Raw genomic sequence first — 144179 nt, forward strand, 5'->3', positions numbered from 1 at the left:
CTTATTTCCTTCTTGGCTCATACTTTTTTCCTTCCTATTTTAAATTCTATCCCCACCTATTCCTCTGACAACCCCCACTAATCCATACCCTCCCACATGCACCTCCCCTCACATTTCTTCCCATTAATATTGCCCCTTACACATGTTCTCATCTCATCTTGCTTTCATTTCCTTTGCTGCAGGTCAAATCCCATCACAATGGACTCCAAAGGTGGCACTCAAATCTCTACAGTGCACTAGATTTTTAAAGAACTGTAGGTGAGTCAGGGAAATCCAGAGATTTTTATTGTAATGCAACGGGATTTTGTGAAATGGGATTTGACTTGCATATACCATCTACCATTTTTCATTTGTACCTATTCCTCCAGCCCTTCTTTGGTTTCCATTCATTTCCTCTACTACTTACAGTTAGCCTCCATCTCCTGGATTAGCTCTTTCAAAAGGAAAGCACAGGGGCAGCTAGATGGTGCAGTGGATAAAGCACCGGCCCTGGATTCAGGACAACCTGAGTTCAAATCCAACCTCAGACATTTGACACTTACTAGCTGTGTGACCCTGGGCAAGTCACTTTAACCCTCATTGCCCTGCCCCCCCCCCAAAAAAAGGAAAGCATTGAACTGGATTCTAGTTCCAGTTTAGCCACTGACCCACCTGTGTTACCCTAGGTGAATCACAACCTCTCTGGGCCTCAGTTTTCTCATCTGTATAAGGAAGGATTCAACTCCAGAATATCTAAGGTGCATTATGTTCATTTGATGCCTATAGATCTCCCATTTTCAGGAAAATGCCTAACCCAGCCATGCCTTCACCCCTTTCTGGCTCCCACACCTGACTCTCCAGACTTTCTCCAACATGCCCCGATGTGGATACCTTCTCCTTTCTTTCCTCTGGCTTCTGAGATTTCTTCATGTTTTTCCTTGTTCCACTAGAACATAAACTTCTTGAGGACAGAGACATTCTTTCTGATTATACTTGTCTTCCCAGAGCTCTAGACCTAGAGCCCAGAAAACCAGGAGTTCAAATCTTGACCTTAGACTGCAAGACTCTGGGCAAGTCACTTAACCTCTGTCTGACTCAGTTTCCTCAGGTGTAAAATGAGAATGATAATTGTACCCACCTCCTGGTGTTGGGGTAAGGATTTAATGAGATAATATTAGTAAATTACTTTAAGAACCCTTAAGTGCTATGCAAATGCTAGGTATTATTGAAGGAGGATGTCACCTTGCATCTGTCACTGTTGAGACCTTGGAGATGTGGTATTTACAGCCTGGCACCATTCTTTTCAGCTTGATTACACATTGCTCTCCTTTATAAATATTTTGGTCCAGAGAAATTGGTCTTCTTGCTGTTCTTTGTATACAGTACTTCATCTCCCATTTCCACATCTTTCCCCCCGGCTATCCCCGCTGTCTGTAATATAATCCTTCCTCACTCCCTCCTCTTAGGATTCTTAGCTGCCTTCAGGGCTCATTTCAAGGACCACCTTCTATAAGAAGCCCTTCCTCATCCATACCTCCCCCCAGATGCTATTGTCTGCCCTCCACTCCCAAGTTTTCTTATATGAATGTAAACAGGGTATGTATATATATATATAAATATCTATATCTATACATATATGTGTGTGAATGTGGATGTATACATGTGCATACATATGCACTTATATACATATAAACAAAATGTATATATTCATGTGTGTATATGTGTATTATGTGTATGTATATATATACACACATATAGATATATGGATATACATATATATAATAAACACACAATACTTTTCCTTGCTAGGTTGAAAACACTTCCAGAGCAGGGACTAAACAGTCCATTAAACAGATATTTTTGTCTGAAATTCAGTAAACAGGTATTTGTTAAGCATTGTATATGAAGTGCTAAGCTAAGTACTGGGAATACAAAGAAAAGCAAAAACAGACCTGCCTTCAAGAAGCTCACCCATTAATGGGGGAGACAACATGCAAACTATTAGGTGGATACAAGGTATACACAGACTAGATGGAAGAGATTATGAGAGGAGGAAGACATTGGTAGCCGGAGAGACCAAGAAAGACCTCTTAGAGTAGGAGAGATTTGATCATCACTCTGAAGGAATTCAGGTATTCTAAGAGGTGGAAGTGAGGAGGGAGAGCATTCCAAGCATTGGAGACACCTAGCTGAAAGACAGACACCAGAAATGGCCGGTGTTGTGTTCTAGGCTGAGTTCTAGGTGGTATTCTTGCTGGAAATAGGGAGCTATTTAAACCTAGGATATGAAGAATTTGTCTTGGCTTTTTGTTTGTTTGTTTTTTGGCAGAGCAATGAGGGTTAAGTGACTTGCCCAGGGTCACACAGCTAGTGTCAAGTGTCTGAGCCTGGATTTGAACTCAGGGCCTCCTGAATCCAGGGCCAGTGCTTTATCCACTGCACCACTTAACTGCCCCCGGATATGAAGAATTTGAAGGCCAAAATAGGAAAGTACCTTTTTCCTTTTGAGTGTGTTGAGACAGCAAGGGGAAAGTTAATCTCTCAATTTTACCAGACATTCTACCTCCTGGGAAAAGAGGGAAACCGGGGTCGATTGTAACAAGGAATAATTTAGAGTTAGGACAACATGCACGGTAAAATGGCTTGAGCACTGACTCTGACAAATAAAAACCTTGGTCAAATCCCACTTCTGACATGCTCTGCACTGTGACCTTGGGTAAGTCATAACCTCCCTGAGACTGTTTTTTTTTTTTCATTTTAAAATAAGGGGGGTTAAACTAGATGATCTCTGAGATTCACATCTGTTATACTATGACATTGTGGTCTAGCATTATGATGTCATTCATGGTAAAATGGAAAGAGTATCAATTCTGGAGTCAGGGGTCCTGGATTCAAATCCCTCCTTTCACACTTACTAGATGTACAGGTCTGCACAAGTTAATTAACCTCCTTAGGCTTCAGTAAATTGAGGGAATTGGACCATTTGGCCTCTGAGGTCCCTTCTACAACTAGTTCTGTGGCTACAAAATCCTATTAATTTGGGCAGGGCTTGAGCACACTGGTGGTGCCTCCACCAGAAAATATGAGAGGAAGGAGGGCATTAAACAGGAGGAAAAAGGAGTCTCTGAGAACAAAACTGAGAAAGGATGAAGGATTAGGAAGAGCCACAAGTTGCATCCTAAAAAAAAAGAAAGAAAGATTTGATACACCCAGTGGGAGAAGAAAGGGTGCAGGATATTTCAGCAGACTAAGCCACATCAGGTGCAAAGAAACCAACTTTGCCGTGCTGGTGTCAACAGAGTATCTCAAATCATAGGCTGGGAACAGCTCTGAGTCCATGTTATCTTGATCTCACCAACCTCTAATGATCAGAGTTAATAACTGACTGGTTTCAGTCTTCTCCCCATTCACTTCAAAATGAATTGTACATGGCTAGAGATGACAGGGAACTAAAGACAGTGGTGGGTGGAGGGAAGTAAGGGTAAGGGGTGGAGCCATGCTGAACAAAGCTGAATAATTAGTGCGCGCGCGCGCACACACACACACACACACACACACACACACACACACACACACAGGCTCCAAATTGCTTTGTAAGCATTAATTAATTATTTAATTAACCTAAATGTATCGAGGGTGTTTTTTTCAAGGCCTGCTTGATTCCTTCTCCTTCAATGAAGTATTGTAACTATTTCCTTCAAGATATTGCCTTTTTTTCTTATTTGTTGTTGTTCAGTTGTGCCCGACTCTTTGTGACCCCATTTGGGGTTTTCTTGGCAATGATGCTGCAGTGGTTTTGCCATTTCCTTCTCCAGATCATCTTACAGATGGGGAAACTGAGGCAAACAGGGTTAAGTGACTGTCCCAGGGTCACAAAAATGGTAAGTGTCTGAGGCCAGATTAAACTCAGGAAGATGAGTCTCCCTGACTCCAGATCTGGTGCTCTATCCACTGCACCACTTAGCTGCTCCTGTTTCTTAGACATGTGGCTTTTACTACCATCAGCAGGACATTTTTATCATAATATGATATACCTTCTGAGTTGTTGGGGTTGGGGTTGCTTGAAGAATTCAAGTGCAGAACTTTACTTTTTATGGAAGAAAGAGGGACATAACAGAAAAAGCACTGGAGTCAAAGTATATAGTTTAGCATATGCATGTTGCCCATGCTATGGGGGATGAGGATGGTGGAGCCTCTGTAGTGTTCATGCAACTCTTCATTCATCTTCCAGAGGACCTGGAAATAGTATCCACTTTCATTTGAGGCTCTTCACCAGTCATAGGGAACCCCTCAGACATCTCCTCTCCTTTCAACCCCCCACTCTATTGCTTTATCAACATGATCTTGACTCAGTCACTTAACCCCTTTGGGTCTCAGTTATCCTATCTGTGAAGTGAGGATGTTGGATTAGATGATTTCCAAGATCTCATTCAGATCTGAATCTATAATCTTATGATCCCTTCCTAATTTTACCTCATTAGTCAATAGTCTATCAATAAGCATTTATTAAATGCTACTATGTGTCCAAGCACTGTGCTAAGTGCTAGGGATACAAAGGCAAAAAGCTCCTTAAGGAGCTCCCTTGGTCTAGCCTGTCTATCAGTGATATATTGAACCTGATAAAGCCATGCTCTTTTACCTAGTCAACTTTGTGGCCAACTGGTGTAAATCTACAAAATGGCCAGTTGCAGTCTCATTTTGGTCTACCTCATCTAGACTCACTACAATTTGGCAAAATCCTTCCTAAAATGAACTCAATAATCCAAATGTGGTTTGACCAGGGCAGGGTCCAGCAGGAATTCCTTTTTTCATCATTGTGGGTATCATATCTAGACTATTTTGACAATTTCCTTGTTTACAATGACACAGTGAAAAGAGCAATAGGTTTGGAGTCAGGGGACTTCAAATTCCAGCTTGGATGCTCACTACCCAATATAAATAGAGACAGATTTAGCAGGGAAGGTTCTACATAGGACATGTGGAGCTTGAGGTATCTATGGAACATTCAGGTGGGGATTTCTTGCAGGTAGTTGGTGATATGAGGCTAGAACTCAGGAAAGAAATTAAGTTTAAATATATAGGTTTGTATCATCTGCATAAAGATACCTGAACCTATGAGAACTGCTAACATGGCAGAAAGGGTTGGGAGAAAAAGGGTGGGAAGGAGAGATAGGAGAGTAAAGATGAGAGAGGAGAGAGTAAAAAACCTAAGGCAGTGTCTTGGAGAATACTCATGCTAAGGGGGCAAGAGATAAATGATGGCCTAGCAGTGGACATGGGACCTTGCTTGAGGTGTAAACCCACTTCATAAGACACCCAAAAGTATAAGTTGTCAAGGAGAAAACACTCTGGGATAGGGAGTAAAAAGAAAACTATGATCTAGGCAGTCTTTGTGGGAAAGAAGGTAGATGGGCAACCCCTTCATCTGGTACAGCAAAGCTCACACTATTCCACAGCTATACCAAGATGTGTATAGCAAGAGCACAGGATCCAGCAAGGTGAGAGGAGAGAAAGGAGAAGAAGGTTTTCACTTTTATCTCCCTGAGACCCAGTTAGGATAGATCTGAGAATTGTTTGGGAGCCATATATGATGTCCTGCTTCCAAATGACGCAATCTGCACTTCCTCTGACTCACAGTGTATATAATAAACTGTGATGGTGAGCCTTTCATTTATTCTTGGGTAATTTCTATTCCCAGGGAAGTGGGCAATGATATTTTAGTTACTAGGCTATCCCCATTTTAAGAAAACTTGGTGTTCCTAAATGCTAAATTAACAAAATCGATGAACTGGGGAATGATTCTATGGGATTATTTTTTATATCCTTTAGAAGAGGATTTGCTTTACAAAAGCCCACAGACAACTTGGCAAGGAAACACAAGTTGTGTAGAACTGAACACACCTATTCCTCTACCCAGATTCCAAGGGCAATGATTGCCTCTTAAGTGCGCTCCTTGTCAATGGAGGAGTTTAAAAGGTAGACAGATGAACATTTGTCAGGACTCTTGTGAAAGGGATTTATTTATTGAGCAGAGGGTGAGATTAGATGGCATCTAAATTCTCTCCCAACTCTAGAATTCTGGGAGTTAATTACTTATCTCTTCTCTCCATACGAGTAACCTTGACACAGAATGTAGCAGGATCTGCCCTCCTCAATTCCTACTCTTACCTCCTTAATACAAACCCCTATTAATACTGCTCACCTAAACTACTGCAATAGCCTCTTAACCAGTCTTTCTATATTCAGTGACTTCCCCTTCAGCGTGGTATGGTGGTTAAAGTGATGGATGTGGGAATCTGGTAGGAAGGAAAAGAAGTATACACACATTATCAAACATCTTTTGTGTACCAAGTGCTGTGCTAAGCATTTTACTAATATTATCTCAGTTGGACCCCCATTTTCAAATTCCACCTCTGACACTTACTAGTGACTATTGGCAAGTCACTTAAACTCTATACCTCAGTTTGCCCAGTCTGTGAAAAATGGGGATGATAATTACCTGTAGTATCTAACTCACAGAGTTATTGTGCGACTCAAGCAAAAATAATGTATATAAAATGTTTTATAAGTCTTAAATCACTGTATAATATAAATGTCAGTATTGTAAATGCACAGACTTCATCATATGATTCCTCTGCTTATAAGTCTTCAATGGACCCCTTAGTACCCACTGATTACAGTTCAAACTCCTTTGTCCATCATTCAAGGCCCTTTATAACCCGGTGCCATGTTCCCTTTTCAACCATGTCTCTAGATACTTTCCTCCATGAACTCTACAATCTATACAAATTGGGCAAACTCTGTCTCCCAACCATACTTTTCAGTCTCTATACATTTGTTTATACTATTTCTTACATTGGAAATATTTGACCTTTAAAAAGCCAAAGTCAAATGTTATCTCCTCCATGGAGCCTTACCTGATTCCCCCCAGAGAAACAACCTACCTCCTTGGGCCTCACATAGCATTTTGTTCTTGTCTTTAATGCACTTACATATATAATATTGTGTTTTAATGATCTGTATTTGTTCCTTATCTCACTGATAGACTGTAAAGTCATGAAAAAAGGGACTGTAGCTCACTTGAACTTTGCTTATCTCTCAGCTATGATCACCATATTCCTTCTTGACAGAGCAGGGGCTTAACAGACATGTGTTGAGTTGAACTGAACTCATGCACTAAAGACCCTGAAAAAATCAAGCTTATTCTCTTGACTCTGTTGCCTTCCTCAAGCTATTGTCTAGTATCTCTCTGATAAACTTCTAGAAAGAGCAGTCTACACTGACCGACTCTACTACTCCACATACTCTTCAACGCTTTGCAAATTGGTTACTCACCCCACCACCGTAATGAAATGATCCTCATCTATGTCTCCATCCTCATTGCCCAATTCAATGATGTCTCGCTCTTTTCTCCTTGTTCTCTTAGAATCTCCAGTCCTCATCCTCTCTGTCCTTTTTGAAGCATCTGACACTGTGAATGGCTTCCTCTCGCGTTCCTTCCTCCCATCCCCCAAATCACATTGCCACCACCCTAAGTCAGGACTTTGTCTCCTCTTACCTGGCTTGCTGTAATGGCTTCCCATTTCAACTGATCCCCTTATCTCTGGTATCTCTTCTTTGTAGTCTATCCTTTTCTCCGCTACTAAAGTAATCTTTCTAATGCACAAATCAGATGACACCATTTTCCTCCTTAAAACCTGTTCCCTGTTAATTACAGGCTAATGAAAATAAAACTAAAAAAATAAAAACACTGGAATTCAAGGCTCCAACCTGACTCCAACCAACTCTGTTCCATAATACTGACCTTCATACATTCTGTGATCCAGGAAAACTAGATTATCCACTGTTCTCTGATCTCTTTTCCTTTCTGATCTCTACTTTTCCTTGCCTCTGCCTAGAATAGGTTCCACACCCATCTCTATCTATGAACATCATTCTTCACCTTCAGGGCCCAGTTCAGGTGTCACCTCCTCCAAGAAATCTTCCCTCATCATCCAAGCTAAAAATGATCCCTCCTTCCTTGAATCTCTCGGGCCATTTGCTTAACCTTCCTTGTGCATAGGATTATCTTCTAACTTTTATTATAATTATTTTTATACATGTATTATCTCTGCTGCTAGATTGTAAGTTTCTTAAGGACAGGAAGTGTGCAATTTTTCATCTTTGCATTCTCACTATCTAGTTATGAGGACAGTTATTATAAATGTTTGATGAATTGAATCACTTTAATATTCATTCAGAAACATTAAATGTCAACTTTGTATAAGGCACTGTGCTATAAGCCAGGAATACAAAAATAAATAAAATATAGTCCTGAATTCAGGAAGGTAACACAATGTTGGGGGGAGGGAAGAGGAAGGCAGGTAACTATAATAAAATTTAGGGCATGGTAAGCATTAGAGAAATATATTAAGTGCTTTAAGATCAGGGAAGATAGCTTAATCAATTCCAACTGTTGAAGCCAGGGAAAGCTTTCTGAAGGAAAGGTATATTTGAAGTGGATTGTAAAGGACTGGTGAGAAGATGGTATGCATAGGAGAGAGGCAGCATTTCTGGCTTCATAAACAGCATGAGCAAGAGCGTGGGATGAGTTCAAGAGATGGTGAATCATCCAATTTGGCTTGCAGGGAGAGTACTTGAAGAGATGTTGTACTGTGTGAGGCTGGAAAGATAGAGCGGAACCAGATTGTGGAAGGTCTTGAACAGAAGGCTAAGCATTTTGGCAAAAGGAGCTTCAGAAGAAGATGGTGGCATTATGGGATCCCAGTCTGAGAGCTGATGGGGACCTCAGAAGCTACCCTTTCATTGGACAGGTGAAAGAGGCCCACAGAGACTTGTTCACGGTGGCAGATGTGGGATTCAAATCAGCTCCTCCAAGTACACCTTCAACACACTTTCCAGTGCCCATGTCCCATGGATCAAAGGGAGAAGAAGCTGGAGGTGGAGAGACCCGGAGGTTATTGCTATAGTTCAGGCAAAACCTAAAGAACTAAACCAGGGGGTTTCGACTCAGGTTTGGGCCGTGGAAATGGTAAGGAGGAAACAAACTGGAGAGACAGAGAAATACTTCAGTTTTTGTACGATGCTTTAAGGTACTCTTATCTACTTGAATTGGTTTGAGTCTCATAGCGATCCTATGTCAGAGTATATAGGGGGTTGGACAAGGCATCCATTAGACCTAGATTCAAATCCTGACTCAGATACTGCCCAGCTTCGTGCCCTTGACCTCTCTGTGATGTTGCAGTAGATTGGATCCCGTAGTCCTCAGGTCCCTTTTGGTTCTAATTCTGAGATCCTTGAAAACTTTGTCAGGTGGTCAGGGAAGGTATCATGACACTCATTTGAAAAATTAGGAAATTGAGTCTCACAGAGGTCAAGTAATTCATACAAGTTTCTGGGACTACGCAGTAGTGGAACTGGAACCAGAAATCAGGGCTTTTGATCCTTATTCCAGTCTGAATTTTATGGTCCCAGGCTCAGTTTAGTGCAGCTTCTTACAGCCAGCAGTTTTTAAAAAAAATTATTTTACTTTATTTCCAATTAACAAGTATTTACTTTCTTTTCCTTCCGCCTCCCCCACCCCCAACTGAGAAAGAAAATTTTGAAAGAAAAACAAAACCCTTGTAATAAAAATGCGTAGCTGAACAGAACAAATTCCCACATTGGCCAAGTCTGAAAATGGATTACAGAAGCCAGAATGATTTTCATAGCAACTCTCAAAGATGTTGCTCTCATTCTCTCTCTCTCTCTCTCTCTCTCTCTCTCTCTCTCTCTCTCTCTCTCTCTCTCTCTCTCTCTCTCTCTCCCTCCCTCCCTCCCTCTCTCTCTGTCTTTGTGTGGGGGGTGGGGGGCTGTCTGTCTCTCTGTCTGTCTGTCTGTCTCTGTCTGTCTGTCTCTATATGTCTGTCTGTATGTCTCTGTCTGTCTGTCTCTCTCTTTCTCTGTGTCTGTCTCTGTCTCTCTGTCTTTCTGTCTCTGTCTCTGTGTCTCTGTCTCTCTCTATGTCTCTGTCTCTGTGTCTCTGTGTCTCTGTCTCTCTCTGTCTCTCTCTCTCTCTGTCTGTCTGTCTCTCTCTCTCTCTCTCTCTCTCTCTCTCTCTCTCTCTCTCTCTCTCTCTCTCTCTCTCTCTCTCTCTTCCTCACTCCCCACCTCTTTCTGAGGATGTTCCTTTCCCCAGTAATTTCAACTCCTCTAATGTTGAAGGGAGTGATTTGATTTAAACAGGTGTCTGTAACACCCAACAATTCTCAGTGCAGCTGATGTGGGTGTGGGTAGCCTGAGCCAGGACTGCTGCCTTCAGAAGACAATACTAGGTGGCTACACGGAAATGCAAATGAAATAATCGACTAGATCTCCTATTAAGACATGCTCAGTCAAGTTCTCAGTTGATGTCAGAAACAGAAGAAAAGACAAAGAATAGGGAGAATAAGCAGGAAAAAAAGGAAGACCAGGCAGCCACACCCAGTGTAGCAACTCTGCCTGGTAGGATGGATAGATCCCGGATCCAAAACCAAGTGCCTTTATTCTGATAAGGCCTCTGCCCAGTTAACCCTGACTTTCCTGGCCTCCTGTCTTGCTCAGTCTCAAGTCCCTCCCAGTCATCCAGGCCCAGTGGAGCCCGGTCTCATGACCGGAGCTGTCTGCCGGAGAGACACATTTTAAAATTCATGACCTTTCTCATCGGGGTTCAGAAACGGATCAGACTCGCAGATGAAAGCCTAGTTTATTCGTTCAGCATCCCTGCCAGGCCCTTCTTCTACTCCCTTCTTCTCCTTCCCCTCTCTTCTTCCCGTAGCTTTCTATTCCCCATTGTCCCCTATGTTCTTTTGCATTCATCCCAGTTTTTCTTTTTGAAACCACTGATAAACCAAAGCCAAATGAATGTTCCTCTGTTTCCAAACCTAGAGCTCGCTCAGCTTCTGTGACGGGCCTGATTATCAAAGGTATCTGCTTTTGTCAGGTAGAAAAAGGCTGGTTAAGACTGCAGCTGGGCAAAAGAGATAGAGCTGAGTTTTGAACCAAGAGGGGACCAGCCAGCAAGTGCAGCTATGTTTTCATTTTTTTTTTCCAGGAAAGACATTTGCCGAGGGACTAACCACTACAGAGAGGAGGAGGCTAGGACTTGGGGAAGTGGGGTGGGCAAGGGGGAATGCTACTAGGTACAACTCTAGTAGTTCCATAGCACAACAGACTCAGCCAGTGCAAATTAAAGAGGAATGGGTTTGCTTCTGGCCACAATGATAAAGAACAACAGCAAAGATCCCTTAGATGGAATTGTGGTCAGGCAGGTTCAGGTAGCTGTCCTCCACCAAGCTGGTGATTGGCATTTGCCACCATTTGTACCCTTCAAAGAGGAGGTTCTGGAGCAATAGCACTGATTTTCCTAAGTAGGAGAACCAAAATGTCATTTCATGCAGGTCTCCCACGCCCAGGGTGTAGTGTTGGAGCTGGTATCTCTAGAAACTCCTTGGCCACCGTAAGGTAGGATTGATTCCATGAACTGACTCCAAAAAGGTGTAACTCATGTCCCTAGGTGGTTAGGATGATCAAGGTCAACTGAACAGACCATAGGAGTAGCATGTCTAGGCCAGAGAAAGAGAAAGCCCTTTTACTTCTCAGAAAGAAAGCCCTGATTATAGAAACATGCATACCATTGCACAGAAGAAAAGTCCTAGACTAGGAAAGGAAAATCAGAAGGTCTTGTTTCTATCCAGTGTGCCACTGTGATCTTGAGAAAAAATCACCTCACTCCTCTGGGCTTCTGTTTCCTCAACTATAATCTGAGGGGGTTGGACTAAATGATTCAAAGATCTGAATTCAAATCTGGCCTCAGACACTTACTAGCTGTGTGACCCTGAGCAAGTCATTTAACCCTTCAGTTCCTCATCTGTAAGAAGGAGGCACAATAAAGAAGGCAATGACAAACCACTCCAGTATCTTTGTCAAGAAAGCCCCAGGGGTCAGGGAGAGTCAGACACAACTGAATGAACAACAAAGGTTGCTTTCAGCTCTTATTCTAGGATCCTATGACTTAAGCTGCAAAGAACCTCAAAGAGGATCTAATTCAACTCCTTCATTTTACAGATGAAGAAACTGAGGCCCAAAGAGGGGAAGCAAGATGATCTTTTAAAGATTCTTCCAGCTCCAAAATTCTAGTTCTAAGAACAAATTTCCAAAGTGAATTAGCTAAGGCAGTGAGTTACTTTTTCTCTTTCATGCTAGAGGTTCAGAAAAAATAAATACTTGGAAAAGGGGGAAAATAACAAGCATCCAAAATCTATCAGATTTGTGCATTGTGTTGCACATTTTCACCGCTGTTCCTTTTTTTTTTTTTTTTTTGTCTTTGAATGGGAACACTTAGGTTCAGATTATATGCAATCATAGTGTGCCTGGGATGGAAGCTGCAACTGATTGGCCAAAACACACTTCAGTTCCAGGAATCATCTCCCCGGTAACAAGCTTGATATTACCAGTACTAAAAATCCTTTTCCCCGTAAACAAACATGGGGAGTCATCTCCCTGTTTTTTATCAAAAATGTCAAGCTAAGCACTGCAGCACCCATTTTAAAATAGCCAAAATAGCCACAGGAGGAAAATTCCATAGAGAGATGGCTTCCTTGTTCTATTTTCTCTTTTTTCTCACTTGTTCTTCAGCTGACCTGAACGCAGTACTGCCATCCTACTGAACACAAAGTAGATCTTCCCAACACGATTCCTAATCAGGGCCTCTCCTATATGTCATGGACAAAAAGGGTCTTTGAATTTAAGTACCAAGTGGTGTAGATAGCCACTCCCCCAATTCTTTTCAGGTCTAAGGTTTTAGAGAATTCCATATTCACCCTCACAATTTGGATACCTCATAATCGGTGGAAGGGCTAAATCTATGCTCTTCATGATTCTCAGAGTAAGTGACCTTCAGTTCCTCAATTCTGTCTCTCTCTATGGGGTAGCATTAAATCATTATCAAGAGTTGTCCATATTTGTGGATTTACCCAATCAGAAATGAGTCTGGGGGCCTTCATCCTTAAACAAAAGTCCTTCCTCCTTCTACCTTTTTTTTAGTTGTATTGGGGGGGAGGTGTCAGGGCAATGAGGGTTAAATGACTTGCCCAGGGTCACACAGATAGTAAGCATCAAGTGTTTGAGGCTGAATTTGAACTCAGGTCCTCCTGAATCCAGCGCCACCTAGCTGCTCCTCCTTCTACTTTTTAAACTTTCTATATTTCATTAAGCCTTAGGGTACCCAATTTTTGTCTAATGGATATGACTCTCTTCAAAAGCAGAACGACACATCTAGATACTCTACAGCTGTTTTTACTTTCATTACAAAATGGATTAAGCAAGCAGACAGTATATAATAACAAGAAAACAATAGATAATAAAATCTACCAAGTGGCTATGAACCTACCACTCTTATAGATTCCATTAATTCCCTTTAGACATCAGATTGATTGGAACCCAAGGAATTTAGGAGAAAGAGAGTCAAAGGAATGTAAATAACACCGTTTCCATAGAAGGTTTGATTCAGTCATTCACAGGAACCAGTCATCAGAGAAAGAAGCAGAAAGTATGGAGAAACTCTGGGTGTGGATATGGGGTGATAGATTCTAGAAAAGACAGAAGCTGTCACAACTGAGATCCTTCTCAGTTTTAGTTATCCCATTACTGTCAAGGACTTCTGGCTTCAGCTAGCACATCCCTAAGCATGGTAAGTGGACTCACTAGCTGTTCCCAGCAAGGAAAAACCTGCTGCTGCTATGTTCCTGACATTTCTCTGACCTTGAGGGAGACCCCTCTACTCCCATAGTTGTGATATGTCAAGTCTTCCCTCTCTTCTTAATCCAAGAGCCCCCACTACTCAGTCTAGCAGGAGGGAGTGGCAGCTACAGGGTACATAAACCCTTGAACTGCATTAAAGTGACATACCCCCTTCACCTACATCTGCTCATGCTGTTCTCTGAGGCATGGCACAGGATCTATGAACTGACAGCTAGTGGGAGAGGTCTATGCCCTTGATCAAGAAGCAGTGTGGTACAATGGTTAGAGTGTTGGATTGCTGCAGAAAGGCTTGAGTTCCAAACCTACTGCTAACAATCACTAGCTGAATGACCACTTAACCTGTCTGAGATGCTGGTTCTTCTTCTGTACAGTCAAGATATTTGTAGTGCCTGCTTGGCAGAGTTGTGAAAATAAAATGAAAAAAAAAAGCTATGTAAATTGCATTATTATGAATATGATAGCATAATATGTTTCTATATTATTAATAATGTGTCAGTTGTTATTAATAACAGGGATCATAATTTATGTCCCCAATCCCTTGGGAAGGTTAATCTACACAACTTTAGAACTCCTGACCTGGGGCTAAGGCATCTTGATTGGTAACTAAATGAGTCACTTGCCTAGCCTATTTTATCTAGAGGTCCCAGACCAGATTTCCCCCTACACTCCATTCAGTTAGCCATTCAGGTAATCTTGTCACCTGTGCTACTGATATATGAATACTACCTCCCTCTTCACCCCCAACCAATACCTTGATTTTTACCCTTTGCTATGGGCACAATAATAAAACCAAAAGTACCATCGCTTTTGGAAAGGAGGTGTCAGTCAATTGGCCACCACTTCCATGTATGTATGTATATGTATCATGTATGTGTGTTTAAATGGGTATGTGTATTTATATATACGTATATCATATATGCATTTGTGTGTGCTTGTATAAACATATATGTGTGGAGAGAGAGGAAGAGAGAGAGAAAGAGAGAGAGAGAGAGAGAGAGAGAGAGAGAGAGAGAGAGAGAGAGAGAGAAGAGGAGAAAAAGAGAGAATGGGAGAGTCTTCTCCACTAAAATGTAAACCGCTTGAGGGGAGAAACTCACTGAGAATGGTTAGATGGTGCAGTGGATAGAATGGGTTAGGAAGACCTGAGTTCAGATTCATTTTCAGATACTTATTAGCTATGTAATCCTAGGTGAATCACTTAACCTCAGTTTATCGGACTGTAAATAAAATAATCTTTGTAAGTGTTTAGGGCAATCCCTGGTACTTAGCAGGTGTTATATAAATGCTACTGATGGTGATGGTGGTGATAATTTGTATGCTCAGTGCTTACTGCCTGCCACATAGCAGGTGCTCAATAAATGTCTTTTTATTGATTGATTCATCACTAACCTGGAAACAGTTTTCCCTAGAAATATTCCCTCACAGTGTTTGAAACCAATACTCTGAAAGGAAGCTGTAGATGAAATATTTTCATGTATAGACTCAGTACCCAGAATCCATATTCATATGTATTTGTTAATCAATTCTTTCTTAAAGCATTTGTTGTCCTATAGACTCACTACAAAGCTGTGTCTATACATGCAAACCACTCAAATTTAATAAATGCTCATTGATTTGACTTGACTTTGATTTAATTCAGTCTAACAATTTTTATCTCACAGAGTTGACTACATGATGCCAAATAATCAGCATAATTGAAATTGTTCATATAGGAACAGTTTCTCCATTAAAGTCTTGCCATCCCAGGATAGAAGTGACCTTGGATTCTTAAAGAATGAGCCAGGGGCAGCTAGGTGTCGCAGTGGATAGAGCACCGGCCCTGGAGTCAGGAGTACCTGAGTTCAAATCTGGCCTCAGACACTTAACACTTACTAGGTGTGTGACCCTGGGCAAGTCACTTAACCCCAATTGCCTCACCAAAAAAAAAAAATTAATTAATTTAAAAAAAAAGAATGAGCCAGCAGAGGACAAGCTCTGACAGGTCCTAAAAACTACAAATTCTTTGAGTACAGAGCCAGTGAAGAACTATTCATCTATAACTGGAGAACCAACCTAGTTTAGTTCAGAGAGACTGATCAGCAGAAGAACGTCCTCTAGAAGACTTTTTTTTGTTCTAACAACTCCAGAACCTATATAAGAAGGTTCAGAAGGATATTGTTGGTAGAATACAGCATATATATACATATATTAATATTGTGTTTATGTATCTATGTATACTCATATATATATATATATATATATATATATATATATATATATATATATATATATATATAAACCTGTGTGAGACACACACAAATATACCTTGACCCTTTTATGCATGAGTCTGTAAACAAAATGGGATTAATTGACAAAGCATACCACAAAACCACAAATATTCTCAAGATTTCAGACCATGGGCTAGAGTTTCTAGGTTCATTAAGGTCTCACTACTATGTTCCCCACTGTCACCCCACCCCACACATAAAAGGCAGGTAGGTGGCTAAGTGTATAGAGCACTGGGCTTGGAATCAGGAAGATCCATCTTCATCAGTTCAAATCTGGCCTCAAGACACTTACTAGCTGTGTGATGCTGGGCAAGTCACTTATCCCTGTTTACCTCAGTTCATCTGTAAAATGAGCAGTAGAAGGAAATAGCAGTACTTTTGCCAAGAAAACCCCAAATGGGGTCACAAAGACTGAAATAACTCAACAATGACAACAAACTATCTCCCTACTCAGAACAGTTTCTAAAGTGAGCCCCCAGGGTCACTAGTTAAATAAGTGCTGAATTGAATAATATAGCATTCTGGGGGCAGCTAGGTGGCCCAGTGGATAAAGCACTGGCCCTGTATTCAGAAGGACCTGAGTTCAAATCTGACTTCAGACACTTGACACTTAACTAGCTCTGTGACCCTGGGCAAGTCATTTAACCCTCATTGCCCCACAAAAAAACAAAAACAAAAATAATATAGGGGTATGAAATTCAAATAGAAACAGGACCACTTACATTTATGTAAAGATCACTAACATATAGACTCAGCAAACCACATATTAACATTATCTATGTTATATTGTATTTCTATTTATTTCGCTAAATATTTACCAATTACATTTTGGGGGGAGTCGGGGCAATGAGGGTTAAATGACTTGCCCAGGGTCACACAGCTAGTAAGTTTCAAATGTCTGAGGCTGGATTTGAACTCAGGTCCTCTTGAATCCAGGGCCGGTGCTTTATCCATTGCTCCACCTAGCTGCCCCCCTACCAATTACATTTTAATCTGGTTTGGGCCCACAAGGTGCCATGGTTGACATTTCTACTGTAGTGGGTACAGCACTGGACTTGGAACCAGGAATACCTCTGTTTAAATCCTGTCTCAGATATCTAAAGACTGTGACTGTGACTTACCAAATCTACTAACCTCTCTGTGACTTGATTCCTGATCTATAAAACTAATGAGTTGGAGGGGATGGCCTTTAAGATCCATCCTGTGCTAAATCCTTGAGGCTATGACCAAAGAAATACACAGTCATCCTACAGTATGGTCTGGTTCTAAGTTGGGGGAGGAGGAGTGTTGAGAAGGACAGAGATCTGCTTTCTAGTATACACCCATTGGAATGATGCTGAGGTGAATTGGATGTCAAGACAACAGTAATGGTGAAGTCAGAGTCTCCTGGGATATGGCTTTTTATATAATATGTACTGCCCTGCATAATATACTTCAGCTGTATCTAAATGAAAAATGAATAGGATAGTAGATCTTGCTGCTAAAACATATATGTCAGAAAATCATTATGAGTGTTAAATTACAGCAATAAAGACAACCAGAACTAATTTTGCAAATTAAGGCCTAATAATTTTTTTTGGCTGGCACTCCTCTCTTTTTAAAAATCCAAGAAAAGCAAAAAGGATGAGAGAAGATGGTGTTTAGATTCCGCCAGGGAATTCCAAAATTATGGGGAAAGGAAAAAAAAAAGATAAGCAGCAGGGGTCAAGAAGACACAGTTCATTATCTGGTAGGTACAGTGGAGAAGGGGCTGGGGGGATATTTCCCCAATGAACCGGTCATTGTTGTATATTTCAACGTAAATTTTGTGCTTTCATATTCCAGTCTTATTCGTTGTTTTCCCCCTTAGCTACCTCCCCACTCCATGGGCTATGTTCTCCTGACAAAGGAAACAAATAAAATTCTAAATTGTTAGAATTTTTAGAAGAGACAAGTGCTGTCAGTCAAATTAAATCTGAACCAATAAACAATGGTTGGGAGCTTTGTCTGCTCATCAGACTATCTGAGTATCTTCTGTTACAGCATGGGAGACCCCTGCAATTATTTTCATTGTCCATGAATGTGTCTATGGGAGAGAGGCAGAATTCCACATGCCCTACTCTTTTGGCTGGACATCTCTGTGGCAAGCCCTAATTAATCAATCAATTAATTAATTAGGTTTCCCAATTAGCTGAGAGGTCAGTGGAATTTATCTCATTTTACAGACAGGGAGGCTGAGGCACAGCCATAGAAAGGGTCACTGGAGGAGAAGGGGAAAGAGCCCAAGAGGCCTGACCTCCCAACCACATTCCTCTTGGCTTCTCCAGATCTAGCTAAGAGCTCTTTCTGCTCCATTCGGCTAATTATAGCCAGGCAATCATTATAAATAAAGCTGTTTGTTCCAACAGCCAACCTTCGCCCTGCAGTAGTAAAATCTGTAGCCTGGCAGGCTATAATAACTCGTTTACAAGCTCAATGTGTCACTAGTGACTGATACTTCCTCAAATTATGACAAATAATGACAAGTTTGTTTGACAAACATCCCACTGACATTCATCTGATTTGGAATAAGCGTCGATGCTTTTTTAATTTGGTCCCCGAGGCCCACCATCTCAGCCTCTCTTCTTTATTCTGCTTGCCTCCCTTCCCTCTCTCACCTCCTGCACCGGCAGGCTCTGTTGATGTGTGGATGTTCCTTATCCCCCACTCCACCCTATCTTAATCATTGGGAGGGATTTGGGGCCATTTAAGGGGAAGCTATTAAACCCACTCTTTCTCTCATGGGACAAGTTCTGCTGGAGGGTCCCAGCCGAAGTGCAAAAGGAAAGGAAGCGAAAACAGAGGCCAGGCTGGAACAGAAGTGAACAGGAGAAAAAGAAGAGAAATCAGTCAGAATTAGACAGTCAGAGCAACTGGAATATTGAGCTTCCAAAGAACACTGAGTTCTAAAAACCAAAATCACAGAACAGCAGAGTTGAAAAAGACCTCAGAGGACAGAGAACCATGCAACTTGTATCTGAACAGGAATGACTCTAAAACATCCCCAATGAGTGGTCAATCCAGTCATGGCCTGGGAGGAGCCAACCATTCCCTCCTTCCAGGGAAGGAGAACCCACTACCTCAGACTTAATGTGGGCCTGATTTGGACTCAGAAAGAAGTCAGGGGTTTTAAGACTCATTATATATATATAGCCTGTAGCAGGGGGTATCAAATATAGTCTCCTTCTCCAAGTCTCACATCTAACACAATGTTATTCATTACATTAAGAGATTGAGACCCAGAGATATTAAATAAATGACCTAAGATCATTTCACTAAAACGCAGATCTTCTGTCTTCGAACTCAGTCCTCAGTCTACCCCACTGTCCAGCTGGTAGCTCACCTTTGAGGCAGCTATTTCACTTCTCTGCTTCTCCATCTAATCGTAATAATAGCCAGCTAGCATTTATGTAGCGTGCTGAGCACTTTACAAATATTACTTCATTTGATCCTCACAACAACCTGGGAGATAGTTGCCACTGTGACCTTCATTTTATAGTTGAGGAAACTGAGGAAGGCAGAAGTTCAGCGATTTGTCACCTAGCTACTAAGTATCTGAGGTTGGATTTGAACTTAGGTCTTCCTGATTCTATGCCCAGCTCTCTGTATCACCTAGATGTCCCATCTATACCTTTCTTCACAACATGCTTATCTAGCATATTACTTATGCTAATCCCTGTCCCTTGCAAGCATTGTAGTTTTCTAGGGTTCGGCTCTGGAGAAAAGCCTGATTTCTCAGTGGGACAAGTGGACTCCCCAATTCTCATATCCATTAGCTCATCATCTCCACCTCAGATACTGAAGAAAATTGCTAATTATAGTAATGTTACTTCTAGTCTAGCACTTTTCCAAAAGGAATGGGATTGGGGGACAGAGTCAAAAAGATACTCAGTGTACAAATCAGGTATGGAACAAATTTATTCCAACTCAGAAAGAAAATGTTTAAGCATGAGAATGACAGTGTATATTGCAAAATGATTAGAACATGGCCAGTAAATTATCACTACTAATACAATCACATGGAAAACTAGTGTTTGAACCTCATTGAAACATAAACAGCTTTTTGCAATACAGTGCTAATTTTACATTTCATCTCTACTCAGCATAAAGGAGGTGAACAGTGAATTGTTATCTTCTCTCCCGTCACCTCCCCTTCTGATACTCACACTCCCTTGCATAGAGCCTTCTCCTGTAACAACATCACTCTGTAGATGTTGTTTGCTTCATAGGGCTTCCAATAGCTTTCCTTGTTCTCAGGGTCAATGCTAAAGGAAAGAAACCTGGAGACAAGGCAAGCCAGAGGCCCTGATACAAACCTGGTATGCTGAGTCCATGCTCCACATGGGCAGTACCCACTACCATTATGTCAGGGGAGAGAAGGAGATTCCTGCTCTACATCTCACCAATATCTCATCTTGTTGCTTATGTGATGAGTAAAACTATATATGTGGTCACCTTATTCCTATCCCAAGTGTAGGAAAAACTTCTTACACTTGGAAAGTTGAAATAAAAGTGGGTTGGCAGTCAGAAGTTTCCTCTATTATCAGAAAGCAGCATCCTGCCCACTTTCTGCTGAGACATGGGATGGGGGTTTGGGGGGGGGGTATGATCGAGGTACCACTCAGGGTCTGTTACAGCATTCTAAAATGCCGTAGAAGAATTATCACGTGTGTTACAAATTGATTAGAACTTGACTCAGTGAATTATCACAACTGGTACAATCAATCAAAAGCTGATAGTCAAGCCTCAATGGATTCAAGCATGATTCAAGTCTATCTAACACATGGGTAGGAGTCACCAAGAAGTTCATCATCCTCAAGGGCCCAAGCAATGAGTCACCATGCCCTTGAGTTCCAGGGAGTTTCCAAGGCAGCTCTGGACCCATGTTCTCGGGAACAGCCCCTGTATAGGGCTCGTTCAGCTTTATTCCACTTGTTGAACTCTTTAGAATCTTGAGTAAAAAGTTTCTTTGGATTCTAGGGATAAACAAGGATCCTTCTAGGCCAGCCATGGTGTTTTTAAGGTGCCAGGTTCATAAAAGTACAATTAAATAATGGGAATTTGTTGGTGTTTGCCAGCCTCACAAATTAGTGGGAAACCTTATAATGAACTCTTGAAGGCATGAAGCCATCCAGACTTCTGCAAAGTCATGAAATAGAATCTACATCCTTAACTGTTTACTTGGCACACATTAACTGGCACAAACAGAGCTAGATTTGAAATCAGGGACCTAGGTTGGAATCCTGACTCTGACTCTGACTCAGCCACTTACTGCTTGTCTGATATTAAAAAGAGCACAGCTTCTCTTGCATCAGTTTGCAAATCTATAAAATTGAGATGGCTAGACCTAGATCAGAAGTTCTTGATCTGGCTCCCTCGAACTTGTTCTTTTTTGGTTTGTTTTTTTCACTGTATTTCAGTGTGGGCAGCTATGTGCTACAGTGGTTAGAGCCTCAGGCCTGGAGTCAGGAAAACCTGAGTTCAAATCTGACCTCAGACACTTACTAGCTATGTGACGCTGGGCAAGTCACTTCATCTTGTTTGCCTCAGTTTCCTCGTATGTAAAAGGAACTAGAGAAGGAAATGGCAAATCACTCTAGTGTCTTTCACACAAAAACCTCAAATGGGGGTCAAGAAGAGTCAGACACAACTGAACAACAACTTCAGGTTTCCTTTGTAATCTTACGAATTTTATTCTATGCATTTCACAACACAATTCTCATTGCCAAAGGGGTCTGTGAGACCAAAAAAAAAAAAAAGACAAGAACTCTCAAACTAGACAACCTTTAAAGTCTTATCAATCTCTAAACCGAAGAGTCTGTGGTCCAGTAGTATAGACATTCACAAATTGTATGGAGGATAGAAGAGAATTTGAAAAAGAGGAGGCCATGTAGCACAGTGACTTTAGAGCTTGGATATTTTGGAGAAGGCAAAGTATTTAATCCATCAATACTTATTAGATGTTAAATATTCATTTAAAAAAACCATGGCACGGACACTAAGCCATAGATTAGATACATACATATAGATCTAGGTCATGAGATCTCTACAGCTTTAGAGCTAGAAGGGGACCTTAAGGTCCTCTAATCTATCCTTTCATTAAAAGGCAGCATGATAGGGTGAATAGAGGTTGCTAAGGTTGGGAGGGGGGGGAGAGAATTAGGAAAACCCTGGATTCAGATTCTGCTTTTTGAATCTGCTCATCGGATCAGCTATGAGGAAATCATTTAACTTCCCTGAACCACAGGCTTCCTCATTGGAAAATGGTGATAATAATACTTGGCGTGGCCTATATACATGCCGGGTTGTAGTAGGTGTAAAGGAGGTAAGGTGCATAAAGTACTTGCAAACTTAAAGGGCTCTAGAAATGCTGTTATTGTTGGGTTGGGTGTTTTACAGATAAAGAAACAAGGTCCAAAAAAGGTCACCCAGGTAGAGTAAGATAGTTAAGAGGAAGAATCAGAATTTGAATACAGCTCCAAGGACCCCAAATCCAAAGCTCCAGTCTTCCCACAATCACTCTGCCTCTCCCTTTCTGTTCTTACTGCATCTGGGATGGTCTTGAATGCACATGGTTCTTTATATATTGTCATCCAGATTAGAATTCCCTTGTGGGGGCAGCTAGGTTTCGCAGTGGATAGAGCACCGGCCCTGGATTCAGTAGAACCTGAGTTCAAATCTGGCTTCAGACACTTAACACTTACTAGCTGTGTGACCCTGGGCAAGTCACTTAACCCCAATTGCCTCACCCAAAAAAAAAAAAAAAAAGAATTCCCTTGTGGGTAAGGTCCTTGTTTTAGCCTTTTTTTTTTTTTTTTTTTTTTTGTATATCCTGTACTTAGCACAGAGCCTGGAGTGTAGTAAGTTTTTTAACAAAAGCTGTGATGGACTTGTCCCTCCAATAATTACTTCCATATACAGTGACCTTGCTACTAACTGTCCCATAGCCACAGCTTTTCCAGATGGACCCCAAACTTTGCAATCCATTCTTGAGATTGGGCTAATACCTGCATTCGACCTTCTCCTGTACCCAGATACTTTGAGGTCTCATAGGCACAGGACCGTTCTGACTACCCCAGGATGAATGATTCCTTGAGGGGAGTCAGATGAGGAAACTTCAGCTGACAGGCCGCCACCACCACCAGGGAAAAATCACAAATTAAACGCTCCTAATATCTGCTGACTCCTCTTTCTTCCTCCAACATTCAAAGGGAAGGGAGGGGGTGGGAGGGGAGAGGGTCTGGGCCCCTTTGTGCTTTATCATATTAACACAGTCACACTTTCCAATGCAGATGTCGCTTCCAATAAACGCCAGGGCTTTCCAGAGCCCGGGACTTTAATTGAAGGGATTGTTACTGTCGTTGAATGGCTGGGGAATTAATTAATGTAAAGCCAACTAGTTCATAAATGGATCGCATTGTGAGCAGCCCCAGCATCCCGGGGAGCACGACTCCTGTGGTCAGAGGCAGCTCCCGCACTTCAGGGCGGCCCCCAAGATTTATTTTCACAGGCAGCCCCTGGTGGAGCCGAGCTACAAGTACCAATGCCTAAGCTGGAGGCAGATGGAGAGGGTGCCTACCTAGCACCCCAGTAGGTAAATGTCAACAGTCTCCCCTACACCTTTCAAGAGTTTACTCTGCAATATGAAAAAATCTCCCATCGGTCAGGCTGAGATCTTTTGCACAGACTCACACCTTCTCTTAAAAAGAGGAGGGCTTCAGTGGCAACCCCCCCCAAGAATTAAAAATCAGGGACCCTCTCCCTTCCAACAAGACAGTAGGCTTCCATTCCCTTTTTAGTGACTTCACATTCAGGCTTACAGCCTGGCCTCCCTTCCCCCTCCAGCTTCGTGGCCCCAGAATTGTCTTCTCGTTTCAAAATCAATTTTGATTTTTTTTAAAACAAATTGACCCTTTGTGTGACCTAGTTCTGTTCAAACCCTAGGTAGAAAAAAAATGGAAGCACAAAGGTATAAACCTGACCGCTCCCCGTTAAACATATAGGACGGTCCCCTTCCCTGGTCTTTCAGTGTTTTTCTTTTGAGAAAATTGGTCCCAGGTTCTTCAGATGAAGCTTCAGACCTGCCTATGTTTTTGCTGCTATGGCTCTAGGGCTTCCTTCACGTGAATAGTACTGGGCTCAGTTGTCTTAAAAATGCTCTTTTAGCTTTGCAGGAAAGACTTTGAGCCCCCAAGGTTTGCTTTGGCAAATGTGTCTGGTTCTTGCAGGGGGGAGGGGGGCTTAACTCCAACTTCATAAATCAGTTTGGGCCTGCAGACCCCAGGCCTAAAGAAAATCAGGCTAGCTTCCAACAAATGATACTCCCTCTACATCAACTGCATCCTGGAGAGCTGGCCTTAGGCAAAATTATGAAGTCATCTTTGGTAATAATAATAACTCACATTTATATAGTGACAAGATTTACAAAAGTGCTTTCTCCACAACAACCCTACAAGGTAAAGGAATACAAGCAATAGTGTGCTCATTTTACAGATTCAGAAACTGAGGCTCAGAGACAGGGTCAAGTCATTTGCACAAGGTCATAAGAGAGGAAGTGCTTGGATGAAACGAGGTTGAGGGATAGGGTGAAAGAGGTCTTTAGACCTCAAGTCCCGTTCCCTTTCCCTCAGACTACACAGTCTCAAGTGGAGTTTGTCTTAGAGACACACACACCCCCTTTCCCTTTCTGAGACAGGCTCTTTCTTTCTTGCTGTTCTTCCTCCCCCTGAAGCCCCAGACAACCTCATAGTGCCTGCTTCACTTTGTCCTCACCTTTCATTAAAATACCACTCAGCAGGAAAAGATCTAATGTCAACCATGTGTAAGCCTTAGTATGTACTCAATCAATAATAATGAGGCAACTAGACTGTGAAGTGGGTAGAGTGCTGGATTTGGTGTTGGGAAGACGTGAATTAGAATCCTACCTCAGACATTTAATCAGCCGTGAGATGCTGGGCAATTCACTGAAACTTTCACAGCCTCAGTTTCCTCAGATATCAAATGAGGATAATAATAGCCTCATGGTTTTGTGAGGATCATATAGGATAATATATTTTCAATATTTTGCAAACTTTAAAGTGATATGCCACTTAACAGCTGTTATAATTTCTACAGTGTTTGGGGGTAAGCCCTTTCCCTATAACAACCTTATGAAGCAAATAGTGCAAGAATTATTATTTGACAATTACAGATGAGGAAACTGAGGCTCAGAAAACTTAAGAGGCTTTCAAAGATCACATGGATATTAAGCTAAGTGCTCCAGCTGGGCTTAAGCCCATCAACCAATATTGATTTAGTACAATGTATGACTCCTGAGGTATTTTCATTTTTAGTTTTAGCTCTAATTGTGGGATAAAGAGCTATCAGCTATCACATGAGGGAAGCATTTTTCTATCTCCTCCCTACTGTCCTCCAATGGAGGCCTTTCAAAGTGTCCCTGAGGGGGCAGCTAGATGGTGGGGGCAGCTAGGTGGTGTAGTGGATAAAACACCGACCCTGGATTCAGAAAGACCTGAGTTCAAATCCTACCTAAGACGCTTGACACTTACTAGCTATGTGACCCTGGGCAAGTCACTTAACCCTCATTGCCCTGCAAAAAAACAAAAACAAACATAAACATAAAAGTGTCCCTGAAATCCTTCCACTTGTCCTAGGTATAAGGCAGTTTGGCTCTAACTCAGCAAGAGAATAGTCCATACATCCCCACACCAGACAGACAAATATTCAGTAAGAATAGTTGAGAATAAAATAAAGTTGGAAGTAGATAAAAACATCCACAAACCCAATACCAAAAAAAAGCTATCTTTACATGTGTTAGGCATGATATTTACTGACACCTCCTGTATAGCACAATAGAGAACAGGAGAGGGAAGGGGAAGGGAAAGTGGAGAAGGGGAAAGGAAAGGGAAGAGAGAAGGGGAAAGGGGGAAAGAAAGGGAAGGAGAAGGAAGAAAATGGAGAAGAGGAAAGGGGGAAAGGAGGAGAGGGGGAAGGGAAAAGGAGAAAAGGAAGGAGAAAAAGGAGAAAAGGGGAAGGGGAAGGAGGAAGGGAGGGGAAGAAGAGAGGGGAAAGGGGGGAAGAAAAGAGAGAAGGAAAAAGGAAGACAGGAGGGAAGGAAGATGGGGAAGGGGAAAGGTGAAAGGGAAAAGAAGGAGAGGGGAGAAAAGGAGGAAGGGAAGGGAAAGGGAGGGGAAAAGGGAAGAGAGAGAAGTCAAGAGGGAGCTGGGGAGAGGGGAGAACATAGCATAGTGCCTACTTAGGTATTTAATGACATTCAGAATCATCAAATCAGATGGGCCTTAAAAATCACCTAGTCTTACCCATTTTACAGATGAGAAAATTGAGGACCAGAAAGAAACTTGACCAAAATCCTTTAGCTAGTGGAAGAGATAGAACTAAACCCTAGCAGTCCTTACTCCTGATCTAGGACTCTTTTCATAGACCCAGATTTAGAACTAGAAATGACTGCATAAACCAGATGGTCCAACTCCCTCATTTTATAGGCAAGACCCAGGAAAGATAAGTGTAGCAAATTCAAGAGACAAATTCAGGTGCTCTGACTCAAAATCTAGAGCTTTTTCCAGCGTACCATACACACTGCCTACCAAGATAAAATGTCCAACACAAATCTGGCTTCTTCAAACTGCATGAATGCCTCCCCCAGCAATGTCGGCATTGTCTTCACCACGGCCATTTCCTTCCATCTTTTGGATGCTGTGGTTTATGCAGTTGAACAAGTTCACAAAACAAAACAAAACAAAAAAAGATACAATTAAAATGCTCTATCTCCCACCACCATATTTCAACCATTAGATCGATCAACAGAAGAAAAAGATGAATTAAGCTTAGGAAGAGATGACCATTTAAAAATCAATGACTTCACCAACCTAAAATTCATTCCAACCCCTACCATAGTCAAATGCATGAGGGTCAGAGGTCAGCCTCTTGGATGGGAAGAGAATCTTATTTGTTGTGGTGTGGTTCCAATGCAAGGGGTGGGGGGCATAGATCAGAGGTGATTTTCTATTATCCCTAACAAAGGGCTGCTTCACTGGTGCAGAAAATCGACAGCTAACTATTTACCTTTAACCGGCTCTGGCAGTCATTAGGGTACATGACTGATTAGAGTTATGGAGTGTTCTAACAATATCCTTCATTAAAAGCCATATAGAGGAGAGTTCTTTCTGGAATTGGGAACTACTGATCCCAACTGCTGTTCAGGAGTCACCTGTGAGGTACCCTGTGTGTCAAGATATTTTGGGTGCTTTCCACAAGGGGTTTGCCCTGACCTCTCTGTCCTTTGTTTCTCCTACTTCATGTGGTAAAATTGTGAAGAAAATAGGCTGAAACAGCCTAAGGAAAGGAAGCAGGTTCCTGACATGGGTCAACAATAAAGATAGGGAAGAGGGAAACAAGGGGGCAGTTTGGTGGTATCTATCGGTGTCAACTCTGTTTGAAGATAGTCTTCAAAGGCTACTTTTTGTTCTAAAGAGTCAAATGCTTTTTTGTGTGGGGGGGGGCAGTGGGGGTTAAGTGACTTGCCCAAGGTCACACAGCTAGTAAGTGTCAAGTGTCTGAGGCCGGATTTGAACTCAGGAACTCCTGAATCCAGGGCCAGTGCTTTATCCACTATGCCACCTAGCCACCCCTCAAATGCTTTTTTAAAGAAATCAGTGGCATCCTTAACAATGTAGAAAGGGGATTTCCATGAATTTGTTTTGTGCCAGCTAATTTGGGCTGCTAAAAGATTTTTTCATTTATTTTAATGCTTGGTGTGGTCATTTCAGGTTCATAATAAACACAGATAAGACAAAAAAGGTGTAATTTTTTTTTTCCTACAAGCATAGCCAGAGGTTGTATGCTTTAAATATGTTAGCCCTAAGTTCAACCATGCCCTCACTAACAGGTGTCCCTGTAGTAAGTCTCCAGGATGACAGAGGGGTATGCCAGGAAGACAGGAAGCTCAGAGCAGCCAAAACCAATCATATTAAATCTTAAGGCTCATTTAGGGCCTGTCATAGGAGGAAAATCTGATGAAAACCTGAATGTCCAGGCAGTTACAATGTCTGCTAAATGGCTTGTTAATGTGATTGTTAAGCTTTTGTAACACGGAAATAGCACTGGCTACAGTCAAGGCAAGACAGGTCTGGCTTTGAGCCAGTTTTTCTGGAGAAGTGCCCTAACTACTTTACTGCAGGTGTATGAAGGTTTTCTCAGATACCTGAACCTGGCCTCCTGCCAGCACCTCGAACTTCCCAAGTAGCATTCCACCCACCAGTTTTTTCACTCTTTCTCCTCTTCTGTGAAGGATGGTCATGTAAAATAAAGGCCCACCGTGTCATGTTTTCTAGGCTGTGCTTAGAATTGGAATGGAGCAGGGTATAGACCAGAAAGGGGTGTTTGAAAGTAATTTGTCACTCCTATAAGCTTCCATGAATTGAGGAAACAAGACATAAATAGAAAGGTTGGAAGATGTCATGGTTGAAAGCAAGAGGGGAGGGAATTGGGGGGTGGTAAATCTGATAGGAGAGTACAATGAACCCTAAATAGATTCAAACCAACCCTTTATCTTTGCCTTTCTGGTCGGCAAACAGAACAGATGATGAAAATCAATATGCAGCAAGTCAACAACATTTATTGAACACCAGCTGTGGGCAAAACACTGTACTAGGTTCCGTGGAGAATTGGAAAGAATGAAAGAGAGAGATATAGTCACTGCCTTCAAGTACCTTAGGATCCTAAGGGGAAGATGGGTCAAATAGAAACATATTCATGATTACCATACACATGAATGGCTGAATAGTAGGAGGTAGATGTCACGGTGGGGAGGACAGTCATATCAGTGGAAATCCCTAAGGATCCCATCATGCTCAAGGCCATTGGATAGACCTATGTAGATCTTGTACTTCTTTGGGGAATGACTTGACCATCTGGCTTTTTAAATTAGTTTTCTCAGCAAACGTTTCAAAGGGAGAGATTTGGCTGGATCAGAAAGAAGATCCCACCATAAAGTGGACCAGTATCATAGCAACCACCAAGCAATCATGAAAGGTCATTGAGAAGGGACCTGAGACACATTTCAGGGGTTCTTAACCTTTTTGCTGTTCTGGATCCTTTTGACAATCTGGTGAAGCCCTTCTCAGAATAAAGTTTTTAAATGCAAACAATGAAATACATAGTATTACAAAGAAAAATGACCATATTAAAGCAGTTATTCACTTTTTAAAAAATCATAGACCTCAAATTAAAATCTTTCTTCTCACTTCATAGATGAGGAAACAGAAACTTAGAAATTTTGCTTTAGGGGCAGCTAGGTGGCGCAGTGGATAGAGCACCGGCCCTGGAGTCAGGAGTACCTGAGTTCAAATCTGGCCTCAGACACTTAACACGTACTAGCTGTATGACCCTGGGCAAGTCACTTAACCCCAATTGCCTCACTAAAAAAAAAGAAAAAAGAAAAGAAAAGAAATTTTGCTTTACTTACCCAAAGTCACACCATCCTGTTGGTTAGTAAATTAGCCAGGCTGGGTCTAGAGCCTAGACCAGGGTTCAAACTGCCCTGCACAGGGCAGCTAGGTGGCGTAGTGGATAGTGCACCGGCCCTGGATTCAGGACCTGAGTTCAAATCCAACCTCAGACACTTAACACTTACTAGCTGTGTGACCCTTGGCAAGTCACTTAACCCCAATTGCCTTGTAAAAAAATTAAAAAAAAAAAAACAGAAGTCAAACTGCCCTGTACCAAGACTGAAGATGATTGTTAAAATACTTCTTATTGGTCTTACACCACACACACACATACACACACACACACACACACAAATGTTAATCTTCCATGCCTGCTCTAGCATCCCGTGTCAAAGTCCACCAAATAAGCCAAAAATTGCGGGGCGGGGGGGGTACTTCGCAGAGGTATGCATCAACACTGACCCTGAGGGGAACTGAGGAAGGGCATCATCAAAGGAAATGTGCTCACTCAGAAAGCAGCTGAGCTTCCTATTATTTGAGGGTCTTCAAACAGACATTGGTGACCTACTAGTGAGAGATTTTAGAGGAATTGTTAGTCAGGTATGGGATGGACTAGGTGGCTTCTGAAGTCTTGTGATCTGTGATCTTTAGAAGTTCCCAGAAGTGCCCATAGAAATGAAGAAGAGGGAACCTTGGTGAGTCCAGCTTAGGGTCTGTTCTGTTGGGGTCCAGAGGGCAGATCAGAAGAAATGGGCACAAGATGCAAAGAGGTAATTTGGGGTCAATGTCAGGAAAAACTTTCTAACAATTTGAGTTATGCAAAATCAAATATGGGCTTCTTCATGAAATAATAATAATAATAGCAACAACTACCACAAAATTCATGTAGCTCTTGAAGGTTTGCAAAATATTTTATAATGTTAACTCATTTCATACTCAACACAATCCTGGGAGGTACATGCTATTATCATCCTCAGTTTACAGATGAGGAAACTGAGGCACAGTAAGGTTAAGCTATTTGCCTATGTTCTCTCAGCTAGGGAGTGTGGTAGGCAGGATTCTTACTCAAATCTTCCTGACTGTAAGTCCTGCATTCTACCAGTTGTGCCAACTAGCTATTTCATGAAATGGTGAGTTCCTCTTTCTTGGGGGTCTTCAGGCAGAGGGTGGATGTCCACATGTTTAATATGCTATTGTAAGAATTCCTCTTTGTCATTCAGGCAGTCAACAACTATTTATCAAACTCTTACTGTGTGTATAAGTGCTGGGGATACAAAGAAAGCCAAAATGGTCCATGTTTTCCAGGAGCTAACATTCTGGGTTTTTTTGTTTTGTTTTGTTTTGTTTTGTTTTGTGGGCCAATGAGGGTTAAGTGACTTGCCCAGGGTCACACAGTTAGTAAGTGTCAAGTGTCTGAGGGCACATTTGAACTCAGGTCTTTCTGAATCCAGGGCCGGTGCTTTATCCACAGTGCCACCTAGCTGCCTCTAGGAGCTAACATTCGAATGGGGGAAACATCATGGAAATAACTTCACACATTTTAACTACAAACAGAGTGGATGATAAGTAATCTCAGAAAAAAAGAAAAGAAAAGAAAGAGAGATCAGGAAAAAGCCTAGAAAAAGAAATCTAAGAGGTGGCAAGGAAGTGTGTGGGCATTCTTAGTGTGAAAGACAGTGAGTCAAATAGGCATGGAGTTTGGAGATAGAGAGCTGTGAGTAAGGAACAGCGAGCAGTCTGTGTGGAGAGGAAGATTGGATCCGTAGGTCACTGAGGTCCAACTCTCAAATTCTGTAACTCTGTGAAGTATACATCTAATTTTTTTACTGCAGTCTGAGGGATTTCTGGGCAAAATATGAGTTAAGTTCTAAATTTATAATCCCATATTACTCCATCAGTTTGGTACAGGTTGAAAGCATTTAACAGTCTGTCAAGATGCACTTTATTTCCACGGTCCTCTCTTCCTGGTTTATGCTGCTTTTATTCCCAAACGTAGGCTGGGTTCTTTTTCCTCCCTCATTACCCTAAGTTCTTGATTTTTGTTAAATTTGAAGAAGCAAAATATTTTCTTGTCCAGACCTTCACTCAATTTCCCACCCTAAAACTATGCAAGAATTGTTTTGTTTTGCTCAAGATCACCTGACCTATCAATTAAACTTAATCAGCCCACATCCACCCTCTGACTAGCCTTTAGTTTAGTTCTGGACACCCGTCTTGTTACTCTATTTCCCTATCTCTTTTATTAATCAACCCCAGCCTGAGCTCCTCTTAGCTCAGTGTCTTTTTCTCATTCTTGTCCTTGCTTATAATGCTCCTCATCAAAATGATTATCCCACTTCTCCCATCTCCCCTTTCTCATTGAACCTCTAAAAGCCCCTTTTTTCCCTCATAACTTTGTTGCCTGGTGACACAAATGGCCTTAAATCCTCACACACACACACACACACACACACACACACACACACACACACACACACACATACACACACACCCCTCCACTCAGGTATCACCATCACCCTTGGACTGGCTTTATCTTGCATCTACCAGGCCCTATAAGCAGCATGTTTTCAAACACAACACCCTACATATTTAATTCCAATTTGTGTCCATAGATTATAATCATTCTCAAGTCCAAAATCACTTCTGAGGAAGGAACATGTTAAGCATATTTTTTAACCAATCTAGCCTCTCCTTATCTCTCTCCATCCATTGCCATTTGAATTTCTAGCGGGGCTCAAAATTTCCTTAGAAACTTAAAGGGAGGGATGTCTTGTTAAGCTCCTTCACTCAAGAACTCTGCTGGCTTACCTTCCTGAGAATCCCAGTATGCCAAAGAGGACCACATTCTTTTCATTTACACCTCACTGAGTCTGCCTAACCAGAATGATGAGGATTGATGGCTGCAGGTGGGGGGATTAGGGGGATGGTATAAGAAGAGGGAAACATTTTCCACTGGAGTGAGGTTTCTCCAAGCCATGGATGTGTCTGTCTGAATGCTGAAATAAAAATAGACATTTGCTAAGAACATGGCACTTAAGACACAGTTTCCCTCCATTGGAGGCAGTGAGCTCCACAGAGCTTGGAAGGCAGGCTACAGGAGGATAGAAGGGATGATTCCCCGAAGAGGCCTCTACATATTTGCACACAAATCTACAACTTGGAAGCCTGCCAAAAGCAGGTTTGCTTATTCACTGGGTTTTTTTAAAGCATCTTAAGACTTTCGTTATGCGTGGCCATATCTAAGCTTTCACTGAAATCGTGTACGCTTAGCACTCTGTCCTTATTTATTAAAGAGGGAAAGAAGGGAAGATGCTCCTTACTAATCAAAAACCAAGATCCCAAAAGACATCCCTAAACTCACTGAGAGAGGGAAAGCCCCGGAAAGAATGCTGAACTGGAAACCAGAAGGCAAGATGCTTTGGGCAAGTCATTTCAATGTCTCCATTGGTAAACTAAGGGGGGGTTGGATGAGATGACCTCCAAGATTCCTTACAAAGCCAATATTCGATTTTATTATTCAGTGTCATTGGCCCTGGGGGCAGGGGGGGAAGCATGTAGATGCTGGTTTGATATGGGGAAATAACAACTTGTCAGAAAATTTATAGATAGTTCCCTTGGAAAGGGGCAGCCTGCTTTGATGGCTAAGCAAAGTCCTCCACCTTCCATCCGGCAAATTGCAAGACGATGTCTGTGTTTGCATACATCAGATGTCAAGATTAAATAGGCAAGTAGGAAGGCAATATGAGAAATCACTGGCATAGTAAGATTCAGAAATAACTTCTAAAACTCAAATTTGTTTACTATAGAGATGTCTGCACTGTATGGGTTTTGGAAAATGTGCAGCAAATAATAGTAAAGGGTCTTTTCTTATTTCTGTCTCATAGTCATAAGTAAATGAATAAGCCACGGATAATCATTGTATTCCAAACTCTTCTTTTCAGTGCCCTGTAATTATTTTGGGGGAAAAAATAATAATACCTGCAGTAGAGTTGCTAGACATTTTGGAAAGGATCTGCCAGGTGTCCAATGAAAACAGAAAGCACATCTGATGAATAGAGTACTTTGACTGGGGTGCTTGAGCCAGTAAAAATGGTGAATCATCTTGGACTGAGGAACTGGCCAAAGATATGGATCACAAAAATCTAATCCATGCAGAGCAGTGTCTGTGACCTTATAGGTGCTTAATAATTGCATGTCCAGCAAGGTTCAGAAAATGGCTCCTTAGGAGACCTAGGACCTTCAACCTTAGAATAACAATCTCATTTCATTTGTTTCATTTTGCTTCCTTCTCAAAGGAACAAATGTGTCAGTCTGTGCATTTGAGGTGTTGATACTTAGATATTCTGCAAGGTCTGTGATTTCATCTTCATAAGTATATCTTACATTAATGCTGATGGGCAATCCTATTATCCATTTCATTAGTCTCGATTGCCAAAAACATTAATCACCAGGTGGTCAACCTTCTGGTGAAGAACCCCTTCGCTCTTAGCCAGGCTAATACCCAAATGGAAATGTACACCCCAGTATGTAGTGGAAAACTTTCCAACTTGGTAGAAATGGCCTACCTACCAAAATTCGTGCTTTGTTCACATAGCCTTGGAGAACCCAAGGTCACCTCTGCTTTATAATGAGACATCAGAGTAGATGATAATAGAGAAAATGAGATATTATTATACTAACACTATAGGATAATAACATCTCATTTTCTACTATTAATATGATAAAATTAGTATAATAATATCTCATTTTCTCTACTGTAGTCTATACTAAAATATTAGTATGGGTAGCTAAGTGCACAGTGGATAGAGCTCTGGGCCTGAAGGAAGGAAGACTCAACTTTCTGAATTCAAATCTGGCCTCAGACACTTACTAGCTATGTGTCCCTGGGCAAGTCACTTAACCCTGTTGGCCTCAGATTCCTCATTTGTAAAATGGGCCAGAAAAGGAAATGGCAAACCATGGCAGTACCTTTGCCAAGAAAACTCCAAATGGAGTCACGAAGAGTTGGAGACAACTGAAATGACTAAACAAGAAGTGGCCCCTACCCTAATTGCAGTCTTCCCTGGTCTCTGAACCAGGTACAAGAATTTGTTCCATCTATAGTAGTCTTCCATAGCACCTACCTTGCAGCGTTGTTGTGAGCAGCAAATAATATAATCATTTAAACCACTTAGCACAGGGCTCGGCACATAGTAAATGCTATATACATCTTAGCTATTATTAGGATTATCGTCATTTTACACAGGAGGAAAAAAAAGCAGCTGATGGTTTGTCCAAGATCTCCCAGCTCGCCAGGATTAGTCATGACTTGGACCTAGCTCTTTTTAAAATCTAGATTCCTGTGGCTAATGGGGAAATTTGCATGACTTCACATTTGTAATGGGTTTTGTATTTTTTGCCTTCTCAATGAGTGAAGGAGGGCTCATGGAAAGGAAAGAGTTTAGAACTACAAATAAAATAAAATTGAACGAAAAATATACATACCCCTAACATTATTCTGTGATGTTTTAAAAAAAAAAGGGGGGGGGAAAGGTCAACAGCCTAGTATTGACTCTTGGTTACATCAAAGTCTGAGCCTCTTCCTCGTGATTTGGCTCTGATAAGTTCCTTGGACTCCAGGTTCTGACCCTGGCTCATGTTCAGTTCTTAATTCTTCCTTACCCCTTAGATTTCCTCTGAAGTGAAGTTGACTGGGAAATCATCCTGGAGAGACTGAGAGTACCCCAAAGCCAGACTCTTAAAAAGAGGCATCACAGGACATAAAACAGGTAAAAGATGTCCTAATTTTATAAAAAAGGAATAAAGGGGATTCTTTAAACTGCAAGACAGTGGGCCCGATGGGCTCCCGGCATAATCTAAGAACATATTGTTAAAGATACCGTGAGCCCTTAGAAGAAGACATACAGGGTGTCCCAAAAGTCTTAATGCCATTTTAAACTTTAGTAGCTTAACAATAATGGCTTTGGTAGCTGTAGTGGTCATTATAAGTCAAGATAGGTCCATCAAGAACAAATCCTTGTAGACTATATTCATTTTTTTTACCAGATTACCAAACTGATGCCTAAAACATAAAATTCCCTAAAACATAGAGTACCCAGCTTTCAGCACACATTCAGGACATGTTCTCCTGAACAAGATGAAGTAAAGTAGAGTGCTTGAGGAAGCAGCTAGGTGGCACAGTAGAGGATAGGGCCTGGAGTCAGATGGACCCAAATTCAAATTCAGTCTCAGATACTTACTAGCTGTGTGATTCTCTGAAAGTTACTTTACCTGTGTGTTCCTCAGTTTCCCCATCTGTGAAATGGAGATAATATTAGCACCTATGTCCTAGGGTTTCTGTGAGAAGAAAATGAAATCATATTTATAAATTATTTTGCAAACCTTAAAGCATCACATTAATGTTATTGTTATTATTACTATTATCCTAGTTAGATGGATTCAGAACTGGTTGAAAAAACCAACCCAAAGTGTTTTGATTACTATATTGATGTCCAACTGTAAGATAATCTCCAATTGAGTGCCCTAAGGATCTTTCCTTGAACCTGGGCCTTGATTTTTTTAAATTTATTTTATTTTTAATTCACAGAACAAAAGAATCATTTCCATAATACAGCACAATAAAAATGATGATTGCACATGAAACTTCAAATCTACCATGTACAAATTGCTTTTCCCTCCAAATATACAAAATTATCATGCAAATTTCTTTTCTTCCCTTTTTTCCCCCTCCCCTCTTCCTCTTTCCCCCCCCCCAACCCTAGAGATGGCTACCATTAGACACAAATAGGTATGTATATGTATATGTATGTGTATGTGTATATGTATGTGTATGTGTGCATGTATGTATATATATAATTATTCCATATATATTTCTATTTATCAGTTCTTTCTCTGACCCTTGAGTTTACTCGGTTCTAGTTTCACAGTCACAAAATTAAAGCACCAAAGCTTTCCTTTGTCATTTTCTGGAATCTGCTCCTCCAACCCTTACTATGACCAATGGGAGTCTAGCCTTAAGCAGAAGCTTTCCTTCTAAAGCCTCCCTGCCTGGTAATCTTGGGTCAGTTCACCAACCTCCTGGCCAAACTCTCAGGGAGAAATAACTTCCCTGTAGAAACCACAAAGCTACCTTCCCCACATATCAAGAGGTCTATTACCTTTCTCATCATTTCCTGACCCTTCTCTCACCTGTTCACCTTTACTCTCTTCCCCCTGCTCTAGGCAGACTGTCGCCTGGGACAGGCCTATTCCCTGAATCTGATTGTCTCTGTATGCTTGTCTCTCACCTTCCTTACTCCAAGCTCCTGGATTGGTCCATCCCTAGGTCCCCAAACAACAAGGACCAGTGAACGTTTCCCCCTTGTCTTCACCTAAAGATCCAATCATTTTTTTCATTTCAAGATCAGAAGTCACTTGTCTAGTTCCTCCTGTCCCTTAGTATCATCCACACCTTTCCAACTGGAAAATACTGTTATAATAAAAAATGCATAGACATACAGTATTATTGTGGGCAACCAGGTGGCTCAGTGAATAGAGCACTGCAGTTGGAATCACTTGTGTTCATTAGTTAAACTCCAGCCTTACATACTTGCTAAGCTGTATGACCCTGGGCAAGTCACTTCACCCTGTTTGCCTCAGTTTCCTCATCTATAAAACGAGCTGGAGAAGGAAATGGCAAACCACTCCAGTCTCTTTGCCAACAAAACCTCAAATGGGGTCATGAAGAGTCAGACAGGACTGTGTCTCTTCAGACTCTTCAGACTCATCGTGACTCTTCAGAAATGAATGAAGAACAGTATTATCAGCACAGCCTTACCACCACAACCACTCCTGTAATGGACAGTGTCTTCCTTTATAGATAAGGGCTCAAAATCCCAGAATCTCTCTCATTTGCCACCAGCTGCTCTGCTTGGTTTTGACTCCACCATTATCAGCATGACTCAGAGATGGGCTGGTACCCTCCCCACCCTCACTTTACATGTTGCCCTATTCTATGAAGCACAAGGTTACATATTCTATCTAGAACAAGGTTACATATCCCATCCTTATGCTGAGCATAACCCAGCCAGTGCATGCTCCTAACAATTGGATGACAGGAACAGACACGCGTCAAGCATCGGTCTCAACACTACCAAAACCAACTGACCCTCCCCATACCTCCCTTTTAATGTTTGCTTTATAGCAGCACCACAGATCAATATCCCCTTTTGACTTGCTGTCTCTTTGTCTATATGGGACCAAAAGATGTTACAGATAGAAAAGGCCCAAGATGTCATCCAGTCTATCTCATCCATTTTACAGATGAAGAAACTGAAGCTCTGAGAAAGTGGCCAGTCAGACAGCAAATGAGACTCTGACCCATGTCTTCTGTTCCCCATTTAGTGTTCTTTCCACTGCTGCCTCTCTATAGAGGAAGGCATACTCATCAATCCCTGCCTACGCATTAGGGGAACTCACTTGAGCCTCCTTTTGAAACTACCAATTTAATCTATATTTTAAGGCACCTATTTATTTGTGATGTGTAGCTCGTTTTTCTTTGCTTGAGGTGTTTTATTCCAACCAAAAAGCCATTTCCAAGAGTAAATCATGGGGAGAAACTGAGTCCAAAATAAGTGCCATCAACATCTGAATGAAGATTCCCATTATCTCATAGTTCTGAACCATTAGAAAAGTGTCCAGGGGGCAGCTAATTGGTGCAGTGGATAGAGCACCGGCCCTGGAGGTCAGGAGTACGGGTTCAATCCGCCTCAGACACCTAAACACTTACTAGCTGTGTGACCCTGGGCAAGTCACTTAACCCCAATTGCCTCACTAAAAAAAAAAAAGAAAGAAGAAAAAAAAGAAGTGTCTAGGCCTCTCCTACCTGATACACAACAAGCTCCCCCTGCAGCCTTTGTGGTTTTTGAAGTAACTCTCTGGATTATACAAACTGCTTTTGAATGAAACAACCCCTGAATTTCATGTTCTTAATCTACAAGAAAAACAAACACAAACAAAATCTCATATGGGGGGGGGGGAGAGGGAAGGAAGGAGGAGGAAGAGGAGGAGTGTTTGTGGGTTCTAAAGAATAGCTGAGAGGGCAGCTAGGTGGTGCAGTGGATAAAGCACAAGATCTGTATTCAGGAGGACTTAAGTTCAAATCCGACCTCAGACACTTGACACTTACTATCTGTGTGACCCTGGGCAAGTCACTTAACCCTCATTGCCCCACAAAAAATAAAGAATAAAAAGATTTAAAAAGAATAGCTGAGTCTGAACTTGTTGCCTGCTTTGCCTACTTTGAGTGATTATATAAGAAGAGTGTCAATCAATCAACCAATCAACAAGTATTGACTCAGCACCTATTTATTATATTTCAGGCAGGGCTAGGCACTGGAGATACGAGGAGAAAAAATGAATAAGGAAAGGACACTGGAGTCCAACCAGTCACCCCATGCAGCATTACCCTCTATGACCTCCCTCAGAGTTGGGTCAGCAAGCCTTTGTTTAATTATTTCCAATGATGATAATGACGTTACCTCAAGTAATATCATATTCCATTTGTGAACATTTTAAATGACTAGAAAATTCATCCTCATATTGAATCTGGCATATCATAGACAGAGTCAGCTTTGGAGTCAGGCTCACGACCTTTTTCCCATGCGTGTATCATGGACATAGACAAATTTCTTTTTTTAAGTAACAAATATTTTTTATTTATAGTTTTGAGTTCCAATTTTTATCCCTTTTTCCCTCTTTTCCCTACCTCCTCCCTGAGACAGTAAGCAATCAGATATGGGTAATACATGTATGATAATATAAAACATTACCATATTAGTTTGTACAAGAAACCTTAAATAAAAGAAAAAAATTAAGGAAAGTGAAAAATAGCACGCTTCAGTTCGTATCCCATCAATATCAGTTCTTTCTTTGGAGGTGGATAGTATGTTTCATCAATAGTCCTTTGGGATCACATGGACAAATTTCTTCAACTCTCAGCTTCCCAGGCAGCTCGCTAAAGAAGTTAAGTTAGAAAAAAGTTGTTCATCAGCATGAGTGGAAGGAGCTTCCATACCAGAAGTCCCCTATCCTGATTCAATTGGAGGATGGGGCTTTTTAAAACCTTCCCTGTGGGGCAGCTAGATGGCGCAGTGGTTAAAGCGCTGGCCCTGGGTTTAGCAGTACCTGAGTTCAAATCCGGCCTCAGACACTTGACACTTACTAGCTGTGTGACCCTGGGCAAGTCACTTAACCCCCATTGCCCTGCACAAAAAAAAAAAAAAAAAAAAAAAAAAAAAACCTTCCCTGCGGGGCAGCTAGGTGGTACAGTGGATAGAGCACCGGCCCTGCATTTAGGAGGACCTGAGTTCAAATCTGGCCTCAGACCCTTGACACTTACTAGATGTGTGACCCTGGGCAAGTCACTTAACCCCAATTGCCTCACAAAAACAAACAAACAAACAAAAACAAAAACCTTCCCTGCACTGGCTCCAGTTCTGCCCTCTGGAAACCAAGAAAAAAATACAGGGGTTTGTTTTTGTTTTCAGTGAAATTTGTCCCACTTCACCAAGTAGCTGACAATGACACTTAGTGAGCTGAAAATGGTGGAGGGGAGGGAGAACCAAGCAGGCCAAAACACAAGAAGGAGGAAATGACATCTAAACGATAGATGAATGCACCAAGCAGTCAAAAATACAAAAATTGTCCATACCAAACAATGGAAAATGAAACTGACAAGGATCACCATTCTTTTAGCTTCAGATGCCCTTATCCTGTATTCTGTCCTCTTGATTAAAGAGCTGGAGGGTGAAGAACTCCTCTAGTAAGTAGCCTTCCTTTCTTGTTGTTCAACTGGGTCTGACTCCTCATCACCCCTGTTGGGGTTTTCTTGGCAAATAGTGGAGTGGTTTGCCATTCCTTATCCAGCTCATTTTTACAGATGAGAAAACTGAGGGGCAAACAGGGTGAAGTGACTTACCCATGGTAACCTACCTAGTAAGTATCTGAAGTCAGATTTGAAACTCAGTCTCTTATATCCAGGCCCGGCACTCTATCCACACTATGCCACCATTATGGAGAGTTAAAACTCACTTGTTCAGAACAAGGGTAGTAAGTCAAGCTTGCATTAGATTTTTTTTTTAGGAAATGCTTTCTCATAACTTCTAAATATAGTTGTATTATAAACTGACAAATAAATGGAGATCAATAAGTAAATGGAAGATTGTGACTGAGAAAGAAAGTTCACAGTACTGTATATGACATGTCAACCTAAAAGTCCTTTAATAGAGAAGAAATAGTGGTAGGACTTGGAATTGGAAAGCAAATTAAATGAATCCTCATTTCTTGAGCCTTGTTTTGAAGAACTACTGATCCATTCATTCAAAAAGCACTTAATAAGAGTAGCTTAAATACATAATGCTCTCTTAGGTATTACAGGATATACAGAAGAACTAAAGACACAGTCCCTAGTGTTCCAGAGTCTGTAATTAAACTAAGGAGGCTAAATATATATATGGTTACAGAGTGTGCTATTTAAGCAACCCTGACATAGGCTCAAGACAAGCTCATCACAGTTCTGTTCCTTTATTTCCCTTAACCAACTTCACTATGGCTCTGGGACTCTAAGATTCTTAATTTTCTCAAGTATTCCATTCAAGTCATAGGTATGGGAGTACCACTAACTCCTGTCCTATTTTCTAAGCTCTGTGCATCCCCATAGAGACAAGCAGGTGGCCTTAGATGAGTTTCTTCTGGACTTTATTGCCACTAGATCATGACTTTCTTCCTTTAACTTACACTTAATTTTCAGGATTCTGAATCTACCCTTCAGATCATCTGTCCCAGATCCATCCCAGGTTTAAAATCCTCCTTACTAGACTTAGAAACCTCTTCCCAAAGACATTTTATTCTTTCTTTTGATGCTTAATGTACGTGTGTGTGTGTGTTAGAAAGTAGAGGTAAAGATAGTCCAGAAGAGAAAAGACCACGGTGGTAAGCTGCAAAGAGGACTAATAGTTGACCTTTGGAGACCTTTGGAGATTGGAAAGAGAGACGAGAAACCTGTGGAGTAGATATATTATTAAGCTATAAATGAATGAGATTCATGTCTAGATTCATGTTGGCCTCATCAATGTTCTAAGCCCATTTTCACTATATAGCATTCACAGCTAGGTCCCAATTGATATGAATAATAAATACCAACAAGTGGTCACATGTATTTCAATTTGCACTAAATGAATTCACAATTATATAAAATATAGCCCTTGGTTCCAGCCCAGTGAATGTAAGCTGCACATTTCAATAATGGAGACACTTTAAGGATTCTTATTCACATTAATCGGAACCTGGTTAATAAGTTAATAATCAAGCTGCAACTTTGAACAAAGTAATTTTTATCTTCATAATTTCCAATGTTTGTTCTGCCACCTCGTCCTGACTAAAGATCTCAGATTTTAGCTGGCCACAACAGGATGGGAAAAGCAATGGATTTCGAGTCAGAGCATCTGGGCTTAAATCCCAGCAGAATTACCTCATTACTTGTGTTACCCTGGGTAAGTCATATCATCTCTCCCAGTTTCACTTTCCTCCTCTGTAAGATAAGGTAGTTGGACAAGATGATCTCCAGGTCCCTTCCAGCTCTAAAGTCTATGAAATGAAGTGATAAATACTAGTTCACATTAATAATAGCGCTTTGTAGGCACATGACAAACACACATTGACTCATTTTATCCTCACAACAACCCTGTGGATAAGGTTCTAGTGTTATCCCTATTTCCAGAGGAGAAAACTGAGGCTAAGGGGCAAACTAGTGGCACTCAGTGGATTAAAGCACCGGGCCCTGATTCAGGACGTTACCTGAGTTCAAATACTTGCCTCAGACACTTGACACTACCAGCTGTATGACCCTGGGCAAGTCACTTAACCCCCATTGCCCCGCAAAAAAACAAAAACAAAACAAAAACAAAAAAAAACCCTGAAGCTAAGTGGTTAAATAGCTTTCCCAGGGCTTTATAGCTAGTGTGTCTGAGGTGGGATATGAAGCCACATCTCCCTGTTTCTTTCCACTTCCACAATTGTCTTGACTACTCAACTTCTCTCTCTCTCTCTCTCTCTCTCTCTCTCTCTCTCTCTCTCTCTCTCTCTCTCTCTCTCTCTCTCTCGTCCTATTGTCGGGAGAGGGCTGAATTGTTCTTGTTTTCTGCTCAGACTCATTTTATCTAGTTAATCCAGACTTGTTTTGTTGTAAAAAAAAACAAAAACAAAAACACAAGGGCTGTGAAGCACAGAAGCAAACCATAGGAGATATTTAAATATGCTAGAGCAATGTGCTGACCAGCTAGTTTTGTTTATTAAAATCTTTACGTGGGGTGAAACTCAATTTAGCTTATGTCAGCTAGTTTATAGGGAGGCCCTGGTTTTAAGACAGAGCAGCTGTTTGTCTTCTTTCCTGAGCTGACAGAGGACATACTGTAGAATACATTAGACTAAAAACATCTGTATTATAGAAAATCAACAATGAGAATGACTGCTCCAAATGGAATTAGGCCTTTGAAAGACTCCTCTTACCTGTCAATAGACTAAACAGAGACTTTTATCTAAGGACAACCCAGGAAGAGTAACTAGTTCAAACACATCAAAATGTGATCTGCACTTTTCAAAGTTTTTTTTTTTTTAGTCAAGAAAACTGTATTGGTAATAAGATTTTTTTTTTTTGGCTTTTCATTATAGGTTTTGTGATGTTCAAAACATTGAAATGTATAATTCTTCCCACTGTTCCTCATCAGGCTATGATTCGTCTACTTTGTCTTACAGACATCACTCCTCCCCTGCGCCGGTCCCCCCATCCCATGCCTACTTCCCCAAATCCCAGTGCTTTAGTTAATTATGCCCTGGTAAAAGCAGCACCAGATTCATAATAAGATGCCCTGGGCCTGATTCCCTCCTCTTCCACTTACTAACCAAATGACCTTAGGCAAAGTCCCTCTGTATCTCTGAGCTCAGGTTTATAAATTTATGTCCTTGGGAGATCTATACTACTACCACTACCTACCTACCTCCTGTTCTGGGGACTGAATGCAATGATGTATGGGAAGTCCTTTGTTACCCTAAAGGATTAGATAAATCAGTCAGTCAACTAGCTTTTATTGAGCACCGGTCATGTACCAGATACTGTTCCGAGATACAAAGATAAGAAAGATACAAAACAGTTGCTTGGGAAGACAACTATGTACAAATGAGGTAGATGAAGGATATATTGGGGATTAGTCTCAGATGATAGGCACTAAGATTAAGGAGGATTGGAAAAGACTTCTTGCAAAAGGTGGGTCTTTGGCTAAGATTTGAAAGAAGTCAAGGAAGTTAGGAGGAGAATAGGAGCAGGCATGATCCACAGACAGTGAAAATACTCAGATCTGGGAGATGGAGTGTTATGGGTGAGGAACAAGAAGGAGGCCTGTGTCACTAGATTGAAGAGATAAATGTCATCATTGACTGTTGCTGCAAGATGGAGGATAAGAGATGAACTTCCCGGGCTCCACAGGAACTCAAGGAACATCAAAAGGAAGTACTGGGGCAGCTAGGTGGCACAGTGGATAGAGCACCGGCCCTGGAGTCAGGAGTACCCGAGTTTAAATCTGGCCTCAGACACTTAACACTTACTAGCTGTGTGACCCTGAGCAAGTCACTTAACCCCAATTGCCTCACTAAAAAAAAAAAAGTGCTAAGAGCTAGAGGAAGGTCCCTATTTTGTTGGGTGAACCCCAGTGATGTTTGGTATGCAGCCACTTCTGGGCACATCATCTTGTATCATCATTACCGTGAGGACCAGGCTCATGCTCAACACGATATGTCTTCTTTTTTCTTTTTTCTTTTTTTAGTGGGGCAAACAGGGTTAAGTGACTTGCCCATGGGTCACACAGCTAGTAAGTGTCAAGTGTCTGAGGCCGGATTTGAACTCAGGTCCTCCTGAATCCAGGGTCGGTGCTTTATCCACTGTGCCACCTAGCTGTCCCTAGCACTAATATGTCTTGAGAAAACATTTCAGTCTCTATAGTAAGAGCTGAATATGTCAGCAGTGCCCTTTCCCTCTCTATTTCCCACATCAGGGATGATAAAGTTTGAAGGTTGCCTTCCCTTATGGTCAAGGAAGCTGCTGTATCAGTAAGACCCTGGGAAGAAAGCGTTTCAACAAGATAACATCAGTTTTGTGTCTCACAACCTGACCCTACCCTGTCTTTCCAGCCTCATTGACAGTACTTACCTTTCCCATATGGACTGACCCAGCCAAAGAGGTCTCCTCCGTATTCTTCACATCCAGAAACTTCAGCTCTGTTTCTTGCACTGGTCCTCCATCCCTGGAATAGTGCCTGCTCCATCCCTACTTCATAGATCCCCTCTCTTTCTTTAATTTCTCTTTCTCTTTCCTGATTCCTCTAACTACTAACACTCCTCCTATTACCTTTTATTTCACCACCTTTTTATTTGTATTTTTTCTCTACATATATACATATCATATATACAGATTATATTATACCAATAAACCGTAAAGTCCTTGAAAGTAGGAATTGCTTCATTCTGTGTATTTGTAACCAGTGCACCTAATGCAGTGCCTGGAACATAGTAGGTACTTAATAATACTCATCAATTGATTAATTGATACATCAATGGGGGTATTCCCTACAATAGCGCAATTCTCATCCTGGTCCTCATATTCTCCCCCATATCATACCAGGTACAATCTTCAAGATCTCTTAGTGTTTCACAGGCACCTTTGGTTCCTAAGAAGTTCATCTGGGGACAGCTAGGTGGCGCAGTGGATAAAGCACCAGCCCTGGATTCAGGAGGACCTGAGTTCGAAATCGGCCTCAGACACTTAATACTAGCTGTGTGACCCTGGGCAAGTCACTTAACCCTCATTGCCCCAAACCCCTCCCCCCCCAAAAAAAGAAAAAAAAGTTCATCTCTCATCCCTCATTCTTGTGGCAATGTTGTTGTTCTGTTGTTTTCACTCGTGTCTGAGATTTTGTGATCTTGTCTGGGATTTTTTTGGCAAAGATACTGGAGTGGTTAAATGACTCGCCCAGAGTCATACAACTAGTAAGTGTCTGAGGCCAGATTTGAATTCAGGAAGATGAGTCTCCCTGACTACAGGCCTGGCACTCTGTCCACTGTTCCACCCAGCTGCCTCAGCTTGTGGCAATAGCCAGTGGGTACATTTATAGGGAAAGGATAGAAATAACCACTTATGTAGAACTTACTATGCGTGGGGTACTATGCTAAAGGCTTTTACAGATAATTTCTTCATTTGATCCTCAAATCAATACCACAAAATAAGTGTTGTTGTCGTTATTATTATTACTATTATTATTATCCCCATTTTACAGTTCAGGAACTGAGGCAAACAAAGGTTACGTGACTTGCTGAGGACCTCACAGTTAATAAGTGCCGGAGGTCAGGGCTTCCAGACTCTAAACCCTATCTATGCCTTTTTATCTAGCTTATTTGTCTAGCTTTTTATGGTTACAAAGGACTTCCCATACATCTACTCGTTTGATCCTCACAACAGGAGGTAGGTAGCATAAGTATCAATACCCCAATTTTACAGTTTTACATCTCTGATACTCAGAGATGCTCAGGAACTTTGTCTAAGGTCAAATGGTTAGAAACTGCCTAATTGGGAATCAGCCCCAAGGCTTTTGACTTTAAATACAGGCCTGCTTCCAAAAGAGCACCAACCAGGTGATGGCTAAAGCCAGAGGAATGTAATAATACAGGTAGAATGGAAAAAGGGAGGAAGATGTGTTTTCTGTAAGAAGCAATGTATAAGGGGCAACTAGGTGGCGCAGTGGATAGAGCACTGGCCCTGGAGTCAGGAGGACCTGAGTTCAAATTTGACCTCAGACACTTAACACTTATTAGCTGTGTGACCCTGGGCAAGTCACTTAACCTTAATTGCCTCACCAAAAAAGAAGAAGAAGAAGAAGAAGAAGAAGAAGAAGAAGAAGAAGAAGAAGAAGAAGAAGCAATGTATAAGAATAGGTTTTCTAGTTAATAGGCACTCTTTTCTCCTCCTCTCTCCACAAAAGCAGCTACATTGTTCACTAGATTGAGGGCTGGTCCTGGAGTCAGAAAGAACTGAGTTCAAATTCAACCTCAGACACTTACTAGCTATGTGACTCTTTGTTGTTGTTCAGTCTTTTTCGGTCATGTCCCACTTTTCATGATGCTGATGGGGTTTTCTTGGCAAAGACACTGTAGTGATTTTCCATTTCCTTCTCCAGCCCATTTTACAGATAAGGAAACTGAGGCAAACAGGTTAAGTGACGTGCCCAAAGTCACAGTTAGTGTCTGAGGCTTGATTTGAACTCAGATGTTCCTGACTCCAGGCCCAGCCTTCTATCTACTGCACCTTGCCCTAGTGTGACCCTAGGCAAATCACTTAATCTCTGCCTCATTTTCCTCAACTATAAAATGGAGATAACATAATAACTACTTGCCAGGGTTATTGTGAGGATCAAATGAGATAATATTTGTAATGTGCCTAGCACAGTGCCTGGCATATAATAGGCACTTAATAAATGTTTGTTTCCTCCTTTCCTCCCCTTCCTTTCTCACCTCCCCCCTCCTGCCCTGATGTTGATCCTACAAGTACTTTATTACACGGCTGTTTGATCCCTCCTGTAGCAAACATCTGTTTTACACATCCAGTAAACTCTTCCACTACGAGGGAACATTACATCCTAATTATCACCATGCAGAGTGTCTACATATTTTTTAAAGAGGAGAGAACAAGGAAAGGCAAGAAAAGAAAGAGGAAACACGACCAAGGAAACGCTCTCTTGGAGAGTAATCAGAAACACTTAAAAGATGCAGGAAATATAACAGGATGTGTCTCCTTCCTTGCTGTTTGCTTAAAGCAGTGTGAAGTCCAATTCAGAGGTCTCATTCAGGCCAGTAAACAAAGGCAAGATCCCAGGGGGCCCATGTGGCCGGACCTTTGTTTGCCTCCCGAATTGCACAATGGAAACCGTAGGTGGAGACGGCTGCCAGATGAACCACATGACACTAGAACGGTTTTTCACCACCAAACCTTTGAATTTCCCCCCCTTTCTCTTCTTGCTGTTCTTCACTGATGCTTAATAAGTATTTGTTATATTGTATGGAATTAAATTGAATCACCAAGTCTCCAGCTAACTCCTTAGGGTTACATATATGTGTGTATGTGTATATAATACATACATATATATACACACATGTATATATGTGTGTGTATACATATGCATATGGACACGTGTATATATATATATACATGTGTGTGTATGTGTATGTGTATACACACACCCTGGGATATATCAAGGTTGGCCCATTTGATAGATTCATTGTCAACTGGCCTTCTGTCACATGACATTTAACATCAATAGTTAAAAGGGGACAGAAATTACTGTATCGACTAAGCCACAGTCCTGTCATTTCAATACTATTAACACACTCTGAGTACTCAGGTGATTCCACAGAGGAAACATGGACAACATGGACTTGCTAATTAGGTAACCCTTGGCAAATCACATAACTTCTCTCAGACTCAGTTTCCTTATTTGTAAATTGGATATAATACTAGAACCTACCTCACGTGGTTGCTATGAGAATCAAATGAGATAATATATGTAGAGTGCTTTGAAAATCTTATGGTGCTATAGAAATTTTAGTTAGCTAGGTAGTAGTGGTAGTAGTAGTAGTAGTAGCAGTAGCAGTAGTAGTAGTAATGGTAATAGTGGTAGTAATAATAGTAGTAGCAACAGTAGTTGTCACTGTACTCCTTGTAGTAGTAGTAATGCTAGTGGTAGTAGTCATCATTGTCATAGTCCTTATAGTACTAGTAGAAGTGGTAGTGGTTGTAATAGTAGTGGCATTATTAGAAATTCCCAGTCCCTGTGCGAAAATTCCAGAAGGGATCCATGTTCACAATCTATCCCTAACCTATATATGACTTAACTTCTGCCCCTTGAAAGAGAGTTTTCTTATCTTTCATCTGTCACCTCCATTTCCCTATGTTCTCCTCAGTGGAGAACCTCTCCACTATCTCTGGCCTATTCATTCAACCAGTCAGTCAAGGAGTATCTAATAAGCATGTACCACATGCCCAGAACTGTGCTAAGCACTAGGGATACAGCAAAGGGCAAAAACATAGTCCCTTCCCTCAAGGAGCTTACATTCTAGTGGGGGAGATGCCACACAAACAACTATGTACAAGTAAGAACTACAGAGAGAGAGAGAGAGATCTTATATGTACATGTCCCTGTATGTGTGTATGCTATGATGCAGTGATGCTGTGTCTACTGTTGCTCACATAAAATATTCCTTCTTTGGACTCTGCCTTCTCATGGACTGATCCTCAGGCCTGAAATGTTCTCCTTCCTTCAACACTCCTCAAATCCAACACCTCCAAAAGAGGCTTTTCCTGGCCTTCCTCAATTTACCTCCAAACCTCTCCTAGTACTTGCCTTCCCTCTGAGATAATATATGTGTGTGTGAGTATGTATATGTGCACACGTACATGTGTATGTACGTGTGTTCATATGTGTATACACATGCACTGTGTATATATTGTGTGAGTATGTGTGTACAATGCACTGTGTATGTATTGTGTGAGTATGCATGTACACATACATATGTGAGGGTGCATTACACACGTGTGTATGTGTATAGACATGTATTGTCCATGCATGTGTGTATGTGTGTTCATGTGTGTATACACATGCACTGTGTATATATTGTGTGAGTATGTGTGTACAATGCACTGTGTATGTATTGTGTGAGTATGCATGTATGCATACATGTGTGAGTGTGCACTAAACATGTGTATGTGTTCATACCTGTGTGTGTATATACATGTGTGTGAGTGTGTGAGTACACATGTGTGTAGTATATAGACATTTATTGTCCATGCATTGTGTGACTGTGTGGACATGCATGTGTGTATGTATGTGTGTGAGTGTGTGTATATACACATGCACTTGTATAGCCAGTTGTATTTATGTGTATGATCTTACATATCACACATATTATAACTTATATATTGCATAGATATCTATTATAATATGTTTTATCTTATGCTGATATATTTTATGTTTTATGTTACATATAATTGTATTTTATGTGTGTACATATACATATACCTATACACACAATAATACACATGCACACACACATACACACAGTATGCCTGGATGGTAATCTCAGACAGAAGGCAGTCACTAGGAAAGGGTAGGGGGCAAAAGAAGGAGGCCCAGGAAAGGCCTCTTGTGTAGTTTGGATTTGAATAGTCTTTAAGGAGTTAGAGCATCCCAGGCCCGAGGGGCAGCCAGTGAAAAGGCAGGGTCCAAAGGAGTAACATGTCATGTGAGGAACAGTAAGGTCAGCATCACTCAATCATAGCATACATGGAGGGGAGTAAAGCAGAAAAAGATTGGAAAAGTAAAGGTGCCAGGTGGTGAAGGGCTTTAAAAACCAAATCCTGGAAGTAATAGGGAGCCACAGGGATTTACTAAGTAGACAGTTGAGGTGCTTAGACCTACACTCCTGGAAGATCATTGGCAGCTGAAGAGGAGATGGACTGGATTGGAGGAAAACTTGAAGCAGGAGGGGGGGGCGGGGAATTCTTTTCTACTCCACATACAGATCTACATTCAAAGAACCTCAGAGTTGTAAGACACCTGCCTGCTAGGTTTTGCTTAAGGGCTACTCCCACCACAATCCACCTCTGGAGAATATGTATTAAGAAGTTGGTTTTTTTGTTGTTGTTTTATTTTTTCTGACATCACCTGTAAATGGGCCTCTTTGCAATTTCTACCTATTTCTCCCAGTTCAGCCCTCCAAGGCCTCGCCAAACATAAAGGGAGGATAAGGGAAGGGAAGGAAATAAGCACTGACCAAGTACCCACCATGCACCAGGCACTGTGCTAAGCACTTTACAAATAGCATATCCCTTGATCATAAGGCCACACTGTTCCCAGACTACTGTCTTCTCTCTCCTCCTACTCTACACTACCCGGGGCAGAGGGCCCTCCAGAGGAGTTTGTTCCATTCTTTGGCTGGCTCACATCCAACATAACTGAAGGAGTAGCTCTATATGAGTGTCAAGGTCACGAGGCTTCCTCGTGGTTCCTGGTGGTTTTTGTCACTGGGAAGGGAGGGAAAAGGTTCTCCGAGGTCAGATAATTTTAGAACGTCGGAGGCTGGCTGTTCCCTCTCCTCATCCGACAGAAGTCATGTGAGCCTGCGACATTTGCCACACTGCCAAAGGGCCCTCACAGCTCCTGTCACTGGGCTTTAGCAGCCAAGCCAAGGAGCTGCCTCCCACAGTGAGGCCGGATCCATTCTTCTCCTCCCACCCCCAAAGCCTCAAGCATCCCTGTTGTACTTGGCTTACAGTATGACCTTGCTTATCCCTTTGTGCAGATGGGATCCTTGCTAGAGCATCCCCAAGCTTGCAGAATTTTCTTTCCTGAGATTGGCCTCTCTCTTTTGTTAGATGATTGATCACTTCCAACTTCCAACCAGACAGCATTTTGTTCTAGCCAACTATATTTTATTTTATGAAAGAACAGGGAGGACAGAGTTTTCTCTTATTTCCTTAAATACCTTAGCACCATCATAGTCATCAAGAGACATCATTGGACAGTTTCTAGACTTTCTGGGGCTACACGTTACTTCTCTGATGATTCCAATTTGGATTAATCAGTTGAAACCACCTCAAAGAAGCAGACTAGAGATTACACAATTCAATATCTCAAAGGAGTTTAGATCTGGTCACGTATGCAGATGAATGCAGATATTCAGGAGTAGGAGAATTCACCTCTGGTATACACATCCTTTGAGGATACGGAGTACTTTCCAATATGAAAGGATCACAGCTAAGAGCCCGTCTCATTTGGCCTCCAGACCTGTTTCCATTGCTGTTAGATTCTCCAGTTCTCATTGGTATTTTACTAACACAAGGACCTACTTGGCTCCTATAAGCTTTCACAGTTGAATATGACATTTGACCCTGGAGCCAGTGAAGTTGATGAAAGCCATTCCTGGAGAAGGAAAGGAGAAGACGTTTCAGGAACTTAAATATAATATTTGATTTTATTGTCAACTGATTTTTTTTTCCTAAAGAGAATTCAATACTGTCATCTTGATGCTTTGTAAAGGGTGGTGCCTGGGACAAAAAGTCAGACATGATTGAACAACGACAACAAATACCTGACTATGTCACTTCTCTACTATAAAATCTTCACGGGATCTGTATTGTCTACTGATAAGTTCAAATTCTTCTACCTGGCATCGAAGACCTTCCACAACCTGACTCTGCTCTACATTTCAAGCCTCACCTCATGTTACTCCTTTCCATACATTCTTCTTGTTGTTTGGTCATTTTTCAGTTGTGTCTGATTCTTCATGACCCCATTTAGGGTCAAACTTCATGACCCCATTTGGGTCAAATTGGGGTTCTTTTTCCCACAGATAGAACTCCATTTCTCACCTCTGGGCCTTGGTGAGGATTCTCCCCATCCTTGGAATGCCCTCCTTCCTCATATCCACCTCACAGTAAACCTCGCTTCCCTGTAGACAACTCAGCCCAACTTCCACTTGAAACCCTTCCTGAAGCTATCTTTTTCCCTAACGGCCACGTAGGCACAACATAGAGTACTCACGCAGAACTGGATTCAAATATGGCCTCAGACATTTAACTAGCTGTGTAACCTTGGGCAAGCTACTTAATGTCTTTCTGCCTCAGTTTCCTTATCTGTAAAATAGGAATTGTAATAGCACCTACCTCGCAGCATTGCTGTGAAGATCAAATCAGATAATATTTATAAAGAACTTAGCATAGTGTCTGGCTTATGGTAGGAACTTAATAAATCTTTATTTCCTTCCTTGTATTTAACTATCTTGTGTTTATTTTGACATATATAATCACACATAAAATAGCATAATACATATAACAATGCTCTACGTATGTACATGTGTGTATGTGCACATATATAGATACATGCATATGTACATGTATTTATGTGTATATGTGTGAATATATGCATGGATATTCTGCATACACATACATGTGTCACCCCTAGTTAGAATGTAAGTTCTGTGAGATTAGGAATTAATTTATTTTTTGTCTTTGCATCCTCAGCACCTAGGACAGTATCTGGCATATAATAGACTCTTAATAAATGTTTATTGATTGATTGGTTGAGTGTCCTGGCTCTAGCCGGCTCATCTTGGCTCCATGCCTTCGATCTGTCTATTCTCTATACAGGGAACAGATATCCTGAGAAAAGAATTGGATCTGGAGGCAGGAGAGACCCAGAATCAAATTTAAACATGAATTTGAATCCTGCCTCCTAAACCAACAAGGTATATGACCAAGAACAAATTATTAAACCTTTGTGAGCCTGAAATTCTTTTCTTAAGTTTACACGTGGAATTCCCTCCTTCCCTTTCTTTACCTTTCTACCTAGCCTTTAAAGCCTAACTCAAATGCCACCTTTTGTGGATGGCCTCCCCTGAGCTTTACTTTGTTCTGTTAGAGCTTTCTATTTTATCTATCATATAATATTGCACATTAGCATTATCTGCCTTTGAGTCTATTAGATTTTTTAAAGTACAATGGAAAGGACACTGGCTCCAGAGTCGGAGGACCTGGGTTCAAATCCTGTCATGTATTGCCTGTGTGACCTTAGACAAGTCATTTAACCTCCTTTGGCCCAGTTTCTACATCCATAAAATAAGGAGTTTGACTAGGCTCTTCTAGCTCTACATCTATGATTCTAAGTTCCTTGAGGATAAGAGAAGAAAAAGAAATGGGAGGAATTGGTATAGGCAATGAGGAAACAAAACTATCCCTCTTTGCTGATGATATGATAGTATACTTAGAGAATCCTAGAAAATCAACTAAAAAACTAGTGGAAATCATCAACAATTTTAGCAAAGTTGCAGGATACAAAATAAACCCACATAAATCATCAGCATTTCTATATATGACCAATAAAGTCCAACAGCAGGAGATAGAAAGAAAAATTTCCTAAAATAAACAAAGATGATATAAAAAACTTGGGCATCTACTTGTTGAGACAAACCCAGGAACTCTACGAATGCAACAAAATTGCTTGAGGATAAGGAGGAAGAACTCTCTTATCTAAATGACTCTCTTTCCTATGGCTTACTTAGGCCAAGGCTTTACTCAGTACATATTTAATAAATGATGCTGTCTTATACTGTTACATGTTTGTGTACACGCATATGAACGTATGTACACACATACACACATAATCATATACATACACATGCTGGAGAAGGAAATGGCAAACCACTGCAGTATCTTTGCCAAGAAAACCCCACAGGGTGTATGAAGAGTCAAATATAACTGAAACAGCGAAACAACTATATCCATAGATGTGTATAATGCATACGTTTATGTATATTGTGTTCATGTGTGTACATACACATGTGTATGCATCCTGTGTGCCTGTACACGTGTGAATGTAAATGTGTATTGCATGTATGTACTGTGCTATATGTAAATACTTACATCTATACCAATATATGCATGACATATAGTATGTGTATGCATACACACGTGTACATGATATACATTGTATACATGGTGTACATGGTATAAATATACATACACACACATATGAACAACTACCTGAAAGTGACTTAGTTCCTGCTGATATGAGGCCTTATGTTTTTAAAACGCTTTGAATTGTATTCAGATAGCAGTTCAACTGCTTAGGGAGATACTTAACACTTAGGACATAAGGGCTATGTGGTATTCTAGAAAGAATCCTGGATTAGAAGTTCTAATCCTATTTACCCTGCTGTTTTGCTATGGGGAAAAATCACTTAGCCTGTCTGTGACCTTCTCCAATATGATCATCTGTAAAATGGGAATGATAGTACTAACACTGCCTACCTCCCAGAATTGTTGTGAAGAAAGCATTCTGCAAAGCCATACAGAAGTGGGAGCTATCATTATTATTTATAGCCTCAGCTCAAGGGAGATGATGGAGGTAAAGCACTTTGCAAACCTTAAAGCACTATATAAATGTCAGCTATTATTATCTATTATGTGCTGGATGACGGGAGTTTTTATTATTATTTCCAATTAAGTAATGGAGAAACTGGGGTGAAGAGAGGAAAAATGACTTGGAAAGTCAGTAACAATGACGGCAATAAAATGCCTAATTCTTAAGTACCAGTTTAGAAATGGCAAACCACTCCAGTGTCTTTACCAAGAAAATGCCAAATGGGGTCACAAAAAGTCAGACACAACTGAAAAACGACTGAACTACAACATGACTAGAATGCAGGTATGTCTCACTTTTCATGCTAAGTCTTAATCCCATGTGTTCCTGTGCCCTCCCTGATCTTGGTTCATCTAGCATCATGTCCTCTCATACGACTTCATTCTCTCTTTCCTCATCCTACAAAAACCCAGGTCTCCACTTTCCTTTTCTCTCTCGGTCTCTCTGTCTCTGTCTCTGTCTGTCTGTCTGTCTGTCTGTCTGTCTGTCTGTCTGTCTGTCTGTCTCTCTCTCTCTCTGTGTCTCTCTGTGTGTTTCTGTCTCTGTCTCTGTCTCTCTGTCTCTGTCTCTCTCTCTCACACACACACACACACACACACACACAAAACCTAACATTTTCTTTGACCTGACTCCACCTTCCAACTATTATTCTATATTTCTCTGCCAACACAACAGGAAATTTCTAGAAATGTTCATCAATATCTCCTCACCACCACCACTTCACAACCCAATTTGGTACGCCTATCATCCTATGGAAAAAGCTTTCGACAGAGTCACTAATGAGCTATTTTATCACCAAATATTTTTTCCATTTGCATCCCCCTGGACTTTGGTGGCATATAAGACTAGGAATGACCCTTCTCTCTTGGTACCTTTTGCTCTCTTAGCTTCCGTGACATCTTACTCTCATGGTACTCCTCCTGCATCTCTGAGTGCTCCTCTCTGTTTCCTTTGCTGACTCTTCATCCTCTTCTTATCACAGGGTTCCATTAGATACTCTCTCCCTTGGTAGTTTCACTCTTTTTCAACTATCTTCCTCATGCAGAATATTACTAAATCTATATCTTTACCCTAAACCCCATCCAGATTTCCAATTCCATATTCTAACAGTCCATCTGCCCCTTCAGTACCTCCACTTGGTTATCCCATAGCACCTTGAGATCAAAATGCAAAAGAAAAAAAAAACCCTGATCTCGTCAGAATTCACACTAAACTCGCCTCCAACAGCAGGTAGCTAGGTGGCACAGTGGATTGGGCAGCAGACCTGGAGTCAAGAAGGACTGAATTTGACTCCAGCCTAGTTATGTTATGTGATTCTCAGCAAGTCACAACTTCTCTCGGCCTCATCTTGAAAATGGTTATTATAACAATAGCCTCTACCTCCCAAGGTTCTTGTGAGGATAAAATGAGATATTTGTGAAGTATATTGTAAACCTTAAAGCACTATATAAATGCTAACCAAAAAAAAAAAAGTTTAAAAAAACTCTACTTCTGTAAGGAGCACAGTCATCTTCCCAGTCACACAGACATATAACCTTAGAGTTATTTTTAATCCTTCCCTCTCCCTCACACAATCCAATCAATTACCAGATCCTCTAATTCCCACATCCTCAGTATTTTTCATATCCCATCTCTGCTTTCTATACCCATGCAAGATTAGGCCCTCATCTCTTCTGGCCTAAACTATTGTTTCAAAGCCATAGCCAGTAGGTGGGATGGAAAGGCAGTTGGATTTGTAATGGAAGTGGTTTCAAATCTCATCTCTTACTTTTACTTGCTATAAAACTTTAGGTTAGATTCTTTTTTATCACAAAAGTATTTTATTATTTTCCAGTTACTTGTAAAGATAGTTTTCAACATTTGTTTTCATAAGATTTTTAGTTCCAAATTTTTTTCCCTCCCTCCCTTCCCTCCCCCTGTCGCAAGACAGAAAGCAATCTGATATAGGTTATATATGTTAGGTTAGATTCTTAACCTCTTTGGTGTAATGAGGAGAATGATCCTTGCGACTATATATAACAACTCACACCCTTGAGGTCTCAGATGAGATAATTCTATAAAGCACTTTGTAAATGGTAAAATTGCACCCGAGATTCTGGCCTTCCGTGTAACCAGAGGCACATTACCCTCTCAAGGCTTCCATTTCTTCTTCTATAAGACAGGGAGAGTATTGTTTGTCCTCTTTATCTATTTGTGAGGAAAGTGCTTTCAACACTTTGAAACAATATGTGAATTTGAGTTATTCCCACATAAATGTTGGCCATTGTTATCCAATCTCTTTCCCCTCTAGTTCATTTCCCAGAGGACTGCCCAGATAATCCTACTAATGCATTTCTATGGTTATATCACCTTTACTCAAAACAAAGCAAAACTTCAGTGAATTGTTACACCAAACAAGTAAATATAAACTGCTTCTGGCATTCAATGCCCTCCATAATCTGGCTACAACCTACCTGTCAAAACTTATCCCATAGTATGTCCCTTCACATATTTTAGCTAAGTTGGACTACTCACTGTCATCCATTCTAGTTCTTTTTTTTTTTTTTGGTGAGGCAATTGGGGTTAAGTGACTTGCCCAGGATCACACAGCTAGTAAGTGTCAAGTGTCTGAGGTCGGATTTGAACTCAGGTCCTCCTGACTCCAAGGCCAGTGCTCTATCCACTGTGCCATCTAGCTGCCCCTACCCATTCTAGTTCTGCCCACACCCTCTCTACACCTTTGCTCATATCCTCCTCCATACCATGCCTTGAATAGGCATCTAGGGGTGGCCCTGCCTTCCTTCACACCCAACTCAAATGCCACCTCTCCCATGAAGCCTTTCCTGATTCTTGCCTGTGTAACGATTGGAATGACGCCACCTGCTGGATACTTACTGTAGAAGAGTTCTTGGCGGGAGGAAGTGACGCAGACTAGTGGGAGGAGGAAGGAAGAGACTGGCGCTGACTCTGGGGCTCTTTCCTGAGGATGCTGGCGGAGAAGGGAGCTAAAAATGTGCTCTCCCTTTAATAGATAGAAATCTAGGCCTTTCTCTCTCTTTACCAAATTCTTATTCTCCTTAATAAATGCTTAAAAGTCTAACTCTTGCTGAAGCTTATAATTTATTGGCGACCACTCATTAGATATTTTAGACAGACTAGCTAGAATTTTAGCCCTTAACACCTGTAAGGTAAAGGCACAGGATAAGAGCACTGACTCTGGGGTCAGAGAACTGGGATCCTAATCCTGCCTCTGGCACTCCCTCTGCGACTTTGGGACAAGTCATCTAAACTCCTTGGGCCTCAGTTCCTTTCTATGGAAAATGAGAGAATTAGGTCAGACGGCTTCTAAGGTCCCTTCTGGCTCTGGATCTCTGACCAGATGATTTTATAAGCTCCCTTAACAAGTACAAACACAGAGATATTTCTGTGTTATGACCACCTAATTATTAACTTCAAGCAAGCCAGAAAGCATGGAGCTATATATTCATTAAAGCTGTCATGGAAGATCTCTTATTCTAGGTCCAAATGGAAGAAAGATTCCCTAGTGACGCTAACATCCTCCATATGCACCTATTTATGGTGGGTAGAGTGCTGATTACATAATGCCTCAGAAGATTACAGGTCTTCCCTAATGAAATCCATGATTACTCAAAAGAGATCAGTCTAGCACTCCATATAGAAAAAAAGAAAGTAGACTGATGATGGTGATGGTGATAACTTATATTATTGAGTTTTTTAGGGATTGCAAAGCACTTTCCTCTCAGCAATTCTGTGAGGTAAGTAGAATGAAAAATGTTTACTGTTCAGACTGTGACATTGGAGGGCCAACCTATATTCCATCAGTACATATATTTGGGATAGCCATTGAAGAAAGATAATGAGTTGGGTCCAGAATTGAAAATGAAGAAGAGAAAGAACTGTATTACATTGGGAAAACTGTGCAATTCTTATAGCAATTCCAAGCTGCTTCTTGGGAGAAAAAAGACCTATCTTTTTAACATAAATATTCTCCTGGGGATGCTCAACCCCACATGGACTGAGAGTTTTTGAAAATAGACATTTCCAAACCATGAAATATTAGTAGCCAGAACAAGGAAGTCCTTGTAGAAGCACATGGTCTTCAAAGACATGTGCTTGCCCACTTAGCCAACATGTAGAGTTCACAGGCAATGTTTGTGTATCCCAATCTCTTTGTAAAGTAGGAAGGTTTTGATTTTTTACATAGTATAGCCCCTAAATCTAGCCTTCAAGCCCAAAATGGAAGATCTCTTGGTTAGGACCAGCCTTTGGGGTTGCCTTATGAATAACCTCATGTTCAAAAGTTTGTAGGCCTAGCCTTCTAAATGGAAGAAGAGTTCCTGAGCAAGATTCTTCCATATAGCCCCGGTGGTTAGGGAAACAAGAAGGGTTAGGGACAAGAGACGAAGTCTTTGTCATCTATTACTATTACAATGAGTGTGCTACCAAAAATAGCTCTCTTCTGTTCATGACAATAGAAATATTATGAGTTCTCTTGCACTTGAGATGCCTTATTCCAACAATGCAGCCGTAGTTGAAAGCAAGGTTCTACTTCTGATACCTGGATGCAGAAATCAGAGGGAAATTTTAGTTTACACTTGAATTTTCTTTGAATTAGGTGCTGTAATACAGTGACAAATTGAGAATCTCTTGTTCATATGAGGAAAGGGACCATGAGCCAGAAAAGTGAAAACCTTCCAGACCAAGAAATGAAGCATGAGACTTTAAACTAGAGTCACATCTGGCTCTTTTATTGATTCATTAGGTGAGCAGGGCAAATCTATCCTTCATTTTCTCTACCTCTTACTTCTTCCACGGTACTTCTGCAGGGCTGAACACCAGTATCAATAAACCAATAAATTTTCACCAAGTCTCTACTGCACACCAAGCACTGTGTCATGTTCCGTGGGAAATAGAAGTAATGGCCTGTACTTGGGGTCAAAAGACTCTGGTTTAAGTTACAACCTTACCACTTGCTAGCTGTGTGATCTAAGGAAATGTCTCTGAGTCTCAGTTTGGTCATCTATAAAATAGAGATCACAGAATTGGATGATTGCAAGGGAGCCATACCCCAAATGAATCACCACCATGACATGCTAGACAAGTGATCATCCCACTATACTTGAAGACCTCCAAGGAGAGGGAAATCGCCACCTCTCAAGGAAGCTCATTTTACTTTGAGACAGTTCTAACTCTAATTATTAGAACATTTTTCCCAACATTAAACCTAAAATGGTCTTTTTTGCAGCTACCCACTCATTGCTCCTGGCTTTCCCCAATGAAACCAATCAAATCTCTTCTCTGCATGATGGCCCTTCACATTCTCATATAAGAAGCACACGAGATGTACAACCTGCAACAGCAGGTTGTCGTGAAGATCAAATAAGATAATATATACAAGGCCTTGTGTAACCATAAACAACAAAATAAGTAGTGGCTAGAAGACATAGTCGCTTCCATGAGTAAGATGATAGTCAAAGAAGACACACACATGATGTGTATGGCAGCTTATGATAGATGCTAGGAGGAGCAGCATAAGTAATACATATTACAGGTATAATTCTTCTATTGGCATCTCCCTCCTTGGCTGCACAGGGAGATTGACTCAAGAACCTTGACTGACTCAGGTACTCAAGGACCTATCCTGCTGCATATGGTTCCTCTCAGCACCCACTCCCAATGGATGGAGTGTGTGTGTGTATGTGTGTGTGTGTGTGTGTGTGTGTGTGTGTGTGTGTGTGTGTGTGTCAAAAAAAAAAAGGACCAGAGCACAACCCATACAGTATGCATAGGGATGAGCTGGGCCCTGACCATTTCTCATAGACCGCATGTATTTCAGGCTATCCCTATACATAATCCATGGGATGTTCTCCAATCCACTCATCCCATCACATTCTTTCCTCTATCTCTGCCACACACATACATGCACACAGGATTTCTCCAAAGGGGGCCATCATGGAGGTCTGGGAAAAGGAGCTCAGAGAAGGCTTCACAAAGGAGATGGGGGATGAGCTGAGTTTTGAAGGATAGGTAGAGTTTGAATAGAGAAAGACAAAGAGTCATTCTCTTTCTTTGTGTGTGGAGAGCCCAGGGAGAAAGAAGTCCCTTTGGCATCATCCAGTCACCATCTTAATCTTCTCTGTTGCTGGTTATCTTTTTCTACATTGGCAGACATCTCTGCACATTGCCTCCACACCTCCTGACAGCATTAACACATTATTAAGCCACAAGAGGCATTTTTATTGGGTCCAGTCTCTGGCATCCTCCTCTCAGCTTTTTACACTGTGTCTCTCTCACCAGCTCTGCTCAACCCAGCTGTGGGAGATTAACTCACTTAACAGCTTTTTGAAAGTTTTCAGCTAAAATGTGTACCCCTAGAAAACTCCCGGCATGGCTGAGAATGGGCAGAGATGTGCCTAAATCTGACTGGTAGGAAGACCAGAAATGATCTAGGCCAAAGGTATTGCATTAGGCTCTTCATTAGCTGATTCATGAATTTCATAAATTTATCGGCTTTCTTGTTAATCTATTACTTATAGCGATTAATTGTTAATTAACATAAGAGCAGGCACTGACCCCTCTATTCATCTCCACTAACTCCAGAGCATTGGCTCATAGACACATGCTCTCAGGCAGAAAAAGGCACCTCCACATTGTCTGTTCACAGCATGTTCAAGTCAAATCCAATGGAGCAAAGCTGACAGGAGGGACTAAACATGACCTTTTTATTAATGGGATGCATTTTCAGGAGGACTCATGGATTGTACAGACTGTAGCTTTTTAGCTCACACAACATTCCATTGGGGTTGCTAAGGAGTGAGACTTTGAATCCCTATTTTGCAGATGAAAAGACTGAGGCTTTATTGGGATGGGGGAATAATAATTTTGCCTGGACTTCAAGTCTAGTGCCTTACTTGCTGTATGACCCCAGTAACTGGAAGCAAAACCTGATAACATCCACATTCTGCCTTCTAAGTAACAGACTTATAAGTGTCCCTGGGACTTCATTCAAGTGAATGAAGCCTGAATATCAAAGAATAAATTAATGAAATTCCTTGATTTTAGAGGTTAAACTTGCCTGATATTCCCAGGTCTTCCCACTTCCCTCTCCTTTGACAAAACTTTATTGTCCCCTTCTACCAGAGAAATATCCCACCATCATCACCACCACTCTAGGAGTAGTATTAAAGGATCATTGGGAAGAGCCCTTAGGCATTGTCAAGTCCAATAAGTACATTTTGCAGATGAGGAACCCCCGAGATTCTTACAAATTAATAGACTTATCTAAGGTCACACAGGTCACAAATAGCAGAACTGTCATTTGAACTCAGGTCTTCTGACTACAAATTAGTGCTCTTTCTACAATATCACTTCAGGTAAAGACTAGGTGATTCTGAGTACCCATCCTTCTAGTATTTTGCTTTATTAAATAGTTGGATTCTGGAAATATTCTGCAGCAACTGAATTTCTGTAATTTGAGTCAACAAATGCATAGAGTGCCTTTAAAACATATTTAAAGGAACCTTGTAGTGAGTCCTTCTGCAAAGGGAATAATTATCCCCTAATTTATCTTTTCTTACAAATTTGGATTTTCATATATCAGATTTGTCTGTCTCTGGATTAAGCTGAAGTAGACTATATTGACACAACACACCTGCCTTCTGCCAAAATGAGCCTAGAGTGTTCAGCTCAGCAGCCCCCTCTGACTGAGCCCAATAAAAAAAAGTACCTTCCATTGCCTAAGTGATGAAATAAGATGAGCACGCTCCACTTCTGATGTTCTGTACTAAGGGAATTGTAAGAAGCTGATAATGCTGGAGTTGAGCTATTTTGCATTTTCCAGTGACATACCCTAATGAGCTGACAGTGCAGAATGCCAGGCTGCTCTCTTGGAGGAAAGAAAACAATATGGTGGTCATCTACCATCTTATCAGCACAATGACAACCTATAATCTGTATACTCCTTACCTTTAATTAATATCCTTGGGACCAGAGGAAGGAATCAAGAGCAAGTATTCCCATTAGGGGAAGAGGCTAAAGAGGATTGGGGGACAAGGCCATAGAGAGAGTAGTCACCATGATTTTTCTAACTTGGCAATTCACCCCCCCCAAAAAAAAACAAGTTTCTTTTTTGATTTAATTAAATTTTTGAGAGGTTGATGTGTTTAATGCAGGCAAAATGTGTAAAGGAGGTGTTGGAATACACAGAAACTGCATTTCACATCTCCAAACCTCCCTGAAAACTTGGACATTCTTAGCCCCAGTGACAGTCAAAGAACATCTATTAGAGTGAGTGGATTAACTATGAACTTCAGCCTCCCTTTCATGGAAGGAATACAGTTTCATCCATTGGCTAACCCACAAGCCTACTTCCAGAAGCTGTAACACTTTGCAGACACTTGGCTTGTTCAGGGACAGTCACCATTTGCCTAGGGGCAGAGAACATCATTGCTCCTAACTGACTCCAGGGACATCTAAATATTTGCTGCCTTCCAGATCTGCCACCTGGTACCAATGCCCCACAGGCACGGATGGCAAGACCAGACCCCAAGATGTTAGGACACTCAAACAACACCAGCTCCTGCAGTGGACTCGAGAGCATTTATTCATTTGACTAATATTGTCTCTCTTACAGATTTCTGTCCTTGCCATTGTCATTTTTCCGCTGCCCTTTGCATGTTGTCACCGACCTTCTTTAAGATTCCTAAATTAATAATGATGAAGCTCTTTAATCTGGATCTCCAGTCTTTGGTGTATTTTGGTGGGGGGGAGGGAGTTGTTTTTGATGGTGATGATTTCAATTCTCAGGGGCCTATTTCCCTTCCGGTAGTCCTTTTGTCATCTGCATGCTTTCTTCTCAGATATCCATAGTGATAATCATGACTAGGTCACTTTTTTTTTGACTAGGTCACTTTAAAAAAAAAAGGTTAATCAATTAAGAAAAAATAAAGAAATGGCTCTTATGTATTCCTGAGTTCAGGGTTTGAAACAGGAATGATTTCAACTTTCATTAGCTTTATTCCCCCAGAAGAAGGATCCACAGGGATGAGAGATGAGGCAAGATTCCTGAAGGAACATTCAGGATATCTAGCAAATGGCAAAGAGGAACAAGAGAACTTGCTATAGCTCAAATTTCTAAGAGGGGCTTGTATAATTAGAGTCAATCTTCTCCTGAATGGCTTAGAGACAGTCTTGGAGGAAGCACATTCCCTTCAAGCAATGTGTCACATGCTCATTCATGTCTTCTTCTGGGTCACAAGCAATAATTCCATGCAAAGGCCTTTTTCCCTAATGGGAAAGGGAGAGAAAGCCAAGATTAAGCAGGGTTATCCTCCCCTCCCCTCATCTCCCATCTCTCTAACATGTCAGCATCTTAGCCTTTTCCCACACAACTGAAAAAACAGCAGAGAAAGGTTCAAAGGGCTGAGGCTACCTGTCTGGAAATGGCTAGGCTGGTCCTGAAGCATCAGCTTTGGGGGAGAGCCCGGGACTTGAGCTCACAACCTTCCATTCTAGAAGACCATAAAATCACCAAATAGAAAAGCCTTAGAGAAAGGAAGGTGTGCTAAGGATCCTTCAGGCTTCCTATCTTACCATTGGGATACATGGTTTGGGCATCCTACCAAGACCTTCCAGCTTAGGCTGTGGGAGCTCCCTCCCTATCCCCAGTGTCTACACACTGCTCTACTCATCAGTTAGCTGCCTCAAATACAGCTGTTTAGCTGACTGTGTCGTAGGAACATAGCAGCAAAAGTCAGGCCAGGGATTGTGGGACTGGCAGATCTAAATATTTCCTCACTGGATATTTGAAGAAGCCGTTTCCCTTTCTCAAGCTCACAAATAATTAAATAAATACCTTAATTAGCTATAGAATATTAGAGATGGGAAGGATCTTAGTCCATCCCACTTATTGTACAAATGAGGAAAATGAGGCCCAAATAAGGGGAAGCAATTTGCTAGATCATACAGCTAGTTAGTGGTCCAGCCTGGAATAGAATCTTGTCTCCCAACTCCTGGTCCAGAGTTCTTTCCACACTATCATGTTTCCCCATTAGACTATGAACTCTTATCATTTGCTTTTCTTTGTATCCTTAGTACCTAGCACAGTGACTGGCACATAGAAGGTGCTTAATAAGTGTTTTGACTGACAGACTGACTACAGGATGTCCATAACAGTATTTTCTTCTTAATTAAAAGTTTACTACCTCAATGATCAGGAGAGGTGTGGGGAGCAACTTTTTAATTCCAACCCTTTAAAAATGCAATAGTCTACTTCCCTGTCTTAGCAAATCACTAAATAAATTAATAAATAAACAAATGAACAAACAAACAAGTAAATAAATAAATGAAGGAAGGAATGAACAAGCAAGTAAATAAATGAATGAATAGATGGATGCATGCATGCATGCTTGAATAAATAAATAAATAAAAGAACGAATGAATAAATAAATAAATAAGCAAATAAATAAATAAATGAATGAATGAATGAATAAAATGTAATCTTATTCAGATCTGTAGCCATTAAAAGACTTGCATGAATTGATGCTGAATGAAATGAGCAGAACCGAGAGAACATTGTACACACTATCAACAACATTGTGTGATGATCAACTATGATAGACAGTTCTTCTCAGCAATTCAATGATCTGAGACAATGCCAAAAGACTCATGGTGGAAAATTCTTTCCACATCCAGAAAAAGAACTATGGAGTCTGAATGCAGATTGAAGCATACTACTTTAAAAAAAAAAAAAAGAGGGGGCAGTGGATAAAGCACTGGCCCTGGAGTCATGAGTCCCTGAGTTCAAATCTGGTCTCAGACACTTGACACTTACTAGCTTGTGTGACCCTGGGCAAGTCACTTAACTCTCATTGCCCCACAAAAAAAAAGAATTGTAGTCATTAGTACTTACTATAGCAATAATAAGAGTAATAATAAGAAACATTTCTATATTTCCTCAAGATTTACCAAGTGCCTTCTTTGTAATAGCCAACATTTATTCAATACTTACCATGTGCCAGGCACTGTGCTAAGAACTTTATAGTTATCATCTCATTTGATTCTCACAACACTCTTGGCATATAAGTGTAATTATCCCCATTTTACTGTTAAGGAAATTAAGATAGACAAAAGCTAAATGACTAGGTTTGATGTCAGGTCTTGCTGGCCCCAGGCCCAGAATTCTGTCCACTAGCACCATCCAGCACCTCTTCCAAAAGACAAGAAGACACCCTTGAGGACAAGGCCTGTTCCTTTTTATTCTTATACTCCCAGGGCTTGATGCAGAGTAAGACTCTGAAGGCCTCTGTTTCTTCATTTTTCAATACATGTTTAATATTTAAATAAATATTTCATTTCATTTCATGTGAGCTCACTTCCCTCTTGAATACCAAGAGAGATTTCTATAGCACCTAGCAACTTGTCTCTTCCAGTTGTGGAGAAAGGAATTATGTAAATAAGTGATGTATCATTAGCTTAAGGGTTTAATATTTCTTCTCCCCCTTCTTGTATTTACTACATCAACATCATTCTTGGGAGGGCACCCCCTTAGGCTTTTATTGTTACCGAATTATTAGAATCGCAGAATCAGAAATCAGCCCCGAAGAGTATTTTTAGGATCTAATTAAATCACATCAGGTGAAGAAACTGATGCCCATAGAATTGAAATGACTTGCCTAAGGTCACACAGCTGGAATGATTCCAGATGTTCCCTCTCATTAGGCTACACTCAGTTGACCTAGGCTGTGGTTCTGGAGGCATAATGAAGGAATTATTATTAAAACTGTAAAACCCTGTCGATTGGACACATCATTGCCCAAAGTTTAAAGTGACTTTCACCTTTAGGAGAAGGTGTCACTTCTCTTTTTTTTTCTTTCTTGATTGAAAACACCAACAGCTATTTCCTAGGGTTCTTTTGAGAATCAAATGAGATAATATTTGCATGGTGGCTAGCATGTAGCAGGTGCATAATAAATGCTTGCTTCCCTTCTTCCCTATAGTCCAGTGGCTTGTACCATAATCTTGAGTTAATCAATAAAGTGTATGATTCTTCTTGTCTGAGATGGACTTATATCACATTTTCTTTGTATCTCTGATGAATGAGAGATTAAAACACTAGAGTGGAAAGAAAAATGACCTTAGAGTCCCAAGTTTTGTTGTTGTTGATTTTGTTTGGTTGTTTCAGTGGTGTCTGATTCTTTGGGACCTCATTTGGAGTTTTCTTGGCAAAGATACTGAGGTGGTTTGCCACTTCCTTCCTCAGCTCATTTTACAGATAAGGAAACTGAGGCAAACAGGGTGAAGTGACTTGCCCAGAGGCACACAGCTAATAAGTGTCTAAGGTCAGATTTGAACTTAGGTCTTCCTGACTCCAGGCCCGGCATTCTATCCACTGCACCACCTAGCTGTCCTAGAGTCCTAGGACCCAGACCAGATTTTGCAATAGAGTAATGATTAGAAGTCTTAGGTGAAAATACCAGCTCTGAGACTTACTAAGTATCTACAATCTTGCACAAATCACTGGATTTCCCTGGGCCCCAGTTTCATCATTTATAAAATGAAGAAGTTAGACTAGATGATCTCTGGGGGCCCCTCCAACTCTAGAACTACGACACTATCATCTGTACCAGATCATACTTAAGCATATGTGACCCTGGGCAAGTCACTTTACTCTCTGTGTATCTGAAAATGAGAGCATTGGGGCAGCTAGGTGGCTCAGTGGATAGAGCACCGGCCCTGGAGTCAGGAGGACCTGAGTTCAAATTCGGCCTCAGACACTTAACACTTAGTTGTGTGACCCTGGGCAAGTCACTTAACCCCAAATGCCTCACTAAAAAAAAAAGTGATATAGAATTATGAAAATGAGAACATTGGGTGCTGATGACCCCCAAGCTATAAATCCATGACCTTATTTCTACTGCTGTGACTGCTTCCCTCAGCTTTGACCCACTGTTTCATCTTGACCTCTATCTTGTTTCATTATGATTCCTGACTTCTGAGCTTCCTCTGAATCTCTATGATTGTTCTAAATCTACCTCTGTGTACTTCTGGATACCTGACTCAAGGCCTATTTCTGACTGGCTCTTTTTCCTCTTGCCCCTCTCTACTTTTTAAATTTAGATATTCCCTTAACTTTAAGGAGATATACAACTCATTCCCACATTTGCCTTGGCTCTCTTGTACCCCAGTTCACTGTTGCCCATAATCCAGCATAACAGTACAAAAGCCAAGCCCTGAATGACTGATATTATGTGGTTCTGAATATAATGAGAAATAAAACCCTTTCACTTTTACACAGCATTGTCGATAGTCAACTGTGATCCCTTTATAAGAAGCTGGGCAGCTAGGTGGCACGATAGAGCACTTGGCCTAGAGTCAGGAAGACCTGAGTTCAAATCTGACCTCAGATACTTACTAACTATGTGACCCTGTGCAAGTCACTAAACCCTGTTTGCCTCAGTTTCCTCATTTATAAAATGAGCCAGAGAAGGAAATGATAAGCCACTCCAGTATCTTTGCAAAAAAAAAAAAATGGAGTCATGAAGTCAGACACAACTGTAAAATGACTGAACAAAAAACTGTTACTTTCTTTCCTTGCTCTTCCTTGATTAAAAAATGAAAAGGTTCGGGGCAGCTAGGTGGCGCAGTGGATAGAGCACCAGGTCTGGATTCAGGAGGACCTGAGTTCAAATCCAACCTCAGACACTTGACACTTACTAACTGTGTGACCCTGGGCAAGTCACTTAACTCCAATTGCCTCAAAAAAAAAATGAAAAGGTTTGAGGAAGACTAAGGGCTACTCTCAGAGAGGAGCTAAGTGATCCTAACCTGGAAGTAGTTTTTTATCATCAGGCATGGCCCCTTACAACCTGACTGACTCAGGTCAGTCCCCCAATTCCCAGGAATCACATGAGAAAATAAATTCCAGCCATTCTAACGATGAAGCTTCTTGGTCTCCAAGAAAACCAGCCAGAATATTAGACAGTGCCCTGGACCTGAATTCAGGAAGACCTGAATTTGAATTCTGACTCAGATGTTTACTAGCTGTGTGGCACTTAATCTCTCAGCTTCAGTTTCTCCACTGGTAAAATGGAAATATTACTAGCTCCTACCTCACAGAATTGTGAGTGCCAAATCAGATAATAACTATAAAGTCCTTTGAAAACCTTAAATCTCTGAATAAATTGTATGTACATCCTTGCTATAGAAACACAAAGTCTCTAATCTGCAAATATCTTTTCTAAAAATCTGGGGAAAGGGAAAACTCAAAACAAAACAAAACCCCCACCAGTGTCAGATCTTTTTCCTGATGCTGGATGAAATAGATCTAGCCTGTTTCCAGGTAAAGACTGTGGCTAATGGGTAACTAGGATCCTACTGTGTCCCATGGATGGATTCTCCCAGGCTGTCACTTCCCTGAACTCTCCCTTCCTTCCTTCTAGTCTCACAGCTGTGATGGCCTAGCTCTATTGACAGATGCTGATTGGTGGACATGATTCACACTAGGTATCTACAGGCATGTTTTCATTCTTCCAGGCCTACACTCCCAGGCTCAGAGGTACCTCTCCTGGGAAGCAGCTTCTGTTGTCAACTATACAAAGCCTGAACTTCTGACATAACATATGAGAAGATCTCTCAGCTTCTAGAAATAATCTTATTCATTCTCATGTCTTTCTGATAGAAATGTCAGAACCTACCTATAACTACAGTTCTCTCTCAAGTGGCTGAAGTCATTCAATTTTGGGCCTAGGCCCACCCATACCTACCTAGACATCTTTGCAAGAAGCACCTAACACCTACTGCAGTCCCTGGCACCTGTCAAATGCTTAGTAAATCTCTGTTTAATTTATTTGAATTGATCTGAATTGAATTCCATTGAATTAACTCAGATTTTGCTATGGTAACAAGCTAATATCCCTAAGCTCTAATCGCTGGTGAATTGAATTAACCACCTGAATTCTTGACCACTCCTGATCTCAGAGAACCACCTACTGCTCCAAACTTTGCCCGACTCCCTGTACTTATGAGCTACTACAATTTATTTCCAGCCAAATCATTTCTTTTCTCTTTTTTTCGGTGAGGCAATTGGGGTTAAGTGACTTGCCCAGGGTCACACAGCTAGTAAGTGTTAAGTGTCTGAGGCCAGACTTGAATTCAGGTCCTCCTGACTCCAGGGCTGGTGCTCTATCCATTGTGCCACCTAGCTGCCCCTCCAGCCAAATAATTTCAAACATGCTAGATGGCTTAAGTTATAGATACAACTATAGAATGTCTATGGGTAGTCCATAATGGACCACCAATGCCTTTCTACTTCTCATGCCCCCAGTAATGATGTAAGTAGAGATAAAGCTTCATGGTTTTAACCATCTAAAGATTCCCTAACCCTCCCAATTCAGTGACCATCAAAAGAAAAATTCCTAGCCTATGCTGTCCCATCTAACAAAAGATGCTGAGCTTAACCATTAAAAAGCAACAAGCTGGGGGCAGCTAGGTGGCGCAGTGGATAAAGCACCGGCCCTGGATTCAGTAGGACCTGAGTTCAAATCCAGCCTCAGACACTTGACACTTACTAGCTGTGTGACCCTGGGTAAGTCACTTAACCCTCATTGCCCGACCAAAAAAAAAAAAAAGCAATGAGTTTCTATTGAATCTCACCAGATTAAAGCACTAAAAAGGGAAAAACCGTATATCAGACCTCCCTGGATTCTATAGATAATCCTAAAAATATCTATAACTATGGGAAAACATAAAGATGAGGGTTTTTTCCCTTTAGTTCTGTGGCCAGTGAACAGTCCCCATTTGAGAAAGAGTGAAAGGTTAGTGGCCAGGAGTCTTGAGATCAAATCTTCCCTTCAACTGCCCAGCTCTCACAGCCCTAATGGGACATGCCTTAATGGAAACATATGGAATTGAAGGATTTCCAAGACTGCCACAAACCACTTCTGTAGAAACCTCCGACTCTCCAAAGGGCTTAATGCTAAATTATTTATTAATCATCTTTTCAGGATGAATGGAAAAGATCGGATCCTCTTTAATTTCTAAATAGCCCTAACCTGAACATAAAGGGAGGGGTGATGGTGGGAAGAAGTTAGAAGACAGTCAAGTAGGGTCACCAAAAAATGTAACAGCTTGTCAGAATTACATATATATGCACATCTACATACAAAAATACCTATATACATATATATAGATATAGATATAGCCATGTAATAGGCATTTCAAATCTAGCAGTTTATTAAAGGATAAAACTTGGTGACCTCTCAAGTTAATTCCGAAGCAAAGATGCTAGGTTTTAATAGATTGTGAGTGCCTTGAGGGCAAGGAATGAGTCACTCTCTAGCAGTGCTTAACCTGGGGCTTTACACATAGTAGGCACTCAAAAAGAAGCTGTTGAATTTAGCTAATTGATAATTGTTCAAATGAACAAATTCCTATTTTTTGAAATGAATACTTTTTGAATTGGTCCTAGAAGGAGAAAAAATGCTTACGAATATGACTTTTTTTACTTGAAAGGTTTTCTGCTTTTTACTCTCTGTTCCAGAATTATGGAATGTCTAATCGGCAAGCTGCAAGTGCTCTGAAACCAACCTTCCAGAGATGGGGTAGTTTGTGCAAGGAAGAAACTGATCATAGTGGGGAAATGCAGGGTTAAATGATCATTGGAGCTAGAACAACGAAAGAAAAATCTGAGGAGACATTTAGATACAGCAGCTAATTTAAGGGACAGCCAAGTGGCACAGTGAATAGAGTGCCAGTCAAAAAGTCCTGAGTTCAGATCTAACCTCAGACACTTACTAAGCTGTGTGACCCTGGGCAAGTCACTTAGCCTTTTTGCCTCAGTTTCCTCATCTGTAAAATGGGGTCATGAAGAGTAGGACATGACTATAAACAATTAAATAACAACCAGTTTAAATCTAACATTTATTAGAGTTGGGACTTGTTTTTCTTTTTAAAGAAACATGCCTCAAATTAAATTTCACAGCATTGCCATCAATACCACACAGCTTGTCATAACACTCTGCATCAAGCAAGAAGGCTCTTTTAAAGTTAGTGTTTTATTGTTTTATAGCAGACCCCTAAATAGAGACCTTGCAGAGGGAAAAAATGCATCAGTAGGCACTGGGAAGCACTTCCAGATAACAGCTCCAAGTGCCCCTTGCAAAGATTCTCTTGGAAGCCAGATACATATTTCCTCTATTGTCTCTGCATTCCTCCCTAACCATTTAGGATCTATTAACCCAATAATCAAACAACCCCGAGTGAAGCAGGAAAACAGACAGATCTGGCAATTGGGAACAAAGAAGAAATACATCAAAGGTGAAAATCTTAATCCAGCAATAAACAGCTACCGGGAAAGGACGTTATTTCAATTTCACTCATCGAGATTACCATATACACATGAGTTCAAATAAGGGAGAAAAACATGATACTGGAGATATGTGCACACACATGTGTAGTATGTGTGTATATGCATATGTACACATGTGCATATAAGTATATGTGTGTGCACATGTGCACATGTTCTTTACAGGCAGTGTGGCATAGAGGATGGAGAACTAGCCTTGAAGCCAAGAAGACATGGGTTCAAGTCCCATTTCTGACACATACTACCTGAGTGACCCTGGGCAAAACACTTAATTTTTCATTCCTCAAGGCAACTCTTTAAGATCATAAGTTGTTGGGAAAATGCTTACCTGCATTGATCTAAAGAGTTTCTTCATCTGCAAGTTCCCTATACCAATGAAATCACAGGTCAAATTCCAGTTCCTAACTATCTGTCTGTCTGTCTATCTTTCTATCTATCCATGTTACATATCTTACTACATATATTCATATATGAAAGGTAGCATGCCATAATGAATAGACAGATGGCTCAGAGTCAGGAATACCTAGGTTCAAGTCCAAAAACTGGAATATTCTGAAGAACAAATGAGATCAGTTAGCACCTAAAAAATACCAAATCTCGTAAAAGTAAACCTAAATATCAAAGAATGGGCAGCTACATGGCCTGCAGTAGATAAAGTTCTAGGCCTGGAGTCAGGATGATTCACTTTGTGAGTTCAAATTTGACTTCCAATACTTACTAGCCGTGTGACCCTGGGCAAATCACTTAACTCTGGTTGCCTCAGTTTCCACATCTGCAAAATGGACTGGAGAACCCCAAATGGGGTCACAAAGAGTTAGACATGACTGAACAACAATTATCAAAGAAAACAATAGGACATTCATTAAGAGGGAGAATTAAAATTACTTCTTTAAAAAACTGTTGGTGCCAGATATGATTCATCATTGGTAATCCTTGCTCCTGGGGCAGGTGAGGCTGGTGAATCCCTTGAGTCTGGGGGTTGTGAGCTGCAATAGAACTAAAGCATATCGGGTCCCCACACTACGGCCAGCACCAACATGGTGAACCCCCAAGAGTGTGAGGCAATAGGGGCTACTGAATCTACTAAAGAGGAACAACCCCAGACCAGGGTTAAACAAACAAACAAAATTGAACAGGTCAAAGCTTCCTGTCTGTTGCATTTACATCTGGGGTGATATAAAACAAACAAAATAAGAACGATACTTCTGAGTGAGCAGAGTATGCAACATGCAAAATGACCAAACAGCAGAAGGTTAAATACTAACATGTTTGTTTTCATGTTGCTAGGAGTAAACTAGGATGCATAACTATAGGGTGGAGGAATCCTTTTTTTTTTCTTTAATGTGGCCACCCAAGCTTCTACTTACCGCCATTATAACCTCCCAATTGTGCTGCCTATTCCTACTCTGCACTGTAATGATTAATGAAGCCTCATTACATCCAGCCCACTCCAGCCAGTCAACCACACCATCACACCATCTTGCTTCTGTGCTGTCCCCCTATCTCTCTCTCTCTGTCTGTCTCTCTCTGTCTCTCTGTCTCTCTCTCTTTCATGCTCTAAGAACAGTAATCAAATGAAGGCCTGAATTACTTCTCAAAACGGTCCCTCAATAACTGAATGCCCCATGCCTCTACTCACCATCCCTTGTGACTTCACTTTTCCCTCATCATCAACCCCTTACATGTGCAGTCTCCCTATATGGGAACGTAAGCTCTTTGAGGGCAGGGACTGTCTCACCTTTGTATCCCCAGAGCTTAACACAGTGCTCTGTACATAGTTAGCACTTCATAAGTGCTTTTGTGGATTCATTGAGGGGAGCATCCCTTCCACTGATGCAAATGACAAGCCATCCCAGGTTGTTGTCCTGAGTGATTCTCATACACATCCTCCATGGGGTGTGCCTTGTATCCTACCCAACATAATGGAAACTAGGGCTTTTACTATTTCATGAATACCAGTGTGACCTTCTCCCTAGATGAGCAGCCCACCTCCCTTCCTCCTCTTCTCTTTTACCATCACTTCTTATGTTTCCATTGCCACTGGAGATGTACTATGGCCCGGGTACACACACCAGGCATGTCCTCTTTAGATCACTCTGAATTTTGACCTTCAGGTGACCGTGGCTTTCACAGACAGATGACACCACTAGAAGAATTTGTTTTTGTTTCTTTGTTTGGGGGATTTTTCCCCTATACTTATGATTTCATAGGTGTAAGGAATGCTTCCCTGGGATGATTGGGAGCTCATCTTTAACTTACAGCCTTAAACGGTTGTCCAGAGTACATGAATTGCCCAGGGTCACACTTCGGGTATTTGTCACGGGAAGAACCTGCATGGGTATCTTCCTGACTCCAGGACTAGACCTTTATCCATTAGGTCACTCTGCCTCTCCACCAGGATAGTGTTGGTTTTAAAAGAGATATAGTAAAAAAAAAATTTTTTTTAAACTGATTTATAGAATGTTTTAAGGTTTGCAAAATGCCTTACATACATCCCTGTAATAACCCTCTAAGTAGGTAGTACATCTATTGTCATCTCTACTTTACAAATAAAGAAAGTCATGGTCTGACAGACAGTATGTTGGAAACTAGTCAAGGTGGCAAGCATTTATTAAACGACTACTATGTGCCAAGCACTCTGCTAAGTCCTGGACTCAAATCAAGATTCATATCCAGGTTTTCTTGACAAGGAAGTCCAGTACAATATATGCAGTCTTGTACCTCAGTGGTGTCAAACTCAAACAGAAACTGGGGCCACTAGACCATGTATAAGGCTCCCCACAGGCCTCATACTGATTTAGAAAACCAGACTTGTTTGTATATTTCTTTTTTTTATGGATGTATCAACATTGAAATTAGATAGGAATTAAATTTTCATCTGACTTGGGTTTCACCAGGAAGTGTTGTGAGTTACCAGCATGTTAGATACTTCTGCTGTAACAGAAGGCCTCTTCTTGGTAATTAGATTAGGGGGACAGACAAACAGAGACAGACAGAGAGACAGAGAGAGGCAGAGAAAAAAGTATGAACTTGCAAGGTGTATATTCCCCCAGAATGCAACCATTGTCTCTTGAGGTTATTTACCATAAATTAGGAATTGCATATGAGGCAAAAGGAACAGAAGCTGTTATCCTTTGAGGTTCCTCTGTTGCTTTCTCTGCCTGTAATAAAGTCTGTTGGAGGTCTTTCCTCTTTACAAGAAGAAGTGAGAAATGCATATTTGGTCTTGGAAGGTAGGGGGAAGAGGAGAAAGAGAGAGACAGAGACAGACAGAGTGAGAGCAAGAGTGAGAGCAAGAGTGAGAGTGAGAGCAAGAGCGAGCTAGAAAGAGAGAGAAAGAGAGAGAGAGAGAGAGAGAGAGAGAGAGAGAGAGAGAGAGAGAGAGAGAGAGAGAGAGCGAGCACTGGTGTATAGTGATTGCTAAGTCAAACAATAAAAATGGGGCTGCCCAGTGCTTTGGAAGAAAAGGATACCCTGCAGTCAGCACATAATTGCTAGAGAGTTAAAAAGAAGCATAAAGGGGGGAAAATAGTTTAAAAGAAGCCCTGAAACCAACACAAACAGAGAGAAGGATAAAGGCCAAGGGAAAGAAAATGTTTTTCTTCGTCAATTAAAACTGGAATTGTATACATTATAGAGTTAGACACTTGGTAGATTGGATTCTTCTAACCCTCCTACTAAACTGCCACAGGCTATAGGCTGGCCTCCCAGGTGTTTGTGAGGAGGCCTGGGCTGGCTTCTCTAAATGCAGCACCTGGGCCAAGTTTAACAAAGCCGAGCAGAAAAGGAGACAGTCATTGTTTTCTCCTCAGGGCTGTGTCTGCTCAGCAGCCTCTCCCTTTTCCCTCCTTCTCTTCTTTCTCTTCCCCCACCTTCCCCACAAACTAAACTGAGAATGTCACTCTGATGGGACAGTTTGCATTGGACAAGTGTTGAGAGCAGGCTAGCTGTGCTCAGAGAAGTTGGGAATACTGTATACTCCTTATCCTGATGGATAAAGAAACAGAGACCCAAGGGATTGATATGAATCCATCAGCAAATGGGGTTGGAAGAGGAGGGGGCAGCTCCAGGGTTACCCTTCACAGCCCTGGGAGCTGGAAATGGATGAAGAACAAGGTGGAATAATATTCCAGCTCTGGTTTGGAAGCTTTTCAATTTGATTCCACTTCTGCGTGGGCGAAAACTATTCCAGAGTGTACAACTTCCCCAACTGGCCCTGGTTAAAATTGTAAAATAGGTGAGTGAGGTTTGTCTTCCAGCCTTATAGTCCCATGGACACTTTTCAACAGGCTCAAGGCCTTTCTGTATTTGTCATTCTCCTTTTATCAAAACTTCCTAAAGTGATTCTGGATACAATGAATTTTCCACTATGCCACAGCAGAAGAAATTCCCATGAGATTGAGACCTGTGATGCTAAATCATGTAGGTAGAATTTTCTCCTACTTACTATGACTACAACCCAAATGGATGGATGACTTGCTAATTTTCCTTATCAATGACAGTATTGATATGTCATGGCTTATGTGTTGGGAGGATCCAAGGACCTACAATTTTAGAGAACCATTGATTTAGGCCAAAAATTTGGAGTCCCAATGATTTAGAAGACCAGTGATTTAGAGGTGAAAGGGATTTCCAGAGATCATCTAATCCAGTGGTCCTCAAGTTTTCTCAGGACTTCTTTACTCTCTTAAAAATTACTGAGAAAGAGGGCAGCTAGGTGGCGCAGTAGATAAAGCACCAGCCCTGGATTCAAGAGGACCTGAGTTCAAATCCGGTCTCAGACACTTGACACTAGCTGTGTGACCCTGGGTAAGTCACTTAACCTTCATTGCCCTGCAAAACAAAACAACAACAAAAAATTACTGAGAAACTCAAAGAGCAGTTGTTTATGTGAGTCATATCTATCTATCTACTATCCATTTATCTATCACATTAGAAATTAAAACCAATTTAACATATTTAATAATTCATCTAAATTACAATAAAAACCTACTGCATGTTAACTCATTTATGAAAAATAACTATATTTTCCAAAACAAAAAAATTTAGTAGAAGAGTAACATTGTTTTGCATATTTTTTTTATAAATCTCATTAATGTCTGGCTTAGTAGAAGATAGAGTCTTCTATCCACTTCTACGTTCACTCTGTTATGATGTTATTTTGGGGGGTTGAAGTATATTAAGAAAATGCAGCCTCACACAGATATGTGGTTAGAAAAGGGAGGAGTATTTTAATAGGCAAATAACAGCTTAGCATTATTATTATTCAAAATGGTCTCAACCCTGCGGGCACCCTAAAAATATCTCAGGGGTCCTCAGACCACACTTTGAGAACCAACAGTCAAGACCAGTTTCCTTATATTAAAGAAAAGTAAAATGAATTCCAAAGAGTCTTGCCCAAAGTCACACAATTAGTGGCAGAACCAGAATTCAAACCCAAGTCTTCTGGCACTAAGTACAAAGCTCATTATATGACTCTGTGACACCACACAACACTTCTTTCCTTAGGATCAAAAATTGGAAGCTCACCATAGAGACATAGAGATATATAGTCACCCTCTCCCAGCATTTGCATTTTTGAAATAGAATCTATGCTACAGGGTGCTAAATCACTCTGAAGTACTCTTGATCAATATAAGTCCCCTTTGCCAAAACAGCCCTTGTCTGTACATAAATAGCCAGGCGGATGCTTAGAGATCACAGCGACCAAAATACTACCGTGATGATTGCCACAAGGATAAAATATGATTAGAAAATTATAGCTCTTGGAGCATACTATATGGGAAGTTAAGGGAAATAAATGAATTGAGCTATTTTGTATTTTCCAGTGTAATCCTTTAAAAAGGAATGAGGAATGAGGAACACAGGACTGATAGCTTAGAGAAAAGCTCTAAATAATGTTAGCACTTTGTGGCCCATCAACATCATTCATCTCAACTTCCTAGCCCGAACAGTTGTGTCACATCACTGTATGTGGTTAAATAGTGGCTTGAGTTATTTTGGCTTAGTAACACCTTTAATTAAATGATATCCAAAATCACCAAGGTGAGTTTATCCACTATTGAAATACAGAGACAACATCCTCCATGCCTCATTAAGATGTTGTTCTTGTGGGGCAGCTAGGTGGCGCAGTGGATAGAGCACCGGCCCTGGAGTCAGGAGTACCTGGGTTCAAATCTGGCCTCAGACACTTAACACTTACTAGCTGTGTGACCCTGGACAAGTCACTTAACCCCAATTGCCTCACTAAAAAAAAAAAAAAAAAAGATGCTGTTCTCGACATATCCCAGGTCATAAGACTGGTCTCAGGTAAGTTCTTTTGTAACCATCTGCTCTTGGTACTTGGGTAACCAATCTTATTTGATGAGATCAAAGATAAAGTACTCACTTATATTTTCCCAGGCCTCATTTTCCTTATTCATTTATCAATTCAACAATCAACCATTACTGTCCTCTCTACTCAAGGTATTGGGTGAGGTCCTTAAGGAATTACAGGAGTAACAAGGGTTCCATTTTCATCCAGATTGATTAGCATGAGCTCTATGGCTCATGTGACTTCCTATTAGGGTGGGCCTGACTCAAGCCAGTTACCAGTAGTCCAGGTTTTTTGCTGGATCAAAATGTGAGCTCCAGCTCATTCAACACCTAAATAGTTAACAAAAGGAAGTTTATTTAGCCTTAGCATAGAAAGAATATTCATTAGGATACTCCAGCAGGGGAATAGACACCCTACATCTACCACCACCACCACCCCATCTCCACATGCAAATACATCTGTTCAGCAGGGCACTGTCCTGGTCTTGGGACATCTTAAGTCTTAATGGCCCTGACTTCATGTGGATGGGCCTTGTTATGTACTTTGGTGACTAGGAAACCACAAAAGGTCAGAGGCTACTGGCAAGCTTGGTCAATGGAGGCTTTGGCCCCTGGGCCAATCAAGTACCAAGGATAGCTTTGTCTATTGTCTAGGGAAAAACTAACCTAACCCTTGTTGTTGGGTAGGAGTGAGCTCTGGTATATGGTGGTCCTATCATATGGCCTCAAGAAGCCTTCAAAGGTAAGGATGTCCATGAAGCCACATTACTGAAAAAAAAAGTTGAAGAGTAACTAGCCTGGAAGTTATATAGCTATGGAGGCAAAGGGGGAGGGGGATGATGCAGGTAGGAAGGAGAGGCTTCAAGAGCACAGAAGGACTGGTTAGGGGGAGCAAAAGACAAGATAGAAATTGGGCAGACAGAGTCTGTGCTGGTTCTACTACCAATTTTCTATTACAAAGATGGCGGACTGATGGCACTTCATGGAATGAACAGAGAGGCTATTTTTAAATTTTTTATTTACTTTATTTATTTTTTTTGGTGAGGCAGTTGGGGTTAAGTGACTTGCCCAGGGTCACACAGCTAGTAAGTGTTAAGTGTCTGAGGTCGGATTTGAACTCAGGTCCTCCTGAATCCAGGGCCAGTGCTTTATCCACTGCACCACCTAGCTGCCCCATTTTATTTTTAATTAATGGAATAAAACAAGAATTTCTGTAACATAGTATAATAAAAAGATGATAACACATGAAACTGAAAATCTATTATATACAACTTGCTATTCCTTTGAAATATATAAGGTTATCATATAAATTTCTTTTTTTTTTCTTTTTCCCCCTTCTCTCCTCCATCTTAGAGATGCTAGTGAAACCAGAGGCATGGCCTGAAGAGAGCAAACCTGCATGTTACAAAAATGATAGGAGAAGCTTCTTTGTGCACTAGGGGGTCTCCTGAGTTAACATCTCTATGCCACTGGAAGGAGATGAGTCACTCCAAGATCCTGAGTTCCTCACCTGCTTGGCTGTGATCCTCTTAAAGGCCATAAGTGGGACAGCATGTGGGAACCCCATTTTGTTGCTTGAGTCGTAATTCATAGGATCATAGTTCTAAAGCTAAAATGGAATTTAGGGGCCAGCTAGTCCAACCCCCTCATTTTAGTGAGGAGGAGACTCAGACCCAGAAAGATGAAGTGATCTGCCTGTGGTCATACACATGGGAAGTATCAAAGTCTAGACATGAACCCAGGTCTTCCTGATTCTGTGTCCAGCAGTCTACCCACAACACCATGCTCCTACTATTTGATCTAGACAAATAGACCCGTGAATTGTTTCAGTGTATTGAATCTTTTCTAAAGCTCATAGGTGGTGGGTGGCCAAGAGGTGGATGAGAGAAGCCGCAGGTGTAGCCACATGGTTGATTTTATTCATTTTGTTGGTTCTATGCATGTTAACAAAACCAGCTATAGAAGCAAGCTTATCTTTTGGCTGAGTGGCTGACTTTATCATACTCTCCTCCTGTGATTAGGGATAAGTAGGGGCAGCTAGCTAGGTGGCACAGTAGATAGAGCACTAGCCCTGAAGTTGGGAGAACCTGAATTCAAGTCTCAACTTAGACATTTACTAACTGTGTGACCCTAGGCAAGTCATTTAACCCTAATAACCTTAAACATTCAGGGCTATCTCCAGTCATCCTGATAACATATCTTGCCACTAGACCCATATGACTCTGGGAGAAAGTGAGGCTGATGACTTTGCACAGTCCTTCCTCACTTAAATCCAATTCAGTGCAAGTCATGTCATTTGTCATGGTCCTCTTCAAGAATGAAGGACAAACAATGACAGGGTTAAGTAAAAGTCAATCAACTCAGGAAGGAGGGATGATTAAACTCACAGCTTCAGAGCTAGGAGGAACCTCTGAGTTCATGGAGTGCTCATTTTACTGATTAAGAGACTGAAATCTAGAGAAGCTAAATGACTTTTCAAAGATGACATAAGTAAAAAGCACCCAAGAAGAAATTTGAACCAAGATCCTCTGAGTCTGAAGACAGTACTCTTCTAATGAATCACGGAGGACGTAACCAATGTAGATTTATCAAACTAATATGGCCTGCAATCCCCTTTCCACCAGGAAAACTCTTCTCCTCTCCATGAGTCTGCTTGGGAATTCATAACTGCCATGGTGAGGAAGGCCCTACTCAGTATCTGCATCTCATTGTCAATAGGATCAGGACATTGACACCAACATCTGGTCTTTAAACAAAGATAATAAAGATAGTCCTGTCCTTCATATGTCTAAGAGTATAAATATACAAGACCTACAAGAACCATACAATCCCTGAAACGCAGCATAAGCTACTTGAGTAGTTATTTAATTACATTCCACCTACCCTAATTATGTTAAAACAATTTTTTAACATTTGGTTTTTCAAAAAAAGTTTTGAGTTCCAAATTCTAGCCCTCCCTTCCTTCCCCTCTTCTCAAGACAGTAAGTAATTTGATATAGGTTATACATGTGTGATCATGTAAAACATGTCCATAATAGTCATTTTGCACAAGACTCAAATAAAAGAAAAAGAATGAAAGAAAGTGAAAACTAGCATTCTTCAGGCTATATCCAAACAATTAGTCCTTTATCTGGAGGCAGATAGTATGCTTCAGCATTAATCCTTTAGGATTATCTTGGATCATTATATTGCTGAGAAGAACTAAGTCATCCACAATTCTTCATTATATGATATTGCTGTTATTATGTATAACATTCTCCTAGTTCTGTTCACTTTACTTTGCATCAGTAGATGTAAATCTTTCTAGGTTTTTTCCTGAGATTATCCTGCTTGTCCTTTATTATAGCACAATAATATTCCATTATAATCATAAATTTACCCATTCCTAAATTGATGGCCATCCCTTTGATTTCCAATTCTTAGCTACCACAAAAAGAGCTGCTGTAAATATTGTGGTACAAATAGGTCCTTTTCCCTTTTTTATGTCTTTGGGATATAGCCTTAGTAGTGGCATTACTGGGTCAAAGGGTATGCACAGTTTTATAGCCCTTTGGGCTATAAATTGCTCTCCAGAATGATTGGATAAGTTCACAACTATACCAACAATACATTAGTGTCCCAGTTTTCCTGCATCCTCTCCAACATCCATAATTTTCCTTTTTTTTTGCCATAATATGTCTGATAGGTATGAGGTGGTAACTCAGAGTTGTTTTAATTTGCATTTATCTAATCAATAGTGATTTAGAGCATTTTTTCATATGACTATAGATAGCTTTGATTTCTTGGTCTGAAAACTGCCTTTTCATATCTTTTGACCATTTGTCAATAGGGGAATGACTTGAATTTTTATAATTTGATTCAGTTCTCTATATATTTAAGAAATGACGGGAGTGGCTAGATGGTGCAGTGGATAAAGCACTGGCCCTGGATTCAGGAGGACCTGAGTTCAAATCCATCCTCAGACACTTGACACATACTAGCCATGTGACCCTGGGCAAGTCACTTAACCCTCATGGCCCCGCAAAAAAGAGAGAGAGAGAGAGAGAAATGACAGCCTTAGATACTTACTACCTCTGTGACCCTGGTCAAGTTACTTAACTCTGCCTCAAAAAAATAGTTGAAATTATACTATTTTCAGGCATGTTTGAGCATCACAGAAACATTATTTAAATGCAAATAATCAACATATTGTTATATGCTTCTTAAAGTAATTTCCTTTGGAATTCCCTATTAGTAAATACCTTATTTAGCCTAATCTGAATTATTATATGTATTTGAAAGTCATTGCATTATAAATTTAATTTTTTCTACAATTCATATAATTCAGACTAGACTTCTGTCCAAGTTTATATTAATGAATTGTTGCCATGTTTACTGGCATGTCTCCAACTCTGAATAATTAAGACTTTTATTGATAAAATCAGAATATATGTTTATTCCAGCTCTGTATGGGTTAAAGGAAAAGTCCTTTTTAATAAAAAATAACATAGAATTAAAGACCATAAGACCATGCTTCTAGGGATGAAAAGAACCTCAGAGGTCATCTAGTTCAACCCCTTCAATCTACATTTGAGGAAACTGAGGTTGATTAAGTAGTTTGCTCAAGGTCACACAAATAGTAGGTAACAAGGCTAAGAGTAGAATTCAAGTCCCATACTTCAAAGTTATGCCCAATCTGGAAGCAACCTTCGAAATTATCTAGGCCAATGACTTCATCTGTGATGAAGAAGCTGAGATCTTATGGTGACAACAGGGCCACAGGTAACTAGGATTAGAAAGAATCCAGGTCAAATTCATTCAATAACTTTTCATTAGAAATAATCTTCTAAGTAAAAGGCACTGTGCTAGGTATTGTAGGGGCTACAAAGAACAAGATATGATCCCTGAACTCGTGATTATATCCCAGAAATGGACAAAACAACAAGTATCTACAATGCAAAGGGGTATGTGAGGATTCAATAGGAAACATAAACTTTCTGTGATAGTTCAGAAGAGGGAAGGTTTCCTAACTCAAGACCCAGTGGCCTTTCAACTGTATTAACTGCAACCTTTCTACTACATTGCCTCTTAATCTCTTTAAGTAGAAGCAGATCGGCACCCTTTTTGAGATCATATTGCCTTGCTTTTATATTGATATATTATAAAAGCCTCAGAAGTGATGCTGTCCATTCCTAGCAATGGAGTAGACAGAACAACCCTGCAAAGAAAGGTGAAACAAAGAAGCCAGATCAATTTCCAGTTGCTAAATTTTAACAAGTGGCTTCTGGAAGGTGAAAAGTACTCACAACTTACTTTTTTTTGGGGGGGGTGGGACAATGGGGGTTAAATGATGTGCCCAGGGTCACACAACAACTTACTTTTAAGTTAGTCTGTATTATTAATATTTTCTCCTTCACTTTCCTAAGCCTAGATAATCAACAAAACAATAAATCACAACCTAACTTGTATCAAGTTTTGCTGATTCCCGAGATGTAAACACTCACACTGGAAATTTAACAACCTGCTCTTTAGAACTGTTTTGAGCTGGTTTCAGCACACCCCTCCTGAATTAGTTCTTTAGTGTTTTACTTCATTGTTCCATTTGCAATATTCTAAATTCCCAAATATCAACATCAGATATGCTAACATTCAAATATCTAAAACCACATTCCAATTCCATATTTAAATGGATTTTGGATTAAATATCATTTTAGATATTCATTCCATTTTCATAGATTCCCAACTTAATTTCACTTCATTTAAAAAATATATCTAGGGGCAGCTAGGTGGTGCAGTGGATAGAGCACCAGCCCTGGAGTCAGGAGGACCTGAGTTCAAATCCAGCCTCAGACACTTAACACTTACTAGCTGTGTGACCCTGGGCAAGTCACTTAACCCCAATTGCCTCACTAAAATATATATATATATATATATATATATACATATATATACATATATATGTATATATATATACCAATTTAAGTCTTTCTCATTATTTGGGGGCCTCATATATAATAGTAAATGATTTTGAAAGGTTATCATTCAGTCCTTTGAGCTGTCTCAGGGAGTAATAACATTAATAATAACAATGGTAACACCAACAAAAACAACAATAACAATGGTTGAAGCAGCCATTCCCCAGGCTAAATAGCCCTGCTTTCTTCAGCTGCTAAGTTCTGAAGTCCTTTCATCATCCTAGACACTCTTCTCTTTCCTACAATGTTGCACCTACCCCCTGCTTCCCATTTTGACTTCCATACTTTTCCTCTTAAGATACCACTCAACAACCTGTACTCTAAAGTCCATTCTATTCAAATTCATTATTCAATCAATATCCTAGTGGCTGTTACCTACCGACTCCTGACATCCTTCTGCCTTTCTAAATAAGTTCAGTGAGTAATTCACAGCTTCCATCTCTACCCCAACTCTTATACTCATACCAAGGGACTTTAACAAAAATGTTGATGTTCCTTCAAATACTCTAACTTTCCATTTCCTTAATCTACTCTACCTCCATGACTGACTCCTCCTTCCACTCTACCTCGGCCACATACAAGAAATAATCATACCCTTGATCTTGCCATCACCTACGAATTTTCCACTTCCATTTTCAATATTTCCAAAATTCCTTTACCAAATCATAACATTTTATCTTTCTATTTCTCTCTGTGCCTTACCATCCCAACCCTATTCTTTATCCCCACTGTAATCTCCAATCCTTCATCATCTTCCTAGTTGATTATTTCCATCCTCACCACCCTTTCCTCTACTTCCCAATTTTGACCCCTTAGTGAATTATTTCAGAAGTGGATTACTGTCCTTATCCTCTTCCCTCAAGCCTACTCATCTTCTGTGGAAAAGAGTCAAAGGAAATCATTCAAAGGTACTTATTTATTTGTAGCAAGACTACGAATTTATATTTTCTAACACTAAAAGGGCCCTTATAACAATGAGACAATTTTTTCCTTACTCTTTAACTGATTTCCTATCTTACTTCTCACAGAAGTTATTCCCAACCTTTTCTAGTCTCTCTTCAAGCTTCCCTCACCACCTGTACCTACTTAGCTGAAAACTTTGCCTTTTATTTTCCTAGAAAAATAAAAGCCATTCAAAGCAGACTCCTTCTTCCATTTGAATCTTATTCCCTTGACATCATCCCCCACTGTCTCTACACTTGAATCTCTGATAATGAAATGGACCCTTTTGCTTATCAACAAGGCCTTAATTCCATTGCCTCCCATCTTCCCTAACAGATTGCCCCATTATTATCCCCCCTCTTCTTATCTTCAATTTCTCCCTATCTTCTGGTTCATCCCTGGCTGCCCAGAAACATACCCAACTCTCCCCCATCCTTAAAAACCCTCAATAGATTTCTGCTGTGCATCATACTTTATCTCCTCCCTTCTTCAGCCAAACTCCTTTTTAAAAATGTATATGTAGGCAGCTAGGTGGCATAGTAGATAAAGCACCAGCCCTGGATTCAAGAGGTCCTGAGTTCAAATCCAGCCTCAGACACTTGACACTTACTAGCTGTGTGACCCTGGGCAAGTCACTTAACCCTCACTGCCCTAAAAAATAAATAAATGGATGAATGAATGAATACATAAAACAAATGGCCTTTTAAAATCTTTAACCTTGACCTCTTAGCAGTACTGGACACTGTTGACAGTATACTGCTCCTGAGAAGTCTCTCCTCTCTGGGTTGTTGTGTTCCTCTTTCCCACTGGTTCTCCTATCTGCCTGGCCACTCCTCAGTCCCCATTGCTGGTTCTTCAGTCATGTCATGTGCACTAATCATAGGTTTCCCCCAAAACTCTACCCTAGGCCCTTTCCCCCCCCCCAACCTTTTCTCTATATATTCTCTCACTTGGTGATTTCATCTTCACCTATGGGTTAACTCTTCCAGCAAGGCTTGCTACATCTCCCCCTCAATATTCTAGGATACTATCCCCCAAAGGGGGGGGGTAATACTTCTCTAGTGTTATTAGTTCAGTACCTCATTCCAGCATGTTAAGTGCCACTGATTAGCACCTGATTCCATTGAACCATTTAATATCATTTAACTTTTATGAAGGAATATTTACTTAGAAGATATAGCAAGAACAGAAGTACATCTCTTCTCAGCACTTGGGGGCATGCTATCCCCAAAACCATATCAGTCCTTAGGAAGAATAAATTCAGACTTAAACCAGTTTCTTCATAGCCTTGGTCTCACCAAATTCACACCCAAATGAGCATAACCACTGGATGAATCTATGCCTCAGCTAACTCTGGGCTGGCTCTATTAGGTTGGTGAGTATCTCATTCATGACCATCTGGTTTCTAGCAATTTCTCATATGGATTCCTGGGCCTCTGCTGGCTTACCATCTTGATCTTTCAAAGCTCATAAGGTCATAGTACTCCTTCACCTAATAATAGTAAAGAATTGATGGAACAGTGAGAAAAGCAACAGCAGGGCCATGTGATCTAAGCCCAAGGCCCCTTCCCCACCCAGAGGCCTACATCAACTGAACCTCCTTCTTGAACACCAGACAGAAAAAAAGGATTCACACTCCAAGAAACTCACTTTGTAGCCAAGCAAGATTCTCATGCTCCTAAGGACTGGGGTCATTGTCCATTTGCCTTGCTCGTATCTATGAAAATTATTCCCAGATCTTTACATCTAGTCCTAGTCTCTTCCCTGAGCTTTAGGCCCACATCTCTGTCTATTGGACATTTTGAACTGGATATTCCAGAGGCACCTCAAATTCAATATATCCAAGACAGAAACTTCTCTTCCAAACTTCCTTTTATTCTGCCAAAGGCACCACCATCTTCCCATTCACCCATGTGACTCCTCAGTCTCACTTCACATATCCAATCAGTTGTCCAATCCTGTTGGTTCTTTCTCCCCAAAAATCTCTCAAATCAATCTTCTTTTCTTCTCTTGCAGCCAGCCTCCTAATTGGTCTCCCTGCTTCAAGCTTCTCCCAACTCTAACCCATTTGTCACATAGATACCAAAGTCATTCCTCTAAAGCATTGGTCTGGCCTTGCATGTTAGCCCTCTATTCAATAAACTCCAGTGTTTCCCTATTACCTCTAGGTAATTTGACATTCAAAGCCCTTCTTAAGCTGAACTTTTCTCCTCCTCAACCTTTCTATCTTTTTAGTCTTCTTTATAGATTACTTCCCTACATGCACTCTATGATCATTTCATACTTGACCACTTGGGTTCCTCATCCATGATGCTCCATCCTCCATCACTGTGCATATATTGACTGTTCCCTACACCTGGAATTCTATCCTTCAATTGTGCATTTTATAATTCCTAGCTTTCTTCAAGATTCGGCTCAAACATCACCTTCTATAGGAGGTCTTTCTTGGTCCACCTAGGTAGTGTGCCTTACTCTTTAAAGTTACCTTCCTTCTGGTACATATGAGTCTCATTGCTTGCTTGTTCAGTTTCAGTGATGTTCATGACTTCATGACCTCATTTGGGATTTTCTTGGCAAAGATGCTGGAGTGGTTTGCCATGTCCTTTTCTAGTTCATTTTACAGATGTGGAAACTGAAATAAACAGGGTTAAGTGACTTGCCCAGGGTCACACAGGTTGGATTTTAACTCAGCAAGATGAGTATTTCTGACTCTAGGTCTGGTGCTCTCTCCACTGTACCACCTAGCTGCCTGTGTATCTTGTATGTGCACTTAAACATATACATACTGTCTCTCCCATTAGAATATAAACTCTGTGAGAGCAAGGAGTGGCTCTGCTTTTTCTTTATATTCACAGTGCTTAACACATTGCCTGGCATATAATAAACACATTGCCTGGCATATAATGATTGATTGAGCCTAATAAAGGATTCCATTTTTTGGCATGGTGTGTCTTAATTTAAATTGAATTAGCCTCCAGATCTTTTTTCACATAAAGTGATGTAATATACTTGTAAATTTGATTTTTTAACACACATATATAATTTAACATTGATCTTTGTTAAATTTCTATGCTTAGATTTGGCCCAACATTCTAGCCTGTGGTGATTTTTTCAAAAGTTTGATTCTTTCATCCAACATGTTAACTATCCCTCTTAGTTTTCTGTCATCTGCAAATTTAGTCAGGGTCTTGTCTAAGAGTTGAGAGATTAGAGGTGCAGAATACAACATACCCTTTCAGAAATTATTTATTATTTAAAAAGGATTTGGGGGGGCAGCTAGGTGGCGCAGTGGATAAAGCATTGGCCCTGGATTCAGGAGGACCTGAGTTCAAATCGGGCCTCAGACACTAGACACTCACTAGCTGTGTGACCCTGGGGAAGTCACTTAACCCCCATTGACCAACAAAAAAAAATTAATAAAATTTAAAAAAAAAAAGGGATTTTGGGAGGGAGGGGAGAAGTAGTGTGGAGGAGAAGGAGGTTAGTGATAGTGATGACCCCCCCAAAAAAGAAAGCTATTTTTAAATGCATAGAAGAGACTATAAGTAAGGTCAGAAGGTTACAAAGACAAGGAAGACATCTTTGGAACTAATGTGTTGAATCTGTTATATGCTTTAAAAGAATCAGCGTACATAATAGAAATTTTTGGGTTTATATGCAATCCTATTTTTTGCTCTTCTATTTGTAGATAGTAATGTTAATGGTTGTTGCTATTTGTCAAGCTCACAATAATTAAAAACAAAAAAATTAAATTACAAAAGACATAAGTATGCTATTTATTTTCTTATCCTAGTCACTGATAAAAAAATGTTGAACAGCACAAAACCAAGTGGATCACTCCACTCCAGCTTACAAGAAACTTTCAAGTCAAGGGTTCTTAAGTGTTTTTATGTCATGAACTCCTTTGACAATCTGAAAAAACATAAAATTATATTTTATAGTTATATTCTCAAAATTATATTTTTAAATAATTGGAGAGAATTGTACATTTCAGTTAGAGGTTAGTGGAAATAAATATGTGATTTGTTTTCCTGTTCAAGTTAATGAAACACCTGAAATGTTTACATGGATCTCTTGGAGAGGTCCATGAACTTCAGGTTAAGACCCCTTTTGTTTTATGTTTGCATCTAGCCATTAATGGCTACTCTTTGCATCCAGTCATTTTATCAGTTCTAAATTTACCTAATTGTATTCTCCTCTAGCCCACACATCTCCATCTTTTCCACAAGAATAGCCTAATAGATATTGTTAAATGTTTTGCCAAAATCTAGATAAATTGTCTATAATAATTCCCTCATCTGGCAGTCTAGTAATTGTTTCAATTCAATCAACATTTTAATAAATGCCTACTATGTGTGAGGCATTATATTAAGTGCTAGGGATAATAATAATAACTTTCCCCATCTGCCTTATTAAGTTGTTGCAGAAATCAAATTGTAGAAGGTAGAGATATACTCCAACTAATGTAGATATTAGTTCCACCAAAAAAAAAAGTTAGATGAAATAACATCACAGAGAATAGTTAGTTCCATAGAAACTAAATCATCAATGTGAGATCTATTCCCCAGGTAACCAAAATTCAACTTCCAAAAGCTTAAATAGGGCCTTTGCAGAGAACCAAGACAATATAATATCTGTAATACTAACACTGACTCCCAGACAAACCCAATTTCTCACTTCCATTGCCTGGGAGGCTCAAGTTCTCTCATCTGATCAGTGAAACAAAGACAAGTGAAAGATGTCCCCACGTGCCTCTCCCAGTCCGTGTTGGGTCTGGGAGTGTCTGAGAATAGGAATAGGGGTTCCTCTTACACGCTGTAGCACTTTGTCTGTGTCCAGCACAATTTCACACCTTCTCCTTGTAAGTTGCCCTAATACCCACAAAGAGAAGCCAAGAAACATCAATGTTCACATAGATTCTCCTTCCATTTGGGATGGGAAAACACTCTTTGTGGCCCCCCTGATGCTGTTTCAGGTGTGTCTGGTGACCAAAGACACCCACCAATGGGGAGGAGACTACCATCTCCATAATTGCAGCCTCCAGTGTGGCTTCATTACAATGAGATTTGGTTAAAATGTATTGATGACATTTGTATATTGGTTGAGATGACCTTTATGTGAAGTGCTGTATAACTAGTACTCTAAAATATTCTAATACTTAAAAATTTCCAAAATATTATATATATATGTATTTATGTGTATATATATATATGACCACATTTAAACTTTAAGACAACAACTCTTCAAGACAGGTAATTCAGGCATCATTATCATTTCTATCATCTTCTCTTAAGAAACTTGGAATTCATTGCATCACACGGGAGACACTGGCACAGGACTGCCCAGCAAGGTGTGCCCTCATCAGAGAAGGTATTGTGCTCTATGAGCAAAGCAGAATTAAAGTAGCTCAAAAGAAATTCAATATGTGTATATTTAGAGAATCCAATGAAAATGTTTACGCTGATTATTTATGCCCAACCTGTGGTAGAGCCTTACAAGCTCACATTGATTTGATCAGACACAGGCAGACACACTGTAACTTGACTCTAACATAGTGATGTCATTTTGGTCCTTTTCAAGAATGGACAACAGGGGCAGCTAGGTGGCGCAGTGGATAAAGCACTGGCCCTTGAGTCAGGAGGACCTGAGTTCAAATCCGACCTCAGGCACTTGACACTTATTAGGTGTGACCCCGGGCAAATCACTTAACCCTCATTGCCCCGCAAAAGAAAAAAAGAAAAGAAAAGAAAAGAAAAAGAAGGAAAAAAAGGGGGGGGGGAATGAAAGAATGAAGTACAACAACCATCATTTCCATTTGACAGATGAGGAAACTGAAGGTCACACAACTAAAAACAGGATTCAAACCCAGGTCTTCCTGCCTTCAAATACAGCCTCCTTTATCATGCACAAGACTACTCTGCCTCTCCAACCTTAAAGAACTGTTTAAAGTTCAGGCACAATTATTGTTCTCCCACCATTGTCCCAAATTGCCAGCTCACTTATATATCCTTTCCCTATCATCTTGCAATCCTCTTCTAATATTATGCTAAGTCTCCCAAAGTTTTAGCTCTGACTCTTAAATACAACAATCACAAAGCCTGCTATCTTCTAAATTGCCTTCCAGCTGCCACACCTGTCCCTAGTTGCTCCAAGTGCTCATGGCCCTGTCTAAAAGACCCATCCTCTTATGGCTTTTTCTGTATTTTGCATTTAAAAAAATTGTCAACATTATATTTCAACTCCAGCAACATGATGCATGTATCAGATATTTCTTTTTACTTGTTCATCTTTAGAAACATATTAAGAATTAGTATATAATGACATAGAGGGGAAAAGTTAATGGAAATTTAATTGAAAAAACTACCATCCTAGCAGGAATTAAACCCAGTGGCCTTAACATGAGGATTCAGACACTTTACCCATTAGGTGATGGAATTTGGGTTAGCGTGCTTGAGCGCGAATAGCTATCATTTTGGCCAACAGACACCTCTCATATTTTCCCACTAATGCAAAGGCAACTAAGAGTGAAGAAAATAACTAATTCCAATTTATATGTAAGGGCTATAAATTTCAAGGTTCCTGTACATGAAAGTTGCAATGAAATAGGATTTCATTTCCTGTAAATTTTTGGTTGCTCCAGCCAAGGCTTAAAGAAATAATGGATGTTCCTCCAAACGGAGCCCACCTTCCCCTTCCCACTCCTCCCTGAAATTAACAAGGCTGTTTGCAATGGGGCCAGAGATATGCTAAGAGGAAGAACGGAAATTCTTAAAGGCCATAACCAAACCCAAATCATCTAGTACTCTCAAGATAATTTAGCTACATCTTTTTTTGCTCCTTTTCCCCAAGATCATGACAGTGGTGGGGTTGACAAATAAGATTGGACTTCATTGTTTATTTCTATAAGTACAGTACCCAGCAATATACATTCTTCAGGGAAAAAGTGCCAGGGGCAGCTAGGTGGTGCAGTGGATAGAGCACCAGCCCTGGATTCAGGAGGACCTGAGTTCAAATTCGGCCTCAGACACTTAACACTTACTAGCTGTGTGACCCTGGGCAAGTCACTTAACCCAAATTGCCTCAAATAATAATATTAATAATAATAATAATAAAAGATGGACCAAAAGCCACTCTCTCTGGGTAAAGCTCTGTAGTGGCCCCTACTTCTCAGTTTCCTTTTTTTACATTGATAGGAAAGATACTTGTGAGGGAAAAATCCATCATCTTCTCAATAATTCTCAGGAACTCAGCAGCGAAGTGACAAAGGCTTTATTTTCTTCTCATGAGAAGGAGGCACCCTAGTGTGCAGCTAGTGGGTGCTCAGAAAGAGGGCTCGCAGGCCCTGTTTTATACCCTAGTCCCTAAAGGAAATGGACCCTCCCCTTTTTCATCACTGGTGGGGTTACAATCTACGTGCAAAAACTAGCTAATCAGAATACAGTATTCCCACCCCTCTTCCTTGTATGGGCATAACTCAGGAGTGGACCTTATACTTCCTTATATGGACACAACTCTGGAGAGGACCTTATTGAGACCAGGGCTCCTTGAACCATGTGACCTTGCTAACCTGAGGGGGAGGAGGGGATCTGAGACCTTTGTCCTACAAACAGGTCAGGGGGAGTATAACTGACTGTTATATCTACATTGAGAGGAGACAACTACCCATTTCTCACAATACTGCTAGATGCTAGAGATAAAAACAAAACAAAAAAATGGAGCAGTTCCTGCCTTCAAGGAGCTTACTTTTTAGTGTGTGTGTATGTGGGGGATAGAGGGGTGGCATGTACCCAAGTCAATAAATAAAAAACAATTTGAAATAATTTCAAAAGGAGGAAAAGCATTAATAACTGGGGGAGGGGGTACGGATCCTATTTAGGACCACAGATTTGAAGCTGTAAGGGACCTTAGAGATCGTATAATCAAACCTTTAATTCCAGATGCAGCATGCTTTTCTCTGGACAATATTGCTTCAGGAAAAGCTTTGTATAGAAATTGGCACCTGATCTGTGCTTTGAATGAAGCTAGGGATTCGTTCTATGAGGGAAATGTTTAAGAGGAAGTATTAAATGTGCATGGGAGACCACTCATATAAAGCCATAAAGATGGAGTGGTGGGGGGGCAGCTAGGTGGCACAATGGATAAAGCATAAGCCCTGGATTCAAGAGGACATGAGTTCAAATCCATCCTTACACACTTGACACTTACTAGCTGTGTGATAACCCTGGGTAAGTCACTTAACCCCATTGCCTCACCAAAAGAAAAAAAAAAAAGATGGAATGTGGAATACCATGTATGGCAGATCAGTATGACTGGAAGAGAGTTCAGGAAAAAGTAGCATGAAATAAGACCAAAAAACTAGACAGGAATTATTTTATAAAGGCCTGAAAGTGCTAGGTTAGGGTTTTTAGATTTTATTCTAGTGGTACCCAGAAGCTATTGAAGATTTTTGAATGGGTAAGTGATATGGTGAGATATGTGTTATAGGAACATCAATATGGCAACTTTGGGGGAAATGGATTGAAGAGGAAAGAGATTGAAAGGAAACAGAAAGCTCAATTAGAATCCTATTGCAATAGTCCAGGTAAGATGCAATTCGTTCCCGAACTACAGTAGAGGCTATATGAGTAAAGTGTGGTAATATGTATGGTAGCTGTATGGTAACCAATAACTACCATAGACATTAAGGAAAGATCATCAATGAGACTTGATGGGTGATTTGATCGGAAAGGTGAGAGAGAAGGAAGAGTCAAGGATAACTTTGATCTTATGAATCTATGTGATTGAAAAGATGGTGGCCTCAACATAAATAAGGAACTTCCTTTCAACCAGAACTTTTCACTAATGTTATATTATTATTTTTTGCATCTGGTCTAAAATCCCCTTATAGATGAAGTTTGCTTCTTCCTGAGGCAAACAAACCTTCTTCGGATGCCAAAAGCTGGACTCTTAAGGATGACCACCAGCAAGGGGAACATCCTTATAATTTATCCACTCCCCTTCATGTTGATGGGCTCATTCTGAACTCCTCTGGATGGGAGTCTGATATGCCCCTTACTTTTCTTACATTACAATGAAAGAATGGGTATGGTATAAGGAAAAACAGCCATACCCAAAACCATGTAATGCTTGTCCATGAGCTCCAATATCTCTCACTTGGATATTCATCTATAAAATGGGAATGATTTCTGTACTAGCTACCTCACAGGGTTGTTTGAAGGGCAAATGAGGTAAGGCATTTAAACCAATTGGTAGTTATAAAGTGATCAATTAATTTGAAATAGCATAAATTAAATAAATAATCATTAAAAATATTAAATTCCCTAGCATGTTAATCATGGAATCTTAGAGTTGGAAGGGAACTTGAGACAGCATCTAGTCAAAAGTTTTACTGAAGTATGAATCTTCTCTATAATATCCTTTGCAAAGGGTCAAATGGACTCTGCTCAACCCTTCCAGCTGCATCTGAGCATTTGAAGGACTGTCATGTAAAGAAATGACCAGACTTGTTCTATTTGGTCCCAGAGAACAGAACCAAGAGTAATATGAAGAAGGGGCAAAGAGGTCAGCCAATAAGTTCAATGTCAAGAAAAACTTCCTAACATTCAGAACTATCCAAAAGTGACATGTGTTGCCTTGAAAGGTAGGGGTTTCCATATCTTTGAAGGTCTTTGGGCAGAGGGCAGATGACCCCTTGTTAACTGTGTTTGAGAGGAGATTCCTTTTCAAGTATCAGTTGGGATAGCTAACTATGATGGTCCCTTCCAGCACTCAAATTTTGTGATTCTTTGAACTCACTCTTTTTCCCCACCCTCTTTTCTCACTTTTATTTTTAAATACATAATTTGATTTTTTTCACCCAATTACATGATAAATAAATTTTTATTCATTTGGATTTGCTTTATTGTGTCTTGGTTTCTCATAAAGTCACTGGCTTCCCTTTGTTCAATCCTCATTCTTAGGCAAATTTTTTCATCAGAGAGCTTTTCCATTTGGCTTTTCAAGCTGTTGACTTTTTTCTCTGTCTCCCTCCATTTTTCCCTCTACCTCTCTAACTTTATCTTCAAAGTCCTTTTTGAGCACCTCTATGGCCTGAGACCAATTCATATTTTTCTTGGAAGCTTTAGATATAGGGGCCCTGATGTTGACATCTTCCTCTGAGGATGCACCTCGGTCTTCCTTGTTATTGAAGAAACTTTCTATGGTCCTCTTCTTTCTCTGTCAGCTCATCTTGCCTTTCTTTTACTAGACTTTTAGCTCCTTAAAGTGGAGCACTGTTTCCAGCTTGCAGTATCCCAAGCTTAAGAAGTCTCAGGTGGTATTAATTAAGGAGAATCAGGTTCTTCACTCGCCTGGCCTGTTCCCTGGTCCTGGCCTGTTCCCTGGTCCATAGATGACCCTAGACCAACTTGCTAATCAACCAGCTTTGTGTGTTGTGGTTGTTAGCTCTGATGAACCTGTGCCCCTCCCCCACCTGGGCCACTACTACTCAAGCCTGCCTCCTGGTTCCCAGCAGGGGTGAAAAACCCAAGTTCTGCCTCAGCACCAGCATAGACCCCTGTAGTCTCCCCCCTGCCCAGGGCTCAGCCCTCTCACCAGACTGTGAGCTTAGTTCCAGACGACACTGGTGCTTTAGCTGATTCAGAGGCTCTGGGGATCTGCTTCTCTGGTGAGGCCTTCCTGGGACTGGATCTGTGTCAGGGTGACTGTGGGGTTGGGCTCGACTCCTGTATCAGCACAGCAGCTCCCTCCTTCTGACCTTCCAAGCCGTTCTTGGTTAGAAGATGATTTCAGCACATTCTTCTGTTAGTTTTGCTGCTCCAGGCATTTTCCTATGGCGTTATTTGGATGGTTTTTTTGGAGTGATTGTGTCATGAGTTCAAGAGCTCACTGTCTTTCCTCTGCCATCTTGGCTCTGCCCTGGAAGTCCCCTGTTAAATAAATTTTTAACATTTTTTAAAAAAAGTTTTGAGTCCAATGGGGCATCTAGGTAACGCAGTGGATAGAGCACCAGCCCTGGATTCAGGAGGACCTGAGTTCAAATCCAACCTCAGACACTTAATAATTACTAGCTGTGTGACCCTGGGCAAGTCACTTAACCCCAATTGCCTCACCAAAAAAAAAAAAAAAAGTTTTGAGTCCAAATTCTATCCCTCCTTCCCTTCCTTCCCAAGATAGTAAACAATCTGATATTGGTTATACATGTGCAATCATGTAAAATATTTCCATATTAGTCATTTTATACAAGACTCAAAAAAAGAATGAAAGGAAGAACATGAAAATAACATACTTCAATCTGTGTTCAATCAATATCACCTTTTTCTCTGAAGGTGGATAGTATGCTTCACCATTAGTCCTTAGGATTGTCTGGGATCATTGTATTGCTGAGAATAGCTAAGTCATTCCACAATTCTTCATTGAACAATATTGCTCTTACTGTGCACAATGTTCTCCTGGTTCTACTCACTTCACTATATATCAGTTCATACAAGTTTTCCCAGACCTTTCTGAAATTATCCTGTTTGTCATTTATTACAGGACAATAATATTCCATCCCAATCACATACCACAGCTTGTTTAGCCATTCTCCAATTGATGGGTATCCCTTTGATCTCCAATTCTCAGCCACCACAAAAAGAGCTGCTATAAATATTTTTGTACAAATAGTTCCCTTTTCCTTTGTCTGGGATTTTTTTGGCTGTCTTTGGGATATAGACTTAGTAGTGGTATTGTTGAATCAACAGGTATACAGAGGTTTATTGTTATTTGGGCATGGTTCCAAATTGCTTTCCAGAATGGTTGGATCATTTGAACTCACTTCTTAATGAAGCAACCCATTCCATTTTAGGATAGATCAAATTATTTTGAAATTGTTCCTTATTTTATTAAAGTTTACTTCCTTTTAATACAATATTCACCCAGTGTTTCCACTTCAACTTTCTGGAGTTGCACAGAAAATCCCTCTCCTACATGACAATATTTCAGACAACAAAACAGTTATGATATACTGTGAAGAGCAGAATTAGGAGGTCTTGGTGACTACTGGCACAACATTAACTTTCTCTGAGTCCTTTGATCTATTTTCCTATGAGTCTTAGTTTCTTTATCTGTAAAATGGAAATAACACTTGAACTATTATTTACTTTACAGGCTTGTTAGAAGAAAAATAATCTTGAAAGTGTCAGAGAAAAGTGAGTTGTTATAATCAAGTACCTTCTTCCCAGCCGCAGAAAAAAAAAATCTCTTCTATAGCCCAAAGATCCCCAGTTCCTTTAACCATTCATCCTCATGTTTCAGATTTCAAGTAACCTCAATGCCTGGGAATACTCTTCTGAATATGCTCCGGTTTGTCAATGCCTGCCTGAAATGCAAGGCCCAGAACTAAATGCCACACTCCAGATACATTATTCCAGATAATAGTGATAATGACTATAATAACAGCAGGCACTCCCCTCAGAGGCCTGGGTTTAGGATGCCCAGTTCCGCTATTTTCTCATCATTATATGACCCAGTTCTTGTCACTTCATGTTCTGGGCCTCTGCTTCTCCAGCAACAAAATTTGCCCCCAGGAGTACCTTCTCCTGAGGATTAAGGACACAAGGGTCCTGAGCCTAGTAGTAAGTAAACTCTTCTCTGACAGTCACTTGTTTGCTTTTTGGAGGTAAATTAGTTCATTAAGTTCCCAAATGGAATTCTGTTTTAAGTCCAGAGAGGATAACAACTAGTTTCCTAACTGGAAAAATGAAGCCCAGACAAGAGAGACAGATGGAAGAAAGGAAGGAAGGGAAGAAAGATAAAAGGGAGGAAGGGAGGGAAGAAGGAAAGAAGGGAGGGAGGGAGGGAGGAAAGAAGGGAAGAAAGATAAAAGGGAGGAAGGGAGGGAAGAAGGAAAAAGGTAGGAAGATATGGAGGGATGGAGGAAGGGAGGGAGGGAAGAAGGAAGGAAGGAATGGAGGAAGGAAAGAAAGAGGAAGGAAGGGAGGGAAAGAGGGAGGGAGGGGAAAAGGAAGGAAGGAAGGAAGGAAGGAAGGACAGAAAGAAGGGAAAATGAGAATGAAAATAAAAAGTATTATAATCATTGTTATCACTGGATCATTCACACAACTAGAACTATTATCTCATTTGACAGTTGAGGGATAAGTAGTAAGTGGCCCAACCAGAATTTGAATCCAAGTTCTCTTGACTTTTTCCAGAGTATGCCTCTTCTTCTACCTTGGCCCAAAGTCATCCCTGTGACACTCTCACCTAATTAAAGGGCCAATAACCCAGGCCAGTACCTTCAACAGAAACAACCCCTCCCCGACTCTGAAGGCTCCATTTGATCCAGCAATGGCTTCCTAATTCCAGCTGCAAAATGTCCAAAAAAGCCACACGGGAGAATCACAGCTCCTGCTGTCTGCAAAACAGCTATTAGTAATAAGCCTCGTTGCCTTCACCCTGCTCTGAACCCTATGTTTCCTGCTGCTTTTTACAGTATAGCTCTGTCTAACATGCCAGGTTAACACTAAGAAGGAACTTAAACCACAGAGGGCCCAAAAGCAAATATTCTTGCCCAGAGCTAATGTAGCAAATTACATGCAAGATCTAAACTCCAAGAACCTTTTAAATGGTGCAAGTCTATACAAACACATGGCATCCCAGTTGCCAGGACTTAAGAAACTCAATTAGAACTTTGTCATGTTCCAGTGGGGGACTTAGCAATTCTTGTACTTCCCCTCAAAAAACCCCACTAAGTCTTGGCTCAGCCACAGACTCACTCTGTCTCCCCAAGGAAGATGTTTACCTGTCTGTCCCTTTGTTTCTCAATACATAAAACAACCCTTACCCTTATCACCGGATCACCTTATATGCGATGGTAATATTGGGCAGTATTGGAAACATACTACCTGGATGACATTATCAGTTTGATGGAAGAAAGATGCCTCTCGATAATCAAATCTTGCAAAACACTTCAATCATCTCATAAAGCTGGATTTTTCTTTGTCCAGGACAGACCACAACCTATCCATGTCTGCCTATTCTGTATGAATCCTGTTCCTATCCTACCATAAGTTTGTCACAGGGTGATTGACCTATTGTTCTAAGAGCTTTCCTTCTTTCCTCCTGAAATCTACCACAAAAATAGCAGAGAAACACTGGCACACATGGTGACATCCTTTATTCTCATTCTTCAAAATGCCATATTTGTCATATATCACAGCCTGCTCACACTCATCATGTGCCTTTCATTATCCTCTATGTGATACTCATCTTAATTTTGGGGAAACTGTAGCATTCCATCACTGTCAGTCATTCAACAAAACTGGAAGAATATTGGTATATAAAGACTAATCTTTTTCCCCCTTGGGAGAGATTTGCTCGCATCAAGCCCCAGAATAGTGCAAAGCCTCCTGAATGAAATCATAGAATCACAGAACTTGAGATTTGAAAGGGAGCTCATCAACCATCTAGTCTAATACTACATGAAAAGAATCTACAACCACTTAAAAGAATCTTATCAAATCATCTACACTGGAACAATCAAGTGGATGATAAATTATGACTCAACTGGTTTACAGATGCATTTATACACAAACCTATATGCACACACATATGTGCCTATTACATATGTATGTATGTAGGCATGTGTGTGTTCATATCTAGGACATGGTACAAATTGACAACAAGTTGGACCTGGAATTAAACAGGAAGAGACCAGACTAGATTGCCTTCAGGAATTTGCCTATAAATAGATAGCTTAAAAACTATCATTTCTAGTAATGATAATTCAGTGGGTGATATTTTCTTTCTTAGAGAAACATTCTAATAGTGGGTTTTCTGTGTGCCAAAGCACAAGTTGAAGGACACTAAGGATGCCTTCTGCCAAGGGTTCTGCTGCTTTTGCCAATGATAGAGCCACCATCACATCTGATGCCATTTTACAGAATGCCAGGTGGGGAGAGTATTTGCAAACTTCACAGCATTGGAATGAGCTCTGGTCACAGTAAGAACTGAATGTCAAAAGCTGGAAAATAAGCAGGGTCTGCTATTGTGGACAGAGAGAGGGTTTTGCATGGTTGCCACAGAAAATTGCCCACTGCATTATATCATATTTACAACTTCTTGCTCCCACCCTAGGTGGTAGATCACCAAGATGCAGGATGCATTAAACTGAAGAAACTCATCTTGATTAAATGAGTGCAGGAGAGGAGCCGGTCATGGCTGCCTTGCAGTAAGGAAGCATTGGAGTTAATCGACTGCATCTGGCTTTGTTTTGTTCACACACTCAGTTGGACACCAGACAGCAGTGGTTATTTTTTTGAGCAATTTGGGTAAGAATGTTTTTGGGTTATTGGGTTTTTTTAAGTCCATGTGGGCCATCAGTTCTTCACCATTTTCACTCCTAACTTACTTTTTATGCCTACATTTCAAACTGTATCTCAGGGACTTTCTTCTTTCTCCTGGATCAGTTGGGAGTTCATTTTCTATACAGTTGATCCCTTAGTTTTATTGAGCCTGTGGCAATGGACTTGACCTTTCAAAATCAGACTGGTGGAAGCTCCTACAACTGAAAAAGGAAAAACACATTATGGTAGCCAGTCCTGAAAAATTAACAGGATTCATGGGATTTAGACCTAAAACAGAGCTCAAAGGTCATCTAGTTCACCCTCCTCCTTTCACAGATGAGCAAACCAAACCCCAAAGAAGATAAAGTCACTCACTAAGTTTGAAGCAAGACCAACAATTCAACCCATTGTTGTTTTGTCATTTCAGTCATGTCCAATTCTTCGTCACTCCATTTGGGGTTTTCTTAGCAAAGATAATGGAGTGCTTTCCATTTCCTTCTACAGCTCATTTGACAGATGAAGAAACTGAGGCAAACAAGATTAAGTGACCTGCCCAGGGTCACACAGCTAGTGTGTTGCTGAGGCCAGATTTGAACTTGTTCAGCAGGGATCTTCCTAACTCCGGGCCCAGCCCTCTATCCACTGCTTTTCCCAGCTGCCCATCCTTTGATATTTAGGTTTACTTTTACAGGATGTGCGTATTTTTTTAGCTGCTAACTCATCTCATTTGCTCTTCAGAATATACGAGTTTGGGGACTTAAACCTAGGCCTTTCTGACTTTGAGGCTTCTGTCTATTCATTGCACCATGATACCTTCCATCTGTGAGTATATGTAGTTAGATATGTAACATGGCCAGATAGATACACAGATACATACATAGATACATAGATGGGGCAGCTAGGTGGTTCAGTGGATAAAGTGCTGGCCTTGGAGTCAGGAGGAATTGAGTACAAATCTCACTTCAGACACTTATTAGCCATGTGACCCTAGGCAAGTTACTTAACCCCAGTTGCTTTAAATATCTGGGGCCATCTCCAGTAGTCCTGATGTATATTTTGCCACTGGAAAAAGATGGCTCTGGAGGAGAGAGAATGAGATTGGTGACCTTGCACACCTTCCCTCACTTAAATCCAATTCAGTGCAAGTCATGATATCACCATATCATCATCATTGTCTTCTTTTAGAAGGAAGGACAAACAACAATAACAGATACATACATAAAGAAATAGATAAATACATAGATACATAGATAAGGATTTTAATTTGACCTGTGATTTCATTGATATAGGAAACTTGAGGAAGATGGTCTTCCTGACTCCAGGCCCACAACTCTATCCACTGCACCATCTAGCTATCTAGCTGCCCTACATTTGAACCCATGTCTTGCTAAACCTGGCATTTACACACATACACACACACACACACAATTTACCATGCTGCATCTTTTTTGAATGCTTAGAGGCCTGATCTAGTACCAAATGTAAAGGTCACGTAAGGAGAAAAATCATTGTTCTCTGAGCCTATTCTCTGACACACACAATGTTTGCCAGCCAGATATCAACATGACCACTCAGGCCAAGATTCCAAGGGATTCTTAGAGTTGTCAGTATAAGCTGTTTGTAGAAGTTTGGACTCTTACTGATGCAGAAAGAAAACATACTCACAAAAAAGACAGGAAACCCAACTTGTAACTCCCCTGAGGTCATAACAATGGGAAAAAATAACAAAGGGTAAATTACCAAAGTGGAACATATTAGATTTGGGATTATTAATATTATTTCTTATTGCTTATGACTCCAGAGTCAGAAAATCTGGGTTCAAATCCTGACCCAGCTACTTACTACCAGTGTGACATTGTGAAAATCAATTAACTCTCTTTGGACCTCAGCTCTTCATCTGTCTGATGAGTGAATTGGACAAGATGACCTCCAAGGTCACAACTAGTTCAAAATCTATAATCCTATGGTCTTAAAAAGGCATCATAAAACTATAGAATCATCTCATAAACCTCAAAACACTATATGAATGAGTGGTTATTAATATTAATAAACCACTTGTTGTTGTTCAGTGATACGTGACTCTTCAGGACCCCATTTGGGTGTTCTTGGCAAGATACTGGAGTGGTTTGTCATTTCCTTCTCCAATTCATTTTACAGATGAGGAAACTGAGGCAAACAGGGTTAAGTGACTTGACCAGGGTCAAACAACTAGTAAGTATCTGAGGCAGATTTGAACTCAGGAAGATGAGTCTTCCTGACTCCAGGCCTGACGCTCTATTTACCCAGCTGCCCAATAAACCACTAATATTAGTTTACATTTACACTGCTGGTTACTGAAAGATATTTATCCCATGGTGCTTTTATGTGTAAAGATTTCACACTCCTTTGGTTGACTTCTGCAGAAACACTAAGAAACTGACCAGGATTTCCAAACCCCATTTTAGGAACAGGAAAACTCAGACCCAGAACAATAAAGTTGAAATTCTGTAATGTGACAATGGGATGAAGGAATTAGGACTGTTTTGCCTGAATAAAAAAAATGTATGGGAGCACCGGCCCTGGAGTCAGGAGTGCCTGAATTCAGGTCCAGCCTCAGACACTTGACACTGGCTGTGTGGCCCTGGGCAAGTCACTTAACCCCAATTGCCTCGCTAAAAAAAAAAAAATGTATGTAAGATATGGTGATTGTCTTCAAATATTTGAAAGATTAGCTGGCAGAACAAAGTTTAGATTTAATGTGTAACTCCAGAGGGAAAAACTAGGACTAAATAAGTAGAAAATACAGAGAGGCAGGTTTCAGCTCAATACAAAGAAATTCCTAATAATTAAAACTGTAATGAACTGCCTTATGAGGAATGTTCAAGAAGCTAGATGACCTTATTTTAGAGGAGATTTTGGACAGAGTTAGATGACCTTAAAATACCTTCTAATTCTGAGTTTCTGCTGTCTGAGGTATGAGAAGAGGTGATTTACCCAAGCCCACACAATGGAAATGCCTGGGTTAGAATTAGAAACCAGAGCCTCTTGGTTTTTTAATGTAGAATTGTGCCCATTGAACCAACCCACCAACCCGTTAACATCTGGAGCTTCTCAAAGTCTTACCTCTTTGTAAGAAGCACCAGGAAAATGTGAAATATTGTTTCTCAGTCACCGGCTGTATACAGATTGACCTGTACTATCAGGCCATATGCAAGCTGGAGAAAATCAAACCTAGTCCCCACAATGGGTCCCAGACCACAGAGGCCTTCAAGGAACCAAAACAATATCCCATATGGAATTCCACAAAGGAAGTCTCCCAGCTGTCAAATACCATCACTACTGCTAATCCACCTAGGGAAACGATTTTACTTAAAACCTGAAACGCACCATGTAAAGAGAGCAAGAGGAAAGCTCGGACCTGCTAGAGAATTTTCTTTTTTTTAAATGGTCCCAAATATATTGGGAGTTGTTTCCTGCTTGGACTCATTTAACTGTCCTTGATACATTTCATAGATGTCCAAGTTAGGTTTACAAACCTGACTATAGCAGCTCACAGTTCTTACCTATCCACAGAACCCATGAAGACTGAGCCAAAATTGTTCTTCCTCACATTCCCACAGCATCAATGTCACTCACCCCAGGCATCGATTATCAGCACTGCCCAATTTCCTAGCACCAAAGGGGCTCCCTACTCAGGACACAGGGAGCCTTCAAACTCAATGGTATGTGGGAGGAACATTTCATAAAGCTCTGCGTGAATCTACCATAGAGAGCTCACGACCAGCTTTCAAAGGTTGTTGGGCCTTGCCAAGTGTCCTGACTCAGGGCGTTAATTCCCTATTCTTTCCTTATTGTGTTCCAAAGTGGCATAATTAGCAACTTGTGGAAAAATACAGGCTGATTTCAGGTTACCAGGGTCTGCCAACAATCACGAATCAGAGTGCATATACTTAACCAGAAGAATGAGGGGCTGAGAAGGAAAAAAATCAATAGAAGGACAGCTGGTAGAGGGGTGTAGCAGAGGGATATCAACCAAAAATATAGAGAAACTGGAACTAGCAAACAAAACAAGGCCCTTTTGAATTTTGTTAAAAATGTTATTAGAGGGGCAGCTAGGTGGCACAGTGGATAGAGCATCGGCCCTGGATTCAGGAGGACCTGAGTTCAAATCCAGCCTCAGATACCTAACACTTACTAGCTGTGTGACCCTAGGCAAGTCACTTAACCCCAATTGCCTCACTAAAAAAAATGTTATTAGAAGTAGCCAATCTGGACCCTTAGTACAAAGGATCTCAGGAGAGACATGGGAGGTAAACAGAGGAGGATTTTTTTTCCAATGATCTCCAGAATTAAGCTATTGACACAGAAAGTTAACCTAGTATATGTAGAAATCTTACAATCTCCAAGAAAACCTGTCCCAAGACAATAACCATTTGGACTCCTTATGTCCTCCTCTGGAGCCATTCATATTAGCCACCTTCAATGTGGTCCCAGCTGGACCTCATTGCCACAAGGCATTCCTCCACCCTGTTCATGGGATTGTAGACTCAAAACTGGAAAAGGCTATCTGGGCCAACCTCCTATTGTACACAGGAGAAAGCTGAGGCTACAAGAAGTTAAATGACTTGCTCAGGGTCACATCTTGTTTCTGAGGCAGGATTTAAAGCCAGGTCTTTCTGATTCCCAGTCTGGGGCTCTAACCATTTTGCTATGTTATCTCTCCACTAGCTTTCTCCTATCTCCATACTTTTGTTTCTGCTCTCCTACTGGATTGGAACCCTCTCCCCACATCTCCCTGGTGAAGTGCAGTTCACAAGCTATCTGTGCCTAAGGGTAGTCATCTCTAGGGTAAGGAAGGGAGGGAAGAAAAAAAGAAAAAAAGAAATGTACATGATAACTTTGTCATATTTTCAGAGGGAAAGCAAGTTATACATGGTAGATTTGTAGTTTCATGTAAAATCATCTTTTTATTGTACTGTGTTATGGAAATGATTGTTTTGTTCTGTGAATTGAAAATAAAAGAAAGGGAGGTTCAATTAGAATCCCAATTTTACAGTTGAGGAAAGCTGAGGCAGACAGATTTTAAATGACTTGCCCAGGATCAAATAAGTCAAGCTAATAAGTGTCTAAGGCTAGATTTAAACTGAAATCTTCCCAATTCCAAGCAGAATATTCTATCCAATGGGTCTCTAGCTGGAAGCAATAACTTCCCTCCTTAAATTTCTATGAGAACATTGAGAGTTTTCTGCAACCTTGTCATGAGCAGTTTTCTGCATCCTTGTCATGAGGTACCTATAGTTATTTGTATACATGTCTTAGACCACCTCTATGCCCTATAAGATGATAAGTTTCTTAAGGGGCTTGCATACAGTAGGTACTTAATGTATGCTGAATTTAATCTGTAGATCTCTAGTTCACTACTTATGATTCATAGGATCACAAATTTAGAACTGAGAAGGACTTTCAAAGCTATCTAGTCCAACCCCCTCATTTACAGATGGAGAAACTGAAACTTGGAAAAATCAAGTGACTTGACCAAGGTCATGTGAGTGGTAAGTGGGAAAGCATGAATTCAAACTCAGACTCCCAGCTTCCAAATAAGGAAACTATGTGCTACAGGGGATAGAACACTAGACAGTGTCAGGAACAATTGAAGTTAGGAAGATAAGTATAAATCTAGCCTCAGACATTTACTAGTTATGTGACCCCAGGCAAGTCACTTAACCTGTTTGCCTCAGTTTCTACATCTGTGAAATGGGGATAATAACAGGATCTACTTCACAGGGTTGTTGTGAGGAGCAAATGGGATAATACTTACAGAATGTTTTGTTCAATGCCTGATACATAATAGGAGTTATATAAATATTTGTTCCCATCCCCCACCCCAAACCAAGCATATCAGAGTTGTTTTCTAGCAGCTCATGTATCTATTATAACTAATCCCCACCCTAAAGTTGCAAAACTTTGCTGTAAAGTCATTCAGCCGGTAGCAACATTTGTCACATTGTCACTTGACTAACTGCCCTCAACAACATCATTTTGCCTAACTTCATGTTCTTAAGGAACTAATTAGTGATGGAAGATGCCATAGGCCTATAGTTTTCCTCTTCTAGCTTCTCACTTCTCTCACACTCTTACATATCCTTACTCAAACTGTCATTGCAGACATTGCTTATCCCCTCTGATTCAGCAGCATGGGGGAAGGGGAGGAAGAGACAAGCACTTATTAAGCACCTACTATGTGCCAGGCACTATCCTAAGTGCTTTACATCTATTCTCTTTTTTGATCTTGAGGTGCTAATATAATCCTCAACTGAGGCAGGCTATATAACTTGCTCTACCATCTAAGCGTGAGAAGGTTATTTCATAAAGCCTTGTATGGACATGCCCCACAAGGAATTCACTTCTTTCAAACCATTAGCCCCAAACTGTTTACACTACATTGCCATCCCATCCTGGGCTCTCTCATCAGTTATATCCATGCTGCCCTTTCTAGAGCCCCAGATTTCCTCATCCTCTTGACCCTCTGCTGAGCAGGGCTTGCCATCTTCCAGCCCCAGCTAACCCCCTTCTCTCTTTCTGGTCCTGAGCCACAGAATACAACTGGGAAAAGTCCCATAACCAAGTAAGCCTGGCCCGCTACAAGGTTATACTATCCAACTACAACTTGGCTCTGGCCATTCCTAAGTAATCCTGCTACTTGACCCACATCAACTCTCTGGCTCCTTCTCTAGGGTGGCTGTTTCAAACCTTCTCTTCTCTATGTAAGTTGTTTCCTACAATCTCTGCTTATAATAAAAGCCTCATTTCTTATTCCATTGAAATAAGCATGACTCTCCCCTATCTGTCTCCTTCATCAAAACCTATTCCTTCTTTTTTCCGCTGTTGCCATCCCTCTGACTGAAATGCCATCTCAATCTATCAGTTAACCAGAATTTATTTGTTATGCACCTACTGAAAAAACAAAGAAAGGCAAAAAATGGTTCCTACTTGCAAGGAGCTCATAATCAGGTCCTATCCCCATAGTCCAGATCCTGCCCTTCCTTTAAAACAATTCAAATCCTACAGAAAGCCTACTGTGATGGGTAAAACTAATTCTCATACTACCCTTCCTTAGGCAATCATTTCTCCCCAACCTCCTATGTTATTGGATATAGTCTTTACCTCTACCTTACTTAATATTTGCTATTAGCATGGTTTAAAAGAAAAATCCCTAGATTTCTATTCAGGGGTTGTGGGTTCAAATTCTGGCTCAAATACTTATGGGAAAAGGCCCATAAGCAAGCAGACATGACCTGCTACATAATTATACAATCCAGCTACAATGTGGCCTCAGCTCTTGCTAAGTAATCCTTATGGTCACATGACTAACCATTGAAACTTGCTAAGAAACAGTTTTTTGCATCAATAAAATGAGGATGGAGACCTACCTTTGCCTCGCTAGGTTGTTGTGAGAGAAATACTTTGTAAAACTTTCTTTTTACGTGCATCTCCCATCACAGTCAACTCTGAGAGTGTGAGGTCTTACCACACTTTGTATACCTGATACCTAGCAAAGTATACCATGTGCAGTCAGTGTTCAATAAATGTTTGCTGATGAAAAACATTCTCCCCTGTAGTCACATAGGAAAAAGTGTCTCAACACTAACCTCTTTATGTGCCCTTTGTAGCAAAGTAGAAGTGGATAGAGTAATTCATTCAGAATCAGAAAAACTGGGTTTGAAACCCACCTCACTTACTTGACTAGTTGTGTGATCGTGGTCAAGTCATTTAACTTCTCTGAGCCTTAGCTTCCCCATCTGGAAAATGGGGGCAACAATAGCTCTTATCTCCCAAGGTCACAGTAAGGATGAAATGAAAGGGTGCTTAGATAACAGTTCTAAAACCTTGAAGGGCCCTAAGTGTGAGCTTGTCTTATTAACCCATCTCTTAACCTGCCATCATTTTCTCTTTCCTTCTTAGCCGACTCACAAACTTTCTCTCTTCCCCAACTCCTGCTCTCAAAGGAAGGGGACTCCAATATGCATATTAACACTCCTTTAAACATTCTAACTGCCAAGTTCTTCAGCCTACTTATTTCTCATGACCTACTCCTACCTCTTTGAAGGTCTTCAAGCAGAGGATAGATAAAAAGAGAAAGAAAGACTGACAGAAAAATAGCTCTATAGATAGATAGACATGACCCAATTTAGGGTTTTCTTGGCAGAGATACTACAGTGGTTTGTCATTTCCTTCTCCAGCTCATTTTAGAAATGAAGAAACTGAGACAAACAGGGTTAAGTGATTTGCCCACAATCACACAGCTAGTAAGTGTCCGAAACCAGTTTTGAACTCAGGAAGATGAGTCTTCCTGACTCCAGGGCTGGCACTCCATCTACTATGTCACCCAGCTGGATGGCTGGATAGATGGATGGCTGGATAAATAGATATATGATTGATAGAAAGGTAGATAGATAGATGGATGGATAAATAGATATATGACTGAAAGAAAGATAGATGATAGATAGATTGATTGATTGATAGAAGGATGAATGGATGGATAGATAGATGGATGGATGGATAGATAGATAGATAGATAGATAGATAGATAGATAGATAGATAGATAAAATGAAATGAATCATTTATTTTGTGGCAGACACTGTTCCAAATGCTGGGAATCCAAATTCAAGCAAGCAAGGTAATCTCTACCCTCACTTTTTAATGAAGGAAGAAAACACATAAAAGATATCTGGAAAGAGGTCAAAGGAAGGTACATTTTGCACTGCTTGTCCCATAAACATCTTAAACTCAACATATCTCAAACTGAGCACATTCTCTCTCTCCCTGAACCTTTTCTTTTTCCAAATTTCCTTATTATTGACAAGGGCACCACAATTCTCTCTGTCCTCCAGGCTTAACCTTGGTGTTGTCTTTGACTTCTCATTGTCTCTGACTCCCCATTCCCAATCTGTTGGCAAGGCCTGTCAATTTGATCTTTGCAGCATCTTTCAAATATATTTCCTTTTCTCCTCTGATACTGCTACCACTCTGGCGCAGGCCCTCATCCGCTCAGGCCTGGACTATTCCAAGAGCCTATTGATTGGTCTGCCCACCCCAAGTCTCTCCCCACTCCAATCCACCCTCTCTTTGGCTGCCAAAGTGATTTTCCTAAGGCAGCAGTACAACCGTTTCATTCCCATACTCAATATACTCCAGTGGCTCCCTATTATCTCCAGGATCAAATACAAAATCCTCTGGCATTCAAAGCCCTCGATAACTTAGCCCCACTCCTACCTTCCAGCCCTATCGTCCCTTACATTTCCCACAACCCTCCCCCAATCTCACATACTCTCTGATCTAGTGACCTAGACCTTCCTGCTGTTCCTCTAACACAATTCTTCATCTCCTGACTGTGGGCGTTTTCATTGCATGTGTCCCTTGCCTGGAATGTTTCCCTTCTCATCTCTGCCTCCTGAATTCCCTGGCTTCCTTCAAGTCCCAGCTAAAATCCCATCTTTTACAGGAAGCCTTTTTCCAACTCCTAATTCTAGTGCCTTCTCTCTGTTAATTACTTCCTCTTTATCCATTATGTAGTTTGCTTATAGTTGCTTGCTTGTTGCCTCCCCCATTAGACTGTGAGCTCCTTGAGGGTAGGGATAGTTTTTTGCCCTTCTTTGTCTCACCAGTGCTTAACAGAGTGGGTGCACAATAAATGCTTATTGAGTGACTGGCTGGCTCATTTTTAGCTTCAAACATGAAAAAGTCTCTTCCATTCTTAAACACACACACACACACACACACAAATATATACACACCACTTTGTCTGATCCTCCAGCCCATTGTCACCAGCAGACTATTTTTTGCCTTCCTTTCACAGCTAGACTCCTCAAGTAAGACATATAACTACCTCTAATTCTAATACTTTCTTCCCTCAAAGTTTTCTCTAACCTAGTTCCTATCACCACTATTCAATTGAAACTATTTACTTTAAGTTCCCCAAATACTCATTTTTTTCTTAGTCCCTATACTCCTTGGCTGCTTTGTTGTATCTTACAATGTAGCTCACCTCCTCCTTCTTGAAAGTGTCCCCTTCCTCTTGGTTTCCACCACATTGAGCTCTCTTGGGTTTTCTTTTAAATATTTGGCTTGATTGTCAGGTTTACTGGATTCCCTTTCTCCTAATGCTTCTTAAACTAAATGTAAGTATTTTCCAAGGCTCCATCCTTCATCGTCTGCTCTTCCCCCATCCCCCCACTAACCAAGAGAGCTCAATCACAATCAGTCTCACACCCACTCGGGACAGGGACAGTCTTCATGGCTTATTATCTTATAGATCTTACAGATGAGGGAACTGAGCCTCAAGACAGTTAAACAATCTTCCCAAGGTCACCAGCCAGGTTAAGAATATAGGCCTTCTTAATCGTACTCTAGAATTCCTTATATTCCTTCTGCTCATTGGTATATACATATCAAATCCACATACATACATACATACATACATACATAGGGGTATCCAAAAAGAACTAGCAACTCTGGTGTGAGAGCTGCTTAACCTTTATCAGGACTGCTTTCCACCTTTGGTGTCAACCAGGCACCCAAATCTCCCCAGTAGCTCCAAGAAGCTAATAACATGTTCAGTGGCCACATCACCACAAAACTGTCTTGGCAGAAGGGCTAAATCAGGTTGAGGATAATCAACAAGCCTCAAACCCATTGGTAAATTAGGAGGATGTCTACTCCAAGCATGTGCCCCCGTGGAATGGGCATATGAGAATAATTTGTTCTAACAGCCATGAAGGTGACAGAAAGAGATGTTGTGGATTGATTAGAGCTTGGTCAGACACTGAAGGCGCTAAGCTCATCCACTGCATCCCGGGCCACTGCCAGTCATCTTGACTTTTGTCTTGCCTTTGGATTTCAGTGACTCTGGAAGAGAGAAGGAGGCTGACAACTTTGTCCAACTCTGTCTCAATTAAATCCAACTCAAGCACAAGTCAAGAAATCACTCTGTAATGTCATTGGTCCTCATCACAAATAAAGGACCACCACCAACAATACATCAACATCTTCTCTCTCTAACCAGACCATAAATTCTTATCTGGGCAAGAACCATGGAAATCAGCAATGAAGAGGTTAGTGGTAACCCTGGAAAGAGAAATGTTAGTCAGAAGGTAGGATCAGAAGAGAAGGCAGGAAACATGGACTACTTCTTCTAGAATTTTAGTTGTGAGGAGAGGGGAGATATGGGACAATAGTTTATGGGGGTAGCAGGATCAAAGAGGCAGATTTCTGTTAGTGTTTAAAAATTAATTAAAAATAATAGGGGGGCAGCTAGATGGCGCAGTGGATAGAGCACCGGCCCTGGAGTCAGGAGTACCTGAGTTCAAATCCGGCCTCAGACTCTTAACACTTACTAGCTGTGTGACCCTGGGCAAGTCACTTAACCCCAATTGCCTCACTAAAAAAAAAAAAAATTAAATAAATAAATAATAGGGGGCAGCTAGGTGGTGCAGTGGATAAAGCACCGGCCCTGGAGTCAAGAGGACCTGAGTTCAAATCCAGCCTCAGACACTTACCACTTACTAGCTGTGTGACCCTGGGCAAGTCACTTAACCCTCATTGTCCCGCCCCCCCAAAAAAATAATAATAGAGGACTGAGAGTCAGGAAAGCTAGGCTCTATTCATGGGCTCTGTGTGCCTTTATCATTTACTAGTCATGAGAATGAAGCAAGTCACTTTCTTTTGGAGGCCTCCATTTTCTCACTTCCAAAATGACAGCATTGAAGTAAATGATCTCTAAGGTCTCTATCAACTCTAACATTCTATGATTCCAAAGTCCACAAACTAGACCAAGACTGAGGGAATTTACTGAGTTAAGGGTGAAGTTCAATAAAGTTCACTCTCCAATCATGTCAGGAGTTAGTTGCTTTCTAGATTTCCCAACCTATCCCTACTTTTAAGCTAATTTAGCCCATCAGATGTTACCCATCCAAACATGAATACTTGTTACGTACAATCTCAACAACCCAATGAATACAAATTAACATTATTCCCATTTTATAGATGAGGAAACTGAAACTCAGAAAAGTAAAATGACACTCAAAGCCACAGAGTAACTATAAGTGGCAGAGCTGGTTTCTATAAAATAGGTACTTCTTCATCACCATCAAATAGAAATTATTCAGAACCCATACCTTCACAGTTAGTTCACAAAATTACAGAATTTGAAAGTTAGTCATTTAGCCCAAATCGAAATTAAATACAAAAATAATCTACATTGGCCTTTTCCTTCCACTTGCTGACTACCTTCCTTTCCTAAAGAACCTTCTCACCTTTCCAACCTGAGGAACTGCTCTCCTGGTTAGTGACTAAGTGCACAGATCATTCTTTCATGAAGGACTTTAGACATGCTTCACCTTATTCCCTATGCTATACTCTGGCTTTCTCCTTCTCCTTGTCTGACAACTTTCCCTCATACAAAACAGTCAGCTACCATTTATTTATTTATTTGTTTGTTTGCTTGCATACTTGCTTGCTTGTTTGCTTGTTTCATTGTTTGCTTGTTTGTTTATTTCTTGTGGGACAATGAGTGTTAAGTGACTTGTCCAGGGTCACACAGCTAGTGTCAAATGTCTGAGGTTGGATTTGAACTCAGGTCCTCCTGAATCCAGAGCCAGTGTTCTACCCACTGTGCCACTTTACTGCCCCCTCAGCTACCATTTGAGGATAAGGCAAAGAAAAAAAAAATTCCCTGTTCTCAAGGTACTCAAAGTCTAATGGCAGAGACAACATGCAAACAACTGTCCAAACAAGAGATATATGGGATAAATTTGGGGTTACATCATAGGTAAGGCACTAAGTTTAAGGAGGGCTGTGAAAGGTTGCCTACAGAACATGTGACTTTAGCTGAGACTTAAAGGAATCCTAGGATTCTTGGAGGTCAAGATGAGGAAGGAAAGTACTGAAAACACTTGGTGTCAGGAGATGCAATGTTGAATCTCAGGAATAGTAAGAAGTCCACTGTCACTCCTTCTATCTAAGGTGATATGGGTATGTCCAAATGACAAAAAGTCACTTCTGACTCTCCCTCCATTGAACTTTGCCCAAATATTCTCTTTCATGCTTCCCCACTCTGGTTCTCAGATTTCCTCACATGAATATCCCTTCTCAGTATACGATGCTACCTCATCTTCCCTTTTACCCATCCTATTTGTTTTCTATAGGAAATTCCATTTACTTAAATTCAAAAACCATTTATTAAGCCAGGCACTATAATTATTGTTGAGTCATGCTCGACTTTTCATGACCCTGTGGACTGTAGCACACCAATACTGTCCATGGGGTTTTCTTGGCAAAGATACTGGAGTGGTTTATCATTTTCCTCTCCAGTGGATTAAGGCAAACAGAGGTTAAGTGACTTGCCCGGGATCGTTCAGCTAATAAGTGTTTGAGGCTGGATTTGAATTCAGGTCTTCTCAATTCCAGGCCTAACACTATACTCACTGAGCCACTTAGCTGCCAGGCATAGTACTTGGTGCTAAAGACCAAAAACAGTAATGAATCAATAACTTCCTTCGAGGAATTTAGAGTCTATTGTGCTAAACATAACATATGGCTACCATGCGTTAAGAGCTTACTTCATCAGGAAAGAGTTGGCAGATGCCTGTCATTGACTTTTTTCTCTCTGTTCTGTGTGTGTGTGTGTGTGTGTGTGTGTGTGTGTGTGTGTGCCTTTTTTCTGGGATTGTGTCTATGAGGTGGGGGTTGCTAGCTGGGTTTTTAATGTCGGTAGCCACATATTACTTTTTCCCAACCCGATGAAATCTATAATAAACTACCTGACTTCAAATGGTTAAAAAATGTTTTCTGCTCAGGAAGACTTTTATAATCTTAGCAATTATTTGGGAGTCTGGAATCAGCTCCAAATCCAATAGCAACCCAAGTTGCATTCTGCCAGGGTGATTTGTAGCTAAGCTTCCTGATTTGTAAGACAAACTACATTTTGCATTCTGCTCCTACGCATCCATTCAGCTCTGCTTGTCTGAGGCTCTGGCCACCAGGTTTCAGAAGGTGTTAGAGTAGCCAAGGATGGTTCACAAAACTTGGATTATAGACTTAGAACCAACCTCAGAGACATCTAGTCCAACCCTCCCATTACACAGATGAGAAGTCTGAATCCCAGAGAGATTAAATGACTTTGCCACAGTCTAAGAGCAAGTAAATTGCAGGGCTGAGATTTGAACCAGATTCCAAATTCAATGAAGCTCCTCCCAGGAAACTACACTGCTTTAAACTTAGGATCAGAGAAATAAAGCGAGCTGTCCAAGGTCCCTCAACTAGTTAAGTGTTAGAATTGTCATTCAAACTCAGGTCTTTCCTGACACCAAATCTAGTACTCCTGAGACAATTTTGGAAAATGCTTAGCTATTATTATCTTAATATCAGAGACTTTTAATTTGGAAAGAGTAATAATACCCTATAGGCTCTATATCCTATCAGTTTGAACTGGTTATATCTAGACTATTTCCTGGGGAAAATGTTCGTCATTTCTTTGATTAAGACACTGCTGACAGTGTCCCACACAACTAACTTGGTGTTCAGACAGATAAATTAATCAATCAAGCATCTTATTATATGCTCGCTAAGTGCCAAGAACAGTGCTAGGCCCAGAGGATCAAAGAAGAAAACAATCTCTACCCTCAAGAGGGTTACATTCGAATGGAGGAGAGAACAAATACATATTAAAATATGTGTAGAATAAATATAAAATCAATAAATGCAAGTATACACAAAGTAATTGAATACGAGGTAGTTTGGGAGGTAGGGCACTAGCAGTTGGGGGGTGGGATAGATCAGGAAAGACTTTATATTGGGGCAGCTAGGTGGCACAGTGGATAAGGCACCGACCCTGGATTCAGAAGGACCTGAGTTTAAATTCGATCTCAGACACTTGACACTTACTAGCTGTGTGACCCTGGGCAAGTCACTTAACCCTTATTTCCCTTTTTAAAAAAGACTATATAAAATATGGCTTCAACTGCCTCTTAAGGGAGGCACCTCTGTGTACCTCTACCTCTATAAGGTAGAGGTGAGGAGGGATAACAATCCAGGCAGATAGCATAGCCAGTGGAGAGGGGCAGGAAATGATAGGTTGTGTCTGATGAACAGTTTGGCTATATTACAGAGCTCAGGAATGGGGATAATGTGCAATGAGGTTGGAGAGGTAGATTAGGGTCCGGCTGTGTAGGGGTTTAAAAGCTCAAAAGATTTCTAGTTTATTCTGGAGAAAACTAGGGAACCACTGGAACTGATCCAGTTAGGCAGGTCACATATACTTAAAGAAAAATACTTTGCAAGTAATGTGCAGTAGGATAAACCAGAATGGGGAGAAACCAGTTAGGAGACTATAATCTATAATGTAGGTGAAAAGTAACAAGGACTGGCACTAAAGAGGTAGCTGAGTGAGTGGAGAGAAGGGGTCAGATAAAAGCTAGGGCATGAAGGTAGAAATGGCAAGATTTGACAGTTAGTTGGATATGAGGGGTGAAGGAGAGTGAGGTCGCTAGGACAATGCCAAAGCTACAAATGTGAGATCCTGGAAAGATGCAATGCCTTTGACAGAAATAGGGAAATTTGGAAGGACTATGTTTAGATGGAAAGGAAATGAGTTCAATTTGGGACATATTGAGTTCAAGATGTCTGTGGGACATCCTTTTGAGATGTCCAATAGGTAACTGACCATGTGAGACTGGAGATCAGGGGAGAGACTGGGACCAGTCTGTGACTTACCTACAGGGAGCTGATAAGATTACTGAGAGAGAATAAAGGGAGGGGGAGAAAGAGGAGGGAGAGGAAAAGGAAAGAGAGAGAAAAAGAGAGGAGAGAGAGAGAAAATGTGTGTGTGTGTGTGTGTGTGTGTGTGTGTGTGTGTGTGTGTGTGTGTGTGTGTGTGTATACAGAACAGATCTTTGGAGAACATCCACAGCAAGGGGGTTTGATATAGATGATAAACCAGCAAAGGAGACTTAGGAAGAGCAGACAGGAGAACCAGGAGACAAAAGAGTCAAGAAAATCCGGAGACATAAAAACCTTGCCTCGCTGTATAAGGATTAGGACCTCAACCTTTGTTAAGTTTGGAATCTGGATGATTTTAAAGGGCATCTAAGTGGTACATTGGCTAGAGTGCCAAGCCTGAAGTCAGGGAGAACTCATCTTCATGAATTCAAATACAACCTCAGACACTTACTATCTGTATGACCCTAGGCAAATCACTTAACCTTGTTTCCCTCAGTTCCTCATCTATAAAATAAGCTGAGAAAGGATTGGCAAGCCACTCCAATATCTTTGACAAGAAAACCTCAAATGGGGACATGAAGAGTTGGACATGACTAAAACAACATGGTTTTATAATCTCACTTAGTTACCTTTGTCCTAGTAGAGCCTGGAAAGATCTGTTTGTGTGCCTTGGCTGAAAAGTGCCTTATGGAACTAAAGATGAAGGTTAACGGATTTATAATAAGCACCTATATTGTGCTGGGCAAAGTCACCTATGCCAAAAAAACATGTGTGTGTGGCGGGGGGCAAGGTGGAGGAATCTCTTCTCTTTCCACATTTTCTCTCTTGGTGATCTCACCTACTCCTATCACTCAAATTATCAACTCTATGCAGATGATTCACATATCTACTTATCTATCTACTATCTCTATACACATACACATCTAGCCCCAAGGCACCACGTAATAGACATCTCTACCTGGATATCCCACAAATAACTCAAACTCAACATGTCTAAAGCTGAACTCATTGCTTTCATCCTAAAACTGCTCTTCCTACCTTTCATATTTCTATTGATGACACCACAATTCTCCCCTTGTCACCTAGATCTAAATCCTCAGAGTAGTCATTGACTGCCCTCTCCATCACCTTACATGTTCAATCTTAAAGATGACCACATCTTTTTTCATTTTTATATCCTTAGTGGTTCATCAAAGTGATAGATAGAACAATAGATAGATGTGTGTATATATACATATTCATATGCATATATAAATATACATAAAACTCTTAATAAATATTTCTCAATTTGAACTATTGTCTGTCCTCAGCCTTCCATTCAAACTACCATGGAGAGTTTAAGGAAGGATTAATCTCTTCTCACCTTCCAACCAAAAGACTTCAATCAATTTTAATTTTGGTTCCTGATTATCATAGAATCATCTATTTTGAGGTGAAAGAGACCTTGAGTTATCATCGAGTTCAGCCTAGTTTTATAGATAAAGTAACTGATAGTAGAGAGATTAAGTGACTTACCCAATGTCAGTCAGGTAGATAAGTGGCAAAGATGGAATTTGAACCCATTTCCTCTGATTCCACAGACAATACTCTTTCTACTGTCCTACTCTGCTTCCTATCATTTGGGGACCTTCCCACTATCCATTGGGAGCCCTTTGGGAACTAAATATTGTTTACCCTATAATGGTGAGGGGCCAATATAACTCACCAAACACCTAAACAGCCCACCAGACTGAGAACCAGCACACGCCACGAACTAGTGTTCCAGAAGTGCCTTGAGAGCTAGCATTCCGGAAGTGCCCTCTAACCTCCCTTCAGGGAGAATTCAATCTTTTCTCCCCCAAAAGGGGAGGTCCTTCAAAAGCTGCCTATACCACAAATAATTTTTACCACAGTATGTAAATTGCTCTGTAATCACAAAGCCCTACATAAATATGTTTTTATTCCCAAATAGTATTCATTTATTTACTTAACAACTACTTATTAAGTACATACTACCTGTGAGACACTGTGCTTGACACTGTGGGGAAATTTAACAGAGTAAGATTTGGCCGATGCTTTCCTCTACCAAGGAAAAGTAGGGACAAGGAGAGAAGGCACACTCTCCACTCCCTTTTGTCCCATCTTATGTGTTATTATAGGTCCTTCTTCCTGTCATCACAACAGCCCAACTTCCCATAGGCAAGTGATGAAGTATATAGAGCTCTGGCCCTGATGTCATGAAGACCTGACTTCAAATCCTATTTCAGACACTTACTGGCTTTGGTATCATGAGCAAGTTACTTAACTTCTCTCAAGCTCAGGTTCATCATCTATAAAATGGGGATAATGTGTGGATCAAAATGAGAAAATGTGGGTAAAGTGCTTTGCAAACCTCAAAGCACTATATAAATGTTAGCTATTTTTCTATTTGTTATCATCATCACCATCACCATCAGGCTGGTAAGCTGTTTAGGTTAGGTTTTGAGGTTCGCTACATCCCCAAGTGATCACCACCTGCCCTGAACCTGGGCTCCTGGGCCCACAGAACCTCAGTAGTCAGCTCACCCAATCACTGACCCCACCAAAGACTGGCTCACACCATCCCAACTCAAATGAGACAGATGGGTACTAAAATGCCAATTTACTAATTGTTGTAGGAGACATAGGAGAACCTTACATATTCAAGGTTTATGAGCCATGATATTGTTTTCATTTATTGTCTACATTTATTTTTCGAGCTCAGATGACCTTTAATTGTACAGTAACTCATCTCACCTCAGATGAACCTGTCTATTCATCCTTAGATCATGGATCGAGGTGGATAATGTATAAGACCAAAAGAAAAAAATTAGTGAAGTAAAAGGGGGCAATGGAAGGATTTTCAGACACAGAAGAAACTAGAGTTCAAGAACTATTAAACCCAACTCATAGAATCTCTACCTTCCTTGAAAGCTTAACTCAAGTGGCATCTCCTATAAGAAGCCTATTCTGATCTCATCTTCCCTAATATCCTCTCCCCAAGAAATTACTTGGTAAGACCTACCTATCATCTATCTATCTATCTATCTATCTATCTATCTATCTATCTATCTATCTATCTATCTCTATCTACCTATCAATCTATCATCTATCTCTATCTATCTATCATCTATTTATCTATCTACCTACCTATCTATCATCTATCTCTATCTATCTACCTATCATCTATCTATCTATATCTATCTATCTGTCTGTCTATCATCTATTTATCTGTCATCTATCTACCTTCCTATCTATCTAACTATATCTATCTATCTATCTGTCATCTTTTTATCTATCATCTATCTATCTACCTACCTATCTCTCCAACTATTTATCAGCCTAAATATCTATGTATTTATGTGTGTATGTATGTATCTATCTGTCTATCTATCCATCTATTTATCAACCTATGTATCTAAGCTCAAGGACCTTATATTCTATTGAGGACAACAACATGCACATAATTAATTAAGAGTGGAAGAAGAAGAATAAAAGAAACAAAAGCTCATAGCAGTATATTTCAGGAACATTTACAAACTCTCAAATATTGTAACTGATGTAAGGGGCTTGTTGCATATCTAAACAGGAACCTCATGCAAAACCAAGGTACGGGGGCCTCAATATGGCCTTTGCATGATTTCTATAAGCCATACACAGTATCACAATAAGCCCCTCTGTGCTATTCAACCTGACGGGTGCCTGCTTCATAATAATATAGCACTTTGTCACGGATGGGAACGTGACCCCATTTTCTACATTTATCACTCACTTTACTTTAAGCAAACATACATTAATCATTTTTTATCCATAAAGAGCTGCTTGCTACAAAATTAACAACAGTGTTATATGAGGTTCTGTGGCATTCCGGACCCCTAAATCAAGATCAATCTGTGTATAAGGTCATGTGTTTCCTTGGAGAGGTCACTACAGTGGGTAATGTGGCTAGACCCATCAAGAAACCAGAAACCCAGATGAGGAAGCTTCTTGGAAATACAGAATGAGTACAAAGGGCATTCAGTGTTCTTAAGGATTTTTTCCCATCAATTTGTGATAATCTAGGGATGACGAGATCATAGATTCAGAGCTAGAAAGTCCTCAGAGGCCATTGAGACCATTTTATAGATGAGGTGATGGAGGTGCAGTGGGACTTACCCAGGGTTACACAGCTAGTAAGTGTCTGAGGCACAACATGAACTCAGGTCCTCTTGACTCTGAGCCATGTGCTCTATTCACAGCCCCACCTACTTCTACTCTAGCTACTCTTCTGTCCAAAAGCTTGGAACCAGTGGTATGCTGGTAAACATTGAACAACCTGCTCTGGGGAGCGGGGCAGAGAATGTGCTCAGGACACACTTTTAAATGTAAACTGCATTATGATCACTTTCTCCATCACTTTCTTAAGTCTGGACAATTAACCAAACTAAAATCAAGCCTTGATTTATAGTTAGCTTTACAGATTCCCAAGGTGTAAATGCTCACACTGAAAATTTAACAACTGGCTCTCACAAGCTCTTTGAGCTGGCTCCAGCTCCCCCTAACTGGAAGCCAGGACTGGAAACGCTTTCCTTTTAATATTTCAGGAGACACTGTATACAAGTACTCTTTTCCAGTAATACCAATCAATTAGTTCATCAGGTCTTCTAATGTTGGATTTTTCTACACTTTTTCCCACCACTTCACATTGACCAAAAAAGAAAGAAAAGAAAAGAAAAGAAAAGAAAAGAAAAGAAAAGAAAAGAAAAGAAAAGAAAAGAAAAGAAAAGAAAAGAAAAGAAAAGAAAAGAAAAGAAAAGAAAAGAAAAGAAAAAAAGAAAAGAAAAGAAAAGAAAAGAAAAATTGAATTGACCTATATTGCCTCTGTAAGCAACATGGTCTCTGGAAGGAAAGAAGGACTAAGAGTTAAGAGAATTTGGTTCTAGTCCTAATTCTGTCACTAACTTGCTGGGTGACCTTAGGCAGAGGTCTTTATCTCTCCTGGTCTCTGTTTCTTCATCCGTAAGTGAGAGGGTTGAACTAGACTGAGACAATCTAAGGCCCCTTTCAGCTCTAACAGGCCATGATTCCAAAGTCTCCAATTGGATAGGAATCTTCTCATAGTCTGAGGATCAGTGATTCCATCAGACACATACTTCCATCACTGATGGAGATTACAAGGCTTCTCTGGCTTCAAACATGGTCATTGTGAGTTACTATCACTGAAAAAATTCACCCTTTTCTGGCCAACCTCCTGGTGATAAACTTAGCCAGGCTGGTTCCAGAGCTATAAAAGGGATTTTTACATTTGGGGCAAGTACCACAAATTTTTCCCTGGGCAAGTGGCACAAAGCATGCCCTCAATGTAATGGGAGGCAGGGTACTACCCTCTGGAGGAGAGATAGAGATCCTGAGATACCAGCATGGGGCTTCTGAGGAGACCACCAGAGCTGGGCACCTCTGCCTCTAACCATCAATTCCACCTCCTCTCTCATGGGAGTCTTAGCCTTTGGCCTGCAGACCCCAAATGCTAATCATAGATGAGTGTTCACTTATAATCTTGCCTTGGAATCAGATCTCCATACCACCTCCTAGCCCTCTCTAGACCCCTGTCAACATCCCCATTTCTGGCTCCTTTATAGGTGTTGTCTTCCACTCTCCCAACCCCTCCCATTTGAATATAAACTTCCTGAGGTCAAGTACTATCATACTTATATTTGTATCTGGAAAGCTTAGTTGAGTTATTTAGTCATTTCTGACTCCTCATGACCCTGTTTGAAGTTTTCTTGGCAAAGACTAGAAGAGTTTGCCATTTCCTTTTCTAGCTCATTTTACAGGTAAGGAAACTGAGGCAAACAGGATTAAACGATTTGCCTTGGGTCACCAGCTAGTTAGTATCTGAGCTAGATTCGAACTCAAGAAGATGAGTTTTCCTGACACCAGGCCCAGCACTCTATTCACTGTGCCACCTAGCTGCCCAGCAGAATGACTGCCACATGAGAAATGTTCTACCTCTCTAGCTATCTGCCTAAAAGTCTGGGGGGGGGGGGTGGCGGGAGCAGAAGAGAAGCTCACTTGAGCCTACCAAATTATAGTTTCCCTTTCCAAGCCATTTTTCTTTCCCCCTAGGCCCTAAACTCTATTTCTTTACCTGCTGATGGACTGAGAATTGCTACAGCCCTCTAAATTCATCACCTTTGGGCAGAGCTCCAGTCACCCCACCCTAGTTACAATTCTAATTGCTTCTCAGACTCCAAACAAACAATCTATCATTTAGTCTTGGAAGGCTTTTCAGCTTATCAGGGCCTGCCAGGGTCTGTATTCTGCTGGCATACCCTTCAAGAACCCAGTTTTACCTCCACACTACGTAAGGCTTGGGAATAGGCTCTTAATGGAGGAATCATTTCCTAAGATACAGAATTCCATTTTATGACTCTTCAAAGCATGTATCCTCTCTTCATCTTGGTCTTTCCCATTTACCAGAGGTCCCTTGTCCACAGCTCCAAATTCCTCAGCCTGGGGGTTGAATAAAGAAGCAATAATGGGATCAGCACTGGTAACTGTAGTGGCAACAGCAGCACATGGAAACCAGGCATTCACTAGTGTAAAAGTTCCAGAAGGCCTGGCTTTTTGTTCACTCATTAATCCATCATTTTTCACTAGCAACAACCCAGTCACTAAGACAGTAAACTATTGATATAAAATAGACTCAAAAGCTCTGCAGTTACAATATCAGCTCTCCCTTCTTTTTCTGACCGGTACTGGGCAAATTATTTTACTGCACTACATACCTATGTCATTGGTCCAACAATAGTTTTCTTTTTTTTTTTTAATTTATAAATCACTCGGCAAAATGGCCCCAAAAGGCATTAGGTCACTATTTTTATTTATTTTTTTTTTTTAGTGAGGCAATTGGGGTTAAGTGACTTGCCCAGGGTCACACAGCTAGTAAGTGTTAAGTGTCTGAGGCCGGATTTGAACTCAGGTACTCCTGACTCCAGGGCCGGTGCTCTATCCATTGCACCACCTAGCTGCCCTATTAGGTCACTATTGAGGAAATTAGAGTTTAGATTTTATATAGTCTCCTATATAATCAATCAATCAATATTTATTAGGTGACTACTGTGCATCAGGCACTGTGCTAAGCACTTATGGATGCAAGAAGAGACAAAAGACAGTCCCTGCCTTCAAGGAGCTTACGATCTAATGAAAAGGAGAACATACAAACATATAAATATATACCAAAGCAAGCTTTATACAGTATAAATAGGACATCATTAACAGAGGGGAGGCACTGGAATTAAGAGGGGTGGAGAGGGCAGCCAGGTGGTGCAGTGGATAAAGCACTGGCCCTGGATTCAGGAGGACCTGAGTTCAAATACAGCCTCAGACACTTGACATTTATTAGCTGTGTGACCCTGGGCAAGTCACTTAACCCTCATTGCCCCACACACACACACAAAAGAAAGAAAAACAAAGAAAAAAAAGAGGGGTTAAGGAAAGCTTTCAGTAAAAGATGGGGTTTTAGTGGGGACTTAAAGAAAGCCAGGGAATTCAGTAAGCAGAGTTAAAGAGAGAAAACATTTCAGGAAACAGCCAGAGAAAGAGTTAAGTGATGGAGGGTTTTCTTCATGGACCAGGCAGGAGGCCAGTGTCACTGGATTGAAAGTACACATCAGAGAGTGAGGGGTAAGAAGACAGAAAAGGTGGGAGGGGGCTGGGTTATGAAGGGCTCTGAATGCCAAACAGCATTTTGCTATTTTGGATTTTATTGAGTAGGGGGTGACATGATGGGACCTGCATTGTAGGAAAATTCCTTTAGTAGCTGAATGGAGGATGGATTAGAATGAAGAGCAATGTGAAATAGACTGACCCACCGACAGGCTATGATGTGCAACAGTCCAGAGGTGAGGTGATGAGGGTCTGCACTGGAGTAGGGTAATGGAAGATAAGTCACATGTTTTAGGGACTAAAATACTGGGCCTGGAAAGTGGGAAATACCAGTCTTCAAATTCTACCTTTGCCTCACACTAGCTGCATGATCTTCACTGTCACTCACTTCACTTGTATAGGCCTTCTCTACTAAATTATAGGTAGATTGCCTAGACCTGTCTCATAAATCTATTATCCAATAAAATGCAAGCTCCTCCAAGACAGGAACTATCTTATTTTTGTGTTTGCCTCCTTAGTGGCCTGCCACTGTGCCTGGCACCCATCAGATGTTTTCTAAAAGTGCTTATTAAGTCAAATTGAGGTGCCAGGTATATTATATTAAGGATTTCTTCCAGGTATGAACTTTCTTGAGGTTCATTGGATAAAGTGATGGGCCTAGAGGCAGGAAGACCTGAGTTCAAATCTAACCTCAGACACTTACTTACCATGTAACCTCGCTTAATCTCTGTTTGCCTTAATCCACTGAAGAAGAAAATGACAAAACACTCCAGTATCTTTGCCAAGAAAATCCCGGGGGCATGCTGGGTCATGAAGAGTTAGATGTGACTCAATAACAGCAGAGAGTAGGGGCAACTAGGTGTCAATAGGTTTTACAGGGTTTTTTCTTCTTACTAATCTTTTTCATTAAAAAAAAGTCTATGGGGCAGCTAGGTGATGCAGTGGATAAAGCACTGGCCCTGGTTTCAGGAGGACCTGACTTCAAATCCAGCCTCAGACACTTGGCACTTACTAGCTGTGTGACTCTGGGCAAGTCACTTAACCCTCATTGCCCTGCAAAACCAAAACAAAACAAAACAGAGACCTTTCTTAGATGTCTTCTGAGGACCATTCTTTACTTAAAAGTTCTGTGATCTGCCTGTGAAATTGAACAATATGAGACACAGAAATCATGATGATTTGCATTAAACTTTGAGAATTATTGAAAGAATGAGAGGCAACATGACCACAGTCACAGGATAGAGACTTAGTCTCAGAGTTGGAAAGAGCTGGGTTCAAATTCTGCTTCTGACACATAGCTGTGTGGGCCTGGTCAAATCATTTAATTTCTCAGTGAGTCTTAGTAACTTTCTCTAGGACAATAAATTGTAAAGTGCTAATCTGTAGTGATAGAGGGAATTCCCTTACCTATAATTTCCATTTCCATAATTTTCACAAGGATGGACCAAAAGAAATTTTTTGAAAGAATACAAATATGTAAGAATAAAAATGGTTGTATTTAAATGCAACTGAATATTTTTGAAAGCATATGGTTTTTTCTTTTCAAAATATTTCAAGATTCTTTCCAATCTGTCTTTGTGTCTCTGTGTCTCTCCTATTTCTCTGTGTATCTGTTTCTCTTTGTCTCTCTGTCTCCTGTCTCTTGACTTCCTCCCTCTTTCTCTCTTGCTTCACTGTCCCCCTTCCTTCCCTCTCCTCCTCTTCTTCTCTCTCTCTGTCTCTTTCTCTATCTCCTCTCTCCCTCTGTCCCCTCTCTAGTCTTCCTTTACCTCTCTGTCTCTTTGTCTCTTTCTGTGTCTCTCCTCTTCCCTTTCTCTCTGTCACTGTCTCTCTCTGTCTCTGTCTCTCTCTTTTCCTCTCTCTCTCTGTCTCTCTCTGTGTGTCTCTGTCTCTATCTCTGTGTCTCTGTCTCTCTGTCTTTCTGTCTCTCTGTGTCTCTGTCTCTGTCTCTCTGTCTCTGTCTTTCTCTCTGTCTCTGTCTCTGTCTCTCTCTGTCTCTGTCTCTCTCTCTCTCTCTTTCTAGCTGTTTTTTTTTTCCTTTTTCCCCTGAAAGCTTCTATTATCAATCACTGCGTGGGGTAAATTTTCAAATCAGGATTCAGGGTTTTTAAACGGCATGACTCCTATTACAGCCAAGAGGAGTCAGGTGACCAGCCCCTGTGCAAATCCTGAAAGCCTGTTCCATGGAGTCTGTTTGCTTGCTTTTCTTTCTTTCTTTCCTCCTTTCTTTCTTCATTTTAATGGCCTGTGTCAGTGTTATCATTTCAATGAAGCTGGGCCTGTTTACAGCACCACCAGGCCTAATTCCCAGAGGACTGGACTGGACTGTCTTTCTCAAAGGGGCCTGGCACAGGAAAACTGGGGAGAGAATGAACCAGAAGAAAGAATGGAAATAGGGCAGATTTTCAGGCTTATTCTTCTCTGACATTTCACCACACACCATAGTCAACTTCACCCTGGGAGCAGCTCAAATTAACACTAGGTGCCTATTATGAAGTAAGATGATGTCTGTGTGTCTCTCTCTTCAGCCTCCCTTTTTGCTCTTCCTCCCATTCCCCTCCTCTCCAGAAGCAGGCTTCTTTCTGAAGCCTGAAAAGATATTCCCAAAAGGACCAAAAAAAAAAAAAAAACCCTTGAGTAATAGTATGATCGGGACAAATGAGTGAATTCCCCAAACACACCTGTAAGACCCTGGGACACTTCCAGTGGACCAGAGCATGCTCTGGCTCAGTGCCAAAAGGCTGGGACATTTGGGATGAAGAGGCAAACCCTGATTGGTCCCTCAGTCCCATGGGGAAGGGTAGGGGAAATGCTGCATCATCTCAGAGCACCAAATTCTACAGCAATGAGCCAATACATATAAGCCATCAGAAGTGACCCAGAGTTGGCAGAGAGGGAGACTCACCTCTTTGAGCCCATTACAATAATAATAAAGATGATATCAGTTATAATACTGTAAAGTATTTAGTATAATGTATTTAGGAAGAACCCTTGAAGATCATTTAATCCAGGGTTATCGAACACACTGGCCCCACTACAGCCCTTAACCCTCCTGAGTGCTGCTGAATTAGATTAGAATGTAATTGGGAAATATTTAATAAAAGAAATAAAAATACAATAGAACATAGATAATGTTCATATGTGGTTTTCTCAGTCAATATTTGCCCACAGGGGTCCTTTGGCATAGTTTAATAGCCTGTTTCTGTTTGTTGCTGACATCACTGATCAACTCTAAATCTCTCATTTTACCCTTGAGAAAACAAAGTGAAGTGACTGTATTACTAATATCATAGATTGAGAGCTGAAAGGGATTTCAAATCCCCTCCAGTCTCTCTTTCTTTTTTTGCAGATGAGGAAACTTGGGTCCAGGGTGACTTAGGCCAAGTGACTTACCCAACACAGGTAGTAAGTGGCATAGACAGAATTTGAACCCAGATTCATGGAAACAGACATCTAGAGTTAGAAGTGACCTACTGGGGGCAGCTAGGTGGTGCAGTGGATAAAGCACTGGCCCTGGATTCAGGAGTCCCTGAGTTCAAATCCGGCCTCAGACACTTGACACTTACTAGCTGTGTGACCCTGGGCAAGTCACTTAACCCCCATTGCCTCACAAAAAAAAAAAAAAAAGAAGTGACCTACTGGGCCATTTTGCAGATGAGGAAACTGAAGACCAAGGACGTTCAGTGACTTGCCCAAAGTCACTTAGGTGATAAACATCTCAAGGCAGATTTGGACCCAGATTCTCTGAGTATAGAATTAAGTCTTTCTTTTCCCTGTACCATACTGTCTCCACAATCTAACTTTTCATTCTACAGCTGAGGAAACCAAGGCTCAAAGAGTCTAGGTGACTTGCCCAAGGTTACACAGTCAGTAAATGAAAGAGCTGGAATTAGAACCCAGTTCTTCAGACTCTAAATCCAGGGCTTGCTCTACTGCTTCATCCTTCCAGGCCTGTAAACTCCTTCCCCATTCCTTTACATTGGGGTGAAGAAAATATTTAATGTATGCCCGGCCTGTGTATGCTGTTAACTAAACTGGAATCCTTTGAAGTCAAGGACTCTGTCTTTTAGCCTAATTATGTACAGTACCTAGCAAAACATTGGGACACAATAAAGAATGCTCATGAGGGGGCAGCTAGGTGGCGCAGTGGATAAAGCACTGGCCTTGGATTCAGGAGGACCTGAGTTCAAATCCAGCCTCAGACACTTGGCATTAGCTGTGTGACCCTGGGCAAGTCACTTAACCCTCATTACCCTAAAAAAACAAAAAAAAAAAGAATGCTCATGAGACAATCTGCTATTTCTCTACAAGGCAGAAAAACAAACTAGAAGTCTCAATTTAAGCCAAAGTAAGTACCTGGACACACAGATGGAATGCTAGACAAGCCCAGTGTAGCATGGAGCTTAGGAGCTGGGCATGTTTGAGGCCTGCCCTCCTCTACCCAACCTGAGTCATGTTCCATCTATGCTGGTGGGCTGCTGGGAGATTGAGGATATCCCCAGGCTCTCCTATCTTCAGATGCATCCCCCCAGCAGCATATCAGCTTGTCTCCCCAAATGAGCTCTGCTTCAAGGCTACAGATACCACAGAGTCAGGTGCAAAGTACGCACAAGCTTGAGTTTTCTGGAGTGACTCCTGGTTTTCCCCTAGCTGGCCTCTTAAAAAAAAAAAAAGCCCCGGGGAAGTTGGCTCTGGGGGGGGGGCCATAAAGGAGAAAAATTAATGAATGTGTGTATAGGGGGATGGGGTGAAGGGAAAGGAGAAGAGACAGACAGAGATAGAAAGAGATGGAGACAGAGATACAGAGATGAGACAAGGAAATAGAGACAGAGACAAAGAGACCCGGTGAAAAAGAGAAAAGATACACACAAAGACAAAGAGACAGAGAAAGAGACAAAGAGAAGAGAGACAGAGACAAGGAGGTAGAAAGACAAACATAGGCACACAAAGAGACAGAGACATTAAAATAATGACTCCAACAAAACAAGCAAATGTGAACTTTTCTATCCCATGTCTTTCTCAAAAATAATAAATGTTAGCCTTTTCCTTTCTCTTAGAAATGGATATAATTCCTTCCAATGTGGAACTTGGAGGGAGAAGAAGTAAGTCATCTGACCTCTTTCAGCTTCCATTTCCTCTTGGAGAAAATGGGCATAATAATACTTCTGTTATTTATCTCACAGGGTTGCTGTAAGGAAGGTGTTTGGTAGGACTCTAATGAGAGCTGATACTATTATCATTACAGCAATCAGAAAAAGAGAATCCAGTCATTTTCACTACAAGAGATCATTGAGGCTTTGTTTTTCCTGGCCAAAACTTGTAACTCAGTAACTTGCCCAAGTAATTCCTGCATCAGCTCATTTTACATAACATTTACATCCATCCTTGAATGAATGAATGAATGAATGAATGAATGAATGAATGAATGAATGAATGAATATGTATTAAGCACTTACTAAGGTAGGAGCTAGAAATACAAGTACAAAAACAAGATGTCCCTATCCTCAAAGAGATTACATTTGTATAAGGAGAGATAACACTTATAGAAGAGTAATGGCAGGAAAAGGCATTTAGGTTTGGGAAGTCACAGGGTTGGTGACTAGAATGATAAAGGAATTAATTGGCATATTTATTCTGCTAGCAATGATAGTACTGGTTTGATTACGGTTCTAGAGCTAAAAAACAGAGAACTCTCAGAAAGGATGCAACACTATTGAAGATTCCAAGAAGATAACCAGAGTAGAGCATGAATTAACTAGATATGGCTGGAGTTAACTAGATATCCAGGGCCATGGGATATACTCACTAATCAAGAGAGTGAAGGTTCCCAGGCAGAAATTAGAGAATAGGAGAGATTAAAGTTATCCAGAGAGAATGCAATATGGTCCCAAGGATTTAGGAACAGAGCGGGTGGCGAGGTCCAGCAGCACAGAGATCACAACTACTGGCAGGGCAGATGCAAGATGACTGGTTTGGAATGTGAAAAATCCCAAGTCTTCATTTTGAGGCCTAAACGGTGTTAGTGTCAATCAGGCTAGAATCTGTTTTCAATTAGGGTTGATGGAGTGAGGTAGCTGGCATACCAACATTCAAAGAGTTCTTCAGGACAAGGAAAGAGGGAGGAGGAGAGGGCAAGTTTCTTCTACCATCTTTGAGCCTTTGAACAGTCTTCTGCCATCTTGTACTTCTGTAGGTTAGAAGAGAGGTCATGCCCAAAGAGAGGTACAATAGCAAAATCTTGGGGCAAAAGAGGTGCAAAGAAAAAAGGAAGGACAGGCTATACCCTGGTGAATTTCATCAGCCTCTATCACTACAGGCGTCAAGGGGGAAGGTGGACCCTGAAACAGAACAAGGGAACAGGGTCTAGTGGAAATTTGAAGGAAGAGAGAAAAGGCGGAAGCTGAGTCACCAATTGTTTTTGCCTCAGGTGAAAAAAAGAAAAGCCCTAGTTATACCTCTGGGGCTTCCTATACATGGACTAAAATATCCCATTCATACAATTAACAAGAGGCCTATAGTCATTTATCTCCAAATAATGTTACCTCCTACAATCCTCAAGAATGTACCCATTAAGCAATGACTTGCCGGATATCCTCTAGGAAAAAACAAAGACAGCCACCAACTGAACTCTTGACATCTTGACCTTTTGACATCTGACAACTATGTAGAAAGTATAGTCAACAAACTTGGGGAAGATTAACATACGTTCCATGAAAATCAAGACTCTTCTCTAATTCAACAAGCATTAGCTCACAAGCTGAAAAGCAAAACAATCTAGTGAAAGAGGATATGAGCTGGCCCAAATGCCATAAGCCCCAGTGACAATAACAAGTGTGTGATTATCCCAACACAGGACCTACCACAGGCTACCCGAGGCTAGGGGCAAAAGCTTGGGGAAAATTGTCAACAACCTAACCATAGAATTAGAGCATCATGGGGCTTGAAGGAATTTAAGAGATGGTCTTGTCCATCCCTTCCCCACCATGAACCTAAATCATCCTACATAAATGGAAATTTTGGAAGTTTTCACCAAAAAAAAGATTAATAATAGTAATATTTTCTTCTTACTGAGAGACTTATCAGTAAGAGGTCTATTTGAAAAAGTGCCATACTTGGATTATTGAGAGCTGGGTTTGAGTTTCAGCTTGGGCACTTACCATATGATCTTGGAAAATTTGTTTAATTACTATACGCTTAGTCCATGGACATTTTTCTAGTTTCCTCATCTATAAAATTAGTTTAATAATAATTGCATTTCAAGAACAGTACAGAGAGCAAGCCTTGAAGACAGGAGGATATGGGTTCAAATTCTGCCCCTGACAGATACTGAGTCACTTAAATCATCCATGCTCTAATTTAGGCAATTCTCTAAGACTACAATTGCAACTACCTATGTTGATAAAGGTGGTTTCCTCACCTGGGATTTCCTTGTACCGATGGAATCATAGTACTTGTCCCAATACTTGGCTCTGCCCACCTCACCAATTTTTTGTGTGTGAATGTCACCTTGTATTGTCAAAGAAATGAGATGCTCAGGAAGACAGCAATCCAAAAGTCCACCAGTTAAAGACAATTTAGAAACTAGACTTCTGGGAAGAGTTTTGTAAAGATTTCTGGGAGAAAGAAGCTGGATAGAGAGGAGACTGAAGTACAGACTTCATGGACTGAGAGAACACCCACCATCTTGGGATCATGAAGGTAAACACTGAGATGTCCAGGCATTTTGCTTCCCAGCTTTCCCTTTTTGAGAGACTGCAGGGAACTGCTGCTGTTGCAGCCATTGTTTCTGTATTGGTATGGGTGATGGTTGGTAAACTAACCCAGACATCCCCTCAGTGACAATTTTCTTCTCCCCTGCCTCCAAGTTGAGGAAGGAAGCAACTCTCATTAACTGAGGAACTACTCAAAGTTTTGCTTCTTCTTCCTTCCCACTGCAGGAAGGAGTCTAAAACAGGAAAAGCTGGTTCCTGTTGTCACTCTCCAACAAACTGTACCCCTCCCTATTTTGCTCTCTGTACTTTCATGACTATCTCCTCTTTTATGAAATAAATCTTATTTCTGTTCATCTTTTTTTACATGATTAAGACTAGCAACAGAGTTATAGATTTGTGGAATGTTTGGGTCTAGGTCAAAAGTGAGAGACAGAGACCCTTCCCATTTCACTGGAAGGTGGCATAGGTGTTGATTTTCCACCCACCATCACAAATACATTGGAAATATGTTTCCATACTACTCTAAAGCCAATTCAAGTTGATAAGCAGGAGAACTTTTAAGCAAAGAGAGTAACAAACTTAAGTGAATCAAAATCCCCTAGACATGTCTATGGGACCTTTTTGGTTTGCTTTTATCAAACTTTGGGGATTGATGCAAACTTTTAGAAATAATAACATTGCTATTATATAGGGCTTTAGAGTTACTCAATGTTTTTCTCATATAATAAGGGATAAATAGATGTGAGTTATATATTAGGATTTGAGAGGGAGATGGCAGTGCCTCTCATGTAAATTCTCACTTACATGTAAGTTATATGGCATGTTAGATAAGGAGGAATATTTGTATAATCACCTATAAAGAATTAATAAAGGGGACCCACATAGTAAATAGTGATAAATCCTCCTTTGTAGGTCAACTCACAAGCCTGGCTCATTTTACCAGAAGATGTAGACAGTTATTTTGACAGTGCAGAGGCAAGGTGAAATGGAAAATGCCTAATCAGAAGTACCTCGAACTTCTTTATATTCTGATAAAGTTTAAGTATCAACCTTCCGAGATGACTGATAGTAGTTGTAAGTTAAGTTACTGAATCCTTTTTTAAGTTGTCTTATCAATATGTACTTTTATCTGTTAGCATTTCCTTTATGTGTAGGAAATAAATACCTGTCTTATACTCAATTTATATTATACATTGAATATCTCTCTACCCCCCCCTTTTTGGGGGGAGGCTCTAAACAAAAGCTAAAACCTAAACTTGAAGGAATTTGTATCCAGGTTGCCAAGTTAAAGACTGTGAGCAAGGGGGAGATCAGTCCCCATTCTCATTAGAGGCCAGGCTTCCCCAGGCCTGAACAAGGTCCAGAGAGTGTGCTTGGGTCCACAGCTGAGAAAGGTCCTTTAGTGGGGAAAGGAAAGGACACAGCATCCTAGCCAGCTGGACCCAACTGTGGTTCTCAAATATCAAACACATACACACACACACACACACACACACACACACAGAAGTTTATCAATGAAGAAAACTATCATTAATCAATTCATCTCCTCAAGTTTAGAACCAATAGCCTCTCAAGAGAATACATTCCAGTAGTGTTGACTAAAAATGAATCCTGTTCGCTATTATTAATTTCTTTGCCCTAAAATCTCTTATCTTGTTCTGTGATAAAATAATGGGATTTAGCAGATACTCAAAGACCCACCTGGAGATTAATCTAGACTGATTGAATCAAGTGAGAGTGATTGACTGCTGATTAGCCTACTTCAAGTTAACTGGATTGTAATCACACTTGGCTATCCCTTAAGAAGGTATTGTTCTCAGAAGCTAGAATGTGAACTCAACTTAAGAACATCTTCAAAACCAATGGATTTGGATGACGCCAACCAATTAGCTTGAAGCAGTGTGTAAGGACCACCTCTGTTCCAGACCTATAAAAAGCTTCCACAGTCAGCTTGCTGGGGGTTCCTGATTGAAGCAGGCTCATGGTGGAGGACTTGAGGAAGAACCCAACTAGTCTGGAACTCTAGGCTAGGTAGGGCTTTTCTTAACTTTCTGAACTCCATGTGAATACCTATATGCTTTAATAAATATTTAATGCCCAAAGACTGGTGCTGAAGCTTCTAATTTAAGGCGACCACAATTTAGATTTTAAACATCACAGTTCCTAAGAGGAGATTTTCCAGCCAGAGTACAAGAAATCTCTTTCTAGTTAAGATCAGTAGCTTGAGGGTGCTAGAATGAAGGAGTCCTCCCTACAAAGAAGAGGAAGAGGAGGAAGGTAAGGGGGAAATGGAGAGCAAGGCAAAATAAAGAAGAGGGGATGAAATGAAAGAATAGAGGAAGGGATGAAGGAGGAAGGTGAAGTTGAGGGAAAAGAGGGGGGCAAAGAAGGGGAAAGGTAAGGTTAGGAGGGGAGGGAAAAAGAGGGAAGAAGGGGAAAGGAAGGAGGAGATGGAGAGGAAGGAGAAGAAGAGGGAAAAGGAAAAGAAAGGCAGGAGGGGGAGGAGGAGAAAAAGATGGAGGAGGGGGAAGAGGACAAGAAGAGGGAGAGAGGGTTCAAGGAGAAGAAAGGGAAGAGGAGGAGACAAAAGACAGTGTGGAATACTAGATCTTTTGCTACAGATGCTACTGGACAAGCTCTGGGGGCTTTCTCTTCTGACGCCTCAGGCACCAGACGAAACAAACAGTTCACATGTCAAAGAGCATGGCCTTGGGCCCACTCTGAGCCACAGACCCTGGGATGAAAACATCGCAGAAGGAACTGGTGCAGACAGAGTTTGCAGACATTTGCAACAACACAGCTGGGGGAAGCCTGACAAACATGCCCAGCCCCAGCTTTGACATATGTCCCGTTTGTGTAAAGGATCAAACGGAGCCAGAGACAGTAATCTAAACCCAATGACTTTGCACGTTTGCTCCCACATCTGTAGAGCACAGAAACTTCAGGCTCAACTTTTTTTTTTATCTGAATTCTCCAATTCTTACTTTTCCCTTCCCTGTGCTCGGCTCCTGCCTTTCTCATTAGCCAGAACAAGACTTATGATCACAGGGGATCTCTGTATGATTAGAATCCCTCCATATACTCAGAGGTATAGGTACTGACTAAAACGTTTCTCGTTGATGTTGATACTCACTTCACAACAGATTCCAGCCCCTACATGCCTGACAACCTGGTCCATTAGATTGCAAACTCCTTGAGCTCAGGGACTGTCTTTTGCCTCTTTTTGTATCCCCAATGCTTAGTGGGGTGCCTGGCACACAGTAGGTGCTTAATAAATGTTTAATGACCTACTGACTGGTTTTCATGTCTTGCTGGAGCTGAGACAATCTATGACCTGGGGTTCAGCCCTTTTGCAATGAGACTTTCTATATAGTTAGATAGCCCGGTCACAAATCCATCACAAGGACCATTCTGAAAGTCTTTTCCCCTGGGTAAAGCTTCAGCTTTTCTGGAATAATTCTCAAGAGATCAATGTTATTATCATCTTACAGTAGAGCATGAGAGGAGGAATTTAGTGAAAATATGTTGTGCATAGTTATGAATGTCTTTGGATACATATCAAAATCTACAATATTTAAAGTTCCGCCAAAGTAAACTTTCTCTAATCCTCTGATCTACAAATTTCCCACTCTCTCTACAATACTCATGCATATCATTCCCCCTGATATTTTTAATAAAAAAAATGGTGGCAAGAAATTAATATTTCAGTCTGAGAAGCATTTAAGGTGGTAGCATGATATAAAGGAATGCACATTTATTATGAGTTTATTTTTTAATGTGAAGTTACTTTTTAAATTCATTTAATTTTCAATTTTTTTTCAATTAACAGTTTTCTATCCCTCCCCCTTCCAGTTGAACAAAAAGGAAAAAGAAAATCCTAATAACTTATATGCATAATCAGGCAAAGCAAATTGCCATAGTGGCCATGTCCAAAGACACATGATTCATTTTGGTCCTTAATCCCATCTCCTCTCTATCAGAAGGTGAGCAGTGTGCTTCATCTACAATTCTCTGGAAACACAGTTGTCATTGCATTGATCAAAATTCTCAAGCCTTACAATTTTTTTCCCCTTTATAGTATTGTTGTAGTATATAAATTGTTCTTCTGGTTCTACATACTTCTCTCTGCATCAGTCCACAAAAGTTTTCCTAGTTTTCTCTAAAACTGTCCATTTCTCATGGTGCTAACTATACATTTATATACTATAATTTCTTTAGGCATTCTTCAATTGGCACTCCTTTAGTTTTCAGGTTTTGGCTACCCCAAAAAGGGCTACTATAAATATTCTTGCACATGTGAGTCCTTTTCCTCTTTCTTTGACCTCTCTGGGGTTTGGTAGTCTAAGTCATATCACTAGTTAGTACATATGCTGAAGGCCTGAAGAGTCAGAAGGCCTGAGTTCAAATCTTCACTTTGTCTACTACTACTTCTATAACCTTGGTCAAGTTATGTAGCTATTTTAGGACTCAGTTTCCTCATTTGTAAATAATTGAGAGTTGGCATCTGAGGTCTCTTCCTGCTTTAAATCTATCTAAATCTTCATCTGCTATCAGCATCGGTAATATTTAATCTCTGATAGTCTCATTTCCCTTTTACTAAAGAACAGTGCCTACCCAGTCACCCAGCAATCAATGTCAAAGTTAATTGATATCTATATCTCTTAACATTTTTTTCTTTTCCCTCATAAATCCCTGATGTTCCCCCAAAATTCCACTTAGAACAAAAACCTGCCTTAAGCAATGTCACACCTCCTTCGGTGAGACAGAACTAGAAGGTAGAAAGAGGGAGGTGATTTGCAAAGCAGTTGAAAGGTATAGTTTCCACGCTGCCTTGGAGTAGGGAAAGGGCATAAGGAAAATGATAGGAAAAGAATTCTTCTTGCAAAGCTTTGCTTTTTTGGTAAAGACTATTTCAATATGTCCTTGAAACTTTAATCTCCCAAACTTTCAGGACCTGGTGAGGTTTAAAAGGGCACAACAAAGAGAGCTATGAATAAAGAGCTGGGGGTCAGAACACCTAGGTTCTAGACCAGCTCTTCTTCCTTGCTCTTTGACTTCAGACAAGTGACTGAACCTCTGTGGGCTTCAGTTTCTTCATACATAAAATCAGAGGTTTTGACTAGATAATCTCTAAGGCCCCTACCATGTGCAATGCAGCTCAATAAGAAACTCGATTTACAAAATATTGTTTTAAGAGCCTACCACATGTAAGACCCTATGTCTGAACTACAACAATTCATATAGAGGGCAGCTAGGTGGTGCAGTGGGTAAAGCACCAGCCCTGGATTCAGGAGGACCTGAGTTCAAATACGGCTTCAGATACTTGACACTAACTAGCTGTGTGACCCTGGGAAAATCACTTAACCCTCATTGACCCACAAAACAAAAAGAAAAAACAACACAATTCATGTAAAGATATAACAGCCTAAGAGCCTAGGATAGGCAGTGTGATGTGGTGGAAAGAACCCTTGAGACATCAGAGGACTAACCTCAGAAGACACTAACAGGGAAACATTTCCCACATCTCTGGGGGAAAAATGGAGGACTATAGGTACAAAACAAGATGTATCATCAAACATGGCTAATGTATGCATTTGATTTACCTAATTGTACTTCTTTGTTACATGAGACAGTGCTTTTTGAGGGGAGGGAATCACTTGGTATGTGATGCCAATGTTAAAAATAGATCATCGGTAATTGTTTTATGGAAGAAAAAACATGGGGGGGGGCAGCTAAGTGGTGCAGTGGATAAAGCACCAGCCCTGGATTCAGAAAGACCTGAGTTCAAATCCACCTTCAGACACTTGACACTAACTAGAAGTGTGACCCTGGGTAAATCACTTAACCCTCATTCCCCCTCCCCTCTCCCCCCAAAAAGGGAAGAAAGAACATCTGAAATGGAATCTCAACTCTGATGCTACTTGTGCGAACTTGGGACAGGTCATCCCTTTGAACCCCAGATTTCCCCTCTATAAAATGGGGATAGTAATATGTGTTTTCATCTACTTCATAGGGTCTTTCTAAGGAAAATGTTTTGTAAAGTGGTAAAGGTAAAGGTCTTATAAGACCTTAGTCCACACTACCTCTTAACTTAAGGTCAGATCACCTCCAAGATCATAAAGTGACAACCTAAGAGGGTGGCAGTCAAGACAAAACTATAATTCTGAGAAAGCACAGAAGTGTTTTCCCATTCCCTTTGTCAATCTCCAATGGTTAGCTGTGGTTCGCTCCATCAGCAATTGGCCATCACCAAATCTTCCTTCTTCATCTCAGCCTTCTCTTGGGGAGTAGCAAATAAAGGGCACTCAGCTCATAACTTTTATTTTTGCAACCTATGAAAATCTTATAAAAAAAGAAATAAAACCTGGAGTTTAATGGCCATCAACGATTCCCAGAACAGCTATTATGACCAAGAGAGTAGCAAAGGGGGTGGGGGTGGGGGGCAGAGAGGGGAGGAGAAAAGAATCCTTGAGGACTATAGAACCAATTCTCTGCTATTTAACAATGGGCAGGTAGGTACCTGCCAATGAAGAAAGCATCTATTTGGGTGGATGGCTTTTAACTAACAACATGTACTGTATAAAAATATAAAATGGGGGGAGGGGAAACAGCTGCTGCCCTTCATCACACAAAGGAAACTCAAAACCTTTTGTTCCATTTGACCCAAAACTGAACCTGGAACTCATTTGGGAATAAGTCCTAATGTAGGAAATTTGCATTAGTAAGGCACCAAAAATAGTAAAGGAGCATTTTTAAATGTCAGTAACTTAGAGAAGAGGATCTGGGTGTCCCTAAATGTTTCAATGACTTAATTGCCATGGTTGGGGAAAAAGAGAACCTTGTCCAAGGTCCCAGGTCATCCATTCAATACTTGTGTGACCTTTCATTATTAGTTTAATGATAGCTACATAGAGGTAATTGATGGTTGATAGGAAAGTGAAAGAGAGAGAATATTTTTAAGCATTCACTACCTTCCCAGGTATTGTGCTAAGTATTAACACAAAAAAGGGGGAAAAAATAATCCTTACCCTCAAGGAACTTACATTCTAATGGGGGAAGACAACACCTAAATGTGAGATGCTAATAGAGGATGAGGAGATGGGAACATTACTCTTATGGAGTCAAGATGGCTGATGAGGAGACTGGGAAGCTCAGAGTGGGAGTCAGGCTAGAAGTACAGTTAGCCAAGTGTAATTAGCCCCTCATTAACTCATCAGGAGAGCAAACCTCAGAATCGATGTTTATCCAGGGTAAGAAGGAAGCTCATGAGGAGATGGAGACATCTGGAGAGAGGGTCAAATCAGGATTCAACTTAATCTCTCTGGGATTCAGTTTCCTCATCTCTTCAAAGAAAAGGGTTGAACTAGATCAAGGCTTCTTAAATTTTTCTACTCACAACCCCTTTTGCCCAAGAAATGTTTATGTGACCCCAGGTATATAGGTGTATTAAAATAGGTATATGTAAACTTTGACTGTTGCCAAAATTTTTTCAACCCCCATGTTCAGCCACACAAGGCACGACCCACAGTTTAAGAAGCTTTGGACCAGATGACCTCTAAAGTGCCTTCCAGAGCTCCAAATCTATGACTCTATGATGATTCTTTAAAGTAGAAAATCAAAGCAGGTGCCTGCTTAAACCAGACTTCTAAGTAAGCTGGTGCCCATGAGGATTCCTATGAAACCAGTCAGGAGCACATGTATAATTAATATCATATTTCTTGCCTTCTCAAGGGATGGAGGAAGGGCAAAAAGGATGGAAGGAATTTGAAATTCAAAAAAATTTTTAAATTAATGTTAAAAAAATTTTACATGTGATTGGGAAATCTTTAACTAAACAAATAATTAAATATTTTAATAAAAAGAAATTAAGCAGTGGCGTAGTTTTTTTTTTCTTCCCTATACTGTTATTATGTTTGGTGGCTCAAATGAAATGGCCCATTTTTTAAGGTTTAAAGAGAACTTAGTGTCTCAGGAAGTTAAGATGCTGAAGTGGCATATGGTCTATGTGATGGCGGACACAGCACTAACAGGGTTGGGGAAATTTATAAGACTGTATTCCTATCTTCAGGCTATCTCTGGCAATCACAAGGTTCACTAAAGTTTTTCTTGTAGGGAATTGAGAAAGGGAACACTTTTTTGGTGGGAACTTCTGAAAACATCTGCCCTTGGAGGGAGTCATATGGTTACAAATGATCAAATCGGGAGTTCACTAAAACTCCCAGATAACATTCCACTTTTCTATTGCACAGCCATATCTCTTCCTAATACTGTTTACTTTTTTTAACCCAAGTAGATAAGTTTATATTTATCCAAAATTCATTTCATCTTCTTATAGTCAACCCATCATTATGATGTGTAAATATCTTTGGGGATCTGAGATCTGTTATCTGGCATTTTCACTATTCCACCAAAGTTTGTGTTATCTGCAAATTTGATAAGTATGTGCTCTATGCCTTGATCCAAATTACTGGTACAAATGTTTAACAGAATGAAGCCAGGGACCAAGTCTACCCTTGTGGCACTCTCTAGAGACCTCTTCTAGGTTGATATTGCACAGTTTTACCTCAGTTAAATCCAAGTAAGGACATCACCCTTATGATGTCATCGGTCCTCTGAGAATAAAGGACAAACAAGATCCATTAAACACCATGATGGAGATCCCATCATTTAACCAGTTATGAAGCTACCTACATCCATCCTATGTCTCTCCACCTTGTCCAAAAGGATATCCAGAAAGACTATCAAATACTGTACTGAAATTCAGGAATAATATAATTATACTATTATCCTGTTTTATTCATCCCATAACCCTGGAAAAAACAGGAAATGAATTTAGCTTCGCATGATGTTTCCTTGATCAATTCCTACTGCCTTGAAGTGATTGCTGCTTCCCTTTCTAAATTATCACAAAACATCCTTTTCATAACACATTCTAGATTCTTTCTAGGAATTTATTTCATGTTCATTGTCTCCTCATTTGAAGAATCCACCTTTTTTGAAAATTCAATTCAACTCAATTCAACAAATACCACATGCTCGATAGGTGAAAGACATCAGGCAAAGCACTAGGGTTACAAGGAAAAAATGAAATTATTCTTGTGCTTAAGAACCTTATAACTGGAGCATATAACATGCATAGAGTATAAAAATTGAGGAGAGAGAATTCAGACAATTGGAACATCAAGGAAGGCTGTGGAAGAACTGAGTCTTCAAATAAAACAAGAATCCCAAGAGGACATCATGAATAGAGAATACAGGCCAGGTATGGGGGCAATGACATGCAAATTCAGAGAGGGAGAGAGGGAATGAGTTCAGGGAACAGCTGAATCCCATCACACTAGTTTGACTGGAATGCGGAGTGTGTGAAAGGAAGTAGTATGAATTAAGTCTAGAAGGAGAAATAGAAGCTGGACTTTGCAGGGCCTTAAATGCCAGGCTAATGTTTTCCTTTAGAACAACAAGATTATAGATTTAGATATGGAAGGGTACTTAGAGAATATTTGGTTCAATTCCTTCTTCTTAGAGATGAAAAAATTGAAATCCAGATCCATTGGGTTACTTGCCCAAGGTTACACAAGCAGCAAGAAGCTGAGCTGAGATTTGAATCTAGGCCCTTTGACTTCAAATTCAGAATTTTTTCTACTGTCTCACACTGCTTAGAAGGAAGAGTGCCAGGCTTGGAGTCAGAAAGACTTGAGTTCAAATGTGACCTCAAATACTTATGAGATATATGACCCCAGGCCAGTCACTTAACTTCTATTTGCCTCTGTTTCCTCTTCCATAAAATGGACATTATAATAGCATCTACCTTCTAGAGTTGTTGTGAGAATAAAATGAGATAATTGTAAGACTCTTAGCATAGCACCTGACATATAGTAAACACTATATGTTAGCTTTTATTATTATTATTAAAGAACAGGCAGATTTGGGGAGAAATTCCATTTTGCACACATTGGATTTGGGATGCCTTTGGGAAATTCAAAAAGGATATCTAGCAGGCATTTGATGATTCATGACTGGAATTCAATAGAGTAGTACAAGATACAGCTATGTCTATAGCTATCTTATTGTTGTTGCTGTTGTTAAGTCATTTTTTAATCACGTCAAACTCTTGAGTCCTGTGGGGATTTTCTTGTCAAAGATACTGGAGTGATTTGCCATTTCCTTCTCCAGCTCATTTGACAGATGAGGAAACTGAGGCAAACAGGGTTAAGTGACTTGCTCAGGGTCACCCAGCTAGTAAGTGTCTGAGGCCAAATTTGAACTCAGGAACAGGAGTCTTCTAGACTCCAGGCCTGGCACTTGATCCATTGCACCACCTACCTACCCCTTATATCCATCTATCTGTATGTATATATGTGTGCCATAGAGAGAGAGAGAGAGAGAGAGAGAGAGAGAGAGAGAGAGAGAGAGAGAGAGATTATACATAGAGAAAGATAGGTGATAGAGATAGATAGATAGATAGATAGATAGATAGATAGATAGATAGATAGATAGATAGATAGATAGATAGATAGATGGATGGATGGATGGATGGATGGATGGATGGATGGATGGATGGATGGATGGATGGATGGATGGATGGATGGATGGATGAATGGATGGATGGATGGATGGATGGATAGATGATAGAGAGAGATGAGAGAGATGAGAGATAAATGAGATGATAGAAATGAGAGATGATAGAGAGGTGATGGATGATAGATCACATATTATAGATAGATAATGAGAGATAGATAGATGATAGATAGATAGATAGATAGATAGATAGATAGATAGATAGATAGATAGATAGATAGATAGATAGATAGATGATAGTAGATATTTAGCTATGGGAAGCACTTGGTATCATGGATGCTGATGATATATCTAAGAAAGATTGTTGAAAGAGAAAAGGACCCATGATAGAGACCTTGGGAACACTTTAAGGCAGTAGGAGATGGATGCTCAATCAGCAGAGAAGACCGAGAAGGAATGGTCAGATAGATATGAAGAGAACAAGGAGAGAGTAACATCCTAGAAGCCAAGTGATGAGACAGTGTTTAGGAGCAGGGTGGTGGTCAACAGCATCAGAAAGACAAAAGACACTGAGGATTAAGAAAAGGCGATTTGCTTTAACAATTCAGAGGTCATTGGTTACCTTAAAAAGAGCATTCTCTCAAAGTCCACCAGTGAGACTGAAAGCTAAATTGCACGGGACAGCAAAGTGAGAGGGCAGTGAGAAAGTGAAGACAATGAGTAAAGATAGTTTTTTCTAGAAGTTTGATAAGGAAAGGGAAAAGAGATACAGTATACTGGCTTGAAAACCTGGAAAAATCATATTGTGATTTTTTTTAGAGTGGCAAAGCTCTGAGCATGTTTGTAGGCAGTGGGTAAAGAATTATAGTAAAAGGAGAAACTGAAAATGGAAGAGAGAAGGAATGATCTGCTGGGCAATTTCCTGAAAGAGTCAGAAGGGATCAAGGGCAGTTCTTTGCAAGAAGAGTCATCAGAGACAAGAGATCAAAGAATGAATGAAGAATGGAGTTGAATATACCCCACTTCTTTCCATAGTCCCTTACTATTATAATGATGAGTCCTTGGACTTTCTAAAAGAAAATCTGGGCAGTTAGGTGGTGCAATAGATCCAACACTGGGCCTGGGGTCAGGAGTTCAAATCTGACCTCAGCCACTTACTACCCGTGTCACCCTGAGTGGGTCACTTGCCCTCAGTTTCCTCATCTGTAAAATGGGAGTAATGATAGCACCTACCTTTCAGGGTTGTTATGAAAACCAATGAGAAAATGATTGTAAAGTGCTTGGCACTGTGCCTGGCACATAGTATGAGCTATATAAATGTTGACTATTGTTATTATGGAGAATATTTATTGGATTGAATTGAAGTGCTCTTGGTCCTCATGGCTCAGAGAAAAAAAACCCTTTTGATTGTCATTAACATCCACTGACAACCTGAGCTTTCTCATTCCTAACACTTCCTACAGGACCATTCCACGGTGACACATTCATCCTATTCTTGAAGTCCAGGGCCTGCATGTAGTGCTGATCACAGCACCTTATGGCCTCTACTTAATAAATACTTGCTAACTTAGTGTGATTTTGGAAACAGCAGAAAAGCATAAGGAAGTAAAGAAGAGATTGGTGGAGAGGGGAATGGAGTACAGAGGGGGAAGCTGGCTCTCTTTCTAGAATCATTTAGTGGCAGAAAGCACAATGCCCCCTAACCTCCACAAGAACCAGGATCAATAACCCAGCTGTGACAATTAGTCCAGGCCCACAGACAGAAAGAAATGAGGTTGCGCCTATTAAAAAGCATTCTTAAGGAAAGGAGTGATTTTAATCACAATTTAAGCTGTAATTCCCCAGTGTTCCTGCCTCTCACCTATCTCCAGGTTCCAGTACCTCCTGACCTATCATCTCATCATCCCTGGGACACAGTTGGGTAAAGGCTAGTTAAAATGCCAAGGGTGGGGTGGATAAGAAATATTGGGGGTGGATGCATTTTTATTCTAAACTATATTCGGTGCTCTATGGGCAGCCACTCAGCACAACATCAAAGAACCCAAAGAGAATGCCTAGGAACAGAAGAGAAATGTAATAGGAAACAGCCCCCAA

This window comes from Dromiciops gliroides, chromosome 1, assembly GCF_019393635.1.
Source record: "Dromiciops gliroides isolate mDroGli1 chromosome 1, mDroGli1.pri, whole genome shotgun sequence".
Classification (NCBI taxonomy): Eukaryota; Metazoa; Chordata; class Mammalia; order Microbiotheria; family Microbiotheriidae; genus Dromiciops; species Dromiciops gliroides.